The 144179-nt window shown below is 44.1% G+C and overlaps 1 protein-coding gene across 9 annotated transcripts; it reads left to right on the top strand.

Annotated features, from left to right (window-relative positions):
• The first annotated feature begins 40913 nt into the window (after positions 1-40913).
• BCL11A (BCL11 transcription factor A) lies at positions 40914-137880 on the top strand. 9 transcript variants are annotated; one of them, XM_063078491.1, is made up of 6 exons: positions 40914-40968; positions 47854-48183; positions 122670-122771; positions 128027-128169; positions 128707-129769; positions 137751-137880. In XM_063078491.1, the coding sequence occupies exons 1-6, from the start codon at positions 40914-40916 to the stop codon at positions 137840-137842; spliced, it is 1785 nt and encodes a 594-aa protein (XP_062934561.1). In that variant the 3' UTR covers positions 137843-137880. The 9 variants fall into 9 exon arrangements, with proteins under 9 accessions (XP_062934561.1, XP_062934562.1, XP_062934559.1 ...); XM_063078492.1 differs by lacking the exon at positions 128707-129769; XM_063078489.1 differs by having other exon boundaries at positions 128027-129769.
• The last annotated feature ends 6299 nt before the right edge of the window (positions 137881-144179 follow it).

Raw genomic sequence — 144179 nt, 5'->3', positions numbered from 1 at the left:
AATGTAAAAATGTTCTTATTAATCTTTCTGACTCTGCTAGTCTTGTCCTACCAGAACTCAATTTATACCAAGATTTTTCTTGGGAGTAGAACTAGATTAATGTTGGCAAGTTTGAATCAAACAAAAAGGGTGGTAGAAATTTTGGAAATATTCAACAACTGGAATCTCATTCAACAAACCCTTGGTCACCATTGACTCTATATGTCATGCTGAGAGTTAGGGATACTGAGCTGAATAGAAGAGGATTTTTGTCTTCTGAGATCTGATTGCTTAATAGAGAAACAGACATACAAAGAGATAAGTCATCACATGATCTGAACAGTGTCATAATAGAAGTAGAGAATATATACAAATAGAATCTAACCCAGAATAGTTTCTTAGGAAATCTGTCAAGTGAATACATAAATATATAATTCATACTTAGAAAATCTCCTGTTTATGAATTAGTGCTCTAGAAGTTCTTCAAATGTACTTGAAATTTTTCTTCTCTTATTCCTTGTGAATATAACCCTAACTTGCTTATTGTATCGGTTATCAATAACTAACCGATACAATAAGCAAGTGTAACAAGTTACCTCTAAATGTAGTGGCTTAAAGCAACGGCATTTATTATCTCACAGTTGCTGAGGGTCAGGAATCCGTGTGTGGCTTATTTGGGCCCTCAGCTCTGTTCTTTCATAAGATGCAAGGCACTGGGTGGGGCTACAGTCATCTTAAGGTTTAATTGGGGTGGATCCACTTGCAAGCTCACTTGAGAGGTTGTTGGCAGGATTTAGTTGTTCACAGGCTGTTGCCCAGAGACCTCCTTTGGTTCCCTGCCTTGTGGGCTCTCCATAGGGAAGATCACAACATGGCAGCTGACTTCCCTCAGATGGACTGAGTGAGAGGGTGAGACGGACAGAGACAGTGAGTGAGAACAAGACAAGAGTCACAGTGTTTTACAGCCTAATGTTGGAAGTGACATCTCACAACCTTTGCCATGTTCTATTCATTGCAAGCAGGTCACTAGGTCCATTCTACTCTCAAGAGGAGGGGATGACACAAGGTGATGATTGGGAACCATCTTAGAACACTGCCTCCCGTACTTATCCTATGAATCTATTCTCTCTCTGAGTGGTGTTGCCAACACCATCCTCCCATTGGCCCAAACCAGAAACACAAGAATCCCCTTTGCTCCTTCGCCTCCCTTCCACCCCAGCTAATCCATCATCATGCCTTGTTATTTCTATTCCATCTTCTAAATGTCTCTCAAGGTTTTAACAGCTGGGGGCCTATTCTCTCCATTCCCACTGCCACCTCCTTGGTTCAGGGCCTCATCACTTCCTGCCTAGATTTAGTATCGGCTCCAATCTGGGTCCCTACCAGCCACTTCCACACGGAGCTGGTGCCATCTTTCCAAGGCACAAATCTGAGTAGGTCAGTCCAGCTCAGAGTCCCTCAGTGTCTCCCTGTAGTCTTCAGGATAAGCTGGAACTGCTCAGCGTGGAGAACAAGGCCCCTGGTGATCTGGCTCTTCTCTGAGCACTCCTCTCCCCTGTACTCCAGCTACTTAGAGCCACTGCAGCTTCCAAAGTGGCCGTGTACTCCTGGACTCCTTGGAATAGCAGCTTCCTTTTCTTCCTCTGAATGATCCTTACTCAGGAACTTCTTATAAGAAATGTTCCCTGAGATGCCTTCTCTGACCTTCATCAGGCAGGCTGGGGCCCCTCCTGGTGCTCCCTTAGACCCCTGGGCTCATGGCCTCATGACACTTGCCACACTGCTCTGGGATGAGCTGCTTTCATGTATGCCCCACTTAGCCTCACAGTCCCTAAGCTCACTGAAATCAGGAAATGTGTCTTTTTGGCATTTTATCCCCAGGACCTGTTAGGTGGTTGGTAAACTAATAGTTGGATAAATGATGATGGAAACTCCAGGAAACTTTCTGCTTCTCAGTTTTCTCAGCTTCTTTTATATCAGTTAGCAGGCAGAGCTACAACACTTGTGGTCCCAGTACAAAATGGAAATGTGGATCCCCTTGTTCAAAAAGTCATTTCCTTTCTTCTTTCTCTCAACCCATCATGGTGTTTTTTATTTGCTGTTTGATGTTGAGCACACTGGAGCATAGGGATACTTGCAGGGAGAGTGCAGAGCCCCCCTGGCACCCAAGGGTGTGCACCCACCCTCGATGCTGGCTGCACCTGTGTCCCCTCACTCATGCACGCTGAGGGGCAGCAGTTTCTGGGTGGGTGCATGACAGCGGGAGGTGAAGAACCCATCCCGGGAGGTGGCAGGAGGCAGGACAGCCTGCAAGCTGGAGCTCCAAGCCCTGGCTACATGCTCCACTGTCCCATCAGACTTCACCTACAAAACACTAATTCAAAGGTAAAACAATTGTCAATTTTCAGATGAAGATCACAGAGCATTCCACCGCAAGCCTGAAGCCCCCTTCTGAGCACAGGGTGTTGTGAGACTACAGTGGTCACAAGCCCATGAAGTCAGCCCTGCCAGTTATCCACATACTATTGAATGCCTTCCTGGGGAATTTGGGTCATTCCCCCCATTTTTGTTTCTGCATCAGCAGCCTCGGTAGGACCAGCTTCTAGAAACTCCCAAGGGAAGATCCACAATGCTTGGGAGGAAGTAGCAACGGCTTTTCAGGTAACAGAGAAAACTGGAAGCCTTCCTGAGATAATGTTCCCACCACCTCCTCGAACACACACATCGAGGAAGCCCAGAGCTCTTCACCAAGCCTATTAGTAGTAGACAAGCATAGATGCAATGAGAGAAGATCAAGGCAGAGCAGAATGGAAAAAGTTATTTCTTCTGAAAGCCACCTTCCATTAGTTGCTTCTGCCTTCCTCCTTATGTCTACAGTAATCCCCCCACCATGAGCTCGGGGCCCCATCCCCTGCTCCCATCCCACATCTTTTGAGAGATTTCTTCTCTAGAATGGTCCCCCTTTTCCATCTTGCTCACAGTCAGCATGCAGTCTGACTTGCTGCCCTGGATCCTTGGGCTGCTGGACCTGCTCTCTTTATGGCCGCTCGGCAGCATCCTTCTCACTAAGTTCCCTGAGCCTCCTGCAGAGTTCTTGCTTGGGCTCCCTGTTGCAACAGACACCATTGATCTCTCCCTCAGTGAAGCATCTCTGTGTCTGGCCCTGGAAATGACATACTCTTTGCTCTCTTCTTTGCTTTTGAGCTTCTCCCTCATTTCTTTGCCTCCTCCGTGGTTTCTTTTCCTCTGCCTGTATCCTAAAGTGTGGTTTCCCCAGGGTTCTTGCTAGGCCTAATCTGTTCTTTCTCACTCCCTGGGCAATAGCCTGGATCCTGGTTCCAGTTATGCCCTTATGTTCTTTTTTTTTTTTTTTTTTTGTCGTTTTTTCGTGACCGGCACTCAGCCAGGGAGTGCACGGGTCAGCCCTATATAGGATCCGAACCCGCGGCAGGAGCGTCGCTGCGCTCCCAGCGCAGCACTCTACCAAGTGCGCCACGGGCCCGGCCCATGCCCTTATGTTCTTAGAGGTCTTGTGAATTACTTAAACCCTCTGAGCTTCAGTTTCTGCATATATCTTTAAAAGAGGGTTTCTCAATCTTGGCACTGTTCACATTTTGAGTCAGAAAATTCTTTGTTGTGAGTGACTCTTCTGTGCATTGTAGAAAGTTTAGTAGCATTTCTGATCTCCACCCCCTAGCTGCCAGTAGCACCTCACAGCTGTGACAACCAAAACTGTCTTGAGATATTGCTAAATAATCCCTGGGGGGCAAAAAATTCTTCCTGGTGGAGAACTACTGCTCTAGAATGAAGGGCATCACTAGGCCATCTGTATTCATTTGCTAGGGCTGCCATAACAAAGTGCCACAATGCGTGTGGCTTAAACAACAGTAATTTATTGTCTCACAGTTCTGGAGGTGTCAGCAGAGCTGGTTCCTTCTGAGGTTCTGAGGGAAATCTTTTCCATGCCTCTCTTCTAGTTTCTGGTGATTTGCTGCCAATCTTTGGCGTTCCTTGGCTGATCTCTGATTTCATGTTCACATGGAGTTTTCCCTGTGTGTGTGTGTGTCTGTGTGTGTGTGTGTCTGTGTGCAAATCTCCCTTTTTATAAGGACATTTTGGATTAGGGGCCTACTCTACTCCAGTATGACCTCATGTTAACAAATGACATCTGCAATGGCCCTAATTCCTGATAAGGTCACATTCTGAGATGCTGGGGGTTAGGACTTGAAATAAATTTTGGATGGACACTATTCAGCCCATGACATCATAAACCTTGGGAGTTCTAACGTTCTGTAACCCTCTTAAAAAGGCAGGAAATATTGGTCTTTGTGGACCTCAATGTAGATTCAGATTCTTCCTGCTGTGTTTCTTCTTGCACCAATTACATCTTTGGAAACTTCTCTGTGGGAAACTCATTCCTTTTGGCTTCAGATAAATTTCAGAGCAAGTGACAAGGGAACAGGAATGTTGACTGCAGCTAGTGTACCCAGTCTGTGGCAGCTAACATTGACAAAGACCTCAAAGAATGTGGTGGCCAACTCTTATAAGGCTGATCACCTGTCCTTGTGTTTCTATAGACATACATCATGGAATTATTCATGTGAACTAGTTTGCAGTTTCAGAGATTATGCTATTTTGAAATTACTCAATGACTCCCCTCTCACAAAAAGTATATGGCCATGGCTCTGCCCAGCCTGTGCAAAGAGACACTGTTTCCAGAATAGAAAGATAAGCATCTTGGTTGAGGCATCAGTGTTCGGCTGATCATTATGCTTATTTAATTCTCTCTTGTCTCTGCTCATTCTGCTGAGGATGACCCAGGAGGTGCTGACAAAACACCTTCGGGAGTCCTGATGTCTCTTAAGCCTCTGATAGATGAAAAGTAGTTGCTGTGGAATGAAGCACAGGGTCCCCAAACCATGAGGCCTTTGACAAGTGGATCTTCAGTGTGGTAGAGCTCCTGCTCAGATGTTAAAGGCATCAGGACGTCAGATCCACAGCCATGTCTCAGAAACCTGGTTCTTGTGTACACAGGAGCTCCCAGAATAGAGCAGCAGCTCATCCTCCACCTTCCCCCCACCATCTGCTCAGCTTGCCGCCTTTATTTTGCAAATAGTGTTTTGAAGGACGTTGAGTCATGGTGATGATGATGATCTCATAGCCTTGTCTTGAAGGCTGGAAGAAAAAATACTTCTGGGGTTAGATTCTGGAGTGTGCAGTTGAGCAATTACTTGAGTAGTTTAAGTCAGAAATCTTGCCTCTCCATAATGGTGCTCTCCCCCTGAGTCATTTGGAAAACATCCAAGTAGTCACCTCTCTGACCTTTGTTGCCTTTTTATAAACTCGAGCCCCAGTAGCATTACAAGAGAGTAGACAAACAGGTGTCCAAGAAGGTGGCCTAGACGTTAGACACTGGCGCCATTCAGAAGAATAGGTCTTGACTGGAGTTTCCAGCAAGTTCCTGAGAACATCAAAGACGAAGTAGGACCTGCAGAATCTTGCTGAAGGAGAAAACTGAACTAAGAAATGGCACAAGGGCTCTGTCCAGTCTAAGGTGGAAGGAGAGAAGGGAAGCCAAATGGATGTAAGAGGTCATATAAAGGAAGCCGGTCACAGCGGCAGTCCCTGGAGTTCTCTGGTCCTCTCCACTTCTCATTGACTAATGCCACATTAGTCTCATTTATATGACCTGAGTGGCCCCTACCTATTTTAGAGTTTCAGAAACTGAGGTCCACAAAAGGCCACTGGCAGAGTTCTATAGCTAGTTAACAATGCAGCTCTGCCTAGAACCCTGTTTATCTGGCCCATTGTTCTTAGGCACTGCTTAAGAAGCAAGGAAAGCAAAGCCAAAAGAAAAGGAAGAACTATATGCAGGCACTGTTGGTAGAGCCACTGACGGTGCTTTCTCTTGCTACCCCCACTCTTGTCTGTGAGGAACTTTATTGAGAACCTACTGCTGTGCTCCCAGACCTGTGCTAGGCACTGTGAAGGACACTGAAGATGGTTTTGATTCCCAAGGTGTAGAAACTATCACTGGAGAGGTAAAAAGATTGAACCAGTTAGAGAACAACATAAGAAATACTCAAAGGTATTTATTATGCTCCTACTCCATGCAAGGACCCTTTCTGGCTCCTAGAGTGCAGCAGTGAACCAAACAGAGTGCCCCCTTCAAGGACCCCACATTCCAGAGAGGGGTGACTCTCCAGACACACAAAACAGTAACACGTAAATAAGACAATTTCACGTACAGAGAATTCTCATGAAAAGACAAACTAAGGTAAGGTGGTAGAGGATAATGGAGCAAGTGGGGGTGGAGAAGACCTCTCTGTGAAGGTGACATTTGAGTTGAGGGCTGAACAGTAGACAGGGGGGAGCCATGTGAGAATCTGGGGAAAGAGCTTTCTAAGCAGGAGGAACAGCTGATGCCAAGGCTCTAAGGTGTGAATTGGCAGGTCTGAGAGCAGTGTGCACCTAAAGATAGAGAGCAAGTGGGAGAGTGTAGGGATGTGAGGTCCAGGGCACATCAGGAATCAAAATATATGGGGTCTTGTAGGATTTTGGATTTATATTTTGATTACAGTGGGAATATAATAAGATATAATAAATAAAATTTATAATTTATAATTTAGTTGAAGGTTTTAAGGAGGGAAAGAAGGGGGTTCTGATGTAAGCTCTAGGAAGACTCTCTGGCTGCTGTGTGGAGAATGGACTGCAGTGAATGAAGCAAGAGGAGAAGCTGGGGGTGTAGTTGAGAGACTGCTGCAGTCCTCCAGGAGAGAGGCGGTGGTGACTAGAACCCGGATTTTAGCAGTAGGGTGGTGAGAGGCAGTCACACTGGCAATGTAGTCCGGAGATAGAGCTAACAGGACCGATTGATGGGTTAGCTGGTTGTTTCCCTTCTGTCGTTTACTGAGATGGAGAGAACTGTAAGGAGCAGATTGGGGAGGGGTCATGGAACAATTCTGTTTAGGCCACATGATGTTTGAGGTGCCTTTTAGACATCTATACCACTCAGAGTTCAACCAAAGAAGCAGAACCACTAGAATATACATCCATACATATATATCTGCACACATGCATACATATATAGACATATAGACATCTCCTGCAGAAGCTGGGGCCCTGGGGCATGGAGCTAAGCACACACATCTGACTCAGGATTCAAAGAAGCTGAAGAAGGTCCAGGGGATGGTAGAGCAGTTGCAGGCCAGCTGCTGCTTCATGCCAGTGAACTGAGTCAGTAGATCAGCAACAAAACCTGTGAGCTACAAAACGATTGCTGCTTTCCTCCCACCCTTTAGAATCTCCCAAGAATCTCCTCTGTAGCCCATCCAAACTGAAAATATACAAGAAATGGAATTCTGAAAAACGTAGTTCAGTGCAGCCAATTTGATACTTTACGAAGGCACCACAACATCCACGTGGCACTCGCTGTTGAGTGAGTGGTTGGGAATATGAGCCTGGAACTCAGGGAAGAGGCCCAGGCTGGAGGTGGGCACTGGGCAACCGCCAGAAAGCCATTCCTCATGAACCCATGGAACCGGATAACATCCTCTAGAGAGAGAACATGGACAGAGAATGAAAAGAACAAGACAGAGCCCTGAGGTGCCTCAACATTTAGAGGTTTATTAGAAAAGGAGGAATTGGCAAAGGAGAAGAGGCCAGTGAGGTGTGAGAAAAACTCGGCCAGCATGGTATCACAGAGGTCTAGAAGGAAAGGAAGAGGAAGTGGTCAACCACCTTAAATACCTCTGAAAGCTCAAATAGGGTGAAGATCATGTCAACATGACTCTGCAAAGGTGACATCTAAGTGCCATTTAGGATGTCACCCAAGTATAAATACAGTACAGATAAATGGGGTCATGGGTGATGAGCAGATTGATCTTTGAGTTGTTGGGGAAGACCTCAGAAACTAGCTGATGTTTGCGAAGGGCCATGGAGGTCAGGTGGAATTGGAGCATCTGCGATGAATGGATCTACAGGGGCTTTTTCATTTCTAAATATTTTCCAGAGCCACTTAAAAGTCACAAATCCCTAACCATTTCCCAACAACCCACACAGAGACCTCTCAGCCTGCTATGCACATCTAAGAATAGCCCAGTTGGCTGCAAGTTGGCCTGAAATTCTTGCGTTTTGCGTTAAAACAGTTGGCCACTATTTTCAGGCTGACACTCCCTTCTACAAATGAGAGGAGGTGCCACTGGTCCCTGGAAGCATTCTCATTTACTTGCTGTTGGCAAAGCAATGTGTGTCAAAACCTGGACGGGAAGTCACAGAGTTTGCTGGGAGGAATCACTTTGGTTCTCTGCCTGTGGGAGAATCTTCATTTCAGTGGCTCAAGAGCAGGTAAAAGCAGGATTAAAAGATTTCTTAAAACTTTTAGTTTATTTAGCTTCCATGTCATTCAGAAATCTCCGAAGGAGCTCTTGGAACAATAGGAATCCTCGCATATAATTGGGGAAACACCTCTAATCTTGAGGGAAGCCATTTGTGCACAACAGAAGACTGAAGGAGGCAGATCCAGCCTCCTTTATTAAAAATAAGTCCCTTGGATATATTTTGGCAAGTGAATTTAGCACAATTTTAAATTCTGTTTAAAAATACTGGTTTTTGAAGGATTTATAGAATGGCTGTTTCAAGATTGGTGGTCAAATGGATTGTTTAGTTCTACAGATCTGTGCTTTTTTATCCTTCCACAACTGCTAAAGGAAGGGGTCCTCACGATCATTGCTACTCAAAGCAGGGTTGCATTGTGAGTTTTGTGAGCCCATTCATCCATTAAAAAAACCTTTAAAATTCTGTTTTACAATTATGTTGGTATAAAGAGGAATATGTAAAGATTATATATTAAAACATTTTCTAAATATTTCTGAAAATTCATTTTTTTCTTCTGAAAAGAAAATGCAACTTTTTTTTTTTTTTTGTGAGCCCCTGTGTTAGTTTCCTATTGCTGCTGTAACAAATTACCAGGAACTTAATGGCTTCAAACAACATAAATTTGTGATCTTACAATTCTGGAAGTTAGAAGTCCAAATTCAGTCTCACCGGGCTGAAATCAATGTGTTAGTAGGTCTGGTTCCTTCTGGAGGGAAGGGGAAAATGTTTCAGCCTTTTTGAGCTCCTAGAGGCTGCCCACATTCTTTTGCTTGTGGTCCCTTCTTCCATCTTCAAAGCCTGCAAATTAACATCTTCAAATCTCTCTCTGACTCTCTGAACTCTGCTTCTATCATCACATCTCCTTCTCTGTCATTTTCCCTCTTGCCTCTCTCTGATAAGGACCCTTGTGAGTATTTTGGGCCCACCCAGATTGTCCGGGATAATTTCCTCATCTCTCAAGTTCCTTAATTTAATTACTTCTGCAAAATCCTTTTTGCTATGTAACGTCCACAGTTTCTGGGAATTAGAATGTAGATGTCTTTGATGGGGTGTGGGATGACATTATTAAGTCTACTACAGTCCCTAAAAATATGGTGGGGCCTAGGCACTGAGCCCACTGTAATGAATGGATAAGTTGGTTGTGACTCAAACTGCCAGATCAGGAGCTGTTTGCATTAGAACGTAAAATGCCCTGCTTCCTTTATTGAGAAAGTCTTACTATGAAAAAACTGTGCTTAGTGACACAATCTATCTATATTCTGGTCAAGCTCTTACCTCCTAGCAGACTAGTTAGGAACTGTTAGTGGACTGACAACTGTAATGAGTTCTGTCTTAAATAGCTAAAGGACTCTTTCCATGATTTTAATTGCTCTCTTTATATTGGTTTGGGCTGTTCTTGGGTGCTCCTGTGAGCATACTTTGTCTTCTCCAAAGTAGATTGTCTTGGTCACAATTCACAATGTTGATAAACAGGCCTGATCTCTGGACACTTGGTGGGGGTTCCACAGAGTCGAATTCCTATTGAATGACAGGGTCGGTAGATGGATGGATGGGGGAATTCATTCAAATTAATTGAATTCTAATATTGAGTGACTCTGAGCCCACCACATAAATTGGCCATTTACAAGTTGGTTCACAAGGGTCTTTGAAGAGAGTAAACAAAAGGAAAGCTCTGAGCAAATGCATTGAAGCCATGTGTTATGGAAAAGGCACACTTCTTAGTGGCCCAGGCTAGGGGCTCAGTGTGGTGGCATCAGTGCAAGGATCCTTGCTGATCCATGGCCTCCTGGGTTCTTTCTCCCCGTACATGGAAAAGGGCTCTCCAATCCCAGAGGCAAGTGGTGGCGGGCTGGAGAGCGGGGAGAAGGGGTGGCAGCGGCGGCCTAACGAACATGTAATTTCCTCTCACTTCACGCGTCCCTCTCCATCTGACATGGCAGGTGTGCTGAGGAGGAATGGTGTGTGAATCGATTTGGAGATGATCAGTGACACGGCAGCGAGCTGGGGCCGCGCCCCAAGCCATTGATCGCCTCCAAATCAATTTGCACACCGCTCCCTTGTAGGTCACCTGCCATTTCAGACAGGGAAGGGAACAATGAAGTGAGAAGGAAATTATACTGGGAAGTCTGGGGACCCTCTCGCAAGAACGCGAAGGTCAGCTTTCTGCTGCCCTCTCATCTGCAGCCTTTGGGGGGGACAGTGCTCCCCAGCCCAGGACCCTCTCTACCTTGTTCACCGTGACCCTGGAGGGAGGGGAAGCCACAGACTGGAGCAAAATGGGGCCACTCTGAAAATCTATCAGCCTTGAGCTCACCTCTGGGGTTTGGGCTGCCACAGTCATATCCTAAGAGCTATTTCAGAAAACCCAAATTGCCAACAGTAATAATCTCTCCGCTGAGGGACTGGTTTTCATTTGTGCCTCTCAATGCACTTCACAATTAATTCTCACCAATCTCTGCCTCCCACGAGCCGGGAGCCCAAGGGGAGCCCAAAGCAAGGCTTCGAAGCTTCATGGGTCCCCTATGGAGAGTGCAAAGGGCTTCCCTATTGGGAAGATGAGGCATCGAGGCCAAAGTTTTCCTCAAGGAGCCAATGGAAACACTCTTCTTTTTTGAGGGGAGAGAAAGGAAGGTGGTGTGGGCGGTGGTTAAAGAGCTGGAGGATATCTCTGGTCCCTGACACGTCCAATAAGCCTCAGTTGAAGCAAGAGACATCTAGTCCCTTACCAAGGCCAAAGACCTGACCAACAAGCAGTTGCCAAAGACACTGACTATCCAAACATGGATTGTGCTGTGGACGTGTTATCTTCTCTGGGGTTATGGAGAGAGTTGGGTCCATGAACACTCTTGTTAGGTCAAAAGGATCCCAATAAGACAAAATGGAAGATGATACCTTGCCTGAAAGTGTTAAGCACAGTGCAGGACAGCAGTCGGTACTCAATAAATGGACACTGCATCAAAATCCACTACAGGTTGACTTGGTTCTCTTTTCCCAGGCAGATGGTATAGATTAGAAGTACATGACAGTTGGCTGGGCAGATTTTCCCAGGAAGGGGCTCCTTACCATTACTAATTCCTTTTGGCTACCCTATCAGAAGCAGGACCCTTGAAAATTCAGGCAGGACCAAGAGATACCTCATGGCAGGAGCAGAAAACATGGAAGGATGCACCTGCCTGGAGTCCTAAAGAGAAAACAGGAAAACTATCTAACCCATTCATGCTTCATGCAGTTCTTGGATACACCTGTACTGCCTTACCTTACTTTGAAGGAAATGCTGGTCATGTTCTTGCTGCCCTGCCAAGCCCCTCCTGCCTATGCTACAGAGATTCACCAGAGATTCAGGACAGAGACTGGGGTTAGGGCTTGCAATTTTATAACTTATGTGTCTGGGGAATGGCAAAAAGAGTAGCCGACTCAAAAAGCTCTCGCTTACCTGCTCCCCAAATCAGACCCTTTCCTCCAAGCAGGTGGGGGAACCAGGGTTGCCAAATGCTCACTGCACAGACCCAGCCACACACACACATGCATGCTCACACACGTATGCACACACGCATGTACACACACTCTCCCCTCTTCTCAGCCCACGGCCACGCCTTCCCAACCTGGCTGAATTTTCCCCTGCTGGGCGAGGCTTTCCAGGCCTTTTGCTCTCCCTGCTCTCAGGACCCTAGCCATTCCCACTTAGCACGCACACAGGTTAAGTCTCCTGTATGATCAGGAGAGACTCTTAAAGCCCCTGAGACTGGCCCTGCTGTCCACATTCCTTCCAGCCCAACTGCAGGGGTGTCTGTCTTCCTGCCTCATCATTTTCTGTGATCCCGCAGAGCACTTCCATAGTGAATAAGTAAGTTCAGAGTTCAGTCCAATACAGTACCAGGCACTCTATTGGGCACTGGGACTCACAGAGGATGAATGGTGTGGTCCCTCCCCGGAGGGACCCCACTGGTCCAGTGCATTCGCCTTGGCTCTTTGGCCAGATTTAATGCTCCCAGAGGCCATGCATTATTAGGCCCATTTCACAGGGCCCAATTCTGCAAATACGTCACAGAACGAAGGCTCTTGGGATTGGAAGTCGCTCAGATGTAACTGATTCTAATTTGTTAAACCCCTTCTAGAAAACAGTGTTAGATACTTAGGAGAGAAGATTGGACTGTAAGGAGATGGAGTGTCATTTCTAAGAGCTTCCACACTACTCCAGGTTTCTAAAATAAGCCAGAGGATAAATGCTCCTTTTCTGCTTATCTTCCCTGGGTGGGCATTTTCTGAGGCAAAAACCAAGGCAAAAGGAATATGGTCCACAAAGTAAGGACAACAAACATTTTCCATCCTCACTAAGATTGCAAGAGCCTCACCTGCTGAACAGGGTCATTCAAGCTAGAAAAACCTCTACCTGAGCAAACGTCACATAAAATACGGTTTAATTCAGTTTCTGTGACTTGCAGGGTAGTTCATGTCTTCAGGGTTGCCACAGGGCAGGGACCTGGCACATTTATTTACTTATCTTCTCTAGCAACGTTTGTACATGGTGCATACTGCAGACACATTTTATTAAGTGTATCTTTAAGTCATTAAATGCTTTAGTTTTGAACAGATAATATGTGCACATGATATAAAAGTTAGGTCACCAGGACAAGTACTGTAACCAGTTTCTTTTGTGACGTCGCAGAGATATTCCACACATATGCAAGCGACTATATGAATAAATGTTCTCGATCACGGCTGTGTGGATATTTTTATTCATTATACACAGACAAGTATGTCCACTTCCTCTACTTTTTCTGCTGGCGTTGGCTCAGTTGCCTTTATTAGAAGTGGCTATATGTTTACATAACACACAGCATACACAATAGAACGCACCCTCACAGGAAAAGCGGTCGCCGCCGTGATGACACCAACGTCCCCGCGAGGCTTCCAGCCAAGCCCGGCGGGTCGTCGCGCCGCGCCTCCGGGGGCGCAGTGTCCGGCTCGGGCCACACGATGGCGCCCGCTTCCTGCGGACCCGGCCCACGGCGGCGGCGCAGACAAAGGCGGGCGCCGGGCCTCCCCCGCCGGGCGGCAGAAGCCGCGGGCGCCCCGGGTGGCCGCGGCCGCCCCTGCGCGCCGGGCCGAGCAGCTGCCGCCTGAGCCTTTGTCCTGCGCTGCCCGCCCTTGTGCTAAAGGACAAGGCGAGAGGACGCTGGGCGCAGGCGGCGCCAGCCCGGCATCCACGCGAGTCCCTTTCCCCGCTCTCACATCCCCGAGCCCGGCCCCGCGCGAGCTCGGGTGCAGGACGGGAGGCTGGAAGCGCCGGAGTAGGAAGCCTCCCTCCCCTTCCACGCCGCAGCAAAGTCCTGGCCCCAGAATTACGCACTGCGGAGGTTTTTCACGACTAACCCACTCCCCAGTTGAAAGGCTATAGGGCCTGGGTGTCCTGTGTGTAGAGGAATTTATTGGGTTGGTGGAAACTAGTGAGCCTCTGGCCTGGCTCTCCCAAGCGTGTCTCTGCAGGGGTCCAGGAAGACTCCCTCCTGTCCTGCACCCTCTAGTCCAGCAGTCCAATAGAACTTCTGTGATGATGGAAATATTCTGTACCGTCACTGTCCAGTGTGGTAGCCACTAGCCACGTGTAACTGTGGAGCACTTGAAATGTGGCCGAAGAACTGAATTTTTAACTGTGTTTCATTTTAATGAACTTGAATGTAAGTAGCCACATGTGGCTGGTGACTGTTGCGTTGGACCACACAGCTTTAAGGGCCCAAGTTGATTTGGGCAGTTGAATATGTAGTTATGTTAACAGTAAAATTTTATGAAGACTCACATAAAGCATGGAGCATGTACCTGTTGCACCTGAAAAGATGCCTAGAACTAGCTGGGGGTGGGGGTGCTGTGGAGGGAGAAACAAAAAATGGTGTCATGAGAGTTTATTTTGGCTGTTTGGGGAGGGGCGTAGGGGAGCCCTGTGTGCAGGGTAAGTTAGCATGGGAAAGAAGGGGAAGAGGAAATAGGTCCTTATAATGTCTTGCTGTTCTTGCAAATGAGACTGCCAGATCTTTGATCTATCTTTAGAGAAAACGTGGGGCATATTCTCCATCATCTGTAAGTGGCTAAAGTACTTAATAGAAACCCACATGCTTGGTTTCTTGGGACAAGATAATCAGACCCAGAAACAACCCTGACAGAACTTGGGATCTTCTGCAGCCCTGTGTGCTGGTGAGCAGGTGTGGAGAAAGAACCGTATCTGCATGAGCTGGATGGTTGAGACTGGGGTTATGCCGCTGCTGTTTTCCCTGGGCTTGTGATAAATATTAAACAAAGATAGTATCATTGTGTGTTAGGAGAGCATGTATCCATGGGATGCAAGGCAATCCTGGGTAGGGAAACTGAGAGATTAGAAGTGTTTTGGCATGGGTCAGAATGTCTTGGGTGGCAAGCCAACTTCTCACCATCATCACAGCAAAAGTTGAGGGTAAAATTCACAAAGTACCTGCAGCAACAATAATTGAGGTTCTGGTACCTCCAGACTGCCTAATCACCTGTCTCCTCCAAGAGTGTAAACCAATCGATGACTTCCATTTCTTTTTATTGAAAATAAACATGTACCCCTTCTGTAGGTTCCCTAGCCTAATGTATTAAATACTTATTTCCAATAAGCAATCCAATTATGTGACTATATTCTAAAATCTGAGGCGGAAGCTCCCTTTGATCTTCTAAATAACATTTGTGTGTGTTCATGTGTGGCAGTGGGTGGCGTTGGTGGTGCTGTAGGTAAATGGTGGGAACGGAGCAAAGATAGACCAAGAAATCTTGTGTTATCCTTGCTGATTCAATATATGCTTTTACCTATTCTAAAGTATCCAAAAATAGGTCTGTGAACGTTGACATCTTGTTTGAGCTAAAGTGGACGGATGTGTCCTTTAGGGCTCCTTGCCCATAGATGGCATTCAATAAATACTTGGTGAATTTCAAGTGAGAAGGGAAAATGGGTCATGATCCCATATCCAAGCTATCTTTGCTTGCTGTCTATCCCTTTTCATTTTTGTTTTTGTTTTTTTCCCCTGGAGATGTTCCCGACCACAAATAAAGAACAAGGGGAAAAATAGTTAAGCACACCTAGAGCTGCGTCCAAACAAAAGAGGGAAGAGACTAAACAAACCCAAGGTTTTCTATTTCTCCCTGAGCCAAATAATCCCTTTGATTACATCTAATACCTGCCAAAACCCAGATGGTGTGCCCACCCATCTCCCGTGTGATAATGCCACATTGTGAAATCTACCCATTAATATTAATTGTCAGCTAGAGAATCTGTCTGAACTACTAAAGCTTGAGATTGCCTTGAGAAAGCAGGCCCCGCTTTAGCAGGGATTTTAAGATAATTCTCATTCTTTCATTATGTATCTCACATATGTAGAATGTTAAATAATAGCCTGAGAATGCTTTTCTAATTTTGGCACATGCCTGCCTCTTCCAATCCAGGTCTTAAACCACTGTTCATTTGGGGTCTACACCTGCTGACCAAAATATTACCTTAAACTGCTGTGGGCTTGCCAACAACGTGTAGGCACACACTGTTCACCATGTAGAGAGAATTTTAACTCCCCGGGAGCTGTTTGAATTGAATGTGCCCTAGCATGTGACGCTCAACTATTTCCTTTTTATTTTTCTCCCTCTCAGTAATTGACTTGGTAATCCTTGAAAAGTATTACAAAATCTCAGTTTTTTCAATTATTGTGTGGGCCTTCCTCAGGTAGGAAAGCAGAGGCAGAAGAGAAGACCTGGGAAGAGAACTTGAGGTCCTGGCAAAGATGCCGTGGGGCAGAACCAGGGGACTTTCAGGGGTGCCACTCCTGGCTGATAATCCGGTTAGTGATGTTTGATTTGGACTGTGATCATAAACTAGCCCAGGTCGGCTCCACAGTCTCATCTGTGCTTCCAGATCTCCGCGTGGAAATGTCTCAGAATTGCAGTTTCTGCTGTGTTCACTGAATTTTTTTAAGCCACAAAATTTTAGAATCCATTTATGCCTGAAATAGATATGAAAATTTAGTAGGTGTGAGATTGAGTTTTTCCTCCGGAGTCTCCCCCTTTTATTCTCCTGGGTTATGCTGCAATCACCTCCTGACAGTTGCTCTTATAGCCAACACCTTAAACTTTATGAGTAAATGCAAAATGCAGCCCACACACTGTCTTTGTTTTTGCCAGGAGCATACAGGGCTGGTGAAATGAATTAACTCGATATTCTATGTCCCTTGTTCAAGGAGGCGGCTATTTGTCACCTTGAGCTTGAAGTCCAGCAGTGGCCAGAGCTACAGCCATGCCGGATGACTGACCGACCGACTGGGGCAGAGGGACACTGCACAAATGAAAACTGGATTCATTCTGTTCTTTTGGGTGTATAAATGAATGTTTAGTTCACAGTCCCGACAGTTCTTTTATTAGCAAATATTAATTTCAGCTGAAAACACCAGAAGACCTTCCTGGCGCAGCATGTTTAAATAGACATTGAGATAATTTTTAAAACACCTATTGGTATGTAAAGCAACCTTCCTCATGAAAAGAAGTAACTGCACAAGTGGCAGAAGCCAGTTTATACAGCTAAATATTTTGATTATGTAATTTATTGCCATTATTTTACAAAATGTAAAAAAGCAATTGAATTGCAATTTTGTTCCCACTCCTGCTCAACTTTGCAATTCTATTTTGTAGGAATGCTGCTTTTGGAAGGAGATGGGGAATGAGACAGCAAGTGGCTTTTTATAGAGGGAGAGGTGGGTCCTCGTACCCACTTCGTCTTCTGTTCCACAGGGCTGATAAAAGTGAGTTAAGGCTTCAGGGAGTGAGGGGACGGGCCTCAGCGGGTGTTCGCAGAAGGAATTGTTGCATGTGGTGCACTGCACTTCTGTCCTGCCTGTGGATATTTGGCAAATTGTTTCTCTCTGCCTCCCTCATGGACAGCATCAGGAGGGAGGCAGGTATCCTGGTCGGGGATGGTTGGGAGGGGCTCCCTCTGTTCTGTCCTCCCCTCTCACCGGAGAGTTGCTTTCTAATGCCAAAGAAGGGGACGGGTTGTTATAAAGACACCCAGAAGGCAGAAATTAGCGCTTTTAAACTGAAGGTGAATCACAAGGCCTATTTCTGCCTCCAGTGTTTCTGTTCAACCATCAAAGAGACCAAAATTAACTTTTTTTTTTTTGCATATCACTAAATGTTTCTTTATTACAAAAGTAACTTTTAGACACATCCATTCTTTGCACAAATAAGAGTGGGAGGCACACCGTATCATTTTGTAAAATAGAAATGCTATCGAACAGTTTATGTTTCACATGTATATATTTTTAAATGACCAAAAAATCAGGTTATGATGGTGTTCGAAAGAATTTGCTGTCAGGATCAGACCCTAACATTCTAAGGTTGGCCCTGAGCAAATTTTTATGACTGGTTTAGATACCTTTGAAAAATACACTTAATTATATAACAAGGCAGCATTGTGCAAACATACTAGGGTGATGTGTCCACTACTCTATTCTTACCAGTTAGAAGAAACACAACAAAAAATATTAAGGAGCAAACGAGCCAAAATCAATGTGAAAAGAAATAAAAGTATGCTTAGTTGAAAAGGAGACTATATATGAAAATACTGCAAAAATTGTAAAGTATCACCACACATAAGGTAATATTACTAATATCATAACTATCTCTAAGCCTTCAAAGGTAGCACAGCATGAGGACAACTGTTTCCTAATATGTTGCAGCTTTCTGATGCTTTGTGTATTTATGTATTTAAGTTGCAGGACTTTTTAGTGAGCCATTTTAAACCTCTGTGTAAAGTAATTTCTACCTTCCTTTTGTTCTGTGCTGCCTCAAAGGAATCTCCAGAAACCTGCAAACATTTCAAATGTTTTTCATGAGAACTCTGGATGGTAAAATCAAAAAAGAATCATAAGTAGTTCCAACTAAACATTCGTTTTCAGGGAACAGCATATCTTGAGATGAGAAGGTCAATTGGAGAAACAGTGTTGGGCTGTATTAGAGGTGGTGTTATTTCTGAGTGTGTGGGTGTCATTTACCCCCTGCCTCAGCCAGTTCATTTGATTTATCCTGTGGACGTCACCTACCTCCAAGCTAAACTAACCCCTGCCCGTGGCCATCAGTGGCCCTGAAGCCAGTGCCCAAGAGGCAAAACTCACATGTCCTGGAGGCCTTGGTTTTAGACAATATCTGCCTGCAGTTCCCACTCAGATTGGAACAGAACCAAAGGCCTTTGAGCTGATACCCTAGGATTTCTAGAGGTCCCCCCACCTCCAGCACAGAGTGTTATGGTCTTATAAACACACTTGAAAAGAAATCTCTTTGGTGCTAATCTGTAGTATCTGAAAAAAAGTTCCCTTTTGCATGAATAAATTGAGGAGTAAAAACTTTGAAAGTAACCTACTTCCTCCCAAATCAGAAAAACAATCAGACGTGAAACAGACTTCTATATTTTATTGTTTAGGATGTTGAAATTTTAAAGTGGCTATCAGAAAGTTATTTAACAATAATGGGTAGGGCAAAATAAATATGTAATTTGATAGTCTGTTAGCAATTCCTTTTACTTACGCGAGCAGAACATTTTCTAATTTTCCCTTTGATTGTAAATAGAAACATAGTTTATTAAGCAGAAACATAGATTATTAATAAATAAGCCACTTGATGCCTGTAAAGCACTTTGAGGGTGAAAAGCCCCTACTAAATGGCAAATATTATTATTTTTATTGCAAGCTAACGGGAGAAAACTAAGCTAATGAATGCTTACAGAGCTCGGAAGTAGTCATCACGCTCAAATTGCCATGTACTGTAAACTATTAAACTTGTTTCTTGGATAGAGATGCTTTTACATTTAAAGTTGATACTTTTTAATTTTTGCCAAGGATGAAAAGAGATGCTTATGGGTCTGTAATTTAAATAAGAATAACTCAAGGGAATAAACAATTTTCACATTTCACTAGAAGTTGTCTAAAAGATAAAACATTTTTGAAAGTATAGCTAGCAAAAAAAAAAAAAAGGAAAAAGAAAAGACCAAGACTAATTTTCTGAGTTAAATCTTCACCATAGAGCTACTTACTTATAAGCATCAATTCCTTTGAATAATATCATATCCATACACCAATCTATATTAAAATAATCCCCTAAACAGATAAAGTGAAGCCTGATGTTTCAGAGTTTGGGCTGGAAGTTTTCTTGTGCTATAACTCTTTTGCATTTGGCCTTGACACTGTAGTATATATGATATGTGAGATGAATTAAACCTTTTACTATCTGATATTTGAAGTAGGGAAACATATAAAAATAATGTCAAGTCATCATGGAATAGTTAAGAATGCAAGTAAGGATTTAAGCCTGATTTTCCTAGCATTTTTCTAAAGTCAGACCATAAGTGTTAAATTTTGATGTTAAAGTGGACATACTATGTATTTCTGTATATTGCATAAAATTTGCTAATATGCATGTGAATATGTGTTTACAAAACTAGGATCTGCACTTTTTGCTTATTCTTATTGAGAGGAGATTTTATTTAAACCAAAACTAATAATTTAACAGAGAAACAGATAATAATTGTAAACATTACAATAGGCACTACTTTGTTTAAATCTCACATAAATATACTTTTTTAGCTAAATCCTATATGAGAAATTCACGAGTTATTTGAGGTTTTTCTCACTAAAAATGTCAAAACAGTCTTCATTCTCAAGAGAACTAGTTTCTGATCTGGGATTACAGCTAAGGTGTGCTAAGAGGAAAACATTTAAAGACAATTCTCTTGTCCCTCCCTCCCATTCACACACACATTCCAGTCATTTAAAAATGACAATATCATGCTCCATGTCCAAGCCTGGAAAACAAAATCTCCTCCTGTTTGACAAGATTCAGCCTGCGGTGATTTTAGCAGCCAAGATACAAGATTCTTAAATTAGGGCCTTCAGAATGGAATATTAGCAGACCCATATTAAACAATGCTGGCAGTCCTTATGATGGTACAGGGTAATTTTCTAATTAGCAGAAGGCTATTTGAAATGCAACACGGTGTCCCATTTTTCATACTGTTATTTTCTACTGGGTAGAAGTAGAAAAGTAAAATAAAAGCTGTGAAACCTCATAGTTAAAGTTCTATTAGTTGGTCTCTCCAGCCCTGTAAAGACAGAATCTAATTTTAAAGGGTTTTGAATTTACAAAACTTAGTGTTGTTGCACCAAGAATGTAGTACTATAAACCAGCTCACCATCCAATTAGTTAACAGGCCACAACTGCTACTCTTTAATCATTTGATTTTAGATTATTTTAAAAAATTTATAATGGCATGTATTATTCATCCTTGTTTTCTTAATATCTGTATTTGGGTTCATTTTTCTTAAGCGAATTCAGCAAAGGGCTGTGCATATAGTGGATGCTGAATAAATATGATTGCAGAGTTAAAAGGCTTGATATCTTCAAGTGTTTATTCTTAGAAGAGAAGAAGGGTTTCCTCCATGTACTTCGGTCTTACCTTTTGGCAAACTGGATCAAGGGAAGGGGTGAGGGTTGGAGGTAAAAACTTTTGGGATTCACACAGGGAAGGATGGATTAAGTTCTTAGATGTAAAGATTCCAAATATAGAAGCATTCAAAGAACAGACTGTATATGTGAATATTCCAAAAGTCAGCCATCCTGTGCATGCAAATAGAAACCACTGTCAGAAGCATCATCTTCAATTACGAAGGAGAAAGCAGTGAATATTCCATCCCTGGTAAGGCATTGGCTTCATTTGCACACGGATCATTTCTGCAGATTGGCAAATAGAAAGATAGGTAGAATGGCAGAGAACAACTTGCTTCATACCATTCTCCACATTGCCCCCAGGTTTCATTTTTCCAAAGAGCCTATCATCCACTGCCTCTGCTCAAAAACCTCAAATGGCTTCCCGCTGCCTACAGAACAAGGTCAAGACTGTGAAGTGTGACGTTCCAGGCCCTCCCCAAACTTGCCCAACCTCCCTTTCCAGACATCTTCCTGTCACTCCACTCTGCTCTTTAGCTACACCAGGCAACTTGCAGCCCCCAAACTCATCACGCCCATTCATGCTGCCTGGTATTGCTCAGGCCAGCACTTTAGTGCTCTTCTCACATCTTCCCATCTAACAAAGCCCCGCTCTTTCTTCCCCAGCATGGAGAAATCTCCTGCTTTGAGGTGCTTCCTTGATCTCTTCTTAATTGCCTGTCCCCCAGTCTGACTTGTTTTTTAGCTAGATATGTGTGAGTTTCTCCCCTGGACTCTGATCCACTCTGGGACATGAACCTTTTTGTTGTTGTTGTTAGCTTGTCTTCTGTCCCCTCCACACCTGACAAAGGTCCCTGACACTCAAAAGCACCTGGTAGTAAATTAACTCTAAATAAATTGCCTGCCTATTTCACATTGTACACAGCATTTAATATTCTATAAATTAGACAGATCAGTTATGAATGAAAAGCGAAACAAAACAAAAGTAGCCGCTACCATGTTCAAGGAATTACACTTCGAGTAGAAAGAGAGTGAAAGCAGCTGATGTTCAGGGTCATCTGGAGGCATTTTTGGGCCAGTTCCTCATTCCCTTCTATCCTACTTCAACAGAATGAAGCAACCTCCACAGGCTTCCAAGGGTCTGGGGATTCACCTCCTGACTTTTAGCTGAACTGAAACTGGGCAGCGATGGTGGGCACGAGAGCATGGCATGACTTGGCTCACTCTTCCCTCCCTGAGCACAGCCTGACCCACGTGGATGCAACCTATGAAGTTTCAGCTTTTTGATCATGGTACCTATATCTCTCTATAAAAATACAGGCACCACCCCCACACCCAGTTCAGTTTTTTTTAAAAAAAAGGTTAAAAAAACCACCATATTTTTCTGCAATTAAAAGGATTGGGTTTATTTATACTTAGGATGATTGAAAGAGCAGTACATTTGACTCTCTATGGGCTCTCCTGTTAGACTCCTTGCACTGATGGCTCCTGGCTTATCATTTTCATTGCTTGAACACCAACACCTTGAAACATCATAGATAATTTTTCACTGTTTCTGCTGGTGGAATAGTAAATTCCACTGGGTCCTGGATGCCAACTGCTTTCAATAATCATGGATGGCAGACTTACTTACCTACTTTCTTTCCCACAAAAATATATCTATTTGATGGGTTGTGTTTCTCCCTCCAAGTCTGGGTTCATGGAGATTTTTTTCTTTTCTCCCCCTTCTCCCTCAGGAGGATACTCTGAGTGTTCTCACAGGTCTCTGACACAGTAGACACCTAGGGCCAAGCTGGGGTTACTGCACAATGTAGTCTCCTTTACCATATCAATCCAGGGGCTCACAGTCCTAATAGACAGAGCTGAACAGATTTGCACAATACACAGGAAAACACTAGAACCTGAATCTTTTGATAGAACATATGTAAGTAATTAAGAAAAAAATAATTGCACATTTGAGAAGGTGGACTCACCAAGCAGTTGTTGAACTATAAAAATGCATTAAAGTATAGTCAGTTTCTTTTTTTAATTATTCAGGAATGTTGTTTATGTTATCATGAAAAAAAAAGAGGTGAGAAAATATATTCGGCAATTTTTGGTTTTCCCCCATTTGAGCAGATGGCGATTCGTAGTTCAAAATTTGTAACTCAAATTATTTCACATTTTTATTAATCAGTACAATATGTTTTTAAAACAACAAACTGCACTTAGAAATATCAGTGTAAGTTCTCCAATTCGCCTAGTTTCATCAGAGAGCAGTTTGAGATTTCGAGATTTTTATTAGCAATATTGGGGAACAGGGCACTCTAGTTCAGTATTTCAATAGTAATTATTTTTATTCCAGTGTTCAAAGTGTCTCATATGGGGGAGGGGCCGTTGAAAATAGTACAGAAAATTGCAATGAGGAGCTGTAAAAAGCTGGGAGAATCTGTTTCAAGATGTTTGCTTTTTTGGTAGAACAAAAAGTGCATTTTGTTAGAGACAAATATTTTGTGATAAAAAAACATTTTATGTGAAGTGTAGATTGGACTTTTAATATAAAAAAGAAATGTTAAACCATTCTATTTTAGGAAGGTTTGGCGTCTTAGAATGAAAGCTGTTAAAACTGCATATATTGGAATGTTCTCACAACTGTTGTCATCCTATGTTCCTCTCCAAACCTGTTAAATTGCATGAGTGTAGAAATAAGGGAGCTTTTTTATTATTATTAATTGACACTCATTTTTAGCTGGCATGTACTGGCAGGTTTTACCAGACAAACCTCAGACTATACAAGGCAGATCTTCAATCTGAAAGTTTGGGGGAATATTTCAAAGCTCTGTAATATGGAAGCTAGGAAGTGTAATATTAAAGTGATAAACATCTTATATTCAGTGTAATTCACAGTTTCTTTCATTCTTTTTACTATCTATAGATCTAAATCAAAACAAATTCCATAAAAGAGGGGGTTATTTTCAAGCACATTTTCCTTCAGAGAGCTCTTGAATATTTTATCATATCTATTTCTATACATATGCTATACATTTCTAGATCCCTGTTGAACAAAATCCAAGGTGATGATTAAAAAAAAAAAAAAGAAAAGAAAACAAAGTACACAAGATTATGACATTAGAATTCCTAGGAGATATAAAGTTAGCCTTGTAAATGAAATAAACTTGGTTTGGGCAATTAAGGAATACACAGGGATATTAAGTCAAAGAACAATATGTCTGAACTATTAAATTGTATTTTTTTCCAGAGGTTATTAAAAATGTATTTCAAATTACCAGAGTGGCAGGAAAAAATAAAAAAATAATAACTTAAAATCGGTTACATTTTCCTTTGCTCTTGAGAAGTCATGTTGGGTTTCATACAATGTGATTTCCAAGTAGAGTATTTCTGGGCACCAAATATCCTCTTTAGTTAGGATGCCTCAGAGGTTCACTCCCCACTTCCCAATAGTGAGACCTTTAGAGCTGTCACGGCAACAAATTGTGAATGGGTGAGCACTTCAACTGTCATCTAGCAATAGGAATATGTGGATTTTCCGGATGTCCCTCCAATTGTGCAGAACCCCGGGATTTAGACAAGCTCTTCACAAGGTCAAACAAAAACCAGACGCAAATCATGGTGCCGCTCAGCATCCGATGGGGCAAGAACTATAAGCTTATGATGTGAAGAGTGAATCTCTGGTGCCTGAACAGCGTCTGGGTCCTCAAATGGTTAATTCCCCCAGGCTGTCATATTGCATAAACAGATCCTCCTTTAATAAAATTAATTAGGTTCTGAGCTTTATAGGGTGATGCCCACTGACCCTTTACATGCCTATTGTTCCCAGATCCAAGAGAAAGAAAAGAGAGGCTGCCCAGTGGACAAGAGAGAGCCAAGTTGAAAGATCAGAAATCTCAAGGAAGAGCTGGGAGAGGGGCGGAGGAAGCTAGGTAGTGTTTGCTTCTGCACCGAACTTAAAAAAAACCAAAACAAAAAATCCCAAACCAACAGCACGGTGGTGGGGTTTTGCTAATTTCGCTTTTTGCACTCGCCACGGAATTCAGGCTACGTTGAGCTCCTGAGAAACATCCAGAGTAATTGCAGATAGCGGGGACGCACAGCTTTAGTTCAAAAAGACCCGAGGCATAGGGGCAGGATTAGGTGCAGGACTCCAGAGGTTCTGCAAAAGCAAACCAGGAACCTGCAAACCCACATAGATTCCCACTATATTCCTCCCTTTTCTTCTGGCAACCCAGCCAAAGCTATTATGAGCATTTCACGGCACAAGTTGCTTCTTTTAAGTTTGCTAAGGAAACTCCGAGGGTGGGGGCCGGGGCCGGGGTGGGAAAAGGCGAAATAAGGACCGTGGTCTTTTTCGTCTTTTCTTTATCACCAGGGACTTGAGGTCTCGGTCCTAAGGATTACGTGAGCGCATCCCGGGTGCTTCTTGTCGTAGGAAATCTGAGACACGACAGCAAATACTGCCTGATTTTGTTAGGAAAATGTTTGAAAGGGAAAGAAAAGAAAAAATCGTCATCGACCGGATGTTTCCAATTACAAGGGAGCCAGAGATCAGAAGCGGGGTGGGGGGTGGGGGTGGGGGTGGGGGGGAGACGGGATGGAGAGGACGGGGCAAGATTTGGAGAGTATGTGGGTTGGAAGTGGGAAGAGACGCGACAGGGCAAAATGCAAGAAATGAGGCTTCTGTGAGGAGAAGAGGAAAATAGGAAAATGAAGCAGAACTAGAAAAAATGACAAAGTGTTGAGTGCTGATTTATTGCAGAAACCTCTGGTCATTTCCATATATTGAAATGCGCCCAAGCGGCCAGTCAGTCAATTTCTCGTGAGCTGCTGCCGCCGCTGCCCACGGCTGCCCACGTGACTCCCCTCAGCCTCTTTTCCACCCGGCCCCTGATCCAGAGAGAAGAGGAGGAAAGAGAGAGTGTGAAGCAGAGGAGGCATCTGTGTACTCTAGTGGGTGATGTGAGAAAGAGACATTTGTGTGGGTCTTTGGGAAAGGAGGAATGTGGCCTAGGGAGGGGAGAGCTGGGTTTCTAGCTCCATTCAGAGGTTACCTCCTTACCTCCCTCTGGCATCATTCCTTCTGTTTCTCTCTCCTCTCTATCTCTCTTTCTCTCTTTTCCCCTTTATCTCCTCTTTATCTCTCCCCTCTTAAAAAAGGGGGAAAGAGGGCAGAATGCAGAGATAGAAAAACCCATCTAGCTACAAATACTTAATGGAGATGGGTGTGGAGATGTAGGCTATTCAAGTCAGATTTGATTTTGGTGTCTTTGATACTATGCGTTGCTTTGGTAGATTTTTCTTAAAGAAAGGCACGGGTACACACACACACACACACACACACACACACACACACACACACACACACACACACACACACACACACACACACACACACACACACACACACACACACACACACACAAATCCTAGATAAAAGCCAGTGAGTTGTTAAAAATGAATTTGCAGCATTAGAGCTGTTAGCATCATTCAGCAAGCAGCAAGCTTGATAATTTCCAGGTGTTGGGGAAAGCCGTTGTCCGGGAGCTCTTACAGAGCTTATAAATCCCTGTTGGGAGGGAGAAAAAAAATCTTTGGAGGTGAATGAAATATCAAATCACAAGACTGCTATGTAGATTTATGATTGCATAAGAGGCTTGATCATTTCCATATACTGAAATGTGCTGTCCTCCTGAGTCTGCCCAGCCCTTCCAGGAGACGAGGAGCTCCGTTCTGCCTTGATCAATGTTGACTATGAAGCAAGAAAGGGGGGTGGGGGGGGTGGAAAGCAGGCTGGCACCAGATGGAGCGGGGTCTCGGGAAAGGTCAAGGTTAGCCCAGGCTGCTATTGAGTCGGTAGCAGCCTCACAGATAGATCTCTGCCTCGAAGGCACCCACTGGGGCTTCTCAAAATCAAATCTAATAGAAAAGGCAGTCACAGAATGAAATCGCTTCATCTGAATGCTAAAATTGTTATTAGGCTACATTAGAGAGATATCAGGCACGTGGTTACCAAAAAAGGGAGCATGCCTAGCAGTTTGTGTCTGAAAGAAAAGCTATGAATATGTTGATAACATCAGTAATGGGCAAGTAGAAGAGATGGATATTTTCTTTTTGTCTGAAGACAAGATTAACATATTAAATGAACATTTTAAAAAAAATTAAAGCAGGACTACCTATACTTTGAATTGCTCAGAATTTTTCTTCGGGGAGGGGGAGGGGTGAAAATCACACAATCCAGAAATAAGTGATCCTTATTGATTTAGAAGTTTGACTCACTCAAAGAATTTTGTTGGTATTTTTTGCCAGGTTTGTGTGTACCTTTGGAAGTTTATTCCTCAGACATTACATTATGGGTTGACACTGCTGTGAAAATCAGACTTTCTGGCTTTAGACCACTGGAAATCTATCAGAGGCCTTCCTCCTTTTCTTCCTCTTTCCCCTCGTCTTTTTCCTTTTGCATTCTTTTTGGAGACAGAAACTGTTTCTGGAGAAAATTTCATTTCCCAGGCAAACCTCAGCCTAGGATACTCCGTGGGATCAGATATACATAGCCTGATAGAGTAGTCACACTAGGATTTTTCAGACAGTCTCTCCCCCCAATTATCGTAACGAAACCCACATTAGCTGTTTTTAACCTACAGCACAGCCATATCTTAAAGAAGGATTTAGTCTTGTAAAATAAATGCGAGCTACACTAGATTAAACATGATGACTGTACTCCAAGGGTTAATAAATTTAGAATTAACAGATCATCCCAGCTTGATACAGCTACTATAGATGATTTAATATGCAGCCTAAGCAGGTTGACAGTCAGCTCACAGATGCAGATAAGATCAAACAGTCTCTTGATTCAATAGATTGAATGGTTGTACCGAGTGTCTAGAAGGTGAGTGACAGAACATATATGGCAGGGGTTCTGGTAAAGAGGAGCTTCGATTTCCAACTGCTGTTTTGTGCACTGCTTTTCTTTTTCTAACAGTTCACCTTCTGTGGCAATAAAACCCAGAGTGGGAGGTTAAAAATTCTCCTCGTCATACCGAGTAATGGGTGCTTGTTTAAATTTTGGGTAAGGAAAAGATGGATGCCTTTGATATCAAGATCTATTTCTAATTAGTTCTGCCTGGTAAATAGTACCCACCAGTTCCTCTCCCTCTCTCTCTTTATGGGTCTCAGGTCAAAGCTTGACAGACAGGATACAAGATTCCTGGATGATGCAGATAAAGGCAGGATCGTTGCTGAAATTATATAGGTAATTTCCTCAATCCCTCTACTTTGCTCCAGCTGTGAAGATCTGCATATGGAAACGAGGCATGGAGCTAAGTTGAAATTCAAACTCCGGTATATAGCCACTGCAAAGTGTTTACACTCGTACAGAGCTTACATTTCTGAAACTGATGCTAAAAATTAGCAAAACCGGGGGGCTTGGGGCATTGTCAAAGACTGAGAACAGTCCAACAGAAGCTAAGAGTGTCTGTTGTCAAGGCTTGTCTTGGTGGCTGTAATCTAAAGTTTCTAATACCTCCCTGGGTTTTTTGGGTTTTTTTGTAGGTTAATTTCCTTTTATCTATTCCAATTCTAGTATTTAAACAAGAAGACAAAAGACAATCTTGATAGAAGTATATGTGATTTGATGTGATAGACAAGTTTTTTTTTTTAACAGTTTTTATGATTTGATCAAGAGCAAGGGCTCCTCCTAAACCCATTAGAATCTGTCATGTGAATATATATTCAGGCAATTTAAAAATGCATATTATGTATTCAATAGACCATCACAAGTCTGAATTGTATCTTGTTATTCTGTTCTATCAACCCCACCCCCCAGTCTTAATATGAACATCTGTAATAGAGTGACTATAGAGCCATGGGAATCAGTTTTCCAATGTTCCTAACTTGGTTATTTCATTTATTTATTTTATTTCATTTTGTTTTGAATATCAAAATGTCCAGTCCACACTATGAACTAATAGCCCTCAAAAATTTCCTTTAATAAGTGATGCCATTTAAAACTGTGTAATAGCTCTACATGCTGTTAACACTAACTTTTCCCTTTCCGCTCTAATGTTCTAGTGGGTAGCAGGATTCAGAATTTATTATCATTAGATAATCTCTAGAAAATTCTTAAAACATTTCATTTGTTGAAAATGCTGCTTCGGATCTCGGTGAGATGTGTTTTATTGAGAAAATCTATCTCTATGTAACGTGCATATTTAAAGGTTTTGAGATAAAAGCGAGTCTTCCACATTTTAGGTTGAGGAAAGTGTTTAAAGTGGAATCGTGGCTGGCAGGAGGAACTCTGAACTTTAGTATGGCTGTACCCGGAGAGGGGTAGTGGGCATTCATTTCAGATATTAACCAGATCTAAATGCTTCCGAATTTCATTCTTCCTTTCTTGGACAACCTGTGATTGCAGCAGGGGGCACCACCAACATACGAATTACTTGGAAGTAGGCAGCTCTGGCTCTCCTGTTTCCCTCACTACTTGGAGGCATAACCACTGAAAACAGTTATCTCTCAGAAATTTGCATATTTATGGTGCCTCCTGCAGGTTCCTGTGATTGCTTTACAGTCAGAAAAGGTAACGGAAAAAATATATATCCTCCTTTAAAACATGAAAAAGGATCACATAGGAACATTGACTCTAATAGGAGTCTAATCCTTGCAAAGCCCGTAGCATGAAATTTGTTTCCTGAACATTTTTGTTTTGGTTTTATTTTAGAATTTGAAGGGAATATTTTGGAAGTTATGGGACTAAGTCCCTGATTCCTTGAAAATAGATATAGAGAGATGCTGAATGTTTTGAGGGGAAAAAAATTAGTATAGACTTACTTATTCATTGAATGACTACCTCTAAAGAACAGAAAATTCCTTACAGGCAGGGAAAAGTCACCAAATAGATCATTTAAAAGCCTAGTTCCATGGCACATATATATTTTTTAGTCCTCATCATAAGCAATGAACAAATGTGCAGTGTACCTTTGGATATAAAAGTTAATTTGGTCTCAGAAGAGAATAGTTTCATTTTTATTGGCTCAGAGTTCCAAGGGTAGCTTTGATACACCTTTTCTTTCAGACCTTTTTGACCTTCTTTGTGGAAACTGTACATGGTCCAGACACTCAGGCTTGTTTGGTTCTGGATGCCAGATTTTCTTACTCTACTCACTCTCTTGAAAAGCATTCTACCAAAGTAATCATCATAATTGAAATTACACCCAGAAAAATCTAATCTTATCTCCACCTCAGGACCAAGGTGCAGTTAAGATGCTGTTTTATCAGGGGTTTTAGTTCAGCAAGAGATTTCATATACTCTGTAATTGGCAGTACCCGAACACAGGAATATTTAGGGAAGATGGGGGCTCAAGCTTTAAAAATCTGAGTCGTCCTCCTTCTTTGTATATTCATCAGGACCTCATGCTTATTTTATCACACGTCTATTATACTTAATTTCCTTCACTCTTAGAAGACCAGTGTGCAGTGCACACAGAACTGATATCAGCAAACATGCTTAGTAATCGTGGAATTCCACAATACACGGCCTTCTCTGTATCTCATCCTCTCTATGGAAATGCCTATCAAAATCAAGAAGATAAAAATAATTTTTCCTGCAATTAGACTTTATATAAAAAAGAAACCATGTAGTAAAAGTAATATGTGCTATCAATAATACGTGGTGACATAAATGCCCAAACTGTGAGCAGAAGGATTCTCTTTTCACACATTAGTCACCACAGCAGTGTGTATACATGTGTGCTACCTTTCAGTGTAACATTAGGTGATATATCTGTTTGTTAGTCTAGCTGGGGAAATTCTCATTAAAATAATTACTGCCATCATCTTATTATTTCAGTGCAAGTTTACCCACAATGTTTAGGCATTTGGTATTATGTTAGAAAAAAATATATACTTTGAGATTAGCATTTATTTCCTTGCTGCTGGTTGATCTCTCATCTCTAAAAAATTAAAGATTAAGAAGAGATAGTAACTGGACTCAAGGGTTCTTTTGCCCCTTTCAGCTCTCATAGTCAAAATTTTCTTCCTTCTGGAATGTTTAAAAATTTGAAGTAATGAATCACAACTTTTTAGCATTGTCACAAAAGTATTAATTTTGGATGTTTCTATGAACCAGATCTTACACAGGGTAAAACAGCTGAAAACACAATCCTGGACTCGGCATTTAAATTTCACTCTTTTTTCACATTAATTTTAAGAGATTGAAACCATTAAATGTGAAAATCAGTGGAAATAAAAAAACCCATCTTGGAATTCTGAAGATATTGCTGAAGCTAAAGTTATATCAATAAAAAAAAAAAGTTCCATTTTGGTTGAAGGCTGCTTCTCAGCTTGATTTATTTATGCTAAAATAAAAGAAAAAAAATTGAGGGTTGCAAGTTTCCACTTAGGAGAATTGACTTCTTGTAAAATACATGTTTTAAAATGAGCATACTTAAAATGTTCTAGAACTATTAAGTCAACACATGCAAGATCTATGATCTTTAGCAAAACCCCTTTATGTACTGAATATTCAAATAATTCATGTATATGCTTTCCACCCTTAATATATTTATAGACAGAAGCTAAGTTTATTTTGAAAATTAACTAATTTTGTGTTTTCTCCTACTAATTAAGCTCTGAGTTCAAGATTCAATATTTTGAGACAGTCATGATTCATTTTCCATCATATTTGAAGCGGGCATACAGATATTTCCCTTGCTCCCTGAGCTAGGCCACAAAAATCACTGTTTGGGGATGGATGGGAGGGGGGGTTGCCAGTTTAAGGCTCTGTGAGCTTCACTTGTTTCAAATGAGAGCCAGCTAGAATAGGCCTTGATATTTAAAGAAGGTAGGATCTGGAGAATCAGGCTCCAGAATTAATCTCTCAGAGTTACTCTGTGTTACAAGGCACTTGGAATCTGGCTGTTTGAACATTTTACTGCATTTCAAAATCTGAGAATTGAGAACAATAGTAAAGACATTTTGTCTATGGTAGGTAGGATTTTGAAGTTCCTAGGAATCTAATGGTCTACTTTGTAAGTCTTTATTCATGTACCAGACATTTTCCTAAGGTCCTACTCTGTGCTGAGGGGGAAGAAGATGAAAATGACAGAGGCTGTGCCCTATGAGCACTAACAACTCAGGACTTAGGTAATGTAGTGGATTTTATGACGTAGGTTATTATATGAAATATTCACAGAGAGACGTGTAGTTGTTCCCACCTGGTGCAAATGGGCATACACTTTATAATATGTGGGTTAGATAGCAATGCAAATGGCCCATACTCCTTAACTATATAAAAAGTTAAAAATATGATTTTCCACTATGTATTGAATTTATTAGTGAGCAGACACAAACACCTGACTTTTTAACCACCAGCAGCAACTGAAAACGCATTTGTGGAATTCATTCCTTCCTTCCTTCAACAAATGTATTAAATGCCTACTATGTGTTAGGGCACCGAAACAATGTTATTTAAAAAATGATACATTTACAAATGCATGGTAGGAATAGTCTATAATATTGTTTACAAAACAAATGGTAGCACAGAAAGCTCATTTCTTAAAAGTAACTAGTTGAGTTAGTATCTGATAACATTATAAAAACCGTTAAAACAATAGATTACTACAGATATTCATGACCAAGCCTCATTACTTACCATTCTTATTTCTGGGAAACAAGTTCTTTCTCCAGAAAGTAAAAATATGGTGTCAGAAGTGATCAGAGCTGTGTTGATCCTTGCTACAGGTTTAGCACTGTTTATATCAGCAGTGTGAAGCTAGGGCTATACAAAGCAGGGATAATAGTGCTCATTTGTGTGGCTTTGGCATGTGCGACTCGTGAACTTTATGTGACATGCTTGTGCCTGTGTATGTGTATCTTACTGCCTTAAAAATAAAAAAAAATCCAAAAGCAGGGACCATGTCTCATATTTGCTCAGTGCGATACTCCATAAAGAAAGAAAGAAAGAATAATAATTCTTAAGGCCAGATTCTTCATTTTATAGGAACCTGGAGGTTTAGATAACTGACCTTGTGCAAGGATTTTTTTAAAGAGAAAGAGAGAGAAAACAGGCAAATCGTATACAACCAGGGATGGGAGAGTAGAGAGATCTGTTTATTCTCTACCATGCTGCCAAAGAAGATGAGAAAGAGATAGGCAGTTTCTACCAGAAAAAAGACTGATGACTCTCAGGAATAAAAGGGAGTCTTAATTTCTAGAAAAGGGACCAGAATAGCCCCAGCTATTCGGTGCTCTCTGGGAATGGCTGTCATACATCTGGAGTGGTTGTGGGGCTAGGCATTTGTGGGGTTTATGAGAAACTGGCAGAGAAGAAACTTAAGCCTGGTGACATGTTTTGATGACTGCTTCTTTTGTCACCCAGCTAATTCCAAAGGAGACCAACTAAAGCTATTGTGAAGTGAGAATTACCAGAGCCTTATGGTACTTGGTGGCCTGACTTGGAGGTCTGATACCAGTCAGAGAGAACAGAGAAAAGGAACTGCCTTTCCTCTGGAAGTGAAACAGTTTCTAAATGAAGATGTGGTTGCAGTACAGCTCTTGGTGGGTCTTTCCCTGTGAAGTCGATGACTTTAGGGACCACCAACAACACCCAGTCAAGGCCACATCTTGGTTGGGGTGGGGGGCACAAAGCTGTATATGCATTTGAAAACCTTACTTTAACTCATTTTCCACCTGATCTTTATAGAATGGTTTTTCTAAAGCAACAGAGTTGGAGAAGGAATGGTTTGAGCTTCTTAATTCACTCCATCATTTGCCCTATTTCTACTGCCCTCTGGTGGACACGTTAATTAGAGAACCCCCCCCCGCCCCGCCCACGGCTGTGATCCTCACTATCATCTTCACCACCGTTACCACCACCACCATCATCACCATCGTCACCACGACCATCACCACCATCGTCACTACCATTCTTGTTTTCTTCATGCACAGAATCAGCATCAGTCACATCATCACTAATAAACATTAATTACATATTATGGTGCTGATATACCAGCTTAAGAGTACATGTTTCAAAATTCTGGTCCATTAGATAATTGAAGGTAAATTCTTCCTCAATCTGTCAACAAAGTCAAGCAGAGAAATACATAGTGTTTGTGTACAGTCCCTGGATAGTTCAGGGCTGACTACACCATGCTAGCTGTTGATTTCTGAACAAACTAAGTGATACCAGGAGAACTGCAACTTTTATGAAATAAGATGTTAACAGTAACTTTTATTTTTATCATATATTTGATAGACAAGATAAAGATCTGAGGTGCTTTATTTCTCTTCTTTGGTAAATTCATACTTTTTCATCAGAATGTAACTCAGAATGTAACACAGAATGTACACCTCTGTATATAGGCATGAGGTCACAACATTCCTTGACATATAGTCTTGATTTTTAAGTTGTTTCTGTGCATACACACACACACACACACACACACACACACACACACACACACACACACCCCACATATACATACCTCAGGATAATAAAATAATAAAAACATATAAAATAGCAAAGAGTACTTGTCCAAATAAAGGACTAACTGCCTATAAAATTTCCTTTTAGACAGTGAAGTCATAGCTAGAAGTTGGCAATAAGACCATCTGAAACCACTAAAAATCATTTCTGCAATATTCTGTGAAAGAGAGAGAGAGAGACAGGGGGAGAGAGAGAGAGAGAGAGAGACAGAGAAAGAGAGATCCAAAAGCTTCCTCAGCTGAGTTATTTTGCCTTTTATAAAACAACTTTGCATCTGGACTGATAACTTGAATTCCACCCAGTGCCATTTAAATAGCCCAAGTTATAAACCTCTTAAACTTGGGGTTTATAATAGAAACACTGACAGACCCTTAACTATAGTGCCTCTATAGTAATGAAAGCACAACTATTTCATTATAGCAGTGTCTGGCAGGGCTGCTATAATTAAGAGTCTGTCAGCGTTTCCATTATAAACCCAAATTTTAAGAGGTTTTTTAACTCACATTGTTTTAAATCACTTTGGGCTGAGACTTGCTGTACAAAATGTCAGACCAGATGTGTGTGTGTGTGTGTGTGTGGTGTGTGTTGCTTTTCCTTTTATTTACAAAAAAAAAAAAAGAGGCAAATAGGTGAAGTTTGCTTTTAAGATTAGGTATGAAAAACACATATTGAAAAATTATTGCCTTGCTAAAAGCAAAAAATTCAAGGAGGGGGCACAGAGAATAAAGTTTGAAATATCTTTTATTTTTGTTGTTCTGATTGTATTTTTTCTGTTAGAAGGGCTCTTATTTGGGGAAGCAGATTTGTACACATCCAAAGAGCAATGTTAAAAAAAAAACCCAAACCCAAACCCAAGCCAAAAAGTAGTGTTAAAAAAAAATCTTTTGATACTAGATTCTTGATACTGGCTTATTTGGAAGATGTTTGCTAATGTATGCTGCCGGAGATGATGGAAATAGCCTGCATTGTATTGTTAATTGTTCAGGTGCTCTGATATTTTGAATAATCTTTTTTTGAACTCACCATCCTTTGTGGGAATCACTTTTAGGCTTAAATATACTCTGACAGTAGGGTTGCCTGATCAAAGCCTTATTGGTTTCTGTGGGAAATGAATAGAATCTGGATGTTTATGTTGATTTTACGTATGTGGTGATGGGATTTATTGATTTATGTACTCAAAGACCATTTATTGAGCATCTACTGTATGCTGAGCATTTGCACTGGGAAGTCTCTAATGCAGTACATTCATTGGACTGGTAGCATTGCTGAGTATCTATGTGTCTTTGATATCAATGTTAAGAAGCTAAACTAAGTATTTCACCCAGCAGTGTTCTAGCCAGAACTCCTTTTCAGAGGGGCCCCTTACTTAAATGGTAAGACTACTGCTCCCCCTCTCCATACATTATAGACTCAGTACATAGCAGCCCCATCTAGAGGCCCCATCTAGAGACTTACTTAGAGCAGATTCAGCTTTTTCTTTCCTTCCTTCCTTTCTTTTTCCTTTCTTCTTTGGATAGGTCCATCTAGGTATATGAAACAACCTGCCAGTCAGCCAAATGCCCAGGGAGCCTCTGGAGAAAGATACCATGTTAATGGTTCTCCCAAGAACTTCCTTGGGGGAAGTCTGTGGCTTTGCAGAAAGTGTAGATACTGCCCTCCAGGGGCCTTCCAGGCTCTGGGTCACACTGAGAGTAGAGGAGGGAGGTCACCCCCTTCCTCAAGCACAATCCCCCTCTCTTTTAAGTTCATTTTTCCTTTGTCTTAACATCCTAGCACTCCCACCCTTAAGAACCCCAAATGCAAAACCTATGCCAAGTGTAGAATCCAAACGTAAGTTTTATTTTTATGAAGATGACTGCCCATTCTCTGTTTTCTGATCTGCCAATTAGGAAAATATTAAAAAAGAAAGAAAGAAAGAAAAGGAAAAAAGAAAGAGAAAAAAAGGATGAAGTAAAAAGCAAGGTGGGACTGATTGTATTTTAAATCATTCATTCAGTCATTCATTCATTTATCTTTAAGTCTATAAAGGTGTTTCCCCCTAAAGGCAGACACTGAATATTTTATTTAAATCTTGTAGTTTCCACAGAGACAGACCTTTTAACCCTTCATTCTCCAGCTCAGCCCGAGTCCCCCGCGCTAGGCGATCCTCTGCGCCAGGGCTGGGACTGTATTAAGTCTCCTTCTTCGAGCTGTTTGTTGACCACATTCACGTTCAGAGCCCTGGAGCTAAAAGCACTTTACACCATAAAATAAAAGCACTGTCTTTTTTTCTAAAAGGTTACGTCTGGAGGCCACGCGGCTCATACTTCATACCGAAAACTACTGAAAGGACTATGAAATCCTCTATGATTTACACTCTCTCACTGCATTAGGGTATAGATCTACTCGACTCTAAAAATACGGTGGGTTTCTAACCGACGTGAATATATGTGCATTATTTCAGAAAGTCTGTTAGAAAACTTGTCAACACATTATAAAGCATAAACCAGGGCTTGGCTATTAAGTACGGAGATCAGAGGCAGAATATATAGTGCAGGAAGTCCTGGGGAGTCTCCTCCGCGGGCGAGATAAAAAGGGGGAGGCAGGGTGGGGAGGGGTCGTCTGTTGGCCTGGAGTTTACACGCATTGTCGTCACCAAGGGTTTGGGAAAGAGACCACGGAGCGTCATTACCCTCGCGATGGAAGCAGGAAAGGTTCTACAGCTTCAAGCTAAGTTAACCAAATGGCCAAAAAATAATTTTAACGTTGTCATAATTTATTACTTTCTAAAAACCACTTCTGGAAAGGTAAATATACTTATTGTGTATCCAAGTGTGTGCGCTTAAAGTGACCTTTCGCCCCCTCTACAAAACCACCTGCATCATTAATCAATACTTATGTAATATTTTTAAATCTCTTAAAGCAACATATTTTTATTTCTTTAAACATACATGCAAACCCTCCCCCTCCCCCACTTTGGGGCGCATTTGCGAGCAACCAGCAGCGAGGAGGGAGGGGGTCACCGGTAGGGGAGAGCAAACGGGAGCGGGGCGGAGGGTCGGCCACAAGGAGGGATCAAATGCCCATACACAGCCCTGGGTTTCTGGACTGGGTGAAATCTGGCTGGGGGAGGGGCGGGAGCGGAGGGCAGTTCCCACTTCACCCGGGGCATTTTATGACGGTGAAATTAAATATATGTTAATGGGGGAAACGTCGCTGCATACCTCTCCATTGGCACTCAGGGAAAGCAGCTGCAAAACTGGCTTTTTAATGTATGTTTTAAGATGTGGTTTCGGAAGGAACCCCCCTGGAATCTGAAACAAGTGCAGTAACATAGCAGACCTACTTGTAACTAAGTGCTTAATTTCCTACGATTTTTAAAAAAGAAAATCAATAAAATGTTGCCAGTTATTTATTGGAAATAACCACAGATAGCGGCCCTGATAGGGTACCGGCTTTAGAGAGCACACAATTGTGTAATGAATTGTAATTCAGAAGACTGTTAAATGTGAACCACAGAACCTTTCAGAGGTAATAAAGTCATTACTTTTTACAGTACAGCCAACCCTGAAAAGCTTTATACACACCATTATATATAAATCATACACACACATATATATTTCCACAACACATATTCTCCCATTTATATATTTTCTCTCTACATGGACTTTTATGGATGGATGGGAACTATATTCAAATCTGGAAGGCTCGGTTCCGAAAGAATCTGGCTCACTGTGGGTACCTGAAGGCGCTTTTGTTTTATTTCTTTATTTTTCAAAGGCCTCCCAGGTGCACGTTCTCCTTCACTCTCCTCACCTTCCCTGCAACTGTCCTCCTCGCCGTCCCGCCTCCCTTCTCCCCCGCGATGACATTCATTTGGTGGCTACAGGCTGGTTTAACAAGACAGAAACAGACAGTAGTGGAAGAGACATGCTGACCTGCTCTGAAGAGCTCAATGAAAAGGGGAAATGGTGTCACGCACACGCTACGGAGCTTCGCTGCAAGTGAATCTGCCTGCTTCTTAGGCAGAATTTGAGGTCCTCCCCCCCTTGAACCGGAGGGAAACAGCACCGCCAACAAACTGCATTTCCACAAACCCAGTCCAGCCCATATCTCTCCTAATGTTCAGCACCCAAACCTCCTTTTCTTAGAGGGGCCCGAAGCTTCTCCGAGCTAGGCAAGCCAGTCATTTTCTAACAGAGTTGAAACTTTACTAAGAAGACACAGGAATAAACAGACGCTTGCAGGCGAGGCTGGGAGGTGGGTGAGCGCGTGCAAGCCCCGGGCCCTCGCTGTCAGCAGTAAAGCCCCCGGCCGGGTTGGTGATTTTAAGGAAACGGCACCCCTTAGACTGAAGAGGGGGACGAGAAGATGCGAGGGGTGTGGAGCCGCTTGGAGGAGAGGGAGGAAGCCTACTAGCTCTGCGGACACACACTCACACACGTCCACCTGCAGCTCGGGGTCTCGCCGGCCGTGGCCACCCGTTTCCACCCCGCACCCTCCGCGCCTCCCTTGGACTTGAGTCCCTTTTCCTCTGCCCCCGGCCCTTCCCGATTTGGAATCGGAGCGCGATCTCCCCGGCGGCGGCGGCGGCGGCGGCGGCGGCTGCAGGGTGGTGCAGGCAGACAGGGAGGCTGGGAGGCGGGAGACGCCGGGGGACTTTGCAAGCACGTTTCTGAATAAACTTTCCAATCGCAGGGGGTGCTGTTGCTGTACATTTTACGTAAAACTGAAAGTATCCCACGCCAGAGTGAAGCCCGCTTTTTGACAGCGGCAGCGCGCGTGTGTGTGCGTGTGTGCATTAAAGAGACAGGGGTTTATTTCCAACAGGTCCTCCCAAATTTCCAGGGACAGTCGCAGAAAGGCTAGAGGGGGCTTCGGGCTCCGGGTGTGCACGTTGGCCCGTGGCGCCTGGCGAGCGCGGCACTGACCCGGGTCGGTCAACTCACTATCGTGGCCTCCCCGCTGCTCCGGCGTCAGTCGCTCTCTCTCCATTCCCCATTTTCTCTTTCCCCGGGTAACAGCACAGGAACAGTTGTGCTCTGCCCCTAAGAAACATTTTCTTTCCATCTCTCTGTGCTTTTCCAGTTGCTCTGGAGTGGGAGAGGGGTGTGTCCCTCCCTGGGACCCGGCTCGGGGACCTCCCGCGGCGCCGGGAGCACGTTCCCAGGGACTGGGACTCCCAGGACTGTCCGCGCTTTGTCCTGCGGCCCTCGGCCAGTCGGAGAGGTGGACGCCTCGGCGCCTCCCTCGCCCCGGTCCCCGGCGCTCCCCTCCCGGGGCCGGAACGCGCTCGGACTCTAGCTCTTCGCTTTTTATTCCTCAGCCTCTCTTTCCGCGACCCTTGGGAGCCGGGGGCTCGGTGCTGCCAGTTCCATTCAGACCCAGTCGCTTGTCGGGGCGCTCGGATCTCCGGTCCCTGACTCGGCCTCGGGGTCGCCCTCCCGGCCCTCGGGCCCGGGCCTGCGCCACCTCTCTCTCCCCAGCCCCCTTCCTCCAGGCCGCCCGGGCTCCGAGAGGCCCCGGAGCTGCCCTCCGGACCCGCCACCCTCCAAACTTGGGCTGGATTCCGCTTCGCCGCGCACTCCCTCCCGCCTCCCCTCGCCCGCTGCGGAGCTGTAACTTGGAGGCTCAGCTCTCAACTTCGGGTGATTTTTCTTTGCTATTCTCTCCTCCGGCAAAGTTTCCCGAGCGCAGCCGCGGGCTCGGGGCTTTCACTTCGGCCCCGGGCGTCCGCATGCGGGGAGCAAGCGCGGCGGCGGCGGGGAGGGGAAGTGGGTGTGCGCACGGAGGAGGGTGTCCGGGAGCAACTCTACCTGGCTTCCCTCCGCCCGCGCTTCCCCAGCCCCGGGCTGCAGCCTCCCCCTGCACTCTTTTTTTTTTTTTTTTTTAAAAAAATAATCCTTCATTTTAGGTTCCGCGTGTGGGGGGGAGCAGGACGCATGTCTTGCTCCCCCCCACTTCCAACCCCCGCCGCCCCTTTCTTCTCTCCCGGCCACGCCACCGCCGTGGCGCTCGCTGCGGCCACTGGTGAGCCCGCGGCCCCAGCGCCCCCTCCCCTCCGCCCGCCCCTCCCCCGGGGGCCGCGTCTGGCGTCTGCGGAGCCCCCCGCCCCGCACCTCCCCCGCCCCGCACTGGCCATTGGCTTGTCCTGGTCTCTTTTTCATGTCCAGCCCCTGATGTGTGTCCATTGGTGTGAGCTTCCCCTTCCCTCCTCCCCTTCTCTCCTGCTCGCCCTGCCCATGTTTTGTGTGTCTCTGTCCATCCAGACTCCTGACGTTCAAGTTCGCAGGGACGTCACGTCCGCACTTGAACTTGCAGCTCAGGGGGGCTTTTGCCATTTTTTTCATCTCTCTCTCTCCCTCTATCTCTCTTCTCTCTCTCTCCCTCTCTCTCTCTTTTTTTTGCTTAAAAAAAAAAAAGCCATGACGGCTCTCCCACAATTCATCTTCCCTGCGCCATCTTTGTATTATTTCTAATTTATTTTGGATGTCAAAAGGCACTGATGAAGATATTTTCTCTGGAGTCTCCTTCTTTCTAACCCGGCTCTCCCGATGTGAACCGAGCCGTCGTCCGCCCGCCGCCGCCGCCGCTGCCGCCGCCCGCCCCGCAGCCCACCATGTCTCGCCGCAAGCAAGGCAAACCCCAGCACTTAAGCAAACGGGAATTCTCGCGTAAGTAACCCAATAATAGTAATAATAATTATTAATAATCACGAGAGCGCGCAGGACGAGAAGCAGGAGCGAAAGGGAGAGAGGGGTGTGTGCATGCATTTAAAAAAATTTCACGAGAAAAACCTACGAGAGTCGAGGTAGAAGAGATTAAAGGGGAAAAAACCCTCATCACATCTCGAACCATTGCCGTGTGTGCACTTTTAAGATAGCACGCACCTTTTAATTTTATTTAATTTTACAAAAATTTGGCTCCTCCTCTTTCCTCCTTTCCGCCGCTTTATTTCTCTTTTCGAAAAAGAATGCAATGATTTTCCCCTCTAATTTTGCAAAATAATGAACAATGCTAAGGATGCGAACAACTCACATGCAAACCTGGGGGTGGGAGTTGGAGGGGAAAGGGGGGTTGCTTCCACTCTTCGAAGGAAAATGGGGAGGGGAGGGAGTGAGTCCAAGTCTAAAAAACAATTCCGGGGAGAAAAGAGGTGAGACTGGCCTCTGGACACCAGCGCGCTCACGGTCAAGTGTGCACCGGGAGGAAAGTAGTCATCCCCACAATAGTGAGAAAGTGGGACTGTGGAAGGGGGCCCCGGCGCTCCCGAGCCTGCCGAGTCAGGAGAGGGGCCGCGGCGGCGGGGAGAGCTGGGCGGCCGGGAAGGATGGGAGGCACGGCCGGCTCTGCCGCCTTTTGTTCCGGCCCGAGGTGGGTGTTTGTCCCGCTGCCTTTTGTGCCGGCTCCTCGCGCTTGCCCTCCCGCGCCGCCGCCGCCGCCGAAGGGCAGAAGCAAGGGCCGCAGGAGGAGGCGGCCGGGGGCACGCGGGAAGGGAGGGAGGGAGGGAGGGAGCCGGCGCCGCGGCCGCCCGGCTGCAGCTGCCCGCCCCTCCCGGCCGAACCTAAGGGGCAGCGAGGAGAAGACGTGCAAAAAATAAAAAAACAAACAAAAATAAAAAATAAAATAAATAAAACAAGGCGAGAAAATGTACGATTTCTTGCCCCCAAACAGAAGCCAGCCTCTCCGCCAGCCCTTTTCTGCAATGCTCTCCTCTTTGGCTCCCCCCCGCCCCCCACCCCGGCAGAAATCTCACAATATCTAATCGAGGAAAAAAAAAAAAAATTACAATTACCCCCTTCCCCCAAAAACCTTCAGTTGCAAACTTAGAGCGCCGGCGGCACGGAGAGGGAGCGAGCAACTCCCTCCTCTTACTATTTTTTGGAAGATTTTCAAAAAAAGTGGAAGTGGATTTTGATTGGGAAAAATCTCGTGTCTGAATGTTTACAAGCACCGCGTGTGCGGGAGCCTCCTGCCAACAAACAGACAGAGGACCGAGCGCGGCGCGGCAGCCCCGGAGCAGGCGGCGGCGGCGGTCGGGCCTCGCCCGGGCCTCGCCCGACTTCGCCGCGCCCCAGCCCAGCCCAGCATCGGCCACCCGGCGCCCGTCGCCCACCCGCCGGGTACGGCGGCAGGCCGCCCCGTGACTGCGCGCCAGCCCGGTCCGCGGTCCCCGTCCGCCCCCAGCACAATGCCCAGACCTCCTTCCGACCTCCCAGACTGCGAAATCGGCTGGGTGAAACTCGGCTCTGGAAAGCGTCTTTATTTTGCAAAGCAACTGTAAAAGCGCGTTCTGCGCGCCTCCTCCCCTCGGCCCTGGGTACTCTCTCAGACGTCTCTTGTCCATAACTCGAGACGGCGGAGAGGTCACCACGTGCTTTCCCTGCCCCCCTTCCACCCCGTCTGGCCACCAGCCCCCTGCGCCTGAGCGCTGCCAGGCCAGGTGCTGGTGTTGGCGGCGGCGGGAGGGGGAGGGGGCCGGGGGGAGGTGTGTTCCAGTATGCATTTTGGGGGTTCTGGATCCCGGGACTCGGCGCACTCCACCCTTGGGTTCGTGACTTCTACCCTGGGCCCGGCTCGGTCGCAGGTCCTTGTGAGTCTATATAAGGAGTGGTGGGGTGGGGTGGTGGTGGTAGTGGCTGTCTCCGGCTGAATGCGCCTGGGAGGGCGGACGTTGGGCACTTAGGAAAGTTTGGCAGCGAGGGAAAGAAAGGCGTGAGAGGGCCCACATCAACCCCCCCCCCCCGCTTCATGATTCTTATTTTAATTTTTGATGCAATTTTAAAGGACCACCTATACTCAGTTCTGTAATTTTTAAAGTGGGGGGGTGTTGCGCACAGGGAATTGAATTTTTCACTGGGCCCTGGAACTTGTCACACTCTTCGGAAGCTCCCCCGCCCCGGCACGTTGCGGAGCCCTCCCTCTCCCCACCCCCGCGCATCCCTCCCTCGCCGCTCTCCCCCGCCCCCCACTCCCCCAGCCGCGCCGGATGCGGAGCAGACGCGGCACGCGGCGGTGTGAAGTTACAGCCCGGCCAGGTACCGGCGGGAAGGAAGGGCAGTGTTCGCAGGACTCGGGAAAGCCGGGTTCTTCGGAAGGATGCAGTGGGGGCTCAGAGGACGTACTGGGGCGCGCAGTCCAGGCTGCTCCCTTGTACCCCCCTCCCTCCTGGGTCTATCTCGGGACACTCCAGGTTGGGAGGGTTAGCTCCCCCCTACTCCCTGTCCTGGTGCAGGCACTGGGTTAAGGGGCCAGTTTCGGGGTGGGGGTGGGGGGGTCGCTCTTTTCTCTCGTTTTCTGGGTGCGCAGAGGGGGCGGGAGCCATCCCGGTCCTCAGGACGCCCCCCCTCCACTGCGTGGGCTGGATGAGCCATTCGGTCGCTAGGAGGCAGAACAAGATCAAGAAAGCTCAGCGAACTTGAACCTGTACCAGAGCCTCCCCCCACCCCCAGCTCGGCGTTTCACGGCTGGGGAGGGACGAGATTTGCGGGGGTGGGGGTGGGGGAAACAAACGGTTAGGCATAATTCTGCCTTCCCCCATCACCTCTTATGTCTTTGTTCTTCATTTTGACTTTAAAAATGCTTCTGGCCAGCAGTGCGGAGAAGCGCCCAGGCGCGCGGCCGACACCCCCGTGCGTGAGCTGAGCCCCGCGGGCTCTGGGCGCAGAGCAGGGTGCAGTTTTCGCTTTCTTTCGGGGCGGGCATTTTTTTCGGTGGGGAGGAAAGGGGAGGGCGCGCTCTCCGGCTTCGGGGCACGGCCGAGGGGAGAGATATGGCAAGTTTGCACTTGGTCTCCAGGTTCACTTCCATCCTGTCACCCCCGCGCAAAGCAGTGACCTCGGCCGCCGCGGCGGGCTTGCTGCGCGGCTCTGCAGTCCCCCACCCCCCTCCCTGCCTCCCTCAGCTCTCTCCTCGGAGCCCAAAATCACAACAATAGTAGTAGTTATCATCATAATGATGCGGGCAAGCAACGTCATTAATAATGAATAACCGTAGCAGTCGCCGCGCGCACACCCGGTGCCCAGAGTTGCGGGGCCAATGCATTTGCAGACATCCCCCAAAGTAAAAGTGTAAGCTTGTGGACACAGAATGAATTTCAGGACCCGCGCTTGGGGTGATACGAGACCGCGTCAGGTTAACCAGCCGTGTTTTCCAAACCTCACTTCCTTTTTCATCAACTGGCGGGCTCAGGGAACCGTCACCCCGCGGCCGGGCTGGACTGGCGTGGAGGCTGCAATCGGGGACCCTAGCTGCCCGCCTCCTCCGGGTCCCCAGCCCCAAGGCCCGCGGCCGCTGCTGCACGTGTTCTCAGCGAGCGCAGCCGGAGCCTGCAGCCAGCACGCTGCTCGCTTTGTGCCTCCGAGTCCCGGCGCCCAACTTCACTTTCCGCACGGCCCACGCCCGGCGGGCCCCCTGCCCCGGGCCTGTAGCTACCGCCTTCGCTTTTGTTTCTTTGCTTTTCCCTTCTGCATTTCAACCTCGGTTTGCTTCTTTACCCTGTTGAGACAATCAAGGGGAAGGATTTGGAAAGCAAACTTGAAGACATACCTCCCATTATTCCTCCCTCTCCCTTCCCCCAGCAGCCCTCGTTTCCCCCGCTCTTTCCCGACATTTCTTCTAAGGTTTTAAAAAAAAGAAAGAAAAAAATTCTTTTGCAACTACAGGGAGAGGAAAGAGATAGTCTGCCGCTGGGACATTGAGACGTTCCAGTCTATCTTGCTGCTTGAACGCAGAAGCATTTTATTTTCTATTTCTTGCTCCCCTTGTAGAGAGAATTCGCGGCTAATTATTATGATTATTTGCCCACTCCCTTCCACTTCAATCGAGGACTCCCTGCTTTGTAGCCGGAGTTTAGGCCGGAGCTTAGAAACGATGGTATTGTGGGAGCCAAGGAGGATGGAGTTGAATTGAGGGAGGGGGTAAAATGGCTGAGGTTGGGAAGGTTTTTAGGGAAAGCGGAATTTGCATTAAAATACAGAGAAATTATCAGATGCCCAGAAAGGAAATGTTGATTGCCACTGAGAAAAGATGTCAATGCAAATGAGTAGACTACACCAAGAGAATTGTATTTTCATATTTTCTTTGTGCCCCTCTTCGTCTGATTTTTAATAATATAGTAGCAATAATAAAAACACGTTTTGGTATTTCTCTGAACATCACTAGTCAAATGTTTTGCAAGGAGCTCTATGTTAAACGTATTTTATACATTAGGATATAATTCTTGTTAATTAGCAATAATTTACGTTAAGAGCATAGAAAATGTTGAGGTTACAGGTTTTATATCTGTACATTTGATCATCTTGTTATTTTCAAGAACTTTGCCTCCTATAAAATTAATTAGGTGAAATGTGGAGGTGTAATCAGCAACCTCTGAATTACCACTTCATTTCCTGGTTTTGATTGTAAATCAGTTCAGTCACTACATTTAGAAGACTTTAACCAAGTCTGTTTTGTACCGCATTACCTTTAACTATTTGATACCTAGGAGAATATTTCCTTTTGCTCCTAAATAATATTCCCACTTTCAGAAATGTGTCAGGCCTTGGGCATAAAAAACCCGAATCTTAACAGTGGAATTTTAAAAAAATGATTTTTGCAAAGGTTCCACGTACTAGTAACTTTAATAAAATCAAATATTTTTCCTGAGTCTTCCTTCAATCTGTAACCTCAGAACTTGTAGTTAACGCTAAACAAAAAAAGCCACATTTGCCAATGTGTTCTTAAAACCTTTAATTCAAATAGCAGGGATCTTGGAGAATGACTTCCCTGTTCAATCCCTCACTTGGTCAAAATGAAAGCAAATGTAGGAGAAAAATGACATGAAGGCACAATGCAGAAGCACTTCCATTTGTCTCCTGTTATATGAAAAGTATGCATGTGTTTTATGTATTTATCTTTTGGTCAGTATGTTGGGCAAAGAAACAGAAGTGCTTACTTTACTGCCTTTATTAGTAAGAATATAACCTTCATATTCCAGTGGTGACCTTATGTTAAATTAGGAGGAGTACCAGAGGCCAGAAATTACAACATGTCCTACTTGAGCACAGGTGCAGCAAGGCAGGGTTCTCTCAATATTATTTCACCTAGCACATCTGGGAGTTACTCCAGATCTTCCCCCTCAATATTCAGCCTGGGTAGGGTTGAAATAAATTTAACCTGAGTTCACTGGATTTTTGCACTTTATCAAAATCTGTTCCAATATTCCACACTCAAATTAAAATCTATTTTTTGATTCTCTGTGGCTTTAAGTTCATTAAATGTGAAATTGGCAGCTTGCTAAAGAAGGTCAGACTGATTAACTGTTTAAGACTTGTACATTTTCTGCTTCAGTTTTATTAACTGGCAGCATCCTGGATGTGTTTTGTATTTTATGATTTTTTTTTTTTGATAGAGCAAGCATAAGGTTCCATGAGCAGAGACTTACCAACTCTCTTTTCCCCTTTGTAAGGTTAAAAAATGATAGAAACTGTTCAAATAGATGCTGGAGTATTTTGGTGCAAAGTTGGAAAAAAAAAAGCAAACAGGAAAGAAAGACATGTCTACTTTGTTATACCATCCACTGGTGATTATGTGAGCAGAAATAGTCCCATAATGAAGCCTTTTGGAGTTCATTCAGAAAATTAGTCAACTCTAACAACATTAGGTGAAGTATTTCAACTCTAAAGAAAGGACTTCTCATCCTTGTTCTGAAATGTGGTGTTTGCTTGACCATTCTGATTTTTATGTCGTGGATGCTATCAAGTGCAAACATGTTTAGAATATTTTAGGCATTCCTTTCTTCAGAATGAAAAAATGACTAATTGGCTTATTTTCTTAAGTACTCAAAAGTATCCCATTTAGCTAATGTGTCTGAGAAGACTTGCCAGTGAATTTGGTATTTCTTTGATTTTGTGGCACCGCTGAGAGTGAGATCAGAAAGATTTTTGGCAATGTGAATTATACTACGTTATGATTATTATTTAGATATGTTTCACAGGTGAATGCAGTCGTTTTCTTATTACAGCAGTGTAAATGTGGCACGTTTTCCGTGTGATGCAGTAGCTTTCTAATTTATGAAGCTATGTCTGTATACTTAAAGTATGTACATTCACACACAAAGAGTGTGTGTATTTATTCATGTCTCCTTTTATTCTTTGGCATAATAGACAGCCTAATATATAGGAGAAAAGAAAAATTTGGTTTCAATCCATGTTTTTACCAGTATTGCTTGTATTTTTATTTAAGCTTTCTTTATGTCCCCTGTGTTAACTGTTTATTTAAATCACATTCTTTCTCAACTTACAAACTAGATGCATTTGTAATGTTTATGTTTTCTCTGAAGTTATGCAAGGCAGGTAGTTTTCTTTAAATATATGATTTGCATCATTGATAAATTTGTTTTCTTGTTGATAATGTCCACATCCTTATTTTGTGTGCTCACATTTTCTGGGTATTATTTGGAGAAGCCTAGAAACACTTTACATAATGTGGTGGGATGAGGTGGGGTTGGGAATGTATTTTACCCCTTTTCTCTCCTCTCTGGCACTCTAATAATTGTGCCTTTGTTTCTCCAACCACAGCCGAACCTCTTGAAGCCATTCTTACAGATGATGAACCAGACCACGGCCCGTTGGGAGCTCCAGAAGGGGACCATGACCTCCTCACCTGTGGGCAGTGCCAGATGAACTTCCCATTGGGGGACATTCTTATTTTTATCGAGCACAAACGGAAACAATGCAATGGCAGCCTCTGCTTAGAAAAAGCTGTGGATAAGCCACCTTCCCCTTCACCAATCGAGATGAAAAAGGCATCTAATCCCGTGGAGGTTGGCATCCAGGTCACGCCAGAGGATGACGATTGTTTATCAACGTCATCTAGAGGAATTTGCCCCAAACAGGAACACATAGCAGGTAAATGAGAAGCAAGGAGAAAAGCTGTTTGCATGTTTTCTTTTCATTTTCAGAGGCGCTGTAGCCAAGCAGTAAGGAGTGGTGAAGTGCTTTCTGTATCTCTCCAGGTGACTGTCCATGACAACCCTGTAATGTTAAAATAATCATTCCTATTACTTACATCCAGAACACAGGAAAATAAATATTTTCCACCTTACAGAGTCAGATGTAGGTGGACTTCTATTCCAGTTTCCAAGGTCCATTTCCAGCCTTGGTGACATGTCAGAGGCAAAGTGGCCATAGAGGCATTTGTAGTTCACCTGATGACCTGTTTGACTCAGAATATCTGGTCAGGCCTCCCTAGGGGTGCAGTTAGTTCTCAAGTCTTCTCTGAAGTGGGGTGGGCTGGCAGGGCAGTTTGGAGGGGGTGGAAAGAGTTAACTGAGCTTCGGGGCTAGCCTTGGATCCATATTGGCTGTCAGCCTGTATGGGGCTGTAATTAAACACAGCCCCGTGGTGGGATGACACTGTGACCTTGACTTTAAGATGCCATTTTCGACTGGCCAGGCCAGAGTAGAGAGGGCAGTTGCTGAAGCGCATAGACATGCTTACTCGAAAAGTTTAAGGGCATGTTGGAAATTTCAAAAGGTTGGTTTGACAGGAACGGCTGCTCCCTGCAGCCTGCCTCCTCAGCTAAATGATAAATGCTTCTCTGTGCTCTCTCTTGTCTCTGATGTGGTTTTGACAGATGTATCTTGATTTTGTTTGTGGTTTACACAACCACATGTCACCCTTACAAATGTCCAGTCCAGACTCCACTGTTTCTGCTATAACACAATGTAGAAGTTTTCTCAGAAAATTACATACAGACATTCAACAGCTCTCCTTCCTTCAGTTAATTTTAGCAGGGAGGTAGCTGGGTGTGTGGGTTTCTCAGCAGCTCAAGGGAAAAGGAATTAAAGGCTAACGGAGAGACTTAAATTCCCTACTCTAAGTGATAAACAGCCACACTTTGTAGTGACCCTTAAAACATTTTTTGATTTAGCACGTTAGACAAAATGAATGCAGATTCTGTGGTGACTGAAACGCCATGCCCATCTGGTCACTTTCCTCCATTCTCTACCCCTCCACCCTGGAAAGAGGCAGAAGGCTTGTTCAGTTTTAGGAAGGATAGTGCATGTAATCAATCAGTGATTCACTGGAACTTGTCTTTCTGACCTAGTTTGACCACTTGAACCGTAATGGGTCAGTGGTCCAGAGGGGATTAAATGTCATATTATTTCTCCTCTTCCCCTCTGGAATTTGATCATTAAAATTAAATGTGGCATTTTCTTTCTTTTCTTAATGCTTTCTATAATAACATACTTTTCCTTTAGTGAAGTGTGAAATCTGCTACTAGGGAAGCTGCATTTACAAAGTATTTTTCTTGAATCCTCTACGTTGAGCTTATGTGACATGTAGGTTAGGATTTTATCTCCCCACCCCCCAGTAGGATATGGCAATGACCATTTCCATGTGCTGTCTTGTGACTGGAAGGAAAATGAACAGAAGTGTAAGGCATGATTAATGAAGCAAGAGCAGGCGGAAGGGGATTTGTCGTCTTCGGAGATCCAAAGCCTTGCTAAATCACCAAATATGGAGTAACACTTGCGTGATGTAACATCGTATTTACATATCGAGCTGCTCGTTTAAAAGACAAAACACAGTGTCTGTCAAGCAAGAATTAAAACCACACTTCTTACTAAGGTCCCAAATAGGTAAATCTAACAGTCTTAGATTAACCAGCTAGAAAATTCTGTGCCTCTGTACTTTGTGGAGGAATCTAAAAGCTGGGGGGAAGGCCTTATCTGTGGTTAAAGCTTTTCACTGTTCCAGTTGCAAATCTATGTAGGGAAAGAAAAGATTCTTGCCTTAACTCCCTGGTTGTCATAAAGGGTCTGTTATTTCCTTTGTAAGGACTAGTACAATAGTAGAGCCTGGAAAAGCCAAAAAATAAAAAATAAAAAAAAGCAAATTTAAAATATATTTTACAGGGCTAATACTAAATAATTTCACTGAGATGAAAAGCTATCTAAGGTGTCTAAGATATTCAGTGGGTGCACAAGTGCTGCTACCCATGTAAGGTAAACCTTTCACACACAAATAATTACTAAGTCTTGATTCTTTTCCTTGTGTTTAATTCCCACCCTGGAATTGGCTGAACATAAGTAGCATAGTCACCTCTCAAAGCAAGTTGTCAGTAATAGAATCACGACTTCTCATAATTCACATTAATGAATTAAGAGTTTCCTATGGTGAAATTAACATTCTACCATTGCACATAAATTATGATGCTCTGGCCCTCAGGTGCCCCTGAAGTGGAGTTCTGGAAGGCGGCGGTATACCTCTAGCCCATTTCTCTAAAGCACATCTCCACAATTTCAAGTCTGCTTTTCTTTTTACGATGAGGAAGGAAACAATAACAGTAATCATTCAGTAGATATTTGAATTGTGTCACAAAAAGAAAGGAGAAGGAATGCTCTGCATTAGCAAAGAGATATATTGATGAATCTCTAGAAGAATATGTTTGGCAACCACATAAAAGGTAGTCATTTAAGGGCGCTGTGTAGGAAAGGCTTTATTAAAGTGATGTAAGTTGGATTTGAGTTCACTGTGTGCTCTGTGCCATTTTATAGGCAGGAAACAGGAATAAAACAGTGACAGATCTTCTTCCTAAGATAAATAAAGCTTAGAATTCAGAGCTTTCAAATAGGGGAATAAGGTGGAGTTCTTTAAATCTTCAGTAAAATGGTATGCATTTTGACTGTGCATAGGCATCCCAAAGCTGAGTATTTTTTTTCTAGAGAATGTTTTTTGACCTGGTGAATACATGGATATGTGCTCCTGTACTTCATCCATGTACACGTGTTTACTATACACATAGACGATGATCAGGTTGCTTTTTAAATTTTATTTAAATATTCAAAATATTGTGTGATCGTGATCCATTGAGACCAATGAAATATTACTAATTTAACTGGAAATTAGCAGTTTCCAACGAAAAATTCTAATTTAACTGGAAATTAGCAGTTTATATTGTGTTCAGTTCATCAACATGTGTGTCACATATCTGCCATCAGGTATCAGCAGCCTTTGACTGGCAGTCAGAGCTTTCAACAAAGGTTTTGTTTTGTTTTCTAGCCTCATATTTTATGATGGAGTAAATATTCATCGAAGATTAGTGAATGTGAAACTGCTATTCCCTTATAGAAAAGGCCAAAAATATTATTCCACAGTGTCAGATTTAAGGTTTTGTCTTATTGCACATAGGAACCTTTAAATTAGGGTTGGAACCTTAAATTAGCTAACTTAATAAAGTTAGCTTTTTGAGAGAATGGAGAAAAAATATGACAAGTCTTATAAAATGTAGTAAAGTCTGCTGCTGTTCATATAAACACCTTTTTCTCCTTAAAATCATAGACATAGATATTTGTATCAGGATATTTAAAATTATTTGCCTAGACAATACAGCTGATATCTAGATAATGATATGTAAAACAGATACTCTAATGAAGGGGGAAATCCAAATCCAAAATGGAAATATATTAGCATGTTACTTAAAGGTAAATCAAGTATAACATACTTATGCTTTTCAGAATTTAGAAAATCAACTTGCCTTTTCTTTTTGTACCCATTCTAATTCTTTCCTAGTTCCGACTGAACTGAAGTATGTATTTTTTGTACTTTATGGTGTAATTGTAAATGAGACTATAAATTATAGTATCCTATTATGACTACTTAGTTTCATTTCTCTTTATTTGTATGATTCTGAATAAAAACTACTGACCTCTGAAGTAAATTTTCAGCATGGCAGCTAAAACAAAAAACATCACCACCAAAAAGACAATATACTGGTAAACATTTTATTTACCTTCAGAATCCAGAGAATAGAGAATATTGTTTCCTAATAAATACCTAGGATTTTCATAGGGAGCCTGTGTTTGTGAGGCCACTACCCAAAGACTCATGTTCATGAGACTGGGAGTCCTATGTACAAGCTGTATTTGTAAATAAGACAGAGAAAGGTTATGAACTGGCAGCTTGGATGTTTTGTCAAAGTACAATGTCAGAGAAACTCTTTCTAAGACAAATTGTAAATAGAACTGTCACAGTGATTGCATGATTGAGCTGCAGAAGTGTCCTACAATTGTTGGCATTGTCAGAGGACTTTTGAAAGCTTAATTAAACACAGTGGCCTGCATGGCTGCTAAATTTACTTCGGAAAGCCAAAAAGAAAAAAAAAAAAAAAATCCTAAAATGTAGAAGATCCCGAAGATCCCAAAGTTCTTCAGACATTACCTGTTTGGTGACACAGAAAAGATGCATTGTGCATTTTCCTAGTCTTCTTTTATAAATAACAGTTTTGAGATTAGGTCCACGTGATATGAAGATCATCCTGTGTGTGATGTGGAGATTGTGTTAGTTTTTCTGTCTCCTGCTGTTACAGACAGTTAATGTAAAAATGGCCTTTTATTGGAAACACAAATATGTATTCACTTCAAGAACAGGAGGAGCAGGGGGGACAAAGTTTCCCTCCCATTCTCTGTGTTTATTCTGTGAAAGCTTAAAAGAACAGTGCTGTAATTTCTTAAATTGCCCCATTCCTTGTTGTGTTGCAAGTTGTGCCTTTTAATATAAAGGATCTGAAATATGTTTTGCACACCTTTCTGCCAGTGAATGTGGCCTTTAATTGTGGATTTGCTCATGGGATGGAGAATGCAACTGGGTGTAGAAACGTGCAGGCTGGGTCGGGACAGGCAACCTTCAGCTCAGGGAAGAGGCGAGTTGGATGCATATTAATGGCACATTTTAGAGTCCTGGAAAATCATTCATTTCACACTGCAGCCTCCATGTAGATTGGCTAATGTTGGAGGACTAAATTGGGGTACATAACATGCAAATCCTAGGGAAACATTTTTCACATTTTCATGATTTCTTAATGCAAGTGTTTAATAAAGGAGAGTAGGTGAATGGTGGCTTCACACATTAGTCAGTGAGAAAGGAAGAAAGTTTGGCTTTCCTTTAGGAGAAAATGCTAAATTTAACTGAAGTAGAAAGCACAGCTAGGAAGGTGCACTGAGCTTGCGTCACTAGATGAGAATTTAATCTACTTTGGTTGGGCCGTTCACACCCTCTACTGCACAAAGAAATCATCTGACAAAATTTACCCCAAGCCCCAGTCTGTTTTTACGTACAGTAATATACCAGCTTTGTGCAATAAAAAGCACTTAGCATCAAGCTGGACCCAGCCTGGCACTTTGCCACTTTTTTAGCATGAGATTTAATCACCAAGGATCTTTAGTACCTTTCTGCTTGTTCAGATTTCATTTGGGTCATGGCTATGTCAGCAGTGTTGTTATTTCAAGGATTAAAAAAAAAAAGGATTTTAACTGAGAGCCCACTTTTAACATTATTTCAAATCAAGCAGGTTTTTACTTTATGTGTCAATTTGGAGGACATTAATAAAGTTCATAAAATATGTCAGACTATATAATTTAATGGATAATGACTAATATTTTTATTTGTAATGTGAATAGAAAATTGACCATTATATCCCTCTCTTCTCTGTTCTTTTCTCCTACCCAGGTAAATAAGCATCCTTAAAACTGCTTCTCTCCTTCTCTACCAGGGTATAGAGCACGGGCCGATATAGTAAATTTACCTTTGTAATTTGCCACATAGTTTTTACAACAATGACCTAATTAATTTGAGCACGAACCATATTATTGCTACTGAAGTCATTTTCTGTCACGAACTTAATTTCCAGGAAATGTAACCTGACGAATAAGAATTCTTTAGCTTTCCACATGTGCTCCTAGAGACCAAAGACAGATTTAAAATAATAATAATGATAAAAAAAATGCCAGCATTATTGGAGTCAGTATGCTTGATGCCAAACTCAATTTGAAGCCAGTAAACATCAGACTGTATTTCTAATCAGTTTTAGAATGTAACGTATTCCATATTGAGTTCACTGGAATTTGTCTCCCTGCTTTTTACTGGCCAGCTGTACTCCCTATGCATTTTTAAAACATTTCAGCAAAGGCTTTTGCTGTTCTTAGCAGGGTTAGTAACTTGGGGTCTATTTCTGAGCTCATTCGTCATTCTGTGATGGCATTGAGTTAGGTTGGCAAGAGAAGGATTTGAGGCATGGGGGGTGGTGAGGTCACTTCTGATCCCAGCAGGGAATAGGTGAGCTTCATTTGCCTTTACAATAGGCGCACAGTTACTGCACCTTGGAGGAGCTCTCAGGTGCTGCTCAGATGGGTGCATGTAAATGCCCTGTCAGATGCAGAGCTGGAATATTAATGCTTCTTCCACCACCGCACCATAATAAAGCTGTACACAGCAAGCTTAATATGCAGCTAGTCTGGGGAATTGTATAAACTTAGATAGCCCAGTGTGAAAGACAGCAATGGAAAAATGCTCGATATGCCACAGTTTCCATTCTTGTTCTCCTTTGATCTGTAGCAAAATGGAAACATCATCCTTTCCTCCTCTTGGAGTTGTCTCCCCAACTCTGCCACCTCCCCATCTAGCACCAGAATTTTTTGCATGTGCTAGTATGGAGAAATGCAACATAATTTGTTTCATATGGTTAATTACAGGCGTTTGAATATTTAAAATTTTAAATAGCCACAGTTCCAGCTTTTCCTGTTAAAAGTATGTGATTTGAACAAAGGGAGTACAGTGTAAATATTTGTGGTGATTTGCAACACCCCTCTTTCCCCATTAAACACATACACTCACACACACGCATGCACACACACACACACACACAAACTGACGTTTAGTTTAAATCTAGTGCTGACTTGAAGGATTTCTGTACCTTCATTTGTACTTTTTTTTAAAAAAACCAATTCTTAATTGGAACTCCATTAAAATATTTTACCATTATATTTTTGAGTCCACTGTTCTTGATGTTTTAAAGAGGATTTTAATAATGTGTTCATTTAACAGAATCAACAGCTGTCAGAACCAGTTGTGATAAATCCACAAAATGGACAAAGAAAAATACACACGTTTCCTGAAACAAAACACTTGCAAAAATAAGCTGCTAAGAACTGGCAAATTAGAAGTTTGCAGACAGGGAACCAAAGTGTTTCATCTCTTGGTTCACCCTAGAGACTGAGCAGGTCTGATGCAATGCTGCTGGAAGGCTTACCTGAGCAGGTTGCCCCTCTACGGCAACGCGCTGTGCACAGTTGATGCGGGCACCAGAGCTAGGCTGGGCCTCAGCTCGCTCCCTCTTCTGGCCTCCTTTTTTTCTTTTTGATCTCTTTAGATAGATAAAATACCAAGTTCTCAGAGTGCTAAGCAACAAATTATAGCCACCTAAAGGTGAGATGATCAGGCTTAAACTTCCTGTAGAAGAGGCAAGAAGGCTCCTTGCACACCCGTTTCCAGATAGGGTTGGCAGCATGTTATTCAGAACGGAGTCAGTCTCCGCCAGGGAATTCCCAGGGGGAACCTGGAGCAGGTATGTTGATGAAGGGGATACCTAGGGACCTTTGGTCACTCACAATGAGTTTTTGTTTGTATCCTCACTGTTGTTAGCACTGGCGCTGAACAATTACACCTACAATTTGATCCTAGTTTTCGATAGAGGCTGATCCACAGATTAAAAACTCCCATTAAAATAAAGAATGGAATTATTGTGAAACCTGCAAAGGTGCGTTCAAAAAGAACATAGGTGCCGTTGTGTACCTCCCTTCCTTTTCTATTTTCTTTTTGAACTTTCTAAAAAATACAAGAAAGCCTCCTGCTAAGCGTCAGGGCATTTAAATTTATATTCATCAGTTCTTCATTGTCTTGATATGTAATGATGCATAGAAAAAGCTGGAAAAAAATCATATCTGATAATTTTTAGGGAAATAAAGTGTAGCTTGGATTCTTACATTAGTTGTAGCACAAAGCCCTGTATGCCAAGCCTGATCCTTTTACATTTTAGATATGGTGATTCTTTTTGGTCAAAAAAAAAAAGCCCCTCAAACCAAATCTGAAGCATTTTTCTTCACCAGCTCAAGGTAAACCATGATTTCATGATTCAGGGAGAAGCTCCCAATGAACCATTTACTTTCTATTTTAACTCTTTCAGTCCAAATCCTTCAATTTCACAGTTAAAACAATGCATTAATCAATGTTAAATTTTAAATCTCATGAGTTTCTCCCCCCTACTCCATCCTATCCTAAGATTAAAAAAAAAAAAAGGAGAATTATTCCTTTACATTTAAAAGTGAACACTGGCTACTGAAGAATGATTTAAAGGCTAAAAAAATTTTAATAATAAATCGTAACCTTCTCATGTTATGTTTTTGTTATGTTAAGGGGAAAAAAATCAATAAGGAAAAATTTAATTCTGATAAAGATACTCTTGGATCTTTGAAAACAACTGCTGTCCTTTTAACTAAAACATTTGAGCAGCTTCAAAGACTATGTATTTCTTCTGATCTTGGAGCTGTGTGACTGGTAGCGAGAAAGAAAAAAAAAATCTTATTCTACATACAAGTGGATTGCTTAACAAGTCAGCACAGACACGTACTTGTTTGTACAATAGAGATAAAAATTCCTGTGTAAAAATAATTCAGCTGCTGACAGCAGGCATTGTTGTTGGACCTGTCTTTTGTGCTTGTCCCAGCTCCGGGCCCCCCTCCCCTCCTATCTGCTTGGGGCAGCCTGCTGCCTGCAGACTCCTGACCAGAAGTTAATTGCTATATATTAAATATATAGGTATTGTATTTAAAGAGGAGTAGCTCTAAACCTTCCTATATGCGTTCCACTCTACTTTCAGATGTGATTGCAGCATTGCCAGCAGGGGAGTGGCAGGCAAACGCTCTAATAGGGAAAATGACTTGAAGGCAGTTTGGGGAAATTTGGCCTTCAAGTGCCATTTGCTCTGCAGTGTAGCATTGGTTTCTAAACTTTTGTTTTTAATCTAATTCTGATTTACCCTGTCACATCCCATATCAACCCTCATTGAACTCTACTCATGTAGAGTAACATTAGTGTCAAATGGAATTGGTCAGGACTGTGGACTTGCGGCTCATTCGCATGGTTGTGGATGCGGGTTCCATGTGGCTCTGTATGCTATCCTTTCTAATAGATGTTCTGAGCAGGGTCTGTGGATAAGAGAGGCAAGAAATCGGGCAGAGTACCTGAGGTTTTCTCCTTTCTCTTTCCTTTTTTCCTTTCCCACTTCCTTGATATGCCCACATTTCCGGCAAAATCAATCCTAGGAAAAGGTCTGAGGCTGGGGTTTGGAGGGGGAGGAGGTGGCAGAGAGAAGTTATCAGAATATTTTTCAATAGCGGTTCAAACAAAATCCCCACAGCAGAGAGCCTTTGGGGTCTGGCAGTGGAGCCCTTTCGAAGCTGTTGTTCTCAGTCTGACTTGCACACCAGCTGGGATAGGACTTCCATATAATTTCCTGCTTTCACCTGGGTTGGGGTGTTTGGGGTGGCGGGAAGAGGAGGGGTTCACTGGGAATTCTATCACTAGAATTTTTAAAATGTCAGGAGGTTAGTAAGGTGTGAGTTAGCATTCAAGGAGAGGATTCTTCTTCAGACTGGTAATTGGGCAGCAGGAAAGTCCAAATTCCCACGCTACTCTCTAATAACCGGGGTGGGATGGTGGTGGTGGGTGGACACCACGACTCTCTGAGTGTCAGCTGATGTCTGCATGACCTGTTCCTCTGGATTAAATGCTGCCAGTGCAGAAGGGAAGAATTCAGGGAGACAAATACCAAACGACAGGACTTTCGCTCCTCAGAAGTAAACCAGACCTTGCTCCTCTGCCTCATAGTCCTCTCCCTTCTTGCTCTTTTCCTTTGGAAGCAGAAACTTCTAAAATTAATGCCACTCCAAGCCAATGAAAAAGCTGTTTTTATACCAGAGTGGATGTTTACACAGGAGAGACAACTTGAGGGGAAAAAGGCTTTTTGGGAGGGTGGAGGGACTGGTGTTAATCTGTTCTGTTGGAGAACTGTGCAGTATTGCCTATGAGCGACTCTGGGCTGTTTTTGATAAATTACCATGTTTAGAGATAGGTTTGGCTCTTAAGGGCTTAGTTTTATGAACAAAGTCCGTAACGATGTTTGCAGCCTCTGTTTGTCTCTTAGCCCCTTTGGCTTGACTAGAAGCTCTATGTTTAGTTTAAGCTCAGTCTGGAAGATATAACAATTTTGCATTAAAAAAATGAGGAAATCATAGGAAGAAAAACCCTTTGCTTTTTGGATGAATCTTACTGATAATTTGCTAAAGCTCATTTGAATTTTAAGCACTTCTTTAATCTTCAAAGGCTAAATTGCTTTATGAATATGCATGGTGTGGGCAGACTTCAGTTCATTACCTAGTTGTAAATTCTAATGACCATTAGGTCCTTCCAGTAATTGCGAATTGTTTTGCATTTTTGATTGGCCTATTAACATGTACATTCGGTGCACATCAGGCTGGCCTGTCAGCCTGCTGAAGGAGAAAAAAAAGGTGAAAATTGTTTATAGCACCAAGATTCTTAGATTTTCAATCTTGCAAAATTGATGATGTAAAAAAATTAAAGCAGTGTTTTTTCTTCTCAAGATTGAAAGTTCACCAAGAGATTTGACATATTTAATTTACATGATGACTTTGCACTCCTTCATTAATGCAATTTGCATATGAAGCTGTTGTTAATCACTTTTGATCATGTTTTGTGTATTAGCTGCCTCAGTGGCTCTCCTCCTCAGATGCCCCAGTAGAAAGGAGCAAAATGATGCATCTTCTTGCCAAGTTTCCTTTAGTGAATTGAGGAATTAGAAGTCTAACCTTGAGTAATTACATATGTTTTATCCGTTTTCCTTTTAACGTTAAGTACAGTTTGTGGAGTATTGGCTGGAAATCGTTCTCATTTGGAGAGAAGACTGTAAAATTTAATGTATGATTGAGGCACATTCAGATACATACAGAAATATGTATTGCCTGTCTCTGTTCCCCCACAAACGTCGTTGGGCAGTTTCATTGTTACAGTGTGATGGCAGGGAGTCTTGGATATTCCAGTGTATTAAGACATCAGGTTCTTCCTGTGGCAGAGAGTAGGCTATAAAACTACAGACCTTTCTAGCAATGCTTTGGATTTCTTCTTTAAGTACAAGTATATGGCTAGCACCTAAATGTCTTGGGCCTGGGTTTAGTTGACCTGTACCTTTAAGATCAAGTAAGTTTTCCTGTTTAGCTTCCGCTCTGAGCCACCATGCATCCATTCCTAGTCACTAAAGTAAATCGTGGTCTCCGGGCTCTTGGGTGCCTCCCTGAAGGTACACGAGAGCCCTGATTGTGAAAACAAGGTGCTAACTAACGGTTTCCGATTTTTGAGAGTCTGTGATTTGGGTGTTTGCCTTTGCTGTTGAATAGCCTGTGCTGTATTATTGATGTTCATCTTTGGTTTATGAGTTTATCACTGGTAAACAAGCCGAATCACAACACTGAAACTGATATTCTGATTAAAAGGAATGTTTAATGAAAGAAAATAAATTGTGATGGAAAATGAACAGTGTGTAAGAAACATAACTATAATTTTAACCTCCAAGGGACCCAGCATTGCCCTACCGTGACTCCCATCCATACCATGCTAAAAGCATGCTTTAGTTCAAAGTTGTTAATATTCAGCTGGGAAACAGTATCCAGAACACAAATAAATTATTAAGTGCATGAACTTTTTAGGCAGTAAGATGAACTGATGGGGTCCATCTGTGAGATCCAGGGGCTTTTTATTTGTGTGTGTCGAGCGATTCTGCCCTCTCCGACTTCACAGCCTTTGGTCTCTGGCCAACTGCATGCATAATTGATTCCACACGCACTATCATTTTCTTGATGTAATTGCTTTACTAAGATATGATGAAATCTAATGGATAATTTGCTATTTGAAAATGGGCAAAAAAATCTTCATACTTTATGTGGGGGGCAGTGGGTAGTGGAGAGGAGGTGTTCAGATAACCTGGTATTTAAGAAAACAAAACAAAACAGGCAAGACTAACTTATGCACGCTGCTTCAGTTGCGTTGGCTGTGGATAGGAAAGTCTTTGTGACATATGGAAGCCAGTGTATAAATCTCTCTTTCTATCTCATATCACCCCCTTCATTCCTTCTCTCTCTGCCTCTCCCCCAAACTTTACAAGAAAGGGATCCTAACAAGGTAAAAAGTAAACAATTTAGTCATCACAAGCCTTATTATTCAGTCTATCCAGGAGTTTTGCCATGTCGGTTTATTTAACTTCCAGGAATGTAAACACTGACACAGCCCTAGAAGCAGCAAGAAAGATTACAGTATTAGAGTTAAAAAACGTGAACGTGGAGTAGCTGTGCTATATACTTAGCTATAATAACACTTTACGTTGAAACACAATGTTAAGTCAAAACCGACTGGAAACTTCTGCTTATATGGAGTACAAATTTCATTCTAATAGATTGGCATAATCTAATGTACCCAGGGTAGATTGTTATATAATGGAGAAACTGTATAAATGTCAAGTACACAAATAATTCCACAGGAAGTAAATGAAAAGTATTAGAATTTCTTAAATCACCATTAAATTTTGTTGGTGGGACAATCTCATTAGCTCTCTCGAAATCATGTGTGGCTTTACATAAGTCTTTTGAAAATGGATTTTGAGGGAATTTACGGACTTTGAAACATTGTTTTAATCCAAACCAGTTCATGCTTTAAATGTACCTTAAAAAAAATTGTACTGTTTTTCAAAGTACTTAGAGGGAGTGGAAGGGTAGAAAGCATATAAAGTGAATCCATCTCGCTGTGGCAAACTGTTTTTCAAGTAAAGTCATAATAATGAACAACACATGATCTGAAATTTGATCAGCAAACATATACTTATGCCAAGGAATTTTCTTTCTTTCTTCTTTTTTTTTTTTTGCCATTCACATACCAAGTTTCTGTAAATCAGTAAACCAGGCAGAGTAACTATCCTGAAGGGGAGACCAAATCGTAATACATAGAATGGCACAGAAGCTGTCTTTTTGAAGAAACATTAACACCACCACCACCACCAAACAAACGGACAAACAAACAAAAACAACCTTTTACAAAACTGGAAATGACAGAATAGTTTTAAAAGGAAAAAAAAAGAAAACCCACCTTCTGATGTTCAAAATTTCAAACTATTAATAGACCACCAATGAGATAGACTGTCTTTGTGCCTTGAAATGCAAAATGAGGGAAATAATTAGCAGAGGAACAAAATTCTCAAAATTTGAAGAACTTCTGTGATTACTGGGGGTACAGTGAAAAGAAAATGCAAATTTCTTCCTGATCTTAATTAGATTCGATTGTGCGGTGGGTGTGTTGGATTTGGGGGGAGGGGAGGGAGCAGGGAGAGCTGGGGGTGAGGCGGGAGCTGAAGGATGTGGAGACAGGTTAGCAGGGCCCTGGCGGTGTGGCAGGAACAAAGGCAGCTTCCAGCGCCCCTGCAGTACACGGTGCCTTAACACAGATGCTGGTGGTGCTGGAGCCTGAGCCCTTCATTTAGCTGGGCTCATTTCCCACTGGGCCTGGGGGATTTCGTTTGTCCTTTGAGGCATGGGGTGGACACTGACGTAACAGCTGGGGCTGGCTTAGGAAGAGGAAGCAGCCTGTGGGTAGCTTTTCCTGCCCGCATGGGCAAGCTGGATAAGATGTGTGGACCCTGCCTTGGGTGCTGGGGCCATCAGCTTCTTGTGGTGGCCTTGTACAGAGCCCGCAACACCAGGGGACTGCCAAAGCATGCTCTTTAGAATTTAATGGTGGTGGTCGGTCAGAGTCCTGCAAACTGTGTGCAGCAAGTTTTGTTGGCTGGATTTCCCCTTGTGTGAAATAATAAAAGCCCTGGCCAAGGCTTATGAATCTATTTTTGTTTCATTAATATTATTTATTATGTATTTTATTAATATTTTTAGGAGGGACTGTGCTCTCATTTGACCATTTGTAGTTATAATTAATACATTCCGTACTGGTTGTAAAAAGTGTACTTGCATTTAATTGCAAGTCAGGATAAATTAATGGATATGATTTAAAGCAAAACTCACTTAAAATATTCTTGCAGGGAGCAAAGGAGGGGCAGTCCCTGTGTTTAATTTATTTTCTGGGTGAGTGTCAGTGGTGAGGGGGTCAAAAGGATTGTGTGGGTCTAACAGGATTTGTGTATGTGTGTGCAGGACCGTGGGGGCCACAGTGGGGAGGAGGGAACCTGGGCAGGAGGAGGAGCAGACAGGAGCTTGGTTCTTTTCTTTAATTTCTGAGGTTGCCAGGAGGGGCTTAAGCAAAGTGGTCAAGTCCATCTGCTCCAGAGAAGGTGGTAAAGAAAAGAGGTTAGTGGCAAGAGGGAAGGAGCACAAAGGGAAAATTGTACATTGGGAGCATTGCTCTCCCTGGCCGTGGTGTAGCCAGACTGGTTTAGCAGACAGAATGATAGATTGTTTTGTCAAGGGTCCCAGGGTGCGCCCTGAACTTGAAGCACTTTGTTTATCTTGAATAGAAAGGGAACAACGCAGACATAATCGATGTCTAGTTTTTAGGAGCTCGAAAGAGGTAAGAGAACAGAGAAGACTTGGGGAGGGGCAGGGGGAGGTGGGGGAGGGGCAGGCACTGGTTGTGGCTGTCCATTAACAGATGAACTTGGCCGAGGGCCAGGCTTCAGATGAGAGCGTGTCAGGGCCCCAGTGCAGCCAAGCCTTTTCAGTGTTTTTTCTTTCTTTCTTTCTTTCTTTCTTTTTTTTTGAATACCTGCTGACTGTACATCAAATGCTCCCAGGTCTTTTGGCTACAGGCAAAAAAAAAAATAAAAAGACACACAGCTCAATTTTTTCCCTTCTGAACCAGTTGAGGCCAGTCTTTTGGCTACAGGCACGAGTTCTATCATCTTTTCTGGCTTGCCATTGGGGGAAAAAAAAAAGAGTTGTGATAACGCCAGTAACCCAAGGGCCCAGGATGGGAAGGGTTTGGTTATGTTCAGGAGACCAGCGTGTGTGAGCACGTGGTGCAGCTGGGTGGACCCTGGCTGGGGGGCCTGAGTGTGCAGGTAGGAAATTATGTGCAGATAGGAAACTGGTGGCAATTCATTTTCTTTTTAAGTGGCTGAAGTTTAACTTGTTGGAAATGACCTGTGAATTAATCTGTTGGTGGCTAAGAAAGACAATATGCAGGAAAGGCCAGAGGTGGGAAAAAGGTGCCCTTGTTAGAAGCTCAGCATTTCCCATGAAGGGCTGATGGCAAACCCATGTGTTTGGGCTTGTTTTGTTCTCGATTATCTTATCTTCTTTGGTGTGTTTCTGTGTTTTTTAGTTTATTGTGACATTATGCACCCACATATGAGTGTTGACAAGCAAGAGTCATCAGTCCAATAACTTCCTGACATTTTTAGCTCTTTTAATGTGCAGTCTTTGCCCTCCTGCCACACGTGGCGAGATAATTGAATTTCTCTGTTACTCATTGGCAGCAGGCATGTTCTGGTTCCCACCCGAGGGGCTGATGGGGCTAAAGATGGCTTCATAGAATTCTGCCTAGGGGACACCATGGCTTCCGGGTGGTTTGGGGACCTGTCCGAAATGTGATTCACATAATAAAAAATATTTTTTCCCACTATAGACTTGAAAAGGCACTGTTGTGAACATCTGTATAAAATGTGATAAAATCATGTTTACTTCTCCAGGCTGAAGCCTCATAAAGGAGATAGGCTTTCCTTTTCCTTACCTAGTAGCAAATAGAAACTGGGAAAATTTGGGGGCTTCTGGTCTCATCCCACGGATAACCCACAAAACTCAGCCAAGCCCTTAGATGCAATCTTCTCTTCCACCTCGGTGTCTTTGTAACCTGATCTGGTAAGAAAGGGAAGAGGGGCTGAAAGAGGGGAAATAATCCCTTAAAAATATGTTTTATCTCTTGTCTTTTCCTCTCAGCCTCTGATTACATGAAATAAGATAGTTTAGGCTGAGGGTGAAGAGGTCCTGCTGTTTTAAGATGTGCGCTCTTGGGCAGATTTCATCTCTAAGCCTCAGTTTCCTAATCGGTAAAGTGGGGGGCGTCATAGGGCCCTCCTCATAAGATCTTGTGAGCATCATATGAGAACATGTAGGGGCATTTGGCTCAGGGCTGGGCACTTGTTAAGCACTTAACAAAAGCCAGTTACTGTTATGATGATGACACATGGCTTGGAACTTTTTTCTCCTATAAGAACTGGAGTCTCAACATAGCTCTCCCTCATGTGGGGTGAGCAGGTTGGGATGAGAGGGTATCAGGGCAAGTAGGGTTAAGGAGCTCAGAATCTCTTTCTGCCTCTGGGTGGGCTTCTTTCTGTCTGAGCCTGTGGGGTGGAGTCCTTGGGTGGAGTACAGTAGCCATTGTAGATCTTGTGAAGTGGCGGTAATTTGGAAAAGGGGGCTTCGGTGTGTGGGATGCTTCTCTCCCCAAGGACATGTGTGTGCCTGGATGTGGGACATAGTCAGTCTGGGTTCAGATTTTTACTTTACCACCAACTGGTTGGGAGAGTTTGGGCAAATCATTTAATCTCCCTGTGAAATGGAGATAACCCAAAGTCTCTACCGTATAGGGTCCATGGGAGGAGTAAATGAGAGAGAGCTCATAAATGACTTGCCACACAGGATGTGCTTTGAGAGTTGCCATTGTCATTGGTTCTGTGTCTGAAACGTTGTTGCTCCATCCCATAGCGACCCCAGAAGGGAAGTACTCTCAGCCCCATTTGGTAAGACAGGAAATTGGGGTTCATCAATAACTTCCCTGAGGGTCCACAGTTATTAAGGATTCAATCCTTTGACTTCCAGTCATTTCTCTCTGCTACCTCCTCAATAGTTTTGCAGCTTTCTGCAGTGGGGCTGGGCATCAATTGGGCAGGAAGCTCTGATGCTGGACGGTTGGCCCTCCCACGGGTTCTGTGGTTAGGTATTTCAATCTTCTGGAAAAGAGAAGAATGTTCCCATCCAGCCGCTGGGTGGTTGTCCTGGGCATATTGGAGGAGCCTTGCTTGGAGCTGTTGAAAAAAGTTGCAATGTAAGGAATCCTGCTGTGCAAGTAGTCACTTCCCCATCTGTCCAGAATGAGCCAGAAATTGGGCAAGGGTCCTGTGAAGAAGAGGGAGGCGGTTTTACTGTTGGTGTGCGATTGGGTTAGGAGACAGCAGTGGACTGACAAGAAACTAAGCTAGGACGTTTAAGGGCTGGTAAAGTCTGGCTTCCAGCAGTTCTGCAGATTGTCTCTTTGGCATTTGCTTCTCTGACCACACCTTTAAAGGATGGTGAGAATCAGAATTATACTGTGAGGGAAAGACTGAGTGTGTGCGTGTGTGTGTGCGTGTGCGCGTGTGTATGTGTGTGCGTGTGTGCGTGTGTGTGTGCGTGTGTGTGCGCGTGTGCGTGTGTATGTGTGTGTGTGTGTGTGTGTGTGGCAGGGCGAATAGGAGGATTGTTGGGGATGATAGGTGCTAGGGGGTAGTAATCTGCCTCAAGGAGGTTTTCATTTCTGGCCAAGCAAGCGCTGTGGTAAGGCAAGTCCGGAAGACATGCTAGGATACTTGAAGGAATTTTTGAATGGAAACTACAGTCAACAACTCCATATGATCCACATGTGGCTTTCCCTGAGGCAAGTTTTCAATTGCATGGTGGCCTCCCCCAGTCACTCTGCAGGCTGCTCTGACACCATTAATATTTGCTGAAGTAAGACCTGAGGTTCGTAGAAGAGGGATTACATAATGTATTCCCAAACCAAATGCCAGTGTTTTCCTCGTACTCCTCATCCTTTCTATTTGGCTGGGCCACCATAGACCTCCATTTATTCAATCCCAGGACCGTTGGGTAGTTAAGATGTGCCAACTGTGTGTGGAGCCTCCACGGCCTTGGCACTGGCGGATGTTGGATGGGAGCCCTGCTCACGTGGTAGGTCCTGCTGCTCCAACCAAGGGAAGCTGTTCAGACCCACCACCAAGAGGCTGTCATTGACATGGGCCCAAGTGGTCTTCTGGGGTGGGGGTGGAGGTGGCTGCCGAGAATGCATGTTAGGTAGAGAGCTCCAAAACTTAGGTTTCAATTCTTACTTTGACCTGGGACTGGCAAGTCCATCCCAGGTGGATTTCAAACAAGTCCTTGCCTCCTTCTCTCTCGTCTCTTCACTTAGCTCTCTACATACACCCTGCTTCAAGAGCCCTGATTGCCCTGGAACGGAAGCCCTTAGTTTTATTTGCTGGGAATGCTAGGCTGAAAAGCTGAAATGATGAAAGGTATACCATTGCTTTAGAACACTTATTTTTTTCCCCCTAGTTTTCCTTCTATTCCCTTGAAAATCAGGCCAGATCTCTGATGGTGGCCTTTTGTTTCTTTTTCTTTTTTTGGCTCTGCCTCGTTAAGGTAAGCACAAATTTAATGTCCCAAGAGGCAGGCCTGTGACCCTTCAGGCCAAGTGCCTGGATGTGGCAAAGCTACAATAAATATTGAATGGCGAGAGCAATGGAAATTTAACAAAGCCATAACTGAGGAGACCTCAGAGGGGCAGCGCACTGGTTAAGAGGCTGTTGGATGAGCTGGGTAGTATTTCTACTTCAACCTGATTGAAATGTCGACTAAAAATCAATGCTGTTGACTAGTGATAATTTACAACGTTCCCGGTGCTAAGTAGTTCGCCGCTTAAGAATGCGTTGGCTGGGCAGAGATTAGTGCAGGGAGTTGGGTGTCACAATGAATCAGACGCATTATAGGTCAGCCCTTTATTTGTTTCATCATGACTTTTACACAGTTGTCATGTAATTTATGGCTGCTTTCACGTTGTCAAACATTTTCATTGCATCTTCTTCTTTAACACACTCCTGACACAGACACACTGCGTTTGAAGGCTTGGTATTGTTTCATAATCCAAGAGGAGGCCTATAAACCATCAAATTACACTATCTTTGGGCTAATCTAAATGCACTGCAGATTAAAATCAGAGCTCATTTGTCCCTGATGCAAATTATTAAGTTCTAATTATAAATATCCATTTAATTACCCCATACATTTTTATTTTGCGGACCCTTTTGAGCACTGCTGTCTGCGACGGGGGAGGATGCATAGGAAACAATCTGCAGTAATTAATGTACACTTCCCAAATGGTAAAGGATAAACATATGCTGCTTTGTTTGTCTTATTTATTGATTGATTAGATGTATAGAGACTTTGGCATTGGCACAACCCGAAGTTGAAATCCTTTTAAAAATGAAAACTATTTAAAAATCTTTTGGTGAAGAAAGAGCAAAATATAGCCAACCAATAGCTTTCTGCTAGAACACATCATCCTAAAATATGGGATTCAGAATGTGATCAAATCACCAGTTTCTAAATTTGATCAGATCTAGATTTTGCAGAAATTAAGGGTGAGAGAAATCGTACCTGTTTTGTACCTAGAATGTGAAATCATTGTTATAGAAAAAAACCTACAGTGTTTTTAAAAAACATCATCCTTTTTTTCCCAGCCCTGCTGCCATCTTCTAGAAAATAACAGTATCTGCCTGTAATATGAAGACACTCCAATTGAGAACATTATGATAACTATTTTTGAGTACCAGACAATAAAGGAGAAGGTAACATAAAAATTAGTAAAGACCTTTCAACTAGACATTTACCCTTACATAAAGGCAATGGAAAAATTACCAAGACTTGTTTGGGGGTGGGAGGGATTGAGGTCTTTTGGGCATTATAGATTTTTTCTAGAATCGAATTTTGACTTTTAATCACGGTAGAAGACACTGGTCTGAGAACCAGGATGCCTGGATTCTGACCCTGATTGTGCCATGCTGTGAGACCTGGGGTTCCCTTCTCCTCTTGGCATTTTAGTTTCCTCATCTTGTAAAATAGGTAAAATAGGTAATTTGGACTGGATCTCTAAGCTCCCATCACTTACTAACATACCGTGAACATCACTGGCTGATTTCCTCCCTGCTTTTTCTGGAATCTAGTTGCTGAATGGGGCTCCCCTGCAAAGAGAGCAGAATATTTTCTTGATTTGTCTCAAAGGTGGAAGCTATGGTGGAGTCTAAGGTTGGACTCATGATCTCCCAGCAGAAAGCTTAATGGCATCTTTCAAATTGCTGGAAGAAAAATTGAAGCACAGTATAATGGAATGGTGGTAATTCACAGAAGTTTCCAGCCTCATAAGATTTCTCCATCTTTTAATTGTTACAAGCTGTTTTTTTGATAAACTCCAAAGAATGTAGTGTGTATTTTTTCCAAGCTTGCTTTTTTGGGCAACTGTAACTACATCAAAATAGAAATGCGTTTGAAAAAGAAATCAGTTGAATTCAAACAACCAGGTATTTTAAATTCAATTAACTGACTGAATTCAGTGATATTTTCTTCCTTCCTCCTCTCGAAAGCTGGTTTCTCTGTATGGACATTGCCTACATATGCTGAGTTCTTGGAGTTACAAATTCTTGCTTGTTAAAGGCATCCGATGCAACATGTTTAGAAGAACTCTCCCTCTGTTAGTGTTGAAGACAGCATAAATTGAGGGAAAATGTTCTTTTTTTATTCATCATGTAGGTAAAAGCATATGGCCTGTTCTGGGACATGTGATCTTTGCAATCCGTTTTCTAAACTTGGTGTTTACCATTGACTTTCAGAATGATGTTTCTGTTTTCTGCACTGTCCAGCAAATACCATTTATATGTGGCATTAGATTAGATATCATATGATATTTTCAGAAGCATACCAAAAAAGAGCATTCAAAGTTATCCTTTGGATGATGATTATCTAAAACTTTCTTTTATTATCCCTTGTGCTCAGAATAAGGAGAAAATAAACCAATTGTGAAATACGTTTCTTGTAGGACACAGATGCTCTTGAGATCTATAGCTTCAATAAAGAAGTAGTTTATTTACATTACTGCCTCTTTAATTTATAATGTTTTGGGGATTTTCATTAGGAGTGCTTTATAAGGGCACTGGTAATCAGTTGTTCCAGATTTTGCATGCTCTTCTATCTCTGGCAAAAAAAAAAAAAAAAAAAAATCCAACACCCAGAAAACAAGACAAAGAAAAAGAAAAAAATAGAAGGAAAAGAAAGTTTAGCCCTAACCCAACCCAAAAGAAGGTAATGGACAGACTGAATGAATGGCAGCCACCTAGAGGCTTTACATCCCCCCCTCGGTTATTACCTGAAATAAAAGCATGATAACGTTCATGCCAGAGATAGGCGACAAAATATGTATTCAGACGTAAGGTTAGGATTTCCTAGCTCAATATTCTCTCTTCTCCCCCCACCCCTATTGTATTGTGCAAATGTATCAGCCGTTGTATTGTTAATGTATGATAGGAAGCTTCCGCTAGGACAGTCTTAGCTCACTACTGGGATCAGCTAGGTCACTGTATGATATATGGATTATGTTTACCATGGCATATTTTGTTTGTGAGCTGGGCTGTGAGATGGGAGTAGATGATAAATGAAGACGCTCTATAGTTTTCACACTATTTCCTGTGGTCCCAAGTCTCCAAAACAATAAGGCACCCCTGCTAATGCAGAGGTATTTATGGGGACATAATTGACTTCAAAGTTTGAGATTTCTGGCTAAAGTTTAAGATGTGATAGTCCGTTACATTAATGTCGTTGCCTAAAGCTCCTGTTTGACTTAATTAAATTATTTAGGGCTTGTTGTTTAGGGCTTGATAAATTTGTGAACCTTTGGGCTAGTTAAATAACTTTCCAGTGGCTTTCTGTGCCCTGGTGATTCATTTACTCAGGGACCCATATGTTTGTATGATTTCTAAATTTATTTCTCAAGTTTCACCTGGCAAGGAATGATTTTTCTTACTGGAGTTTTGCGTGGTATACCTATAAAAGGCTTATTATCTCTTTTTGAGAAAAAGAAAAATCCCTGAACACATCAACACTATCATCATAAGATATAGCATACATACGTGTGTGTGTGTGTGAATGTGTGTATAATACTTCACAAAGTTCATGGAAGGATTCGTATTATCTTTTAGTTCATTATTCCACCAACTTTTTGAAGTAGTCACATATATGCATATATATACACACACACGCACATGCTTATGTCTACATAAATATATACATACTACATATATATGCATATATACATATATGTGTGTATATAGTGAGTGTGTGTATATACACACACACACATATATCTAGAGAGAGAGAGAGTGTGTAGAAAGAACTTTAGAATTTACCATGATTCCATTAAGTCAGTACAGAAGTTTTAAAAAACTCTCCATGTAGATGCTACTTTTTGTCAATCTGACTTAGGCAAATCCATCTTCATGCTATTTGACTGAAAGTCTGTTATTCTCATAGACCTGGCTTGAGGGTCACAGTTGAACCTTTAGTGACAACAGTCCCCAGCAGAAATCCTGGATGGCAGCCTGTCCCTTTTGCCCTCGCTGAGTTGAGAAGGCTCATTTTTATTCTTTCTCTTGGTGGCTGGAATACTTGTTGCCTTGAAGTTTCCTTTCTTTAGAGTTCTGCCATAAGTCTATTTCCTGTGGCCCACCTCTTCATCTGGTTAAATGGGCTTCAGTAATCTGTACACAGTTACTTCGTACTTATTTTATATCCTGAGAGATATTAAATCCCATAAGCTTTTACCCATGGAGTCTACAGAGAAAATGGTTGTGCAATTTTTGTTTCAATCTCTGTGTCTCTCTGGAGCACTAGTTCCAGAGGCTGATCAATAGGTTTTATTGTAGACCTCACTGTCTCTAAAAGCATTGTGACCTTATCCTGTCTAAAAATAGTATTTGCTCTTGCCTGCAGAACCTTGACCTGTGAAAACCCATTTGGAACATAACTGACATATCTAGTCAGCTGTATATCCAAGACATGCTCTGTGAATGAATTCTGTGCAGAACCATCCAGGAGAACATTTTCTTCTAAGAAAAACAAATACCAGTTCTGAACACTGGGAGTGCACCTGCTTGTCCGATGTGGCAAGTGAGGGAGACTCAGGCCTGTGAGGCAGTTGAGAGGGACGAGGACTGTCACAGAGGGGGCACTCAGCCCTAAACAGGGCAAAGGACTGCAAGGGGAAGGAGTTTGGACTGACGTGCAAGGTGGCTTTAAACAAGGTCTGTGGCCCTTTTTAGAGAGTGTGATTCTCTGAATGCTTTTTTGGGCAGCTTCAGTCTTTTCATCTTTAGTGGAAGGGATTCTCCAAAGCATGACTCAGATGGGAAGAAATATTTCTGAATTTAAAGTAACTTCCCTATTTGATGATAAGGAATTTTTGTCACTTTATTTTTTGTAGGTGTGATAATAGTTTTGTGGTTGTGCCTAAAAGAAAAAAAAAAAAGAGTCTTTTTCTTTTAAAAATACATACTGAAGAGTTTAGTGATGAAATGATGTGATGTCTGGAATCAAATAGTCCAGTGGCAGTCCAGTGGTAGAGTTACAGATACGACAAGAACAGTGGTGAGTTGCTAATGGTTGAAGTTGGATGGTGTGTACTTTATACGATTCTCTCTACTTTTGTGTATATTTGAGATTTTTCAGAAAATAAAGTACTGTGTGACTGGTGGAGGGCAAAGTGGCCTTCCTGTTCAGTGGGTGTTGTTTCTTTGCCAAGGTTTTGGCTCAGAGGTGGGCAGGTTTCCTGTGGGGAAGAAAGTACTTGTAAGCTCAAGTCTTGCATCTGGAAAGTTCATTGTTCAGGGAATCCTCTTAGGGTCTGTGTGCACCGTGCTCTATTCTCCTGGAAGAAAAGAGGTCCCATGACTTCTTCAGGTAGTGTTTGACCGAGTTTCAGCACAGGTGCCTTTTTGTTGTGGATGTTGGGAAGAAGCAAGTGGGAAGTGCCCATTTAGCTGGTAGAGTTAATGAAGACAAGGCTCTTGGGCCCTTCTTTGGCTGTTGGAGCTGTGGCTATTAGAGAAAGATGATTTGCCTGAGAGGAGGCTGAACACACTGAAAAGAAGAAGGGGACAGAGGACACAGTCAAGGGTAGAGCAGTGTTCCCTCTCAGGAAGGACTGTGAAAGGGAGCAGGGTGGTGACTGCAGAGCTGCACAAGGGTATTTTGTTCTTCTGTTTAGCAAAAGCCAGGGCTGTTGCCATATGTGTGGCTTGGAAGCCAGGTCACAGAAGGCATGGTAGGCTGGTCTCTGCTGTTTCTGCTGCCTGGAAGCTGAGACCAGCGTCTTAGAGCCGTTCCCAGGCCCAGGTCCCTCTGGTTTCACAAAATGTCCGCTCCCGCTCACTTCACGCAGAGGCTATTATTAGCAAGTGTCACTCAGTTATCTGAGAGTGGCGCTTTTAGCTGCCATCTAAGTGCCTGACACTTGGGCTTACAGCAGATTAAATTAAATTTTAGGCTGGTTTGGCTTCACTGGCAGTAGACAATAGCAGCAGCTGTTGTAGAAATGTAATGTGGCACCCTCATGGACCAGTGCGCGCACGCGTGCATCTGCTTGTGTGCGCTCACACGTGGGTGTTCGGGAGTTCTGAGTGTGCAGGTGACTCTTGGGAGATTAGGGACCTGACAGGCCACTCTTGTGGGAACGGGGGAGATGCCATTGTCTGGGGCTGACCACTAGGCTACACCTCCATTTTCTCTTCTCATTTCATCCCTTCCCAAAAAAGTGTTTGTTCATACAAATAGTTTCTCAAACTTATTTTTATCATGCTTGGTTGACAGAGGCAGTGTAAACGCTGGAATAATTTTTTCTTCTTTCTACTGTTTGCACATCCGTATCAGTGTTTTTCTGCAAAGAAGGGGCTGAGCTTATGTGAAAACAAGAAGGGAAACCAACTGGGGAAGGGTGTAGATGGTTTCTGGCTTCTTGTGATGTGGTGACCAAGTTGATCTGGTGGGCGATGGAGGCAGAATGGCTGGCTGCCCCTTCAGATTTCTGTAGGTTCAGGAGGCAGACCAGCAAGGGGTGGGAGACGTCTGCTCTTTTTTATGCGAATGTCTTCACTCTCCTTGGTGCTTCTGAGGTTGTGACTGCAAATTTAGGACCTTTCTGCCTCATAATGTTGAGTCAGAGCAAAGCAGTGTACATCAAAGGCCATTTACTTAAAATGCTTCAGAAGACTCTGTGGGGATAATTTCTTCTTCTCATAAACGGAATGCAAATGTGTACATTGTTCCACCGAAGGGCGATGCTCTTTACTTTTATAATCTAGATTTCAAAAAATTCCGTGGCACTCAATTTCGTTTCCTCAGACTCCAGAATTTATACTCACTGATTAGTAATGCATTATGCAAATAATTCAGTTTACATATCCAAATACTGTTTTGCATCATTCACACCTCATGTCTTGAAAAAAAAAAGTGAAATGTTTCTTCAAAATAAACAAAACCTGCGGAAGAGTTTATTGTAAGGGTGAAAATTAAAGAGGCACCCATTTGCCTGGGAACTTTTGAGGAAATTTTTAATACTCCTGCATAAATAATTTTTCAGGTTTTTTTTTTTTTTTGGCTCCTACTCAGAGGACATGCCATTCAAGGTATATTATATTATTTTTGGCTCTCTGAATTTTTCAATTTTTGGAGAAAAGAAGCCATAGCACTATATCATATGTATATATATGTGCAGCCATAAATGAACATTTAGACTGAATTATTTGAAGGAGGTACAATAATAGCTTACCAGTGATACAATTCTCTTGCCAAAGAGAGGGGAGAGGAAGGCGGTACAGACTTTTAACACTCGATAGCAAGAGAGAGTTAGCCAAGCTTAGCCAAGAATTCCTAAGTTATGGATTGGCAAATGGTGATACCCTACAAAAAGTATCTCTTCGCTTTCAGTGGGTTTTTATTGTCACTGGAATGATTCAGGAGAATACAGGATGTGACCTGGAGCCCTTGTCTGAATAAGCACATTCCCATGCCCACGTGAATGCCTAAACCAAAGGCTCCCAACCTCATATGTCAGACAGAATTGGCCTTAGAAATCTGCACAGGATTCCAGTGGTTCCAACCTTGCTCTCTTGAGCAGTCAACTTACTGCTGCTGCAAAGCATGTCAGATTTCAGGAACGATTTCCCTCAGAAGGAAGGAAGGAAAGAAGCAAGGAAAAAAGCAAGTGAGGACCTTATTTTTTTCTGTAGCATGAGTGCAGTCATCTTCCTCATACAAGGCTCCACACCCATCTCTCCTTACAGGTTACAGACACATTTTTGGCACTGCATAAAGTAAGCGTTCCAACATGTTTTTAATCTTTAACTTTCACGTCGTTAAAAATCTGATGTACTGACTTCCAGCTGCCTGGAGATAGTTCAGGGCCCAGCACCTGACAGGTGTAATGTTATGTGTTTTATGTCTCTCAATATGGAGGTTATAGAATCAAAAAGACCACAAAATGCCTTAAAGATGTTGACACCCATAGACAGAGCATGCGCGGTCCTCAGGCTCCCTTTCTTGCCCCGCTTTCACACCTACTTCTTTCTTTGTAGCACCTGCATTTGAAAGGGGCCCTTGGTGTACTGGGGAGAAAAGAAGTGCCTACCAGAGACTCCCTGTTTCCTGCTAGTGTCAGGATTTAAAAATCCCTCTTCTCTTCATTTTCTCTTAAGGGCTTAGAGATGTGTGCCATAGCTCTTTAAAGAATGAACTCTCCTTTTGCTGTGGATTGTAGGGAGACAGATTTGGCGCCTATTGTAGCTTCAGGTCCCAACTGAAATGTTAGAATGTCAGTAACAAGCAGCCCCAGGAAACATGTCTGTGAACCACTGAGTCTTGATCTTTGCCCGTTGAGCAGTGGCATGTTGATGGGCTCTATCCAGCTTCACTTGGACTTGAATAGTAATTTTTAGGTCCTTAGCATGCCCCCCAGAATGCTGCTGACACCCCTCTCTCACATTCTGATTCTGGGTGGACTTTTGAGGGAACTCCATTGTGATGAGTGGGCTTGTGTGTTATCTCTCTCCCCTCTCTGGTGTGTGGAGATTCTCAGCTCTAGCATGATGCTTCTCCCCCCATGTCTGCAGGTGAGAAACTGACATTTGCAGGTGTGATGACCTCCCAGGTGCAATTTTGCCTGGTCCCCAATTTCAATAGTCAAGTAAGCGTGTTCAAATTCAGGTGTGTTTCAATGTCATGTTACAGGTGCAATCTTGAATCTGCCGTGATGCAAACATTTAAAAAGTAAATACTTTTTAAATTTTAGTACTGAGTAGTAAAAAATTCTTTAGATTCATGTCATGACGGCCGAAACACCCTGGTGTAGAGCTGTAGGTCTAATCAGGTGCCACCTTCATCTGTGACATTTTATGTAGTATGGGAGCTAAGTGGTGACTGGCTGAGGGGACAAGACAGGCTGACAGCAGGCCTAAGCTTGTTGGAGGCATCTGGATCTAGAAAGAGCTGGGTTTAATTTTATATTTTCTTAAACTGAGATAGCAAAATATCAGTAATTATTTTTTAAAATGTTTTAAAAAATTTCTCTTTTCCCCCAAAATTGACTTTTAGGGTGGGACTCTTGTTCCTCTAATTGATGAGAGCGTCTGAGGAACCATGGAATGATGAACAGGTCTTTGAGCACAGACATTTTCCTTCATAGAGAGGCAAAGTACATATTTACTGAGCATCTTCTGTGTAGATGTAGAATCATGAATTCATATAACTTACTCTCTCATTTCACAGATGAGAAAGGTTGAGGCTGAGAGGGGAGCAATATAGCAGAGGCCACTTGCTAGGCAGTGACAGAGTTGTCTCCGAGCCTGGTGCTTCGCTCTTCGATTCCTGGCTGGCTGTGCTCAGACAGCCGCTCCATGTCCAGCAGGAACCAGGGGTGGCCCTCCTGTGCTTCGCTGAAGAACTTGTGCCAACACTTTTATGTGTGACAGCTGGAATACTTTTGCGAACTGGCGCTTTGCTGATGAAGAGCCTGGAGCTCTCATGGCAATGCTAACCTAGGGATCTTGTGGCAAAACCTAGGGATCTTGTGGCAAGACCCAGACAACGACATGCCCAACCACCTGTGCTATTGCAGGGAATGGTTGTGTTCCTTTGCCCTTTCGTCTCCCCTGATTGCTTTCTGCTTCCTCCCGCAGTGCGGCGGTTCTGAGGTTTGCACAGTGTGCCCATGGAGTAGTTGGCTTTTTAATCCAGATCATTGCACACACTGGGTAGATGGAGTGGGATGGTGGAGGAGACTTTGCCTCTCAGGGGCACACAGGTCTTGGTCGTGGCCCCCCCAACCTCTTCCTCACCACACTGGTTCTATTTTTAAAGACATCTCTCAATAGCAGGAAATCCTTCCTTCTGTCTACCTTCAATCCCTTATGCTTCAGTTTAAACCCATTTCCTCTTCACTCCAGAGAAGACAAAGTACCTCATCACCAGCTTTGGGCTGAAGCCTCTTGTATTTTAGAATTCTTTGCTCTGTTCTCTGCCACTGCTTCTTTCTGAATAATTTCTCTTTCCTGAACTTGAACTCATTTATTATTTTTGTATCTTTCTTTTGAAACTGTTGGTTTCCCAGATCTTTTACTCAAACACTAGTCAGATTACTGCAAAGTACAATGGCAAGATACCTTAGTGTTTCACACATTCCACACTCTTGTATCTGCACTTTTATATTCTGCTTGCTTTAAAAAAAAAAAACCACAAAAACCAGTGCTTCGTGGGTGACTCTTGCTCAGCTTGATGTCCACTAGGAATCCTAGATCTTCGTCAGCTATCTTTGAGTGCAGTTAAACTTTCACTTCCAACTGTACTGATGCCACATTTCTCCTTTCCCTGAGGACCCTCTCTGTCCTTGTCCATACTGAACTTCGTTCTCCACTCCTGACACAAGTTCCCTGACTACTTCCCCACTTCATCGGATGATGGAGAGATACGATCCTCTCTCTGAAGGTGCCTCTGCTCTCTTGGCTCCTCTCCCAGTGACAACTTCATGGAGGCTGAGAAATTCACTGAGTGGCCTTTCTTGCCTCTCTTACTGCTCGGTAACTTAGCTTGGGGGGAGAGCGGTTCATAACTTTCTGCTGACATCTGAGGAACAAAGGTTTTGGAGCAGCAGAGCCCAGATTCCCTGTGAGCCAGCAGAGCCAAGTCTTTCTGAGTTTCCAGCAAAACCTGTGTTATAATAATGGGAATTGGTCATTGTGTTTAATAGTACAACAAAACCTAAGTGCACATAATAAACACATCTTTTCTGTGTGCTGGGGTGAGTAGAGGTGACAGTGAGTGTGTAGGATGATATGAAAAGCATTACGGACTTGGGAAAGCATTTCAAAGTACACAAACGTGGCATGAGTAATCACAGGCTTATAGCCACAAGGCTAGATTTTCAATTGCTGCCTCCCTTTTTTGTGCCCCAGTTCAATGAAGACGTAACTGAAGTGGTGAGAAGAGGGGCCACCTGCCCTCAGACTCTAAGATATGTATACCCCAGGACCCCTTTGTGGGTGTTGGCCCAGTGGTGCCAAGAGAACATTCCCCGATTGGATCTTTCTCAGATTGACTTGCTCACTTCCTGTTCTGCCCAGCCCCACGGTGACTCGGGAATCCCCACAGTATGACCTCACAGGGGGCTGAGTGGCCTGGGAACTTCTGCCTTAAGTCTCAAGTCAGGAGCAGAAGGGGGAAACTGGGGAGCTGGGTGATCAAGAGTCATCAGGAAACTCCTGCCTCTGCTCCTCTGTCCTCCACCTGAAAGCACTGGGTGGTGTTCCAGAGAGGCAGCCTGGTCCCATGGACATTTATTGTGTGCTTGTTTCTGTATCTCCTTCAGACAGGCTATGTCTCCACAGACCAGTTTTCTAGGTAACTAAGAATCTCTGGATGGGGCCTGGCTGAAGTTTGCTTCCTTTGGAGGAGGGGCCTGTCACTGTGGGGTTAGTGAAAGGAGGTCACTGGAATTCACAGTTCCTCATGGGTGTTAGTAGTTTCTCCTCCCCGAATTATAACCATTTCAAGGACAGGGATCATGTTTCATTCTTTGTACTTTCATGATGCTCCACATGGTGCTAGTTCATATGTGGCATTTAATTTGTACCTTGTTCAGGCTGCTTGATTGCAAATGGAAAGGCCAGGCTTTGAATTGGATTCCTGGCTCCCCGTTGTGGAAAGGTGTGAGGCTGGGAATTTATTTCCCCCCTTTCTCCCCATGGAGAAGACGAAAGGGTTGGGGTGGGGACAGGGGATGGCATCTTTGTGGTCTTCACCCCCATGACCAGCCATGAGCGCTGCACACAGCTTCTGCCCCTTCTCACCTGGAAGTCAGTGTGGGGAGGAGCAGGTGGGGGAGGCTCCTGAGGGCTGGGCACACACCTTGGAGTTAAGGGATCCCCTGGGAGTGTGGGAGCTGGGAGTGGCCTTCAGTAAACAGCCCAGAACCTGTCTCATGGGAGGGAGAGTTGCCCGAGCTCAGAAGGGACTGAGTACTGCTTTCCTTTCCTTTGGATGGTTCTCATTGGGTTTAAAAGGGTGATCCTCTCCCCCCTCTCCCCCCCCCCCCGTGTATGTGCATGCAAGACCTTTGATATTTGAGTAGGGAAATCCTCTCTTATCAATGGAATTCACCGACTCTTACAGTGTTACCCTTTTCAGTGTGTTGTGAAGAGTCAGCCAGACCAACTAGATTTATTTGCACAACTCTGATTTCTTTCTTAAGAACCATCCCTCACATTTAATTCTATTTTTAGATGGCCTGTTTTCCACATCCCAAGACTGTCCAGAAATGGGTTGCCCAGCAGGGCCAGTGGCTCCGGACCTTGCTCCCCTCAGTGGCCAGGGCGGCTCACAGCCTTCTAGTTCAGCTGTAGCCTTTCTGGTGTCACTTCCCTACCTGCTTCCATACACATGCTGGAGGTAGTAGCCCCGCGTGAAAGCCTTCTCCCTGGAGTGCTGCAGGGGCACTGTGCTGGAGTTGCTCTCAGGGAGGTATGGTAGGAATGGGCTGCACAGGAAAGCCGAGCCCAGGCCAGCCGCCTGCCCTCCTCCTAGTCCCCTCTTGTTCTTTGGGAGTGTAGGACCATGGACTTAGAGAATACAAGATCAGGGTATCTTGCCCACCACAAGCCAGGGAACAGCTGCTCTTCCATAGAGGTGCTGTCTGTGGAAGGCAGCCAGTCTCTGACTTGTTGAGAAAGGGGGCCACCTGCCCCTTCAGACTCCAGGTATTTGTAGGCTAGGCCCTCTTCGTGGGTGTTGACCCAACTGTGCTCAGTTCCAGAGCTAGGTCTCAGTTCTGATTTCCCAGATGGTGGCATGATGGGAGTATTAGTTGTGGTGGGAGGCTTTTTTATTTATTTATTTTCTCTTTCTTTCCTTTCAGTCCTGGCCATGGATCAGTCTGTTCTGTGGTGGGTGTGAAGGGAGAGACCAAGTAGGCAACTGGCCCTTGGAAGCGTGGGAGGATCCGGAAGATGCAGATGGCCTCAAGGGGGAGATGGGGATAGCATCTCCCTCACCACCCAGCTGTGACAGCCCCTGAGGGAGCAGGGGCTCCATCTAGTGCCACTCCTAGGACCAAATTCCTTGTCCCCTCCTTGTCCCACGTCCCACCATCTTGGAGCAGTGTCAGTTGAATAGATTGGGGCTTGGGGCATGATAAGGTGTCCCCACAACCTACTTAGCACGTGAGTCCTTTCATCCAGTCATCTTGACCCCAGGGGAGGGCCTTTCAAAGACTTGTGCTGGATGAGAAAGTAATTTGCCACCCTATAAAGGCTTTATGGTCTGTGGATTCCCCCAGACTCTCCACAGATGGTGACTGTTCTGCGGGCTTTTCTCAGGGGTAACCAGAGGTAGTGGTGTGGTCCAGTGTGACTTGTCAGCTGTTGCCCTAGGTGTTTGTTTTTGGGTAAAGGTTAATCTCTGAGATGTTTAAGAGGTAAAACTCCTTTTTCCTTGTATCATCCGAATGGATACCATGTGGGTGGGCAACGTGGTCAGGTTTATTCATTCATTTTAGGTGTGTATTGTAGTAAAACCTGCTTGTTCTCCTACCCCTCATTAAAGGTGACTCATAGTTGGGAAACTAAAAGAGAATAAACCATCTTCATCAGACTGTGAACAATGCCAGACTGTGAGCCAACTTGACGTGACATAGGGATGCCCCATAATTATATTACTGAAGCCATCTTAAATTAGATAAGCAAAATGAAGTTACTGGGGACTTTAGTTTTCTTTAGACCAAAGAATTTAGAGCTGAGAGGAGAGACAGATGCTATCTAATCTCATTTCTTTCTTTCTTTTTTTTAAAATTCAACATGTGTTTGTTGGGTGTGTACTCTATGCCAAGCACTGGGTTAGTGCGGGATCGGGAGCAGAGCAAGGCAAGGCTGCTCCTCTTGAAACTGACTTTCTCATTTGAGAGATGGGGGGTGAGGCGGGTGGGGAAATAGGGGTGGGTAGAAGGGGACAAATCCTTCATACCTGAGAGCGAGACATGCACCCAGGAAACCTCAAGTACAGAGGCCAAGGGAGGTGAAACGACTTGCCCAGGCAACCCAGCTACACCTAGCAGAGCTTGGCCACACACCCAAAGAAATTATTCTGCATCCCAAACCCATCCTTTTTCTTGCGTTTCAGGCAGCCATCTTCAGCAGCTCAGCAGAGTTAGAGGTGGGGCTCCAGGTGGCTTCTGAGTCCCTTTACAGCATTCTAGGTGAGCAGGCTTCCTCTTCTGACAGCTCTGCAGGGATGGGGAGCACAATGCTTGCTTTAGGGCTCCCCAGCTTCAGTGTTTCTTAGCTTTCCAAGTTGTTTGATAAACGTCCCTGCACACATGGTCATTGTGGAGTTACTGTGACACTTGTATTTCATGGGAAGAGTTGCTGTATTTTTGGCCCCCTTAGCACTAAGCCCTGAGCCCTTCCCTCTCTTTTGCCTTTGCACACCTGCTTATCCCAGTGGCTAGAAGGGCAACTTGGTGAGTGTGCCTGGCCCTGGGTGTAGCAGACGAAGCACCTCACAATCTTATTATTTATTTATTCAAAAGAAAAAAAACTCCCGCCCCCCATTTACTTTATCCTCCTTCTTTTTGCTTTCATAGAAGCAGAGTGTTTCAAGCTTGGAGAAGAATTAATGGCACCCTGTGCCCCCCATCCCCCAAATGTCTTACATTACAAGCTGCTTCTTTCCCTACTGTATTTTCAACTTCTTATTACAGCTTTACCGTGGCTTGGAAAATACATTGACTGAGTGATGATTGTTTTCATGAAACGATACAACATGTAAAGCAATGGTTGTCATTAATAGTGCAGTTATGTAGAGTGTAGCTCTTTAAGTCTTCAGTTTCGAATCAGATTAGCACTCTGTTAACTTAAAATAGCCCCAAAAAAGAAGAAAGAGGAAAAAAGAACTGTTGGAAATCAGAGGGAAATATTAGCATTATGAAACATGTTAACAAGTGGCCATTAGCACTTTATGTCTGCATGAATAGCATCTTTAAGTGTTTTATTGGTAACAGAACAGAGCGGAGTCGCATAGAATGGCATTACTTTCCAAATTGGCAAGTTCTTTTAATTCAGACTTCTCCTTGTTATTGCCTACCAGGGAGCATTTATTCACCTGCAAAATATATGCCAGGATGGGAAAGGGGACTTTAGCTTTCCTGGATGCATCCGGGCTCTCAGGTGTAAGGGATTTGTCCCTTCACCACTTTGACCATGGCCACTACCCCCTCCTCCCCACCCTAGGAGAAGGGACAGTCTGAAAGCACAAATGGAGGAAGAGCAATGCAGGGCGGCAGTGGGCATCTCAGAACTTTGTGCCTGGCCAGTGCCTCTGTGCAGCACTGGAAATGCGGTGGGCAGCAGGGAAGTGTGCGTGGGGACCCCAAGTGGGGAGAGCTGCTGGGGGTTGGGAGCTTGGCTCCTCCCAAGGATTTTAGCCTCTTCTCTTTCTAGAGGCTCCTTGTAAGCCTTAGGAAAAATACTCTAACTTGGTCTTTACTGGTCCTTTTCAAGGGTCCCCCACTCAAACCAAGCCAGTCAAACCCCTCCATTTATGTTACAATGCAAAACACTTTTCTCTCTGGGCCTCAGGGCCTGTGGGGAAAATGGAATTTGGCTCAAACCCAAACTCCAAACCCAAAGTGCCCCCAGGTTGGGCCACCTGACAGTTTTATAGATATGGCGTTGAGCAGCCTCCTGGCAGTTTGGAATTGTGAAGGTTCACGCATTCATTTTTCAACAAATATTTTGAACACCTGCCATGTGCTGGGAACTGTTCTTGGTGTTGGGCACATAGCAGTGGTCAAAGCATTAAAAAATCCCTGCTCTTGTGGCACTCCCATTCTTGCTGGGAGTCAGCTTCAAATAACATAAATAACAGTACATAAATAAATATGTGAATTATATAGTATGTCAAAAGATGATCAATCTACCTTGGAGAAAAATAAGGCAGGGCATAGGGATAGGGAATGTGTGGCGCACACACTTTAGATAGGATGGTCAGGAAGTTCCCGCTAAGAAGCAAAGGCTTTAAGGAAGTGGGGAATTGGCTGTGTGGATTTCTCCAGGCAGAGTGAATAGCAGATGCAAAGGCCTTGTGCATAGCACGGTATTCTCAATGTTGGAGGAGGAGCGAGGGGCCCTCGTGGTCCGAGTGAAGGAGCGCAGGGCGTGGGTGGGAGCTGAAGTCAGAGAGAAAGAGGGGACCAGCCCCTTGAACGCCGTTGGGAGGACTTTGGCTCTGGCTCAAGGGAGAGGAGTGATGCCATATGACTAAGATTGCCAGAAGGTCACTTTGGCTGCCTTTTGAGACTTGTGTGTGGGAAGGGTGAGGCAGAAGCAATCAGGAGGCTATTGCACAAACCCAGGCAAGACAATAATGGTTTGGACCAGGGTTGGGGGATATTAGAAGGGATTGGATTCTGGACACATCTGAAGGTAAAACCGACAGGATTTGCTGACAGACTGGACATGGGGTTTGAGAGGAAGAGTGGAGTCAAGGTGGGCCGTGAGAAGCTTGGCTTGGTGACTGGAAAGGATAGAATTGCTGTTCACTGAGATGGGCTGGGAAGGCCGTGGGAGGTGCTCGAGAGGATGACGGTGTCAGGGTCCTTCTCTTCTTCCACTTGAGGTCTTAGGTGGGTGCCAGACCCCCGCCCCTGCTCAGGAAGGATTGTGGGGGGAAGGAGAGTGGCCCTCAGATGGGGCTGTTAGGAGAGCTCCAGTCCACTGCTCATGGCCAAGATGACTTAAGTCAAACTCTAACTGTAGCTCTTTAGGGAAAGATGGGGGTCAGCCCCAATCTGTTCAGTTTTCTTCTCTGTTGTTTTTTACTACCAAAGACAGCCAGATCTTTTGACTCTGGAATATGCTCTTGCTTTCTTGCATTCCTCTCCTTTCGCCTTTTTTCTCAGGGCTCAGGTAAACCATCAGGGGCTGCAGGTAATCCGTGGGATTTGGAAATGCAGTGTATTTTCCTGGACTTGTTAAGAATCTCACGATCCCTGTGTCCTGTGCTTCCAAAGAACCTTTTTCTGAGATGCCTCTGTGGCTCTGCTCAGGTCTGCTGGTCACCCTGGGGCTGGAATATCTTATGGAAATCCATTGTCCTCCTTTCCAAAGGGCCTCCTCCTCCCTTTCCCCATTCCTGGAAAGAAGTGGGCTGGCAGATAGAGTGTTTTTCCTTGAAAGGAGAGTGGAGAGCCCTCTAATGGAAAAGTAAAATAATTCTTGGAATCCTCATCATACCCAAGCCAGTCAAAGCTGAGACCAAGTACATTATTTGGGAGTAATTTGCAAGGGCCTGAATCAAACAAATTGCTTTCTTGCTCTGATTTCAGCTTGAATCTTTAGACCAGAAGATTGTGATTTGAGAAATCTGATGAGAAATGGGAGTCATTCTTTCCGTGTGAGCCACTTTTCTTTTGAGGAAGTTTGATGGGCTTTAGGGCTTGCCAATAATGCCTTCAGGTGTCAATAAAGACCATACAGAGCAGTGTTTAGAGCGTAAGTTTAACATCCCTCAGGTTAGGCCTTAGTTTTCTCTCTGTGCCCTCTATGGTGCTGGATTTGCCACATGTAGAACAAATTGTTCTGGAATCGTAGGTGACCCACTGGAGAATCCATAGAAAAGTCCAGGCTGCCAGCTCAGAGTTCATCCCTGTTGTCAAGAACACCCTTAGGGAAAGGCTTCCAGCCATTTCCATGGTCCCATATAGGGAGGTGCCAGCCTCCTCTTGAACCATGCTGAGATGGTCTTTTTTCTTGCAGCTACGCCTCTCTTCTACCAGTTTGCCCTAGTGCCTGAGACGAGTTGTCATCCTTCACCCACCAATCATAGCCTTCACATCCTGGAGGAAAGCATAGTCCTCTCCAGAAAGGGAAAAGTCCAACACAGTTCCACATTGTGCTGTTCCAAACCTTACAGTTGGCGTCCCTTTAAAAATGTGTGTTGGGGATGTTTGTCTTGCAGCAACTGGCAACCTCCTTATTTGTGTAAAACCAGGCTGCCGGTGCCTGCTCCTGCTGCCAGTGTGGGAGTGTGGCCTGGGGTGTAATTCTGTGTGCCCAAGAAGCTTTCCCCTGGCTCCTCCTTCAAATCAAGCCTCCACGTTCTGCACCAAGTGTGGATGAGTTTGAGTTTCCTCCTAGCTTTGATGTGTGTAATTTTTTGCTGTTGCTTGGGGGAGGGGGTGGGCAACCCTCAGGCTGTCAGCATTTTAGGTTGGCTCTTGGAGAAGAATAACTACTTAGCTGTTGCTCAACTACTTTTGTTTGTGAAATAAAGGGCAGTAAGCACCATGACATGAGAGAATTTCAGGTTTATTGTGATTTCTTTTTTGTGTTTGCATCTGTCCTGCTCAGTTAGGGCATTATCCATAACCTCATAGGAACCAACACCGAAGACCATATGATTTTAAAGCTGTAGAAATCTGCGTGTGTAATATGTCTTTTGTGAATTTTTTTTTTTTTGTTCTTTTGCTTTAGAAACTGTAATAATAATCCATAGTAATTATCCCATAGTATGCTGTCCTTTGTTACAGGAGCATTGGATTAGTGTGAAAACGTGTCCTGTATACAGTTTCAACAGCTTGATTTTGCTTCTCCCCGCATCACCCCCCCACTCCCCCCTTTCTGTCTTGTGCTATTTGGAAGACAATTTCCACATTTCTGCCATATGTCTTAGAAAAGCTCAGGACTTAGAGGCAGTAGCAGACTCAGGACAGCGAGCTCAGTTCAGGTGGGGAGGCAGCCCTGTATAACAGAGATTCTGTTATGCAGACAGTGAGCTGTTGAAACAGCTGCATTTGGAAATAGTTCTCCCCTTGCCTGCCCTCTTTTCTTGAGAGACTCCAAAACATCTGAAAATGCAAAAGCACTTCACCAGGTTTTAACTTTTCTGGCGCAAACAGAAGAAGCTTCAAGTCAAGAGCACAGCAGTCTTTGTAGGTTTTGTACACATTTTTCCAGCTTTCCAAGAAAGACAAGCACTTTCTTTTCTTTTATTCTTTCTTTCTTTTTTGTGTATGTGTGTCTTGTTTTGCATTCTGCTGAACTGGAAGAGCATTTAATCCTTGGCCTCCTGTCTGTTGGGATATTATGTTTTTTTAATAGTGCTTGTTTATGAGTAAGGTCAAAGACAGTATTTCAGAACAAAAATTAGAGTTAGTTCATAATTGAGTACATATGTATGTTACTGTTTATTTTTATAGTTTGCTAATTTATTTTTAAACAGCTCAGTTACGCCAACATGTTTATAGCTCTGTTCATCACATGCCTTACCAGTCAGGGTGTCAAAAGGCACATGCTTTTCAATAGTTTGGATCCCAAGTTAAATTAGATAATGCCATCAGGTAGCAATTTAATTACATTAATTGAATGTTTAGGCGGAAAGGTAGTTTTGCAGAGGCTATAATGAAATAAAATTTATAAGTACACAGGTATAAATCTCAGCATTATAGACATTATTTGAGGTTGCTGACAGAAAAATGGATGTGTATCAAGCATTTAGAGGGAAAAATGAGGGGATTCTCTCATCAGTGGTAAATGCTGCCTTCACAGTTTAGGAGGTTGCTGGGCATGGCCATTTCCTTTATCATTAGTCCTCTAAGCAGTGACGCACAAAGGCACTTGGGTGCTGTGTTTTGTATAGCCAGGGCTTTCCTGGGAGGCAGAATGCCAGCTCGAGCTGGCTCACTGAGGCAGAAGAGAAGAGATACAGTCTAGTGAGGTCTTTGTCATCTTGGAGGGTCTGAGGGTTGGCGCAGTTGGGTTTGCGCTCATGGCCCTTCAAGCCAGCTCTGTCCTGAATCCGAGGAATGCTGCCTCAAGGTTCCAAGGGATTTTACAGACCAGGATGGAAGCCGCTGGCAGAGCCTTGTGACATAAGATGTGGCAAGTCAGACCACAGCTTACCTGTGAAGGTGACTTTTTCTCTGATGCAGAGGGAATTAAATGAGGAGGCCAGAGTCCCAGCTACTGGTCAGCTGCTGGTCAGCCACTGGTCAGCCACCTTCCTCGATGCCCTCAGACAAAGTAGGAGCACTGGCATTTGGCTAATACAACAAGCTATTTGGGGCCCATGTGTTCTTTCCCACCTCTCTGTGATTTAGTATGGTGGGTGTCAAATGATAGCTAAAAAAAAGGGATTTTTAGGTATGCTAACAATGGATTCCTTGCCTATGAGTAATTCATTGTCTTCTCACACCATCTGGTTTTACCCAGGCTGCAAAGCCTAGAGTGGTGTCACAGACTCTGCAAAGCCCTATTTGGGTTATTTACCAAATGCCACCATGCCACCCCCGTAGCGTCTGGCAGATAGATCGGGTGGGTCTGCTATTGCTCCTGGGTATTTACTGGATGCAAATTTTACTGTCCACCATTGTTTTGGGGGTACAGTATTTTCCCCCTCCCTCATGTAGAGTTGTTCTCAGCGATACCTGTAATTGGCCCTTCCCATTTCAGAGTCAGCCATGAGTGACTTAGTGTTAAATTATAGATCTAGATAGCGGGGTTACCCATTCTTATCACAGAGTGGCCAGCTGTGTCCCCGTCTGTTGGAGGTGGCGGTGGGTGGGGAGGGGTCATTATTTCATAACACTCTTGCTTGGCAGCTGGAAGGGCTGTCTGTCCCCTGAAGGAGAACTTAGGAATCTGGAAGGAAGGGTGGGAGGTGAGCGTTTGAGGGGAAGGGGCCCACTGGGTTGGACAAGAAGGTAAAAGAGGATTGGTGTGGCCACCCAGGGGAGCACAAGAAAGCTCTCGTTCCCAGCGCTGATGCAGTGTTTGTCCAGCTGAAAGCAGCCCCACTCGGCTGACTACCTGATGAGTGATTTTCCCCAAGCTGACAGCTGCTCCAACACATTTCACCTACAAGTTCTGACAAAGTGGTGTGTTCTTTTGGGGCTGTTATTACAGCAGCAGGTATTTGGAAAAATCTGGAAGAATGGGGCTCCCAAGGACAACCTTGAAGCAATTTCTGAGTATCTGTTTCTTCCCTTTTCTACAACCCTCTAGCTTTTTTGGTTTATGAAAAATTGGGTCCATCACTTTCAAACATCCTTTGTGCTCTTAATAATGAGGATAGAAATAAAATCACAGTGTGTTTTTATGGTTATTGAGTAAGCTGTTAGGTGAGCATTGTCATATCTGAGCCTCACCTCATGAGTAACCTTGTGAAGGGGCAGGAGAAAGTGGTCTCTGAAGCCCAGAGAGGTTAAGTGCCATGTCTGGTGTCACACAGCTCCAGGTGGACTTGGGATTCCAGTCCAGGACTTCTCGCAACTGGTCCTCTGCACGTTCCACAGCCCAGCCACAGGGTAGAAAGTTGCGGTTTGCAGAAGGCTGGTTTTTAGTGGAAGATCTGTTTTTAACAGTTTAGAGCAAAGAAACTGGTGGGGTGCTCACTGGTAGGGAAGGCAGGTGATAGGAATTAATTTGATCTTCTTAAGGTTTGTGAGACAGAAATGTGCCTGACATTCAGCCTCTCTATATAATTTCGAGACTTTGTCCCCACAGTTTCTAAGCACCAGTGGAAATGTTAACTTGGAGAAGCTTCTCAGTAAATATATAAGTTACATTTCCAGGTGAGCAGAAGTACCTGTTTCTGTGGCTTATTCCCATCTTGCTGAAATTCTGAGAGAAGGGTCTGAACAGGAGGGTTTGGGGAGACAGACGTGGAGCTGGTTCTTTCAGCAGACTCATTCTTCCGTTTGCTTTTTGCCTGAGACTTTACTTTTCCTGGCTTCTAGGATGCTGAGCTCCCATTTCAAGAAGAACATTAGCATAATATAAAAATCGCAGGTAGTCGGAGGTTGGCTTTTTGTTTTATTATACCTTCCTCGTTGGGAGAGCAGACTGGAAGGGAAGGTATGTGCATGTAATATTCTGGCATTCAGAGAGGTGATTTCCTCTGCCTTTGCAGTGGGTGGCTGGGCTGGGTGAAGCCCCACAGTGACTTTGAGAAGGCAGGGTGGATCCATATAGACCTCTGAAGACTTTGCATCTTTCTCATTGCTCCTGCATGCATGCCAGCAGGCAGCAGTTCCAGAATTGCTGGGTAAACTGCTGTGTGGTGGGTGCCCTGGGTGCTGTCCTCTTGTGTGTGGCTGAGCATCTCTGCTTTGGGTGGGGAGTCCTGCTTGGCAAGTGTGAGTCAGAAAGGAGACCAGGGCCCTGTGGCACAGAGGCGGTGTGGATTGATGTTACTTTTCAGAGTTCTCAGAATGCCACCCAAAGCAAGCCACGAATGCTTCTAGCAAACATTGGGGAAATGTGGGGTTTTGGTTTGATTGGGCCTTATACCCAGTGTCTTTTATTCCCTCCCTTCCTTCCTTTCTTTTTTCTAGGATCAAGAAAGCACCCATTAATCAATTTTCAGGAGGTCCAGATGAATGCAAATCACTGTTTAATTTTTAAAATTTTGTAAAAATAGCTAAACTCTGACAAAAGATCCAGAATATTGTTCCTCTCAATGGGCATTAGGTTTGCATCTTGTCTCCTAGATCTTCTAGACTGGTTAAATTGGTCCTCACAATATGTTACATTTTCCTGGCAGGAGCTGTAGGTTTCCAGGAGGGTGAACAAGGGCCATCTGGGTATTTGATGAAGGCTTTTCAATCCTGGGTAGGAACTGCTGGGTGTGGAAACTGCCAAGGCTTTGTAAACCCTGCACGGCCACTGGTGTTGAGAGCTTGGACAGCACTCAGACCTAAGCTCCACCCATTATTTTCCCAGGTTTGGGCAGTACATGGGCAGTCTAACCAACAGGTGGGAGGGTTATGCCCCATCCTGGGCAAAGGTGGAGGAGAGGGTATCAAGAAAATTGTTATACTGCCTAGAGGAAGCAAATGCCAGCTGTCTCCCAGGGAGAAGCCTGGCTCCTGGAATGCTTGCCTGGGCATGGGTGAGGGTTTGTAATAAGAAGCCAGAATCCCTGGAGAAGTGAGGTTCCTTTGCAGCTGCCCCATGAAACAGAAAAGTCTAGGGTCTCCGGGTTGGACCTTGGTCTGTCTTTCCACCTGCTCGGAGACTTCTAAGGCTTCAGAATGGTCCCAACACCACGGGATTGGGACTGGGAGTGACCAGGTTTGGAGGAGGTGGCCTCCTCCTGTGCTTCCACCACCAAGGCAGATGCAATGAGTGGATCTGGTCTGTCCTCTTCCCCATAGATACCTTCATGACTTGATCCTTATTTTAAACGCATTCCATGTGTATTAAGATGACAGACACATTGGTTTTTCTCCAAGCCAGTAGCCATTCACAGTACATCGGCGCTGGGCCCTAGAAGACAGGCACGTGTTTGGAAGAGAGTAAGCAAGAAGTCTCAATGTGTCTTCTGGGAGCCCCAGATAGACCAGTGCTCTTTCTCTCTCATTCATCCCTTCCCGTCTCATCTTACCCGTGTGAAACTTGACTCTCCTAGAGGTTAAGTACGTCCTCCTGGTCATGTAGCTTCTTAGCGACAGGACTAGAATTTATGTCTTTTGATCACCCGTGAAGTGTTCTTTCTACTCTACTATGTTTTCATGACCAGAGTTAAATTTGTTGTTTTTCTTCTGATGATGATTGAAAACAAAGTTTCATGGAATATGAAGCACATTAGAACACAAAAGAATTTCTTGTTCAGAAAACCCTTTTATTGGTGTTTCTTACAACTCATTTTTAGTATCAGGAATCACAGGATTAGGTGTGAACAATACTTTGTGATGTAGGGATTGCCGGCTGGGAACAATTCCAGAGCAATACCTGAGATCCAGGAGTTATGTGTGCAGAACATGTGATGGCAGAACTCATGTATGTGCTGGCAAGAGCCCACCATGGTGCTCTTCTGAATTCCATGAAGAAGTTTTTCTGTCTATGTAATTTTATTAGGCTGAAACTTTTTCCAATGGCTTATTTTTCCATTCGCTCCCAGCCAGGGAGGCAGCCAGCATTTGTGTACTATTTACCTACTCTCTGACTCTGGAACTCAGCATATCTACTGTGCATTGTTTTGTTTTTCCAACTTTTACAAATGAGGACCATAAACTGTAAGCATATCAGCTCATTTGTAGGGACCTGATCTCTGATTGTTGCTTTGATAAGTGTCTGTGCAAATATTTATATGATTTTGATAATCGTGAGTTGCATTATTACAACATGCAAAGCTGCCAGGTTTCCAGGACTTCTGGCAGTACAGTTTGTGGAGTGAGTGATATTTTCAGTCTGGCCTGTCCTTTCTGAAGCTCTGTTAGCCAGAGATTTCACCCAGTGCGACACAAGTTGCATAGAAAGAAACATCTTACTTTGTTCCATTATTCACTAGTAAAGTAATTAGATTAAGAGGCCATTCTGGAATGCAGAAAGGCAGAGGGGCCAGTGTAACTTCTCAGAATGTGCTTTCCCGCTCCATTTCTTAAATTTTTGCGTGAGATGATCACATCACTGCAATTAAGAGAGCATTGTAGTGCTTGTGAAAGGCTGGTATCTCTTGCCACTCAGGTGAGCACCTGAAAGAGAACTTATAAACCAGGTAAACCATTTGAAAGTGATTAATCATATTACAGAAGTGTCCTTCATTTCCTTAACGGACCCATGGCTTCCTGGGACACTTACATGTATATTTACAGTTCATTAAAAACCGAGCTTCTAGACTGTGAGCTCCTCCCAGGCAAGGAAGGAGGCTCACTGCATTTTGTCCTCCCAGCAATTAGCACCATGTGTTTGAAATAAATGCATGAAATTGGCTGCCATTGAATATCAAGCAGAATGAAGGCAGTGTTTCTGAAATGATGATGTAAATAAATGCAAAACTGGATATTCACTGACCACTTTCCAGAAACAGGTCTTGTGTTGGAAGATGCACCAAAGACGTCTCGTTTGGGTGGCAGTTGGAGACCTCTGTTGTTGAGTTGGTCAACCATGAGTGGGGCCAAGCAGTTCAGGTTGTTCCCATTTTACAGATGAGGATACAGAGACCTGGAAGTGCTTGCGCCCTCCCAGCTAGCCTTCTCAGTTCCAGGATCTACTGGGCTCCTGCTCTGGGCTGAGTGCTTCACGGACACTATTTTTACTGCTTTCCATGGCAACCCTAGAAGGCAGGCAATACAATATTGTTGTGTACATTTTACTGATGAGAAAACTGAGGCTTGGAGAAGTTGAAGAGCTGCTCTGGGTCACCAGCCAGGAAGTGGTATATAAAGATTCCAGCTTGTCTGCCTAACTTGGGAACCCACTGACCCGCCAAGGCTTGAAGACATGTGCCCTGACTCTCATCTGTCTCTAGGTTTGATGTTCAGGGCTCTCAGCCTTACACCTTGACTGCTGGCAGGTGCTGTCACTATAGGTACAGCCACCAGCCTGGCTCTGGACTTCATCCCAAGGGGCTGGGAAGAATGGAGTGTCTGGTTCATCCTCTTACTACACCTGGTCTCTTCCGTTCCTCCCCTAGTTGTCACACAACCACCCCTTCCTTCCCTGGCTCTGGGCTAAGGTGCCTGCCCCCATGACATTCCTGCCAGAAAGATTACTCTGGCCAGGCCACTGGCTGCTCCCCGCCCTGTGCTGAAGGCATGTCTGTCAGCTCACAGAGGTGCGGCTCATGGGGGTGGAGGAGGCCGAGGCAGCGCAGCCTGGGGAACTCGTCCCAGGATCCTTCCCTGCCCCTTGTCCCCTCTCCGCCTGTGCTGGACTTGGGGACTTTCACTCTCAGGATCACCTCTCTAGCACACACCTCTCTAGCACACAGTTTTTCATCCAGGGTAGGACAGCAGGACATTGGGGGCCTCTGCCCTCAGTGCCTGGGGCATAGCCCTGACATGCAATTGCCCTGGCAAGAAGCCTCAGGCAGGCCTGGGCAGGGGCCTGAAAGGAGGAAAGGGAGCTGCAGCAGAACAGACAAGAGACAAAAGCCAGCTCAGGAGTAAACAGCCTGGTGGTGGGTGGGTGCACTGGCTGGAGGGGCTCGCCCGGGCTGGTGTGCCTGGGAGGAGTCAAGGTGGTGCCTGCTTTCTCTGTCTTGGCCTCGCTTGAGGCCTGCCAGCTTCTGGGGCTGTGGCAGGGCCGGAAGTCTGGTGCGTTTGGGTTGGGGGGAGGAGAGGAGAGGACTGAGATGGTAGGACATGAGCTACTTCAGAGCGCGCCCCCTCCCATCCCCCCACTGTGGCTGGTGCTGCACCAGAGCTGTTCCACTGCAGGCTTCTGGTGCGAGGCTGGGAGCGGTCTTTTCTGCTGCAGTCCACCCCTTTGCTCCTGGGGGGCTCATGTTCCTTAGGCCTCACTGATGCCTGCACTGGGGACAGTGGGGATGTGCAAGGCAGTTGGAGGAATCTCTTCTCCAGCTCTGGCCTGTGGCAAACACTGTCGTGAGTAGGCAGGACTCTGAAGGAGTTTGGCCTCTAAAGCCAGGTACACCTGAGTTTCTTTACCTGCTGGCCAGGTGGCCTTGGACACATTGATCAAACCCATTGGTCCTCAGGCTCCTCATCTGTAAAATGGGGCTAATTGCCCTTGCTCCTGGGAAGAAATGTTCCTCTTGACTCTCACTCAGAGGTGTTATAGACTGTGTGCCTTCTCCCAGGCATTTGTTCCTGAAGGAATAAGGAGTGATGATCTTCTCACTTCAGCCTCAGGTACTGTGGGCCAGAAGTGTGTGGCAAGGGACAAGGAGTGCCCAGAACCTGGACAGCCCACTGAAGGGAGCTGTCTGCTTACCCTGCACCTGGCTGACCATGCTGCACCCAGCCTTCCCAGGCCCTGTGGCCGGAGATTGTTCTCCAGATCACAGGCTAGGGCCCCAAAGACTGAAGAAGGTTATGGGAGCTCTAGAAACTTGAGTACGGGGGGACATGTCATAGGGCCAACTTCCAGAAAAGGCAGAGGTAGCTGCAGCTTCCTTCCCTTTGGATGCCTGTAGGTGGACAGAGTCAGAGGAAGAGAAAATGGGGAAGAGACACTGCCTCTGCCTCTCACCCTCCCCACCCCCCGCTGCTTCCTGTTCTGTTAGAGAAGCATAGTTTCTGGATGAGTTGGTCATCTGTGCTTGATCAAGGCTTACAGGTGATCCAAATATATGTACAGGGTACAGACATATCAGCACATAAATCCAAGAGGCTTCCCGAAGCAGCAGTCTCTAGGCTCCTCGGAGAATCAGCAGTCTGGCCAGCAATGGGGCAGGTCCGATGGCCTTGGACCTCACTGGACTGGCCTCTTCACCTCTCTTTACTGGTCTTAAGTGTTGGTGAATAGATGGAGAGAGCAGACCATCCCTGCTCAGTTCTGTTCAGCACACTAACGCTAGTTGCTATTAAAATTTGAAAAACAAATGCAGGTGCCAGAGGTGGCTAAATTATGAATGTCCCAGACCACTTCTAGGAAGGGAAATGGGTATAAAGCAGCCCATTGCCTTCTTGGTACCAAAATGATTCAATGCTTGGAGGCTGTGACCTCCCCACCTCCTCGGGGCATACCCTGCAAACTGGTAGGGACCCCTCTGTCCAGCCCAGCCTGGGTGTGCATTATGTGTACTTGGTCGGCACTGATAGGGGTCACTGGCGGGGAGGAGTTCTCAGAGCACACTGCTGCACTTCCTGGGAGCTTTCCCTGAGGCTGTGCCCAGCCTACAATGTCCAGAGCCTCTTCTGCCAGGGCCCTGCTGGTTATCACTGTGGGCATTATCTCCACTCACCACCTCTGTGCCCAGGACTGTGATGGCCCCTTGAGGAGTCACACGCCCATCTATGCAGAGGCCCTCCTTGCTTGGAGTCTGGCCCAATAGCCCCTCTTCCCCCCTCCCCCACCCTCAGACTTTTGGCTCACCCGTCCCTGCTCAGAGAATTGTTCTTCCCCCAAAAGACCAGACCCCTACTCTCTAGGGGCTGCCTGTGAGTCCCCCAGTTCCTCACCTCCATGGCCTCCTGGGTTTAGTGCACAGCAATCTCTGCAACACCAGGACCTCTGTGGGGTCTCATGGTGGCCTTTGGCTGATGAAGAGGTGGGTCCAGGCTCTGCCTTCCATCATCTGGACCTCTCATGTCCTGCAGAGGAAGCTTGGTTATGTTCAGGATGGTGGCCATGACCCTTTTGATAATTTCTCTATTACATCATTGTCCTACCATCAGCAAAAGTAGAAATGGGACAAAAGGGGCCACGAAGTCTTTTGGGGGAAATGTGTGATAGTAAACTGGTAGCACAGAGATGGGCAAAGTAGAAGGCTGGTCTTGAAGGCCTTCAAAGGGAGTCAAGGTTGTTAAATTGCTCTGTAAGCTGCAAAGTGCCATCCTGTGGGCGCTATTATTATTATTACCATCATAATGGTCATTATCATCATCATTATAGGATATGGCAATGATGTAGGTGGTGACTGGTGAGCGCTGATCAAGTTTCCAGCTGATTCTGATGTTAAAGGCCATGAATCTATCTGAAACATCCCAATTCAATTCCAGAACTGGGGTTTGAGTCTAGACTTCAAAGCTGCCTGATATATCCCTGGCTTGCTAAATTTAGGGCTAGTTTCTAGGGACTTGAAGACAACTTATATATACTTGAATATTAGTTATTCATAGTCTAAAAAATCTGAATTTATCAAACAAGGCAATTAAAAGGTGATGCTTCGTTTGACGAAAGTTTTTATTTTTTATTTTTTCCACTTTACCAAAGGATCTACAGTGGTCTTCCTTTTTGATGGAAGGTTCTCTAGCTCGTTAAGTGACTACTCCATGGAGGGACTTCAGTAGAGAAAAGGAAGGCTTCCAGGAAGTAGACTCACAGCTCTAGCTTGGGGGATGCAGTTAAAGGGAACTAGAATTGGTTTGCCAACAGGTGTCTGTGGAGCACTCCCTGTGTGCTCAACTCCAGGGGAGGAGCAGAGAGCACGCTTCCGTTCATCTGAGAACTTACAGTCCTTTTGGAATCCAGACTGATTGTGAAGTGATTGTGAGGACAGAAATTAGGTGCTAAGTTGTGTTCACTCATCTTTTACGGTTGTCGATGGGAAAGTGTGTCTTGCTTTACAAGAAATCAATTTACATACTGCTTTTCTGAAATATTACTGTTGTGTACAGTAAGAGAGAGTTGAGGAGGAAGTTGGCTTAAGACTCCTCTTGGGAGCACAGAGAGAGGTCACGATGGAAGACAGAGTGCGAAAGGCTGCCCACTCCTGTCCTGTCATATAAGTCTGGGTGGTCAGTGTCTGCACACCGGAAGTAACCCAGGCCCCTGCTGCTGCTGGGAGAGAGAAGTCGGTGAGGAGAGAGGGCTGTACAGGACAGGAGAGATGTACTCACCAAGCTCTTCTAGAAGGGGCAACTGGCGCAAATTGTGTCTCCAACCTGTGGCGAGGTGGAAGGTGGATGTTAACCTTTCACTTCCCACTGTCCTGCTGGTGGCTGCTCTGAACTCCATTTCACCAGGTGTCCAGAGCGGACCAGAGGATGACAGCAGACCTGTCATCAGACAGTCAGCGCCAGCCTAGTGAGTGCTCTGTCTCTGCCTGGGAACTGGTTTCCAGAAGCTCCGGTTCTGCCCTGGACACATGCCTCACGGGGCTGTCCCTTCCATAGCAGCTTTGGGATGGTCCAGGCTCTCGCCCTGCCCTGGTCAGTGCCAGTCTGCGCTGCCTCGCTGGGCAAGGCATTCTGTAAATGTTTACTGGACTTCATTCTATAGGTCATGGTTTGTTTTTCCGGCTTCCAGCAACCTCCCTGGCCCGGTGTTCTGGGATGTCATGAGCAAATTCACGTTCCCCCAATCCACTTCTTTCATATGTAGCTTTCAGTCATTTCCCTCTTGTTATCCCTGAAGCCTCACTGTCATCAGAGTTTTCATGTGAAGGTGGCCTCTGGACTCCTTCTCTGGTTTGTTCCCTGCTTTCTGGCCGTCTTTCCCAAATCTGCAGTATGTTTCTTAGATGTTTAAAAAAATATTCTAAGAAGAATGAAAACATCCTTTTAATTTGCAGGCTCAGGGAAACGGCGGCACCATTTAGAGTCTGGAATTACAGTTTGCCATACGTGTGCCTTCTTTGTCCCAGGCTGTCCACAGTGGCAGGGGGTTTGGGTTGGGAAGGAGTATTGAATTGCCTGTCTCTGAGCAGCAAGGGAATTGGGGTTTGCCAGACACCTTTGTGCAGACTGAAGGTCGCTTTTGAACATTTTGACCTTTAGGGAAGCCCCAAACTCTCAAATCACAGCGAACACAACATATACATGTGTCTGTTGGGACATTATGTGCATGAGTCACAAGAGACATGTAATCTGCACCCCAACCCAGAAAACAGCCTAACTGTCCCCACTGGCCAACTGGACTCATTTCTAGGGGGTTTTGCTGTAAGGTACTGATGGGCCTGTGTGCCATCTCTGTGATAAGGAAGGAAGCTAGGCAGGACTGGGGAGTTATTGATAGCGATATGGCTGAAGAAAGATATGGGGCTGGGTCTACACATAGGTGTGCATAGATAAGAGCAGGTAGCTGATTCCAGTGCGAAATCCCAACAGATAATGACAATGGCCAGAAAAGAGATACGACATCCACTCTTAGACAGAACGCACCAGGGTCAACACAATTTTAAAGCTGGTCTAGTGCAAGCTAACAGTTGCTTTTATCACAGGCATCAGGGGAGGGTTTGGCCTGATGGGGGTGGGGGCATGGGTGGGGTGGAAGAGGAGTGGTAGCTCTCTGGGTCTGTGGCTGTTTGCTCAGGTGGCCTTTTTCAGAAGCCTGTCTTACCAGTGGAGAATTGGATTTTATTTTGCAGCGGCAATAAAATGATTTGTGTGCTATGCTGGGTGGACTAGATCATCCCTCCCCAAATTGTAAAGGAGGTGAACGTTCTCCTGTCTGCAGTCACCCCACCTCATCCCTGTCCGTCCATTTTTCATCTGTCCATCTGTCCATCTGTCTGTCATATATAGGCACCTATCAGGTACAGCTATAGGGCTAGAATCTGCATTCCCCATGCTCCCTTCCCCCCAGCCTCATATTCTTTTTCTTTTTTCTCTCTTTTTCCCTTTTCTGTTGACCCAATCTTGCTCTTGGGAAAGGGGCTGATAACCTTATTTCTGCTGAGGTGTAACTAATCAATACCGGGAGCTATGTGTTTTATTTCACACATGCAGAGCACCTACTCTGCTCTAGGTACTTTACATATATAAATTCATTTTATTTTCATAACCTTATGAAGCAGATACTATTATTATTCCCATTTTACAGATGAGTTCATTTGTTCATCCCAGCTGAAGAAATAAAGTTTGGTGGTGAATCATTATGAGTGAACTGGGGGTTATTTCTCATCACAGATACAGTCCATGTTGCCCCGAGTCTGCCACCTGGAGATTAAGTAGAAGGAGTGAGCACTTTCTCTCCTTTGATATCTCGTCTCAGTAGCTCTGGGTCCTTTCCATTCTCCTCTCCCCACTCCCCATCTCTGCAGAAATGGCACAAGATTTATAACACATTAGGGTATTAGAGATAAATTATTGCAACCTCTTTGTTTACACTGGCGTGTCTGAGGTCCAGAGTGGTGAGGAGACCCGGCCATGCTCATTGGCCTGACTGTGGTCACCAGTCACTCCCGGTGTCAGGCCTGTATCCTCCCACTCTCCCACACGGCTCTGTCAGCACGAGCCTCTTTCCACCTCGTGCTTCTGTTTCGCTGAAGGACTTATTGCCCCAGGAGTAAGAATCTGTTCGGGTGTCTTAAGTGAGGTAGGTATGCCTCCCTCATGGGGCTTTCCTTTCTCTTTCTGTTTACTGCCAGAGTAGTCTCTGTCCTGTTGTCCTTAGCTTCTTCCCCTTGAATTGCTCTTTCTATGTAGGATAGCTGCCCCTCTTCTGTCCACTTCCCCCAGTTCCCCACGTCTCCCTATAATCCACTTCTGCCACTGCCCAGGGCCACTGCAGCTCTAGTCCTGAGGCTTCAGCTGTTTCAGGGACCTTCTGCTTCCTGTTCACCCGCGTCCCCCAGCCCTGCCCTGCCACAGCTAATGAGGGTGGGGAGGGAAAGAAGAGCAAAGCTTATTTTTGGCACCGATTCTTTACTCTCCATGGCACTGGGCAGCAGCTGTCCTCCTGAGGTGTTGTCCGAGACCTTCATGTTGTCTTTCTTCCCAAGGCCTTTTGGCAAGGCAGAAGTTACCTCCAGGCCCTCGGCTGCTGTTCAGCTGTACTGCTAATGGGGAGGTCGGCCACGCCCTCCCCGACCTAGAGGGTGGCTCTTGAGGCTCTCAGCGTGGTTACTTCTGATCCAGAAGGGGCATCAGTCCAAACAAATGTCCATTGTAAGAATGTTTTGTGGTCTCTTCCCATCTTTAGAGTAGCGAAGAGGTTTCTGCTTGGAATAAAGTGACATTTGGTCATTGAGCTGAACAGATGGCTTGGAGTTGGACTCCCCAGGGGATGGGATGAAGTGAGGCAGGCGGAAGATGACAAAATAGGGGCTCCTGGGACTCTTACACTCAGAACCTTTTCTGTGTTCTCAAAATGCCTTAGGTATTTACCTAAGAGAAATGAAGACATACGTTCCTATAAACACATACACACAATGTTCACTGCAGCATTGTTCATAATAGTCAAAAAGTGGTAACAACCCAATTATTAATCAATAGGTGGTGGATAAACAGCCATACAATGGAATACAACTCAACAAGACAAGAATGAGATAGGCATACACTCAACAACAATGGGTGAATCTTAAAATCATTCTGCTCAGTGAAATAAATTAAACACAAAAGGTGATAGCTTGTATGATTCCATTTATGCAAAATTCTAGAAGTCTTGAAACTGTAGTGGCAGGAAGCAGATTAGTGACTATAAGGGGTCAGAGGATTGGGGGAGGGGATTGACAGTAAAGGGGCATGAGTGGACTTTTTAGAGTGATGGAAGTGTTCTCTATCTTGATTTTGGTGGAGGTTACACAGCTGTATACAATGAGAAAATTCATCAAACTGTACAGTTAAAATGAGTGAGTTTTATCACATGTAAACTATGCATCAGTCAAGCTAAAAAGCATAACAAAACACCAACCCCTTGAGTTGGACCAACATGGAAGGCTGTCTGTCTGTCTGTAGCCTTCAACTGTTAGGGTCTTCTCGGTACTCTGTCCATCTCAGGGAAATGAGAATGCTCTTTGGCTTCTGAGGAGATATGACAAAAATTGGTAATGGCTTAGAGGGAAACAGAGGCTGACTGAGATGGGTTATTCACAGTGAGCAGAGCCTGTGTGTCTGTGAGCAATGCAGGCACACTTGTGAGTGTATGAGGGAGAGAGAAAATGAGAGGGAATTTATGTCATAGAATTCCGGTGGGCTTCAAAATATGAAAAGGGGAGACCATACCCAGCTCAGTCTTATTCATTGATATATCTTCTCCTTGGGTAGAGATTCCAACTGTGTTACTGTCTGGTGAATTCCTGTAAAGTGAGAGTTAACATCCATGTTCCTCTCCAAATGGTCTCTCATGCAGATTTTCTAAGGTAGTCAGCATAACCGTGATATCTGAACTTTACTTACTTATTTGGCAGACTTGTGTGGAGTGCCTTTTCAGAACCTGGCTGGGTGCTGAGGGCTGTGTAGATTTGGGTTCTTCCCATGGAACCCCTCTGCACATGTGCAGTATTGGGTACTATGGCTACATGCCTGGCTCCAGGTCCTGGCTCTCGAGGTGGTATGAGGGTGCCCAGGGTGCTTTGATATGGACAGTCAACCTGGCCTGGAGAACTGTGTGCAACATTTCAAATAATAGTTAATTTAGCTGCTGCCTTGGTTTTTGCTAGGATTTCCCTTTACCATACCTGGTAGCTCAAGGGGGCCAACAATGTCCATATTTGCTGCTGTCTATCATCAGAATGAAGTCCTTTTTAGTGGCGCTGGATTTAAAACGTAATAAAAATGCATTTTTAGAACCAAGCTTTCTGTGTTCAGGATGTGCTCGTGTGAGCTTAACCTCTTGCAGCTGACCATGGTTGAAATAAAGCTATAGAGCTGCACAACCATAAAGTTAGTTTCACATATAGAAGATGTTGTTATTTTTTGATAACTCTGACAGTCAGACTGGATCAACCTGGCACACAGTCTGGTTGGTACACAAACTTCACGTTTGCTTTCTGGGGTGTGGGGTGGCTGTTTAAAGAGGGTGGATATTAATGCTAATCTTTGTGTAGCATAACATGTTACTTGCCACTTGCCTTTTTATCTGGAAGTTCAAGCAGATATCAGAAGGGAACTGTTTGTGGGTGCTGAGAAGGTTAAAATTACCATTTTGAGCAGAAGTGATATTTGGAAAAAGTAACTTCCCTTATAGGAAGGTAAATCGGTTATTCAACCACTATTTGTTGAATTCCTAGGATATGTGAATTTCATATGTCACATTCTGTGCTAGGTACTTTGAAATAAAATAAAAGCAAGTAGAAGACAAAGTCCCTGCACTTAAGAAGCACATTGGAAAGACATTGAATTAATTAGAGGCTTAGAGAGGTAACCAGAGATGTAAAGCCTAGGAATGATTCTGGGAGTGGTGCACGGGATGGTGCTCAGTGAGGCTGGGGAAGGACGAGATTGATTCTTCTCACTGAGATGACTAGGAAGACCTTCAGCAAGGCCTTGAAACATGAACAGGATTCTAAGAAGTGAGCAAGGAAGAGGAAAAGCTGGAAAGGAAATGAGAACAGAAGGGATTTTTTACTTGAGCAGAATATTTTCATTGGTGGGTAGAGGGAGCTGAGACTGCAGTAGAAATTTGGAGGTGTATTATGGAGCTCTGGAATGGCGACTTAGGGAGTCAGAACCCATCCTGTAGATATCGGAGGCTGATATTGAAATGTAGATATTGAAATGCTCTGAGCAGAGAACAAAAGCAGTGTTCTAGGACACATCAACAGGTCCTGTACAGGGGTGAGGTGGGCTGTTGAAATTCTCTGTAATATCCTTAATGCTGAGTTCTCCCCTGTTGACTTCTATGAGGGTACTTCAAAAAGTTAATGGAAAAAGGAATTAAGAGATAATACGAATCTTTCCATAGACTTTTTGAGAAACCCTCGTATGTTCTAGAGGATGAAGTTGGTTGACTGTGGGGTTTCCTTTCATGAGTGGAAAGGAACAAACATTGTAGGAGACTTCCATGTGGGTCTCTTACTAATGTAATGAAAACTTTAAACCTTGGAAAGTTTTCATTTTGCCCCTGTCGCTGATGGGGAGTGGGCAGGAATGAAGTTTAGAAGCAAGAGCCCATCGGGCTATGCTGGCCCCTTGTCCTTCTCCAGTTCATCTGTCTTGGGGAACTGTTTGGGGCATGGGTAGCATTTCATGATGGTATTTGTCATTCAGATGATATGTGATGAAACAAGGCAGGCAACAAAATTCACGTCCTTATGAACTCTCTGTAATAGCACCCTTCTACTTTGGGGGTTGCTAAGTTAGCCTGAATTTGGATTTGAATGAACTTTTCTGGATGGGTAAGAGGGGGTAGTGGATAGGCAGTTGGGAAAGAAAGAGGTCTGGAGGCTCAGGAGATTATCTAGGGAACAAAGAAAGCAGAGACCTTAGTGACCTAGAATGTTCTAGAGGAGAACTAGCTTCTGTTAGGATTTGAAATGTCATAACTTCTCTTTAGCCTCCTTCATGGTACTTCCTCTTCTAGCCAGAATTTTCTTTTGAGACAGGTACTGGTCAAACAAGCTGTTGTTTGTGGTTAGTCACTTGGCATACAGTATGGCTCTTGTCTTGGACAGTGAGGAAGCTATTTTAATGGCAGGCAAGGTAGCCGTGTGTTCACTGCAAAGGAATAATGGCTTCTAGGAGACTTGGTGGCTTTGGGAAAAAACTCCCAGTGGCAGAAATTAATTAGAAAAGCAGAGTAGAACTGGGTTCCAAAGGCCTATATTGGATGGATTTGGATGTGCTGTGGGCAAAATGACATAAAGGAAATGGAATCATGCAAGTGGCTGACGAGAACGCCATCGGCAGGTAGGCTAGTGTTGACTGGTGCTCCCGATGTGAATTTAGCCATTTCCACTTTATCATCTCCAAACTCTCTAAGGTAACAGTTTCATTGGGGTCTATGACATCCTTTGGAAACCTGTTGGCCACCTGTTGTTTATGACCAACAGCAATTTTTTCTTTCTTTCTTTGAAGATAAATTCATTTTGGGTGGGTATGACTCCAGGCTATTTTTGAAACTTTGGCTATTGGTTTGAAATCTTTTTGTTATCAAGCTAGAAAGTTTCATCGAATCCCCCTGCAGTATAATAAGTGTTTCCTTTCATTGGGGAAGCAAACTATGTACAGCCATAACAGGGTTTACGATGAATTGTATAAGTGATACTGACTTCTGCATCAGCAAAAAATGAAACAAAAACTGATCATAGATGACATTACCTAAATGACAGTACCTACGTGTGCGTCCTTTCTCTCACATTTGCTGTAATCCTGTTATGGCATTGTCCTATTACTTCAAGTACTGTCATCTTTAAATGCTGTCAGATCGTAACTGTATTGCCAAGGACAGAGGGGAGGAATCAGAGAGAATACAATGGCGTTTCCCAACACCTCACAGAGATGGTTTTCTTCCCGTCCTCATAGGCTGAATTCTTGGAGAGACTGTTCAGTTAAAATCACGACTCAGGTGTCTTTCACAGGCTTCAATGAAATAGCCAGAATCACTCCTCCTGTTCCTAGAAGAAGAGAAACAAACACTCAACAGCCAAAGAGATAAACTCTTCCAGGATAATTTTAATGTTTCTGTATAATGAGAATAAATTTTTATTACTGTGTTTTTTAAAACCAAGGTCAAAAGTAATAGTAAAGAGAGAGATCTGTCTTAAGAGTTTAACATCTAATTGTTCTTCATCATGCTTTTCCATATTTGCTTAGTGACTCTATTCTAGAGATGAGAAAACTGAATCAAAAGACCCTTTAGGGCAGATGTCATCAGGTAGCTATAATCCAAAATACTTGTATTTCGTGTTTGTGCCACCTGTCCATGTTTTTCCTCATATATCTAGACCAACTTCTTACCCAGATTTCTCATAAAAGGTTCATGAATTTCCAGTCTTCACCTTTTTGCAGTTTCCTTAGATAGAATGGTTGATGGGGAAATCATTGCATTAAAATAAAGCCTCTTGCTTTTTACATTCCACTGCTCATAAATAAGGGAGTGAGAAATGGTTACTTTGAACGCACTCATTAAGGGCTGGTTTGGTTGCCAGAGAATAGGGCTAACTTAGGGAGGACTGGCTTAGACTTCTTTTTCATGCTCTTTTTTGTTTGTTTTGGGTTTTATAAGGATATCATTTAGTATTTCCTTAATCTGATTATGTATTCATTTTTTAATATCTAATGTTGATTAGTATGTTCTATTATTTATAGCCCTCCAGAAGGATCCCAAGGGAAGATAATCTCCATTTGAGAAGATGATTTCCCAATTTCCATAAAGATGACGAAAAAGTAACTGCCCACCGCACTGCTCCCCGCCGTGGAGTTTTCTCACACTCTCGGTGTGTGGCGTTGTGGGGCACAGACACCCGAAAGCCTGACTGGAGACGCAACATGGGCTCTGCTGACAGGAGCACGAAGAGCTTGGCTAATTGACTTGCAAAATATAGGTTAGGGAGTTTTATGGGATATCAAATTATCTTCCTCTTTCTCTGATTAAAGACAAAATATTATATTAGGTAGATCGTTACATGGGTAAAAGGTTAGAACTTCACACACTTAGGAGTGACATGCTGTCTTTCCCCTCCTGCCTCATGGCAAGTAACAGATTGAGTACAGGGAGACTCGCTGCTCACAGCACCCTGAAATGTCTCAACAGCCAAGTTAGAGTTACCGGAGGGGCGTTTGCCTTAGCTTTGAATTTCCCGAGTCTTTCTGATTCTGATGGAATAGAAGTCTTAAAATCAAATATTAATTTGTTCTGATTCCATTTCTGGTAGCAGGGAAAAGAGGGAATACGTGGAAGGGATGTGGGCAGCAGGCAGAGCGGTGGCCAGATTTGAGAGAAGAGCGACTTGACTCAGGCTCTGTGAACGTTTGAGCTGAAGCGTCGCTCGGGGAAGGGATGTGGGCATCCCAAGCATATGGCCTGCTTCTCTGTCAAACTGGGATGCCTTGGTCAACCGTCTAATGCTCTCAAGGTCTTCCTGGAAGACAGACCAGGCCGAATCTTGGATTTGAGTTGTTGAGCTGGTGCTTCTGTAGGTCTGGTGACAATCTACTCTCTGATCCATCACGCTTTCTGTGCAGTATTTATTTCAAAGCCTGAGGACCTCATGTCCACCACAGGGCTTGTGGCTTGTGGAAAGGGGTAATTTCAAGACTTTTTTGGGCCTGATATAGCCATTTTCTTTCAATATCTTAGATTGGGAGGTCTTTAGAAATGATCTCTTAAAGTGTGTGTATGTGTCTCTAAGTATAGGTTTCTTGAATTTCTCACTTACTTTAGTACTTAACTACACATATGTGCATAAAGTGAACTCTCAGAATTTGGCCACCAGTTTCCTCTCCTGTGTGAGAAGGCACAGTTGCCAAATTGGAGGTGGGGCAAGGTGGGTGGGCTGGTAGAGCTGGGATTGGTGTCTCGATTTGATGTGTGGGGGAGAGAACAAATCACAAGGCATTCTCTGGAAATGAGCCATGGTCCACCCACAGAACAAGGACCCTGAAAGCCCCAGCACCAGTCTCCCCAGCATGTCTGGGCCTTCAGCAGCCATCCAGTCAAATCCATTTCAGAACAGTGAACAGCCTGTCACAGTTCTCTAATCTAGACCTGCTAATAGAACAAGGGTCTTAGAGATTTTGGATAGATATGGAAATAGAACCCTAAATATACTAAAAATATCCTTTTTTTTTTTTTTTTCTGATGGTCTGGAAGAGGAGAACAAGAGCAGAAAGTGGGAGAAAGAAATTTGGAGAGAGAGAAAAACACTAAAATGTGCAATCTCATTCCCTAGCCTTTGTGTCGAAAATAGGGATCAGATGTAGCAATATATATTTCCAAGAGAAGACAAAGCCATTTTTTTGGTGAAGGGGTATGTCTGGGACCTGGAATTGCTGTGCGACCTTAGGGAAACACTTGCCTTCTCTGGGTTGAGCTCAGCGCATTGTTCACAAGAGGCATTGCTGGTATTTATAGACCATGTTTGACAGTCCCGAGTGAAAGGCAACTTCACTTCTCACCCCAGAATAGCAAGTGTTGTTTCTCAAATCTAGGTTGCTGGGACAGCTTCCTAGGAACCCAGTATTCAGCAGCTTTGTGACGTTGAATGGAAGGTTTTCTTTTTAAGTGACTTGATTGGTTTTTTGCCACTTTTCACATTATTTTCCAGGTCTAGGTTTATTTTTCCCTCACAGGCAGTATCTAAAAGATTAGGGGGTCTGCTGTGGCTCACACATCTTGTTTTTTTAGTTAGCTTAAAGTCACAGAGGGCTTTCCTGGGCCTGGTGTCTGGATGACCAAGCTGATGGCAGCAGGCCTGGGCCCCACTGAGGTCAGCGGCCACTGCAGCTGGTAATGATGTTGTCCTTGATATCCTTGCTGGGGTCACCTTGCTCCACCCTTCCTGGTCGCTGTGCTCTACAAATTCTGGGTTTGCGTGGGTGCATAGTCTGGCCTACGGCAACCCACCTGCACCGTGCCATTTCATTTCATAAGCCAGCAATTGGAAGGCCAGACTCCCGTTACCATCCAGATGTCTACATTTGTTTGCAGAGACCTCACAGAGAAAGGGGGCCTGCTTAAGGACTTGGGCTTCGGCCTTGTGAGATGGGTCTACTTGGGAACTATGGCTGCAATTGACAGCTTGTTCTTCCAGGGCTATGCCTTGGAGGTGGTGGTGGGAGGGGGTGTGTGCAAGTAGTTTTTTATTTCCTATTTTGATTTAAATACTGTTCTCTTTTTTGGCCAAGTCCTAAGCAAATGCCACAGAGGACTCCTTTTTGGCTTGAACCAAATTTAGAGCACACAAATTTACACACACATGGTCAGGGACACATACCCTCTCCAACCCCACCTCCCCCCAGCACATATATCCCATAATGAGCAATTCCTAAGTGAGAATTCCTAAAGTTTTGAGGTCTTACATTGGAATGGTGATGAGGGCATGAAACCTCAGTCCCACATGCCTTTTTGCGTCAGTCGTGGACCTTTCCTCCCTTCTTCCTTCTCTTTCCTCCCCATCCAAAGTCCCCCTTCCCTTAAGAAAAACCATGTGAGCCATGCTAGAAGTACAGATTTGACTTTAACCTCACCAGGTGCAGCTGTTGACCAGAGCAGAAAATTAGAAAATATTTTTTAAAAAGCAGGAGGACAGTTTCTGTTCCACAATCAGTGCTGTTTCAATCAAAAGCAACCTAGTTTATCTATAAAACCTACTTCCCTTTCTGGTGAATATGACTGTTCTCAATCGCCAAGGGTAATTGGGGTAGTAAAGGGAGAGAAGGTGAGAGAAGGGGATGCGAGGAAGAGGATGGGAAGAGAGGTGAGAGGTGGAAAGGAGAAGAAAAACGGGAAGAGAGAAGGCAGAGACGGGGAGAGAGGATTGAAATTTGAGCTGTTTTCAGCTGAATGTGAGTGCAGATTTCATCAGGCTCCTTGGCTGTGGAGAAGCAGACTGTGTGCAGACCTACCACGTAACTTCCTGTGAAGTGGCCGTAGTGACTGAATTTGCTGACACTGTCAGAGTCTGGACAACCCTGCCAGCTCCTGGAAGGGCAGCCCAACAACTGTCACAGGCGAAGCATCAAAAGCATGAGCTGTCGATAGTGACCTGCCTTTGCAGAAAGTCTGAGGGCTTTCTAATTAACGGAGGAGCTCTAAATTAGAGTAAAGCTGTTCGACAACCCCTCACACACGGTAAGTGTCACGATGCAGATCATCATTACACCTAACAAGCTTCTGATTTTTAACAGAAGCAGAGACCAACTCACTTATAATGGTTCAGTTTCGGGGGCGGGGGGGCGGGGAAGAAAAGCAACCAAGAAAGGAAAAGAAGGAAAGAAGGAAGGGAAGAAAGAAAGAACAAGAAGAAAAGAAAATAGGAAAGAAAAATGAAAAGAAACCCTCACCCTAGTGCTTCAGCAAATGCTCAGACCCCATCTCCAAATTCTCCCTCTGTTGCTAGCGGAAACATTCAGATACATCTTCTGTTTTAGATTTTCCTCACTGTAGTCTATGTCTGCTAATATGCCAGCTCATTCATTTGATGTTTCCTGGAGACGAGTGTGCTCTGTGAGTTATTTCTGACCACTGCAGCATTCCACTGGGTCTGAGTTGTTGACTGAATGCTCCAACTTAAATATTACAATCAAAACACATGATAGAGACCACAATTGATTTGGGATCTACCTTGGATAGAGATACAGACTGGGGCTGAAGGGGACCACAGCTGTACCTAGGGACTTGCCTGAGATTATTTGGAACTTGCCTGGGCTCAGGCCTCCAGACCCTGGCCGGGGCTCTCTGTACAAGAAAGGGGAATTTGAGTCCCAGTTGAAGTCATTGATTTAGACCAACTTTCAAAGGCTTGAGTAGAGCTGATCAGTTGTGTGTCTTTCCTGGGTGCCCCCCCCTTGTCAAACCCATTTCTCTATCATGGGACATATGTTACAGAGGTAGAGAGCTGTAAACCCTGATTGTTGGCCATATTGTTCAGGAAGTGTACATTAGGAGGAACATTTCTCTTGCCTGTGTTGATTCTCCCTCAAACCTCCCACACTATCCTTGCAATTATTCATGGGAAATAAAATTGTGTAAATCATACTGCCTGATTCTTCTCGAACATCTCACGAAGTAATCACAGGCTGAAGTGCAGGTTTTCTTGCAGTGCCTTGATCAGTAAATCAGATTTTGAGCTTTTATCAGCAAAAGTTAGATTTAAGCATCATTCCTGTAATATTTGAAAGAAAGAAGATTTGTTTCAGTGGGGACTCTGCCAATCAATGATCTTCCAGCTTGACTCTGCTATCAATTATTGCTGTGATTATTTGTCTAGTTGGATATTTAAAATGACATCAGAAAGAGATGATTACATATTCCAGAAAGCAAGGCACTGTATAATCAGATGAACCAAATCCAGTTAAATGTAGCGTGGTACTAACGTGTCCTTCAAAGTAGAATTCTCGAGCTACCACTGTAGCAGCAGTCTTCTGCTCTGTTTTCAGGAAGCTGATCTTAACCTTGGGACGCAGTATGTAGCCAGGGTCAGGTGATACTCAATTATGGAGAACTTTCCAAGTCTGAAAATGGAATTGCTTCTTCACATACACGAGAAGTGCATTGTGGTTATCTCATTCAATTCATCTGCAAATCTATAAATAAGCAGTCCCTCTATTCTTCATGTTTCCTGTGGATTTAAATGCCAAATCCTGATTTGTGGCAAAGTTGTCACATGCCCCTTTCCCACTCTCTGTGCCTGGTGCCCGGGAACTAAGCAGTGGCAGGAGAAATTACAACTGTTTGGAAGCCAAGAAAAAGCTCCATTTCTCACTTTTCTCCAGTTCCGGATATTCTCGGCCCTGCTCCATCTACCAGCCTCCTCGCCACACACCTCCTCCACCGCACACCCTCCTTCTGTCCGCGCCATGAACAGGAAACAGAAATACAGCTCCAATTTCTTTTAAATGGAAGAAAAGAAACCACAACCTGAACAAACAACCCAAAAAACTTGACCCAAATTAAACCCTCTGGATAGAATGGTCTGAAATGTACTCAATGTATAGAAACAGTCCTCCTCCCCCTTTAACAGGTCTGCCCCTCTCTCTGGGAGACAGGCGTGCCCCCCACGAGCTGGATTTAAGTCTGAAAGTGCAGCCAAGCCCTCAGCTGGGAAACATCAGTCCATCCCCATTCTGTCGATGTCAGATCGGAACTGAGGTCCCGGAGAAGGTGTCTTTATGTAGGGCTTCCTGAGTTTGAGAATTTTCTGTGGGACTGTTTGCCTGTCGAGGCTGTTCTCAATTCCCTTCCCAGGGAGCAGGCTGAGCTCTCTTCATTCCAGGACACTGTGGTGGTCAAAAGGCTCTCCCACCATAATGTGAAATGTACTGGGGGTCTGGTAAAAATTAACTCATCTGTGGGAAGAAAAAAAAAAAAAAACAAGCCTTTTAAAACCCTGGAGCCCTGGGTTGTATGTGCTGGAGTGTGTGGGAAGGGGAAAGCTGGTGCACCCCCAAAGAAGATTTTGAAAAGATCATGAGCCATTGAAATGGAGAAGAAACACTGTCTCTGTTGTAGTCACTCTTTGCCAGCAGCTGTGGTAGACAGCTCTGTCATCCTTGTCCTCTCCCCCACTTCACTGGCCATGCCCAGGGACCCCTAGCTTGTGGCCTGGGCAGCCTCAGTTGCAGCCTGGGTGACCCAGGTCAGCCAACCACACTGCCCTACTGGGGGGCAGAAATTGCTTTGAACCTAGAGCACGTTTCTGTGCCTGTGGCAGGTGAGGTGTAGTGTGTTAAAACCACAAAATGCAGGTGTGAAGGACCTGGTTTTCTCCTGGGAGACAGAGGGAGGCCCTGGGTTCTGAATGGCTTTACTTTTCCTGGGATCCATGCCTCCTTTTTGTTTCCAGGGAATGCTTGCTTCTCTCTATACCTTCTGGCATGAGGTGGGTGGTTGGGTTTGGGCATGGGGCTCTGGGTGGGAAGGGGAGCCCCACCACAGTCATCTCCAAAGCTCATGGCCATGGGTTTCCATTCCAGGGTCCTTGCCAGTAATTCGGCTGGGAAGCCCTGGCCCCCGAGAGCTCTCTAAAGCTCTGCATTCTTTCTTCCCTGGACTGTGGACACCACTGGGCTGTACCAGGATTTGGCACAACCTGGATAGCAAGGTGTGGGTTGCTGCAGGTGTGCTCCCTGAATCTGAGGCAGAGAGGCAGATGAGGGCCCCCCGCCAGCCTTGAATGCACCCTCCATGGCTAGCTTCCTAGCCTTATTTCTAAGCCATTTTAGCGGAGCAAAACTACTTAGAACTATGGGTTCTAAATAGGACTGTTTGAAAGGATGGACTTCACACTGTTCTTTCTCTTGGGTCAGAAAGATGGGAGTGCAGGTGGGGGATGAGAATAGAGGAAAGTGTGGAGGATTGCTAAAAAAAATTGAGAGGGGGAGAAGAAAGGGACCCAGGCTAGTAATTGGGGCCAATTCATCAGAAGACTTCAGGAAATTTGACATCCGTTGTAGCTCTTCTAACTGTGTAATTACACAACATTTGGAAAGTGAATTATTAACCTGATTGTCCATAACAACCATTGAGTAAATATACAATTACAGATTGCCAAACTAGCACAGTGAACCGATGGGCCAGCAGCCTCTTGAAGGGGCTGTAATCATCTCCTGGGTCAAGGCTGACCCAGAGGCTCCTTGGTTAGTGAATTATTTACCAGGTAGACCTCAAGGACTTGGGGAAGGGAAGGTTTCTCCTGGTCACTACTGGCTCCGGGCCTGGGTTCTTCCAGCCAGGCCATTTAGAATAGCTCTCCAACAGGAGGAAAAGTCCACAGCACAGCGCTTGATTTCTGAATTTTCATTGAGGAGCTCTCTTCTTGGCCTAGCATGGTGCAGGGCAATCAGAGGCAGACAATATAGTCTTGGTTCTCAGAGGGCTTGAATTTTAGTCCGTGTGCCAGTACTAGATGCATGCTGACGACATGGAGCCCTGGATCCAGGAGAAATGCAGTGGAGAGCCTGGGTCAAAAGAGAGGCATAGACTTGCAGCCCCTTGCACTGTCTAACCAGGGGCCTTCATGTCCCCAGCCCCCGACCTTCAGTGTCCCCGCTCTCGCTCTTTGCAGAGGGGGCAGGAATCTCAGTGGGGCCTCCTCCCGGGGAAGTCCACAGCCATCTCCATACTGGAGCAGCCGCCAGAGTCAGCCAAGAGCCGCAGGCCATAAATGCAAAGTATGATTTAACAAAAGCAGCTTTTGAGTGGGAAAGCTGAGTGGAGTTGTCCCAACCTGTCAACTTCAGATTTCTTTCCTCCTCCCCATAAATCAAAAAACGGTTGGTGGAAGGGAGGGACAGAAGCGTTTCATTTTCAGATTTTGTAAGAAAATAAAATCAAATCAAAAGAACCTGTCCCACGCTGATACCTTACATGCCAGGTTTGAGCCTGAGGCAAATTTTTGTGGCCGTGTAATAAGCCTCTTTAAAATGGTGACAGACCCTTGACTCTTTGCCTTGAATTACATTGATAAAAGACGTTTTATTGCGTTAGAGCCAGGGCAGGAGTACAGGACGGTTCTTGCCTGGGCGGCCACTTTGAAACCGCGTCAGCCTGCTGTCCACACACCCCACCGCCTGACATTGTTTGAGTGCGATGGTGGCGGAGATCTGTGGGCCAGTGACAGAGGGGGCTTTCAACCCAGCAGTTGAGGGTTGAGGCTCTGCAAGCAAAAGGATTTCAGCCTGAGGGGCTTGTTAATGGAGAGTTGTCTTCCACTTCCTTGCAGAGCTGAGAGAGATCCACTGGGTGGCCTCGGGTCAGCCTCATGGTTGGGACTGCATGTGGACCTCTGAGGCCACCTTTCCCAGGCAGTCTTAGAGAGACTGAAAATAAACAATGATCCTGGGGTCTCATCTGTAATATGGGGTCCCTTTAGCTCCCCTTGATGCCTGTGGAGAAGGGAAGTGTGGCCCCTCTGCCTGCGGAGGCAAGGTCTCCACAGCTGAGTTTCCAGTGGGACCTGTCGGCCGAGTAGAAAGGAGCTGACGATGGTGTGTTCTTGATTTGAGGAGCTTGGAGGTGTCTGGGAACACTGGATGTTATTCCTGTTGAATCAGGAGGATTAGTAAACCCAAGAACAGCCAGCAGCACCCCACCCTGTGGCTGGAATTGTGGTCTCTCGAATGATTGCAGATTCCACCTGTGGGCATCTCGTTTTGGTTCAGAGAACTCTTCCCAGATTGGTCCGCAGTATAAATGAAAGATTAGACAGCGGGTAAAAAGCCAGGGAAATAACTATAAGGCCAAGCAAACAGGCCTGTCTTTTGTTTTCTGGGACTGCCAGAGGGATCAGGACTGAGGCAGGAGCTGGGCTGCTCTGTGCCTGCGAGGTGGGAAGGTGCTGAGGGACTGAGGAGACGAAGCAGTTGCTGCCTGCCCTGGGCAGAGGCCTGTTTCCAAAAGAAGGACTTGCTGTCATGGGACGAGGTCAGGCCTCACAGCACTAGAACCCTCGTCATTCAGCTTCACCTCAGGCGAGAGGGCAACCTAGTTTTGTTCCTGAAGAAATGTCAGAGCCTGACCTGCTAGACCATTTTTTTTTTTTTTGTAAAGCTTTGAAGCCTTAAATTAGTTCTCATAATTTCCAAGCAGTTCTGTGTCAACCATAGCACATAATAGGTTTTCATTCCAGAGAATGGCTATTTCTGTTTCTAAGAATCTCTTAACCAAGATCGTCACAGAGTATTAGGCACGTAGAGTGTGCCTTCACTTCCCTGAAGTACGCACCACTTTATAGTCCCAGAAAGGCAAGTGACTGGTCGTAAGATGAGTGTCCAGACAACACACTGTGCAGTGACCCACCTTGGGGGCACCTGAGGTGAGCGGTGAAGAGTGGGGGACCCCGAGAAAGTGGGCAGGATTCTGAGGTCCAGCCCCATCTTCGCTTCTTACAGCCTGACTGACACTCCTGAGATCTTCCATTTCCTCACTGGGAGGTGACATAGCACCTTCCTTCATTCCACCGGATGACTTTGGTCAGAATATGAGGAAAGTACTTGGGGAAGAATACAAAGCCTTCCACAAAGGCCTTCCTTGAGAAGTGCTAGGCTTGGAGGCAGGATCCTCTGGCTTTGTGGGGAGTGAGAGAGGCCTGACAGAGCCTTCCTGGGGGCTGCTCATCCTTCCGGCTCCTTCTCCATGGAAGGGTTGCACAGATCAGTCATGGGAGATGAGCCCGAACCCCCTCAGCCAGCTGGGCTGTCGTGCTGCCCGGGCCTGCTCACACCTCCTGACCAAGCCTCTCCCCTTCCCCGTCACCCCGTCACCCCAGCACCGCTGCCTCCACAGTGCCTGAGGACAGAACATGAAGGGTCCTCCTATAAGCACCGTGTTTGGTTGCCTTTGCTTTTTCTGTTTTTTTCTCAAGACCCATCAAAATGGTGATATGGAGGCATACATTACATTTGCTGTGAGTGGACACAGATAAAAAAGCTCGGGGTGTAATTCTCAGAGTAATTTGGGAGTTGCGTGGTCTGCTGGCTTTGATAGACAGCCCTTCTCTGCCCTGGCAGGTGTTATCAGCAATTGGTCATTCTCACCAGAACTGTCTTCACAGCCCAAGTGCTTCTTCCTCCCCTCAGATGAAAATGCTTATTCCACGCTCCTCAGGCATCGAACTTGGGAGAAATTCAAGTGTGGTTTTGACAGCTTTCCGGGCATCTGAGACTATGATTTTGCATGCTTTTCTTCATTTCTCGGGTGGGGTAGGGAGCCATGAGTGGTGTCTGCAAGTGCATTGGTGTGAGGCTGGACAATCTGGGTGAAAGAAATGGGTTCAAGGTAGCTTCTGTTATTCTCCACCCCTTCTAACCACAAAGGCATTGAACACGGCTGAGCCCCATTTCTAGAAGGCCCAATACACACAAAAATCTCATCAATGGAAACTGATAAATTAGAGGGTAATTTTTCACATTACAGAAAGATTGTTAACTTTTCAAAAGGTTTCACCACGGGGATCCTTTAAATGGTGAGCTCCCCCACTGAATTTTAAGTGTTTGTTTACAGATCATTAACTGCTTGACAGAGAAGATGGTGGAGGTGGGATGGGTATGGGGGAAGAAGGCACACTTAAAAGGTAAAATGTTAGAAGCCCTGCCAATTTTCGATGAGCCTGGAAGGGTGAAGAAACATCTAAAATTATGTTGGTTAGCAAATGTGATTCAGTTTACAGAAATCCATTTTACACCAGGCTTTCCAGGAACCCTCCACAAAGATTGGGGGCAGGGACCACAGGGTGCTGAGGTCTTGCCATTCTGGTTTGAGGTGGCTTGAGAGACGACTCCCTTTTCTTAGAGTCCTGTGTGTGCCCTTGTGAGCATGGGTGCCAGGCTCTGGCATGAGGCTGAGCTTTGCTACTGGCCTTCTGGCACGGGCTGCAGAGACCTTTTCCCTTGACATTTAGCCTGGGTTTGTGGGAAGTTTCTTCCTGGTTCTCTGACCTTCAGTCTTATTGGCTCTGGACTCACCTAGGTTTGAAGCTCATACCTTGAAGCTCAGACAGGTGAACTTTGCAAGACTATGCTCCAGGAGGTTGAAATCCACCATCACTTTCCCAGTCTAAAATTAGCCTGGGGGCTGGGCCCAGTTCACACTGCCCTGTAGGTCCCTCCTGATCCCTGGCAAGGTCATAGGCCTATCCTAGCCAGCTTCTAGCATGGTCTTTTGGATGATCCCAAGGAGGCTTATACTGGCATGAGAAGCAGGAGAGAGGTCACCTAACTAATCCAGTGTTATCTTTTTAAAAATGAGAAAATTTAGGGCCCGAAAGGGGAAAGGATTTATTCAAAGTCTCAAATAGCTGGTGAATTGGGACTGAAGCACCTAGATTCCTGCCTTTGCTCCAGCAATCGCTCCAGAGGAAGGACACCCTGATTCCTAAAGGAAGAAAAGAATCTGGGGAGTGGCTGTGGTGGGACTCACGAGGGAATGCACTGGGCAAGGGCATCTTTAAAAATAGTTCCAGAGGCTGGCCGGTTAGCTTGGTTGGTACAGCGTAGTGTTACGACACCAAGGTCAAGGTCAAGGGTCTACATCCCCAAACCGGCCAACTGTGGAAAGAAAAAAAGTTCCCCAATTCCCCCAAATAACTGAAAAATACCTCAGGTAGAGGCAAGGCTATACACACACACCCCACCACATACAAACAAGGTCCTCAAATAAGGACTCAAAGTAGGAGTAAGGTTACCTCTGCCCTCCCCATGGTTTTGAAGAGAAGAGAGAGGGGAAATGTGGAGGGAAGATCAAGTTTATGATTGAAGAGACAAAGCAGTATAGGAAAATCTCAACATTACTTGCCCAGTCATTTGTTGAAAATGTGTCAGCAAGTACAAGCCCATCTTAAACTGGCAATGATACATCTGAAATAGATTATTTAAGCCAGGGAGGCAGTATTGCAGAGAAGAACCTGGCTATCAACACTTGTTTGTCTGATTCGGAGAAATAAAACAGTGAATTTCGCCTTAGCAGACCACCCACCATACATCAGGAGAAAAAAAAATCTAGCAGCGGCGGGAGTGCAAGGAGGCACAAAGTAGGACAGATGAACTTTTGTAGAGTTGCACAATAGTCCACGTGGCCGTGCCTCTTAGTTTAAGAAAACGTGATATTTGAAAATACTAACTTATGGAAGCTGAAGACTCTACAGAAGTCTTCAGAGTTTTTAAAGATGACCATATCCTCTGTTGACCACCAGATGAATTGGGGTACAATATATTTTGATTTGGATAGAACTACCCATTGCATTCCATTTGCTCTGTACACACCTTGGGCTTTGTTTGTCTCTGAGCATCCATACGTGTTTTTTCTTTTTGTCTAGAAAGTTCTTTCTCTTGGTTCTCCAGGTCCAGCTCATAAGTTAGTTATCTCTTCCCTAAAACCTCTCTCCTACCTGCCAAATGGAAGTAGTGTTTCTCCCTTTGAATTCCATAGCAGTTTCTCCATACCTCTCTCATGACACACTTTCTATATTGGAGTAGAGCAATTTCTGTCCAGGCCCTACTGTCTCTACTAGCTGAAGGCTTCTGTGGGGAAGTCTGTGTCTGAATTTTCTTTGTACTGCCCACAGAGGCTAGCCCATTGCTCTGGGCACTGTAGGCACTTGGTAAATATTTGTTGAATGAATGCATGAAAGAATGAATGAATGGAATTTATCGTGGAAACACACGTTTTGTACAGTGAGGTACATGGTTAAACAAACAAAAAAATTGTCCTAAGACAATTTATCTTTGGATGCAGCTGCCCTTCCAGTCTCCTAGATAAGTTCCACCATTCTACGGCAAAAGCTTAAAGTGTAATTAAAATTTATCTAATTCCCGATCAAGTGAAAATACTTTGGGCCGAGAGCCAAAGAATATTATTGGAGTGAACTTTTTTCAACACCCTAAATTTAACCAGCTGGAATTCTTTTTTTAAGTACCATCCTATTCAACCTTTTCAAATGAAAGATTTGCCTTTTAGTGGGAAATCTGCATTTCAACACAAAGATGGAACACAATGTCTTTGGCTTAGTTATTCTTCAGAAAAGCAGGCTTTTTTTTTTTTTTTTTTTTTGAATTATATGCTTTGCCTATGTTAAAGACACAGATTGCAGAAAATTTTGTTTAGGCCTGACAGATTGGTGGCTTGCATTTTTTGCATTTTTATAGATAAAGGGGCATAAAAGATGTCATCTCTCCCTCCTCCCTTATTGAGAGAAGGCCTGGGATGAGAACTCTTAAAAGGTGAAATTAGTAACCTGTTGTTTGGATAATCAAGGCTCTGAGAGGATAGAATTGGTCAAAAAAAGAAAAGTTTTTAGATGAATGATTGATGTAATTAAAGTCACTGGTGAAGTATCAAAGAATATAAGGACCAGGAGCAAGTCTCAGCAAAGAAATTCTGTAGTGTGGTGCCTTAAAATTCTTGTTTGCTTTCATTTTTGCAGAATACGCTTTTTTAAAGAGCATCATGATTTGGTAAAACCTTAGCTGGTAAAAAAGCAGTGAAGAAAAAAAATACTCATGTAAATGCTCATTTCTAGAACAAAAGGGAATGCGATTTTGACAATATCAGAAGGTTAATTAAGAAGTCTGCTAGCAATGATAAAGCCAGCACATTTTCAGTTCAGAATGACAGAACTCAAGACACGGGCATAGCTAATGTTTGCTCTATAATGCTCTGATAAGTCACAGAATCTAAGAGAGAAGAGCTGGTGTCTATGGTAAACGCAGGGTCAAGAGCTAGAATTGGCTGACTAGGAAGGACATTTCAGTTGATTTGCTTTCCAGTTAGGTACAGAAGCCTACAGCCCTGACTAAGCTGCACTGTTGTTATCTGTGTGGCTTGAATCCAGTAATTGGATTCAGAACTAGAATTGCTTCCTTCTGGGAATTTACAAATGTTCAGGGTGCATTTTAAGTGTAGTCTAGAAGGTGGCTACTTGGGGGCGGGGGGCATGACGGGACTTGAGAATCGAGGAGCTGGAAGGGTTTGTAAACATTCTTTACTTTGGCCTGTCACCAATATGGAGACCTCTCCCCATCATGGTGGGTTGTCATCCGTTTTCTTCTTGAAGTCCTAAGTTGAAAGGGAGGTCACAGCTTCACAAGATAGCCTGTTCCACTTGGGAACAGCTCTACTGCTTGTGTGCCCTATTTCACTGAAAAAAACAGGGAAATGATCTAATAAAAACATATGTTTAAGAAAAATAGATGAGGGTATTTCAAAAAGTTTGTAGAAAAATGGAATTAAAAGATAATATGAATCCTTCTATGAATTTTTTGAACACATACACACACGTACATTTTAGTGAACAGCACTGTAGTGCTCTTAATCCTGTTCGAGGTGCCAATTGTAAAGCTACTCGACCACGACTATGCCAGTTGTGGTGATCTTTTACCTGCTGGTAATCCTGCACCAACTAGGCCGATTGTCGAGCTAAGGCTGGGTCTGGAGCCCACAGACCCCTCAAGTCTGTTCACAAACTGGGCCACAAACCCTTCCCATGCCAGGCTGGGTCCCCAGACCCCTTCACGCAGGTCTATGAGCTAGGTAACCAGCCAAAAGGTCCTTGGAAGCCGTAGTTTTGGAAAATCATGGCCGCACTGGGCAGATGCCCAAGCAGACGCCCGCCTGCCTGCTTCACTAAAACTCCCCCTGCCTCTCTCTGAAAAACACAAGGATAGAAACAAAACTAGAAAGATACACTGGCGCACATGTGCACTAACTCCCCCCCCCCCCCACAATTTGCTTACAAAAGATGCTGAACCACACCCAACTGGACCCAGGCGAGGGCCCGGACCAAACTATTCTATTTTCCCAACAAGCACACATCTATGTACTTCTGTAGAGAGGCCTAGGGTTTTGATACCTGATAGAAGTTGGATTCCTGAAGCAGTCATTAAATGTGTTGGAAATGATGCTTTGTGCCTAGCTGTTTCGGCACATTTGGAGACCAGCAGTATTACCTGTTGATTAGTAGACAGTAATGTGGCTGTATTACATGCCCAGTGATTAGTTTCAGAAACAAATAGCATGTTAATAGTCAAGGAATGTTTGAGATGTTCTTGAGAAAACCAAAAACCTGATTTAATGGCCTTAAATTCCACAGACATCCCACTGGGCTTATAGAGCTCTGTGCCGAGTTGGTACCCAATGTATATAGAAATGTAAATTGACCAATGTCAATTTGAACATTAAATCAAAACCATTCCAAATTTGTTGCAGATTTTTAATGAGACCTGAAAAATAAGATTCATTATTTTTTATTCAACCATAAGGAAACTTTGCAACTTAATAATGCATAAGGCATTTCTGAGGCCCCAAGTGGAAATGCTGGGTCTAGAGAGACCTTTATGAAATGGAATGGGTTAAAGCACCTTCCACCGGAGGAGCATGTGGCATTTGAAAAGAGATTGATTCAGAAGAGGCAATGTGTTGTCTCTGAGGGTCCAGTTCTCGCCTGTCTGTGCAGCGTGCTACAGCTGCATTCTCAAACATTTCCACTTTTATGGAAGGAGTGAGGACAGCATCTGCCTGGCATAAGCTAGTTTGGTGTTGTCTTATGCTAAGAGAGTTTCCTACTTGATGGAGAGTTTGGGCCTGTCCTCGTCAGTGATGGATGGACGGAGGGTGGAACCTCCAATTCCACATGGAGGGACCCTCAGGGATTCCCCAAGTTTAGTGTGTTTTTGACTGTTCCAGTCCTAAAGGAGGTGGGTCCTGGACAGAAGGGACCACAGCCTCATGACCCATTGGTGTCTGCCCAGGGAGGATCAAAACTTCTGGCTTCCATCCCTCCCCATACCCGAAGAGAGTGCTTATTAAACTTGATTGTGCCTCGGAATCACCTGGAGGGCTTATTCGACACAGATCACTGCATTGTCCTCCCACCTCCCAGTTTCTGATTCAGTAAGTCTGGGGTGAGGCCCAAGAACTTGCATTTCCAACAAGCTCCCGGGTGATGCTGATGCTGGGCCTGGGGTCTGCTCTTTAAGAACTCCTCCCTAAGAGCACCCACAGAGAAGCACCAAGAGCGAGAGTGTAACTAGACCACCCGCTTCTCAGACTGCAACCTGAGCCCACCTCACCCTGGGGAGAACGAACGTGAGGGTGGGAAGAGAAGAGGTCCTCCACCAGGGGCAGCTCCTTTTTTCCCCTCTCAGCCTGGGAAGGCAGAGCTGCTTATGGAGTTTGATGCTTAGAAGCATTAATTGTGATACCTTACTTTGCCTAAGCAGTGATGAAATAATTGAAGGCATCATAGCAAGAAGTTAAACCCTAGGGAGGCTATTAACAATTTAGCATTTCCAGTTCATGTGGGAATGTCGATTCTATTTACCAAGGAGAATATTATGGATGCGTTTAGTGAAAGGAGCAGCCGAATCAGCCGGGGTCCCCTACTGGTTCTGCTTTGACCCTCTTCCTGGAGGAAGATAAATGGGAGTCTGAGCCTCTCTCACAAAGACAGGGCGCTTTTTAAAAAAGTAAATAGCCTGTTAGGCTGGTGGAAATGGCTGGTTTCTCCTGGGCTGGCTAATTCTGCAGGGGATGCAGAGGCAGAGGTGAAATTGTGGGGCAAGGCCAGGAGGCTCAGGCAGCAGAGCGGGCGTGTTTAACGATTACGAAAGCAAGTCAGCCCATTCGGACCTTCTGAAAGCCCCACTCGACAGTCCGGGACTGGGATCTCCCCCAGAGGTTGCTAAGTGCTGCCTAGTGGGTCAGCAGAAAGATAGCCCTCTTTATTGTCAGTTTTTGGGCAGTGAAGACCAAGGCAGGAACACCAGAGGGGAGGATGTAGATGCCCCATGAAAGACCACTGGACTGGGAGTCCAGAAACTGATTCTTCTCTTCACTTTGGATTGACCATCCACATAGCCATGGGCAAGTCACTGAATTTCTGAAGGCCATGGTTTCCCCATCTGTAAAATAAAGGCATAGACTATGATCATTCAAGATCTTTTACAGCTCAAAAAACAGAAACAAAAACAAACCATGATGCCAGGTACTCAGATACAGGTTGATGAGCGTTCACTTTGCCACGTGGGCTGGCACTACAGAGAACTGGTCCAGGCTGCTGCTCTGCAGCTCTGCTTGTTTCAGGCTAACGGGTTTGTAGACAAGTTTGTCAACCAGAGAATCATGTGAATGGCTAAGCCTGGATTAGGTGAACGGTTCTCCCATTTTTTGCTGGAGACCTGTTGAAGCACTTCAGGGTCTCTTCCAAGAGTAAGTGGAAGGGAATTTGACATTAGACTTTCCCCATGAAGGGTCCAAGTACCTTGTTGCTTTTATGCTGGGGTCACAGAGATACCTTGGTTGCATGGTTTTCCTAAGAAAAGGATTTCAGTTTTGGCAACAAACCACTTATGAAATGGCTGAAGCAAGAACAAGCGCAAAAATGGATTCTCAGATTCCTCATTGAAAAATACCATGACTAAATCCGTAGTTAATTTTACCCCACACTCTCAATCCATTTCACATAGGCAGATATAGACAGGCTTGTTTTTTAAGTCCGGTCTTTCCACTTTTGTGGGTTCATTTTGTGGTTTTCATTTTGTTTTGGGTCAGAGAGGAGAAAATGCCTCTGTAGATAGTCTCAGGCTAGGTTGTGCCCCCGCAGCGGCCTCCCTTCACAGGCCTGGCAACAACGGATTTACGCCGTCTGCATAAGAGCTTTCTCCAGAAACACACCTTTGTTACCCACCAGGCTCCTTGTGAAAGGAAACCTTGTCCCAACTGCCCTGGCTGTACTTGGCAATGTGGTCTACATGAGGAGAACAGGACGCATTTTACACTTGAGACCTGCTGTCCTAGAGAATGACAACACTTTTGAGTGCTCTCAATATTAAGCTAATGGAAAAACATACTCTGCTTACTCACCGTCAAAGTCTGTTTTTGTTCTCTCCCGCCTTCCCCAACCTCTAGAACACATGGAGCTTCTGCTGCTCCGTCTATCCTCCACTCTCTCTCAAAGTTGACCTCTCCATGGCTAGGTAGCTAAAGGTGGACATGGAAAAGCTAGGAGCTTACCGCAGAAACCATAAAACCCCAAGGTTGCACAAACCAAATATTTCCTTTCTCACGATCATCTCAGTGCTTGAAATGCATGGTTGACTGCTAGCTTATCTTTACTAGTGTGAGAAGTCACTTTTCCTCACTAGCTTGTAACAAAGTGTGTAGAATGGTGAAGGTGGCCACAGTGTCTGGGTGCTGCTATTATTAGAATGCCGGTTCTTTCCTTGTCAGGATTTCTTACCCTCCAGGTGGGGACTCGGCCAAAGTTATTTTAATCCCAGAAGTTTAATCTGTATTCTCCACTGCTTTGAACATTGAGAAGCCATGTCTATATAGGGTGCCCCATTGATAGAATTCTAGAGTGTGGCCCAACCAAGTCCTGAAATGCCTAAGGTTTCCTAAGGTTTCCAATCATAAGTGTACCATGAGAAAGGTGCGGGCAATGGGATGGGGAAGGCAGAGTGAAAAATGGTTCACAAATCCACTCATTTCCTATTAGCATATTGTTTTTTGCTTGGGCTTGTCTATAAAGTAAAGTTAATGTATGCATGTAAACCAGCCTTGCAGATAAATCCCTCATTTTTTTCAGCCTACCCATAGTATTACCAATTTTCCCCTTGCTGTTTACACATCTTTACCATAAGACCATAATCAAATAAATAAACAAATTAATCAGAGAAACTCCCCACCCTGTACCTAAAGCAAACCTCTTCCTTTTTGTCAAAAAAGAAAGACCAAAATTAAAAACAAAACAAAAACTGTGGGAAGTAACTCACCACTGTTCTTTGTTTCAGGCTTTGGGCCTGTTAACTATCTGCAAGGCTGTTGTAATGATGTTAATCTATTTTAATGGAATTGAAATGTGATATCCTGTGGTTTACGATGCACATTGTTTATAGCTTTAGTGCTTGATTTTGGGTTTCTTTCACAGATAAACTTCTGCACTGGAGGGGCCTCTCCTCCCCACGTTCTGCACACGGAGCCCTAATCCCCACGCCTGGGATGAGTGCAGAATATGCCCCGCAGGGTATTTGTAAGTTGAGCATTATTTCTTCTACAAATGTCTGTGTGTGTAGAGATGAGAGTTTCTGGAAATTACCTTTACCTTTTAAGTACTGAAGGGAGTTACTTCCAAAATAGATTGGCATATGTATTATTCCATTACTCATTTGCTTCCCACTCCCTCACTCCAGTGAGCCCCGAGGTGACTTTTTCTCCCCCGTTCTTTCCTTCCTCACAGAAGGCATGGAGCTGACAGCAGCTCATCCCTGCGGGTCTTCTCCCCAGGACTTGTCTGGCTCCATGGCAGGTGACTGGATACGCCTGTGTGTTCAGAGCCCATTTTATTGTTGGACATTCACTCCCACGGCCTCATTTAGGACATTGAATTTATTCCATGGCATACATCTTTAACAGAGGCCAGAACCAAAAGGAGGCAGTTTAGAGTTACTCTAGAGTTACTCTAATGCATGTTATTTATGCATTTACGTGTGTATTTAAACATGATATATTTTTATATATAGGTGGTAAATTATATATGTGCCTCTATATGCATATATGTGTATACACATACACATAATTTCTATTTATTTTTCTATTTTTAGAGAAAAATATGCAACATTATGGTTAAAATGTAAGGATTCCATTACCCCCCTCCCCCCATTGACTTGTTCAAGCTCACTTTTATAGCGGGGACTTTATATGAAATTTAGATTTGTACATTTATAAAAATGTTTTTTGAAAGATGTTGTTTTAGAAAGTAATACAGTTTGCTTCTCTGTGTAGGAACACATGGTATGAATCATGCATGGCTAAAATGTTGGGGGGAGGGGTTGATTCCACTCCAAACACAAAAAAAGCAGGTTTAAGGAAAAAAGGGGTGTGACGACTACTTTTTATTTTGAAAGTAAATGAAAAATAACCTGTTGTGGAAAGAAAAAAAGAAAGGGAAAGGGTAATGGAAAGGAGAATAACAAAGAGCAAGATGCAGGAGTTAAAGCTGCTACTGGGACTGTTTTTTAGAGGGGAGGGAAACTAGACTTTCTCCCACCTTGTGAATCTGTCTGAAGAGCAGGGCCTGCACCCTGAGACTGAATTCAGAGCCAGCTGTTTATTTTTGTTAACTCCTAGGTAATCCTAGGTAACAAAGAGTTATTGTGTGAGTTTCACAAGCCCTTGGGTCCTGAGGGCTGGGTGGTGTAGGGGTTAAATTAAAAGCACCTCATCTGCCCTCCCTCCTCCCCAACCAAGCTGGGCCCAAGCCTGGGTTAGGTCACCCATTACAAAGGGTTTAGGGGGTTGGACCCAGGCTTTCGAGTTCCTACATGCTGGCTGGGTGGGGAGAACTCTCCTTGTGTTGCTGGGGGTGCCTGGGGCCTGCTCTTGGCTGTGGGAACAGAGCCACTCTTGGAGGGAAGGGAGAGAAGGGAGCAGGGCAGTTGAGAGGAGGGTGGAGTTGAGAGGCGAAGGGCAGCTGGCCTGGGAAACAGTTTAGTTCTCTCTCTTCGGCTTGTCTTCCCGAGGGCAGGGAGTTTGGTTTGATGGGTGGGAAAGTTGGAGCCTGATGTGGAGCCCCTGTCCTCTCCCCCCTTCCCAAAAAGGGAGGGTACATAGTTTGCTGGTACCTGTGCCAGCAGGACCAGTTTAGGAGTGACCAGAACAAGGTATGTGGAAATGGGTTGTGGGGTTCCAGAGAGCTCTAGAACAAAGCTGACACCCACGCCCCCCCACAGCATTAACCAGCTGCCCTTGGCTTTCAGCTCACTTAGCACTTACCTTGTAACCTTCTCTGCTTGTGACTTAAAATCGCCCTCTCCTGTCTCTCTAACCAGAGCCTCCTTTCGGCCTGGGGTAAGGCCTGGATTCGGACCTTCCTCTGGAAGCCATTCTGGGCGTGTAATGTGGTTAGTCATTAACCTCAGTAATTAATCACGCCTGGTAGTAATGAAAACTCACATTTATGTTGGACCTGATAGTTTACAGAGGGCTTTTATATACTTCTGTCATTTGAGCCTTACACTTGCAATTCTTTAAAGGTATTATGTTTATGCTCATTTTACAGATAGGAATCCTAAGGTTCAGAGAAATGAAGTGCCATCCCTGAGTCACAAGCTAGTAAATGACAGAGCAGGGGTCCAGCCTCAGACCTCCTTGTTCTTCTAAATCTTGAGGCTTAGCTCACATGACTTTTTAGCATTGGTGATACACTCGAAATGGGGGTCATTCCTTCCCATAAAATAAAATGAAATAAAATAAAAGCCAGTAGGGGGGCTACTAGCTCTTTTTAACCCTTTTGATGCTTGGAGTTCCTATGCTTGCAGGCCAGGTCTCAGTTTATTGCTCTAAATCAAAACAATCCCTGTGAATGCCCAATGAGGCTCTCAAATTGAGAAGTTGATTTTCATCAGAGTAAATGAAGAATATTATTATATTTTACAAGTCAATAAATCAATGTAGCCCTAATTTTGCCATGCAGAAAATCAATTCTGGTCTTTCTAAGCCATCAAAGATGTTATGAACAAAGTAATTTCACAAATTATGGCAAGTAACACATTTATTGATGACTGCAGTTTAGGAATTTAGAATCTGTGAGCACTGTAATATAATACGGTGCACCAGCACAAGCTGAGTGAAATACAGATTATATGGTGAAATTGTAATGCATCATTTGCTATTAGTGGACTGGTAATAATTACCAGTTTCAAAGCAGCCCTTTCCATGTAATCTTTAGTCGCAATTGTAACAGCCCTTCTCATTGACATTATGATTACACTAGCTGCCCTCATGATCTAGAATATCTAGTTGATGGGAATACTAAAATGCGATAGTGAAAACTGTATGTTGTGTGCTCATTATAAGATAAAATGCCATTTTCTCTGACCTGATACATGAGAGAGGGGAGTATAACATCACAGTGTTAACATACTGTAGCACTATCACATAGCTGGCTCTGAAAAAAAATTTAGGAAGCTCAGGGCAGCAAAATAAAATGGACTTTTTTTTTTTTGAAAGGATACAAATGAGATCCTTGGTGTAGTGCTGAATGGCTCAGATTTCGGCATTTACCGATGGCCGCATTCGTGGCGCGTGTGAAACCAGCAGCACTAATTATGGGTCCAGTCCTGGTTTCAATAGAAATATGACTTTAAGGCATTTGGGAGTGATGAAAGTGTTAAGGACTTGCTTCAGTTGACAAATCTCCTTTTTACTTACCCAATTCAGATTGTTAGGCTAAATGTATGAAAATAACCTAGAATCCTAGAGAGGCAAGGGAGAAAGCCACAGAGGGTCACAGTAGTTGGAAACAGGTGGTTTTCTTCCTGCCTATTTGGGACCCAAGTCATTGTTCAACAACAACAAAAAATTTATGAAAATACTCTAAATGAAGCTTTTTATTTCCCTCTTAAGACAGGAAGCAAACAAAAATAGGCAGATAATGTGATACTAATGTCAACGTTTTCTTTCAAAGTCTTTCTGCCCCCCCCCCACCCCCCCCCGGGCACATTAGACAAATGTTGAAACCTAATTTTGGTATCTTACCATCTAATCTTGTAAAAGAGATTTACCCAGGAGTGGGATATATTGAGTGAGATTATAAATGCATTGTAAAGTAAATTACAAGGTCAGGGCAGGAGTCCATTATTTAGACAAGTGCTTGAGCGAGGCTGGCCTGTTTTGGAGTATGAGTGTTTGGAGCTCCTGAGAAGACCCTGCCAGCTTTTCTTTCTGACTTGCTAAATGGAGGAATCATATAATTGATTAATTCCTCGTTTCCACTTTTAGCTCCATGGTGAGTTTTGTCCCTTTTTAAAAAGTTACTGACAAATACTAGCTGTGGGCCAAAGGAACTCTTCTATAGCCCCTCTTAAAAGCTTGTTATTTCTGTTATATTTTAAGCCCTGTCTTTTTTGGCATCCCTGGGAAGTTACCTATTTTTCTCATCCTTGTCCTTTGTCCACCATCACTTGTGCCCTTTTTAATGCTACAGTTGACTGGTAAACTGTTGGTTAGTTATTTCCTTTATACACCACACATATGTATATTTATTTATTTAAAATTTAGCTATCTCCAAAAATCAATGATTTAGTGAAGTCAAGCTGGCCCCTCTTTGCCAAAGTGGCATTTACTACTCTTGGGTTCTTTTCAGCGAGAGAGCAATAATGTGACTTAAGCAGGGCCCTCTCCAGACGGCTTGGCTACTGGCCAAAGAGTTGACTGCCTGAACTGTGTCTTTCTGTTTCTTTCTCAACTGGAGCTGAGTCTCAGCCGAGGGCGCAGGATGGTGTATAATTTGGTGCACGTTGTTAGCCTCTCAAAATAATGAGGAGGAGGATAGTGTAGCATTTCTCAGCCTGCTGCCTGTCTTGGTGCTGGCTGCTGTAACTGTTGGTTAAACTAGGATGCCGTGTCTGCTCACGTTGACACCAGCCACTCCTCCCAACTTCTCTAGACTTGCATTTGTTTGACTGGGGGACAACCCCTAAAGATTTGATACGGCCTGTCAGGTAAATCTGAAGTAAATTTCTTTTGAGATTTTCTCAACATCCCTTGAGATGAAAATGGGTGTCCCCATGAGGTGTCGCAGAACCAAAATTGGGACTCACTGACCTTCCCACAAGGTGGGATATGAGAATGTTGCTAGTCTCTAGTCCCTGGAAGTATCTTATGAGTACCTTCTCATTTGAACAATTTCAACAATTAGTGTGTTTCAGGCTAAGATTAAAAGCATTTTTAGAGCCATAGAGAATTACAGGGAGCTGACTTTCTCTTGTTTTTGATATCTCTATGAAATGACTGCCTATTTAGAATGTTCACCAGGCACCCAAGGGGGAGCAGAATCATAGGATTTAGAAAATAAAAAGTTTCCCTTAGATTACCTTGCCCAAATCCCTCATTTAAACAGATGAGGAAATGGAGGCACACAGAGAGGGAATGGATTTCCCCAAACCACAGCCAATGAGATTGGAAAGTTCAGAAGATGAGGTCTCTAGAAGGTAGGAATTCTCGTACTCAAGCTTGACCAGGTCAGGATTTTTTTCTGTTTTGGAGACTGGATATAAAATTCTCAGAACTAAGATTAATGGCAGGAAGCTGATTGGACAGATATTGTTTGGGCACCAACCACCAGGCCTGCAAGGCACCATCTAGGCACAGGGGTAGTCAGTGAGGGCTTAGGCCTTGGGGTTGAGGGGTGAGGGAAGGGAAGGCAGGAGGTGGAACATAAATAAGCAATTGCTGATGCCCGACTCGGTGATTAAACATTGATGTTGGTGTTGTATTATTTTGCAGGTAAAGATGAGCCCAGCAGCTACACATGTACAACTTGCAAACAGCCATTCACCAGTGCATGGTTTCTCTTGCAACACGCACAGAACACTCATGGATTAAGAATCTACTTAGAAAGCGAACACGGAAGTCCCCTGACCCCGCGGGTTGGTATCCCTTCAGGACTAGGTGCAGAATGTCCTTCCCAGCCACCTCTCCATGGGATTCATATTGCAGACAATAACCCCTTTAACCTGCTAAGAATACCAGGATCAGTATCGAGAGAGGCTTCCGGCCTGGCAGAAGGGCGCTTTCCACCCACTCCCCCCCTGTTTAGTCCACCACCGAGACATCACTTGGACCCCCACCGCATAGAGCGCCTGGGGGCGGAAGAGATGGCCCTGGCCACCCATCACCCGAGTGCCTTTGACAGGGTGCTGCGGTTGAATCCAATGGCTATGGAGCCTCCCGCCATGGATTTCTCTAGGAGACTTAGAGAGCTGGCAGGGAACACGTCTAGCCCACCGCTGTCCCCAGGCCGGCCCAGCCCTATGCAAAGGTTACTGCAACCATTCCAGCCAGGTAGCAAGCCGCCCTTCCTGGCGACGCCCCCCCTCCCTCCTCTGCAATCCGCCCCTCCTCCCTCCCAGCCCCCGGTCAAGTCCAAGTCATGCGAGTTCTGCGGCAAGACGTTCAAATTTCAGAGCAACCTGGTGGTGCACCGGCGCAGCCACACGGGCGAGAAGCCCTACAAGTGCAACCTGTGCGACCACGCGTGCACGCAGGCCAGCAAGCTGAAGCGCCACATGAAGACGCACATGCACAAGTCGTCCCCCATGACGGTCAAGTCCGACGACGGTCTCTCCACCGCCAGCTCCCCGGAACCCGGCACCAGCGACCTGGTGGGCAGCGCCAGCAGCGCGCTCAAGTCCGTGGTGGCCAAGTTCAAGAGCGAGAACGACCCCAACCTGATCCCGGAGAACGGGGACGAGGAGGAAGAGGAGGACGACGAGGAAGAGGAAGAAGAGGAGGAAGAGGAGGAGGAGGAGCTGACGGAGAGCGAAAGGGTGGACTACGGCTTCGGGCTGAGCCTGGAGGCGGCGCGCCACCACGAGAACAGCTCGCGGGGCGCGGTGGTGGGCGTGGGCGACGAGGGCCGCGCCCTGCCCGACGTCATGCAGGGCATGGTGCTCAGCTCCATGCAGCACTTCAGCGAGGCCTTCCACCAGGTCCTGGGCGAGAAGCATAAGCGCGGCCACCTGGCCGAGGCTGAGGGCCACAGGGACACTTGCGACGAAGACTCGGTGGCCGGCGAGTCGGACCGCATAGACGATGGCACTGTTAACGGCCGCGGCTGCTCCCCGGGCGAGTCAGCCTCGGGGGGCCTGTCCAAAAAGCTGCTGCTGGGCAGCCCCAGCTCGCTGAGCCCCTTCTCCAAGCGCATCAAGCTCGAGAAGGAGTTCGACCTGCCCCCGGCCGCGATGCCCAACACGGAGAACGTGTACTCACAGTGGCTCGCTGGCTATGCAGCCTCCAGGCAGCTCAAAGATCCCTTCCTTAGCTTCGGAGACTCCAGACAATCGCCTTTTGCCTCCTCATCGGAGCACTCCTCGGAGAACGGGAGCTTGCGCTTCTCCACGCCGCCCGGGGAGCTGGACGGAGGGATCTCGGGGCGCAGCGGCACGGGAAGTGGAGGGAGCACGCCCCATATTAGTGGTCCGGGCCCGGGCAGGCCCAGCTCAAAAGAGGGCAGACGCAGCGACACTTGTGAGTACTGTGGGAAGGTCTTCAAGAACTGTAGCAATCTCACTGTCCACAGGAGAAGCCACACGGGCGAAAGGCCTTATAAATGCGAGCTGTGCAACTATGCCTGTGCCCAGAGTAGCAAGCTCACCAGGCACATGAAAACGCATGGCCAGGTGGGGAAGGACGTTTACAAATGTGAAATTTGTAAGATGCCTTTTAGCGTGTACAGTACCCTGGAGAAACACATGAAAAAATGGCACAGTGATCGAGTGTTGAATAATGATATAAAAACTGAATAGAGGTATATTAATACCCTTCCCTCGCTCCCACCTGACACTCCCTTTTTTCACCACCACCCCTTCCTTCCCCATGGCCCTCCAGCCCCACTCCCTGTAGGATTTTTTTTCTAGGCCCATGTGATTTAAACAAACAGACAAACAAACAGAAGTATCGGAAGCTAAGAACATGAGAGTGCTTGTCACCAGCACACCTGGTTTTTTTTTCTTTTTCTTTTTTCTTTTTCTTTCTTTTTTTTTTTTCCTTTATGTTCTCACCGTTTGAATGCATGATCTGTATGGGGCAATACTATTGCATTTTACGCAAACTTTGAGCCTTTCTCTTGTGCAATAATTTACATGTTGTGTATGTTTTTTTTTTTTTTTTAAACTTAGCATGTATGGTATGTTATGGCTATTTTAAATTGTCCCTAATTGGTTGCTGAGCAAAAATGTTGCTGTTTCCAGTTCCGTTCTGAGAGAAAAAGAGAGAGAGAGAGAAAAAGACCATGCTGCATACATTCTGTAATACATATCATGTACAGTTTTATTTTATAACATAAGGAGGAAAAACAGTCTTTGTTTTAACCCTCTATAGACAGAATAGATAGCACTGAAAAAAAAAAAAAAAACTCTATGAGCTAATTGTCTGTCTCTAAAGGGTTAAATGTATCAATTGGAGAGGGAAAAAAGGCCTTGAATTGACAAATTAACAGAAAAACAACAAGTTTATTCTCTCATTTGGTTTTAAAATATGAGTGCCTTGGATCTATAAAAACCACATGGATGGTTCTTTCTACTTGTTATAAACTTGTAGCTTAATTCAGCATTGGGTGAGATAATAAACCTTAGGACCTAGCATTTAATTCTATATTGTATTTCTCACAACGGTGGCTACCTAAAAATATGACCCAGTATGTCCTAGTTAATCATCATTTTCCCTTTAGTTTAATTTTGTTAACAAAACTGATTATACCAGTATAAAAGCTACTTTGCTCCTGGTGAGAGCTTAAAAGAAATGGGCTATGGTGCCCAAGGTTTTATCTTTTTTAAATAATTAAATTGAATGTGTAATGTGCAAAAGCCCTAGAACACAATTAAATACATTAGTAAGGAGTTCATTTGATGACGATAGTTGTTTTAAATAATGCCTTTTAAAAAATTCTGGCACCAAAAGAAATAGATCCAGATCCACTTGGTTGTCAAATGGACAATCAAATAATAATCTTTAAGACCTTGTATACCACATTAAAAAGAAGAGGCTGACAGTAAGTTTGACAGAGGGGAACAGAGGGGAAAAAGTATGTGATTTATTAGCACAATGTGGTACTATTTGCCATTTTTAACTAGAACAGGCATATAAGCTAATATTGATACAATGATGATTAACTATGAATTTCTTAAGACTTGCATTTAAATGTGACATTCTTAAAAAAAGAAGAGAAAGAGTTTTAAGAGTAGCAGTATGTCTGTGCTCCCTAAAAGTTGTACTTCATTTCTTTTCCATACACTGTGTGCTATTTGTGTTAACATGGAAGAGGATTCATTGTCTTTATTTTATTTTTTTAATTTTTTCTTTTTTATTAAGCTAGCATCTGCCCCAGTTGGTGTTCAAATAGCACTTGACTCTGCCTGTGATATCTGTATCTTTTCTCTAATCAGAGATACAGAGGTTGAGTATAAAATAAACCTGCTCAGATAGGACAATTAAGTGCACTGTACAATTTTCCCAGTTTACAGGTCTATACTTAAGGGAAAAGTTGCAAGAATGCTGAAAAAAAAATTGAACACAATCTCATTGATGAGCATATTTAAAAAAAAAAAACTAAAAAAAACTTTGCCAGCCATTTACTTGACTATTGAGCTTACTTGGACGCAACATTGCAAGCGCTGTGAATGGAAACAGAATACACTTAACATAGAAATGAATGATTGCTTTCGCTTCTACAGTGCAAGGATTTTTTTGTACAAAACTTTTTAAAATATAAATGTTAAGAAAAAATTTTTTTAAAAAACACTTCATTATGTTTAGGGGGAACTGCATTTTAGGGTTCCATTGTCTTGGTGGTGTTACAAGACTTGTTATCCATTTAAAAATGGTAGTGGAAATTCTATGCCTTGGATACACACCGCTCTTCAGGTTGTAAAAAAACATACATTGGGGAAAGGTTTAAGATTATATAGTACTTAAATATAGGAAAATGCACACTCATGTTGATTCCTATGCTAAAACACATTTATGGTCTTTTTTCTGTATTTCTAGAATGGTATTTGAATTAAATGTTCATCTAGTGTTAGGCACTATAGTATTTATATTGAAGCTTGTATTTTTAACTGTTGCTTGTTCTCTTAAAAGGTATCAATGTACCTTTTTTGGTAGTGGAAAAAAAAAAAAAGACAGGCTGCCACAGTATATTTTTTTAATTTGGCAGGATAATATAGTGCAAATTATTTGTATGCTTCAAAAAAAAAAAAAAAAAAGAGAAACAAAAGTGTGACATTGTACAGATGAGAAGCCATATAATGGCAGTTTGGGGGAGCCTGCTAGAATGTCACACGGATGGCTGTCATAGGGGTTGTACATATCCTTTTTTGTTCCTTTTTCCTGCTGCCATACTGTATGCAGTACTGCAAGCTAATAACGTTGGTTTGTTATGTAGTGTGCTTTTTGTCCCTTTCCTTCTATCACCCTACATTCCAGCATCTTACCTTCATATGCAGTAAAAGAAAGAAAGGAAAAAAAGAAAAAAAGAAAAAAAAAAACCAATGTTTTGCAGTTTTTTTCATTGCCAAAAACTAAATGGTGCTTTATATTTAGATTGGAAAGAATTTCATATGCAAAGCATATTAAAGAGAAAGCCCGCTTTAGTCAATACTTTTTTGTAAATGGCAATGCAGAATATTTTGTTATTGGCCTTTTCTATTCCTGTAATGAAAGCTGTTTGTCGTAACTTGAAATTTTATCTTTTACTATGGGAGTCACTATTTATTATTGCTTATGTGCCCTGTTCAAAACAGAGGCACTTAATTTGATCTTTTATTTTTCTTTGTTTTTATTTTTTTTTATTTGGATGACCAAAGGTCATTACAACCTGGCTTTTTATTGTATTTGTTTCTGGTCTTTGTTAAGTTCTATTGGAAAAACCACTGTCTGTGTTTTTTTGGCAGTTGTCTGCATTAACCTGTTCATACACCCATTTTGTCCCTTTATTGAAAAAAATAAAAAAAATTAAAGTACACAATGTAAGCTTCTTGTGTCCTCATTTGACACACTCTGTAAATTACTTTCAAGAAAATAACAGGTTTTAAGAGAAGGCCAGTCAGTCTTTTTCAGGATTATTTCTATGGGCATTTTGATGCGTGTATTATACCCTAAAGGAACATAAAGTACTTACTATATTAAAATAGACATCTCTAATCATGGAAATAGTTTTTAGGCTTTACAGTTCTAGAGTACTTTTCAAGAAACGAAAGGTGTTTGCAGTCTGACGTTAAAAACTTTTGCTCCATCTCTTGGCAGAAATCCATTCAGATATAGGTGAAAAAGTTGCTGGTAATAGCATCTTAAACTTTTATTTCCTTTGGATTTTTTGCCGTTCTTGTCTGAAAGTTCTTTTCTATTCTCCCATCCTTGCCCTATCTTAGAACATAATGTAAAAAAAGGCTTTTTTAAAAAAATAAGTTCTTTAGTTTCCACATAAGAGTCTTTCCTCATAACAACAATAAACTCACTCCTTAAATCTAAAAATCCAGAAACAGAGGAATCAGGTTAAAAAAATAAAGGTGTGTGGGGGGAGGGAGAGAAAAGAAAGCAGCAGCCAGGGGTTTAGCCAGACATAGCCAACTCTCTGGAATCAGCCACTGATTTCCTGAGATGCATGGTGGTTTGCCCTGTGATCCCAGGAGTCCTGAAGCTACAGATCGTATTAGGTGTTTTTATAGGGTCTTCCTGGCTGACAGCAAATGAGGGCGGGAATACCCTTCAGTTATCTTTTGACAAACCAACAGATTTATGAAACGTCTTTGAAAAATAAGTTAGGTCTATTTTAAAAATCTTTCCTTGGAAATCTATGTTATCAGTTTTACAAATACTGCACATTGCAGCATCTATTTGCTTTATTAAAACACATACCTCTGTGATACTGTCTCCCTGTTCCCAGTGTAGATGAATGAGTACGACATTGTTCTTATTTTTGTAACAACCAAAACAAAAGCTGTTCTGTTGTCTTCTTGTGGTAGCATTTTTTGTTGCTCAGTTCTTAGGCCCAAGTGCCTGTGAAGTGGCCTTTTTATGTAATGCCTTTTATCTGAGGCAAGAATAGTTTTATCTTTCCAAAGTATAGAGAAAGCACGTATTGGTTTAAAAAGTCAGTTTGGGTGTGGAGCAGAGAGTACCCCACTAAGAGGATTTTGGAGAACATTGCACAGGAACTGTGATGCAGGGTACCTAGGAGAACTTGCTATTTGGCAGAGAACTGAGAAGAGATGTACGTGTTTTAGATTAGATTACTCCAAAACTGAATCGAAACTGCTGTTCAAGACAGTGCCATGCCAGTTTTAGATGTGGTGACTTCTGCTCTATCATATTAAATGACCATAAAACCTCTGTGTGTCCCTATTACTCTTTTATTAGGAGCTATGAGTGCAGCTGTGTAGATTTTATATACAGTATTCATTTAAATTTCTCAGTATATGATGCTCTTAGTGTAATTAGGTTTTGCATCCTGACAGACAGAATTAATGGTGGATACTGTATACTTGCATTTTCAAATTTCTTAAATCAAGTGGGGAATGGGAAGGGGTGCAAACATCTGGTGATAAATCACAGATTATGTTTGATTCACATGGCCCCAAAGTTAAATAAATTTATTAAGGACAGGTCCTTCAGGTTACTTAGTCTCCTGACTTATTGAAGCCTTTTGATAAAATATTATTTCTGAAGCTGAGTAACAATAGGACCATGAAAACCTAGCCACAGAATATAACTTAAAAAATGGCACTTTTATATCCACAACCCTAAGATTTAAAATCTTAATATAAAATAACCTAAAACCATTTTCAACAATAAGATAAATTCTTGGTATATTTTTTTAAACGAGGAAATACTAAGAGCATTAATATTTCTCAAAATTCTTGAGTAAGTTTTTGTAACACTCTTGACATGCTGACGGAATGGTCTCTACATACCTAAACTCCTGACACTTAAAATGTTCCTTTTTATCTTTATTTTGAGAACAACGTAATAAATAGGAATACAGAAAATACTAGTTCTCATCGATTTTGACTCAAAAACTTTTCCAGTGCATATACACCCTCTTTCCTGAGACCATCTGCTATCCTCTCTCTGTTCAGGACCTACAAACGGACTGAAACCAACACGTTTTAAAGGTTGCTAAGAAGTGAGGTGAACACAGTTCTTCATTTGTACCAGCCACGGCAGGAAGTGTGAATGAAGTAGTTGAGTTTTTCCCAGGGGGGGTCTGTGGATAGAATTGCTTATTTAAATACCGTTTTTTGTATATGCAATAAGTCCATATTGTATATATTCATAATGCTTCGAGTGAGAATTTGAAAGGAAGAGATGGGGGGTGGGTGGAGTGGATTAGATATAATTTCAGCTGGAGAAATAAGGAAATCAGGGGGTTTATTCACAAATGCTTAAAGTTGGCTGAAAGGTACTGGGATTATTTGTGGTTGTCCTGAAAAGGAGTTGAGAAGCCTCAGTCCCTCATGTTGTCCTGCTTCTAACACTTTACTCACAGAGAGTGAGGGAAGAAATACAGTGTTTTCTTTTTTTAAACCTCTTTCCTCCTCCATACACTCACAAACATGATTTCTTATGACTGTGCTGTAATTGTGTGGTCTTCATTATGATTCTGTTACTCTGTTGTCCCTGGGCCTGGTGTGTACAAGAATACCCCATTCTCTTTCTTTCAGACCGTTTCCCATTTAATAAAAAAAAAAATTGTGGGAATTTTGCCGGTATGGGGATGGGCTTGGCAGTGTTCTCTCAACCTGCTTGGAAAAATGTTTTTTTAAAAAAAGACTGCTAACTTTTAAAAGGCATGAGCCACTTAGCAAATTTTCCTAAGTGTCTCCTAGGGCACTGCAGCTTTCCTAATTGAGAATAAATGAGCCCATTTGTAGCAAAATGGACATCAGAACACGTAGACGGAATTGGGATTATGTGCATTTATTCTGGGGCTGCTATAGCTACAAATTGTAGGCATGGGTTGTTGGGTATGCTCTTTGGCTTGCTGGCATCTCGTTATCCCATTAGCCCACTGTTTCCTTCACTATGGCACATGGCTGGCTGGTGAGCCAGCCTTTAGGGGGATGGGCCTGTTTCTCTCTCTCTCTCTGTTTCCCAGTGTCATTTATGGTCATGGGATATGATTAATTCCTCCCTTCCAAAAGGGAAAGGAGACCAATACAGTTCACACGGGTCATTGTGCTTAAGTACCTAAACTTGGCTAAACACAACTCAGTGGTTGATCCAAATACTGTTTTTCCTTTCTGTAAAGTGGCAAAAACTATTTAAAGGGAACACATGTATCAGGTCTTTCACAGAGACAGCAGAAAAGGCAATTTAAGCAATTTCCCCAAAGTATCCTCTAAAGCAGGAGCCCCCAAACCCATAGGGGGCTGTGCTTGTAAATAACAGTGAATGTGGTACATGCCCAGGCTATACTTTGTCAGGGCTTTAAATATTGGTAGCATGTCGCACAAAGGGGTTTGATTGGGGTGTCAGCTAAAGGGGCCTCGATGACAGTGACTTAGCGCTGGGACCGGGAATGGGATCCCCCAGAGCCCACCTGGACACAGCAGGGCCCTCAGCCCAGGTCTCCACTGCTCGGGGGGCGGGTGCGTGAGAACAGCTGAGCTCCAGACCCCGGGCCTCCTGCGGCGCCAAGTCAGGGGACAGGAGGCCCCAGGCCCCTGCTTCGGGTCGCCATGGCAACGAGGCCTGGAATGCCACAGTGGTAGCCTCTTCCTCGGCACATCCGGACTGCCTGTTCTGCTGCTTCAAGTCAATGTCCACAGCAAGGGAGGAACCCCGGAGGAAAATAACCACTCCCTTCTTCCCTTCACCATTGCCTTCCCCCTTGCAAAAAAAGACAAAGAAAAGAAAAGAAAACTGCATGTGTGAAAGAAACTACAGGCAGTTTTTGGTGCAATTTGAGAGCAACTATTTTGGGTTCTGGTTTTCTCCTCAGAGATTTGTTCGCCTCTTGTGAATCGTTGGCTGCTTTGACGTTGAACTTGATGACATTTCATGTTTTCGTTGTGCTGCTTTTACATCAATTTTGATTTTTTTGTTTCTTTATAATTTTATTATTATTTTAAGAAAATGGCCCCCTTCCCTCCTACCTCTCCCACTCTCCTCAACCAAAGGACTGTTTCCTACTAAGTTTTCTCAGTGTAAGGGACAGTGTTTCCTTCCAGGTGTGTCCCCAGTTTCTTAGGACTGTCGTATGATTGGGCGGGGTCGGGGGTCTGGAAACTTTGGGAGACAAAAGGGAGGGAGGCTTGGGAAAGCCGCTCAGAGCTCAGAGATATTTGGGAAGGGGAGACTGAGTTTAAAATCATGCTTAAGATGTTAGTGGCTCAACCTGTGGTTGATTTAAGTTATATTTGAAAAAGCTAGTTAGAGAACAGAAAGTCGCTGGGCCAAGTCACACCTGTACTTTTTTTTCCCCCCTCCTCTGTCTCCAACCTCTTTCTAGGTTCTTCACACACCCCCATTCGGCGTAGTACCCAGAGAGCTCAAGATGTGTGGCAGTTTTCGGATGGAAGCTCGAGAGCCCTTAAGTTCTGAGAAAATGTGAAGCCCCCCGGGGCGGGGTGGACGTGCCGCCCAGGCCCAGCCGACGTCAGCGTGGTCTGTCATCCTGCTAGTTTGTGATGTTTTCTGACAGTAGCCTCCAAGAAGCCGTTGTGCGAAGACAGAGTCCTGCAGAGTCCTTCCAGCCCGGCCCTGCAGTGCCATTTTATTTATATTTTTTAATAAAAAGTAAAAACAAAAAAACACACCCACATTGGAACAGTGAAGCAGTCCTATATAGAGGGCCCGTGGACCACTGCTGTCCTGAGTGATGTCCCAGCCCTTTTGAAACCAGCCAACCTAATTACCTGTATTGTGGAAATGCGCATGAGTCCCCACCCCCTTGTTTCTATACATTCTATGTTGTCTTTTAAAAAGTGTGCTTAACATTGACACAATAAATGTTGGAGCTTTAGGTGGTGTTTGCTTGTTCTTTAATTTTTAATGCTTCTAAGGCAATGCAGCTGCTTATGACTTTGTATTTCTGTACCCGTTTCCTACAGACCCCCATTGGGTGGGTTTGGGGAATGGGTAGGAGGGGAAATAAGCTACTGCTTATCAGATGGCATAAATTTTCAAGGAGAATCAAAATGCAAAACTTGGGAATAAATCATAGCAATATCATAATTAATGTAGTAGTAGTGTTGCTGTTTATTGATGCTGAAGTGTGGTTTTCCTAACTGTCTGACTTATAATTTGCATACTATTAAATAATGCATAATATGGCATGCTGAATCCTGTTTTTCAAATATATGCTTTTGGTGGCTACCATGCAGGATTTGAATTTGTCTTTTAATTTAGCTAAAGAAAGATAACGTCAGTGGGTGAGTGATAAATCCTAAAGAAGGTGATAAATGTCAATAGTTGCTTATTAAATATTCTAATTTTAGGTGTCCAAACCTTTGGCAAATATATCTTAAAGCAGACAAACAAACAAACATAAAACTTCTTTAGTACTTCCATCAGGAAACTTGGGGCAGATTTTGTTAGGGGAATAGTTATAGGAGGGAAGAGGTTCACATCAGAATAGACCGTTGTAATCACAGTAATGCCCCATTCCTTAGAAATTAGTGAGTGACACATAAGTTAGATCTACAAACAGGTGATAAAAATTCCTTCTGGCCCAGTTAATTTGCAAAGAACTTTTCTCAATTTGGTGTTTTCTACTGCCTGGAGATCCAGAGGAGAATTAGAAACAATAATAGTATGTTAAGATAGGTTTATAAATAATAGAACTCAGACACCTGTGTATCATAGATTTACATATTGGCTGTGAATCTAAGTGGGGAAAATCTTACCCACTCGCCCTCTGGCTAGATTACCTAGCCTAGTGAAAAGATAGCAAAATAATTGGCATCTGGATTCTTTCCTACTTATTCATCATAAATAATGACTTTTTATAGTTGTGTGCTCCCTCATACTTTATACCATGCTTTCACGTGCATTATTTCATCTGATCCTCATCAGGACAGATCTCACAACTTCCACTTTATGGATGAGGAGACCAAGGCTCACCAAGGTTAAGGGCTTGCCGGAGGACGCGCGGGGACTGTAGAGAAGCCAGGTTTTCTGGTTTCTAGTTCAGAGCTAATTTCACTGAACTCTGCTTAACTCTGATTGAAGGGAATGTCTTTTCCTGGGGTGCCTCTCCCTGTGTTAGCGCACATGCCATAAATGTTCACAGACACACGTGTGGCCCCTCCCCACACAGACCAAGGATGTCCACCGGTGAAGGCAGACAGAGTTGTCTCTTCCTATGAACAGCTGTGTGTACTGCAGAAGGAAGCTTGGATCGGGGGTCCCTCCTTGACATTCCCTTTCCCCTGTGGCTTTTCCATGACAAATAAATAACCCTGATTGCACAGGTGGCCCTGGTGGGTTTTTGAGAGTTCCACTCGTCAGACAAGATCACGGAGAAACCCTCTCCCTGCCCCATGCTCTGCCTCTGTGTTGTCGAAACCTAATACCACAGGGATTCTGTGATAGCATCCTCACTAAATGAGCTAAGTTCCCTGCTGATACCTAGAAAGAGTGACACCACTTCCAAAAGGAGCCCCGGACTGAAACAATCATGAGTTTTTAGACTTCAGCCCTGGCAACTGCACTTGGAGTTCGCTATGCTTTCATTTGTGGTCTGTGTCTCCCCCCCACCTCTTCTTCTCAGAGTCAGTTTTGTAAGTAAATGGGTAACTCTCAAAATGGGTTGGGGGTGAGGGAGGGGAGAAAGAAAGTGGATAAAGGGTATCTTTTTTCCTCCCCACTTTGGAGAAGAAAAATTCCCTGCTAAAAACAAAACAAAATAAAACAACCATGTCTTCTCCCATACCTTTTTTAGTAGAAAGAAAATAAACATTCATTTATGGAATTCATTATGAAATAATGTTATGCTAGAGCTAGAACTTTTGAAATCCCACACAGGATTGATGATTCAGGAAGACATCTCTCTGTGCAAATAGGTCAAGGTCATGGTTATCCATGAATGGTGGAAGCAGGGGAAGGGGCTGACAAATCTGATTGGGGTCCTTGCTGTGCCCTCTCTGGAGAGTGAAACTTCAAACTGCAGAGAGATTAATTGGTTGCCTGGCATGCACTGAGCATGGATTAGAGGACACAGTCCTGGCTGCTTGGATGGTAGAGACAAAATATGGGGCCTTATTCTTACCCTCCCAAGCCTGGTCTATGAACATTAATTTTTTGGTCTGTTCGGATTGTCACACTATACAGAAAAGATCTGTTAAGCTTTAGGGTCCATAATGGCAGAAAGAATCTCAGAGCCCCTGAAGCACCCAGTATCCAGTCTGTAGAATATGGGCAGTTTAAAAAAAAATCCTAGGCAAGGAGAACAAACTTGAATTCTGCTGAGGTCTGAGTGCTCCAAACCTTGGCAGAATATTTCCTTAGCACTTTTGCTTGGAGTTTTCAAGAACATTTGGATGAGAGCCAAGCCCTTCAAGTGGTCAGGCATATCTTTTGGGTTCTGTGAGCATTGACGTGATTTTTTTTTTTTTTTTTTGAGGGCTAGATAGTGAGGTTAATGTTGAAGAAGATGATTCATATTAACATAGGTTGTTGGTTAAAAAAAAAACAACAACCGGTGTTAATGCTTATTTCTATAAAAAATTCTTATTGTACAAATTGGTGTCCTCAAAATAGTGGTAGAGAGGATTAGAATTGAAGTATTTGTGGGCTGCTGGTTCTCTTCTTGCAGTATGCCACGTAGCTTTCGCTCCTTTTTGGGTATAGCGTGAGAGAAACAAGGAATTTTGAGTCAGGTGGAAGTTCAGAAACAACAAATGTTGCAAGCACATCTTCCTTCTTCAAGAACTCATCCTGAGCTCTTAACCAGCAGGGAAACAGTAACATTATATTTCTTTCCTCTGATGCCCTAGTAGAGACAGCACCTTCAGTTTGTATTCCCCTGGGGTTACACTAAGCCAAAGAACTTCTCATTTCCAGCAAAATCCAGAGCACTAATTATTTTCCTTTCTATCTTAGTGCAAATTAAAATGGCTTACTGCTAATCACATTACCTTTCCCCTTGCTTTTACGTTTTTAAAAATGCTCCCAGGAAATACTTAAGGTTTATAGAGCACTATTATATACATGATAGAATCCATTTTCATCATGATTCTATAAATTAGGTAGGAAAAGAATAGGCTAAAACTGAAAGAAACCATAGCAATTATTCATTTTACAGATCAGGGCAACAGAGGCTCAAAGACTAAGTGATGTATCTAAAATCACACAGCATGAAAAGAATGTGCCGAGGTTGAAACCATACAGTTAGTCAGTGACTGAGCCAGAATTGGAACCCAAAGTCTCCCAGATCCTGTGCAAAGGAATTCAAATGTGACCCACTAAATTCAGAAACAGGAATGGCAGGAAAGTGTGCATTTCAGAAGTATTTAAGAATGAAATCGAAAGCTTGTTTGGGTGGTGCTAGTTCTAGTAGGGAGCACGTAAGAATGCCCCGCCTTCCAAGGGTTTCTAAATAGTATCCCTATGAAAGAGAACATTTAGGTCACTACCTGGAAGTATTGTTCTTTAATTTACCCTGTCAATGGTAGAAATAACCAAGAATGGCTGAGAGATGACTTTTAAAGTTAAAAGGGCATAAAAAAGAGCTACACATTAAACCAAAATCATCTCAATTGACTTAAATAGATCTCACAATCTGTTCCATTCTCTAGAAAGGATTTAAGAGAAACACCCACTTAATTTAAATTTTGAGGCCACTTCACATCCTCTTAGGGAATCCAAATAGCCAATAGCCTGACCTGAATCTTGTTACTGGGGGATATTTAATTTTGAGTTCAAAGGTAGTGGAATATCCGTGGATTAAAGGGAGGGTTGATGGAAATGATCTACAACTCTGGGTTGCGGGAATTATTCCACTTAATATGCTATTTATGCCTCACGTTTCTTCTGTGCAAGATGAAACCTTATTCATTTTCCCTTTCAGCCAGGGGTTCCTGCTCTGTTTAGAGATGTACGTACTTCGCCTCATCCTTTATGTGATCTGCCGTGTTCAGCTCCTCTGCTGCCATTTCTTTCCTTGTCACTCACCCTGTGATTCACATTTACTTCTTCAAGTGGACACGGGTTGACTTGGAGCATCTCGGGCTGACAGGGCTGCAGGTGCTGGTGCTGCAGCTGGTTAGAGTCTGTGCAGGCAAAGCTGACCCGAAAGAGAGCAGGACAGTGGGGGGCCTCATAGGGCAACAGCAAATCAAATGTCCCTGTTGGGGATGGTCTGAGAGGAAGTAATCTGCCTGCTTTTGTCCCCAGCGATAGTTCCCTGAATTTCCTTGGATGATAGTGTAAACAGGCAGCCCCCCCTGCCATTTCTGTCCCCTCGCCCCTTTCTCCCTGCCAGCTTGTCCTCTAGTTTAGGACGTGTATAAAGCCAGCAGACGTGTGCATGGATAATCTTCCTTTCGGCTCGAAGATTTGCAGTGTTGCTCACATCCCTCTTCCAGAGTGACTGATTCTACCTGTTGCTTGCTTCACCACACAAAGAGGAAAATCCAAAATGCAAATATTCCTCTTCAGAAACTCACCCGAAGATTAGAACTCAGGAACACAAGAGATTTTCCTTTAAAGTGGTCCCCTTTGTGTGGATTTGCCTGTAGCCACTATGCCTTATTTGTGGAACTCTTTAATTTTCAGTTTCTCTGAGAGCCGGTTCTCTTTTCCCTCTGACACAGGCTGATGTGCTGGAGGTGGCCTCTTGTGTTTTTTTGGCCCAGACTGGTGATCAGTGTCAGTCTTTGAGACTGCAGCATTATGTCTGCCACACAAACCCACCTGGCCTCCGCCTCTCTGTACTTGACCCCATGCAAGGCCATTCTACTCTCCGAGAGAGGAAAGGACACACTCAACCTACTGCTTTCCAGCAGCACTCAGCAGTCACAATAGTAAGAGACATTCATGTGTTTTGTACTCTGCATGGGATTGGGGGCACTGACATCCGGTCTTGACGACCATGGGGAAATGGGGTTCTGGACTATCTTCTGAGTGTGCTTTCCTTTGCTTTTGGTTAATAATCAATTTTCTTTATAAGATTAAGTTACAGAAAAATGTACCACTGATTTTTGTCATCATGCTCACATTTTATTTATTTATTTATTTATTTTTAAATTTTATTTTGTCGATATACATTGTGGCTGATTATTGTTGCCCATCACCAAAACCTCCCTCCCTCCTCCCTCCCCCCCCCATGTCCCCTCTGTTTGCTTGTCGTGTCAACTTCAAGTAATTGTGGTTGTTATATCTTCTTCCCCCCCTCCCTCGTTTTTTTTTTTTTTTGTGTGCGCGTGTGTGTGTGTGTGTGAGTGTGTGATCATGCTCACATTTTTAAATCCATTGCATGTGCAGTGCTCAGGGTGCATTTTATCACTTAGGTTGCACCTTAAGGTTAGAGGTCCCTCTCCTACCCATTGCCCTGCTGGAGGGTAATGTTAGAGGACCGCCTTCTCCCACAGTGCCTCGGCGCCTCTCCGAGGGTGGCAAAGCATCACACTTCTACTGCTGCCTGGAGATTGAGGGCCAGCACGTGTCTGAAAATGCTCTCTGACTGAGAACCTAACCCTCCTATCCTTGGCTGGCAGACTGCCAGGAGCTTGGCAAAGGGGAAAATATAGGTGAAAGTAGAAATAATAATATCAGCTAATGTTTATTGAGAATGTACTATGTCCTAGGCATAGTGATAAGTGTTTTCTATGCATGTTCTTATTTCTTCCTCATAACCATCTTGTGGGGTAGGTACATCCTACTGAAGCTCAGAGAGACTAAATGACATGTCTGAGGTTATACCACTAGTACTGCCACT

The sequence above is a fragment of the Cynocephalus volans genome, chromosome 14 (assembly GCF_027409185.1).
Source record: "Cynocephalus volans isolate mCynVol1 chromosome 14, mCynVol1.pri, whole genome shotgun sequence".
Taxonomy (NCBI): Eukaryota; Metazoa; Chordata; class Mammalia; order Dermoptera; family Cynocephalidae; genus Cynocephalus; species Cynocephalus volans.
This window is presented reverse-complemented; position numbering and strand designations above follow the sequence as displayed.

Excerpts from the sequence above, each read along its gene's own strand:
- BCL11A (XM_063078485.1), top strand. The coding sequence starts at position 40,914 with ATGTCTCGCCGCAAGCAAGGCAAACCCCAGCACTTAAGCAAACGGGAA. Across the intron at positions 40,969-47,853 it reads AAGCAAACGGGAATTCTCGC|CCGAACCTCTTGAAGCCATT; the intron begins GTAAGTAACCCA and ends CTCCAACCACAG. Across the intron at positions 48,184-122,669 it reads CAAACAGGAACACATAGCAG|ATAAACTTCTGCACTGGAGG; the intron begins GTAAATGAGAAG and ends TTTCTTTCACAG.